Source organism: Nyctereutes procyonoides, unplaced genomic scaffold (assembly GCF_905146905.1).
Source record: "Nyctereutes procyonoides isolate TBG_1078 unplaced genomic scaffold, NYPRO_anot_genome, whole genome shotgun sequence".
Classification (NCBI taxonomy): Eukaryota; Metazoa; Chordata; class Mammalia; order Carnivora; family Canidae; genus Nyctereutes; species Nyctereutes procyonoides.
This window is the reverse complement of record NW_026575117.1, coordinates 2,110,430-2,251,561: the sequence shown is the minus strand read 5'-3', so window position 1 is coordinate 2,251,561 and position 141,132 is coordinate 2,110,430. Positions and strand designations below refer to the sequence as shown.

Genomic DNA, 141,132 nt, shown 5'->3' with positions numbered 1-141,132 from the left:
GTTCCATCTGGGCTGAGGAGTCCTCAAGCCAAAGTCACCCATCAGAGGAATCTGTACTTTGCAGAAAAGACCTACATTTGTATTCATATCACATTCAATCAATGACTAGGGGCAACTCATGAAAAGGGGAGCTTTCATGGAGATACAATGGTGGATTCAGAGCGTGATGCCAGACTCATCAATCAATTAGGCTTCCTGCAACAAAAGATGTGAGTGGTGTACTTCCATGGCTACTCAATAAGTTAAAAAAAAATTTACAGAAATTGTATTTGGGTTCTTTTCTATATCTTCCACTTTTCTCCTTATTGTGTTTGTGAGGAAATAAATGCAATATACAGAAAAGAACCAGATGGAAGCTATAGCGTTGAAAAATATACCTGATATAACAATTCACTAGTTGGGATTAACAGATGCAAAGAAATGATCACAAGCTTGATGGCATAATAATGGAAACCATCCCAATAGTAGTAGAGGGAGAAAAAAACTCTTAAAAAAAAGAAAGAGAGAGGGGTGCTTGGGTGGCTCAGTGGTTGAGCATCTGCCTTCAGCCCAGGGTGTGATCCTGGAGTTCCACATCAGGCTCCCTGCATGGAGCCTGCTTCTCCCTCTGCCTGTGTCTCTGCTTCTCTCTCTTTGTGTGTCTCTCATGAATAAATAACATCTTTTAAAAAGAGAGAGAGAGAGAGAGAGAGAGAAGGAAGGAAGAAGTGCCTCAGTGAAGTGTGACTCTGTTAGGCAGTATAACACAAATGTAACCAGAGATCAGAGAAGGGGACAGCTGAGAAATATTTCTCAGGAAAATGACCAAAAATATTCCAGATTTGATAATACAATCATAAACTCACAGATCCAAGAATCTCAATGAAACACAAGTAAGATAAACATAAAAACTACACAAGTAATACCATAACCAAATTGTTGGAAACCAGTGATGAAAAGAAAATACTAAAAGTAGGCCGAGGAAAAAAAATTACATACATGAAAAGAAAGATAAGAATTATAGCAGTATTCCAATAAAAATAAAAAGTGCAAGCCAGCAGACAACACCTTTAAAGTGTTTAAAGAAAAAAAAAACACAAAATCTAGACTTCTATAATACAATGTCTGGTATCAAAATCTAGAGAAAATATCTTTCAGAAAGGAAGGCAAAATAAAAGACTTCTTAAGAAGAATAAAAGGTTAGAAGAACTCATGGCCAGAAGAACTAAACAACAGGATATATTAAAAGAAGTTCTTAAGGTTAAATACAAAGGTTCCAAATGGAAAACTGGATACATACAAAGGAATAAAGAGAAATGACTCTAATCTCATTCAATAAAACTTGAAAGCATGCCTCAAAATATCAAGCAGTTCCCAAGTAAATTAACTGCACAGACAACTCAAAATTATTTAAAAGAATTAGAGGGGATCCCTGGGTGACTCAGCAGTTTAGCGTCTGCCATTGGCTCAGGGTGTGATCCTGGAGTCCAGGGATCGAGCCCCACGTCAGGCTCCCTGCATGCTTCTCCCTCTGCCTGTGTCTCTGCCTCTCCCTCTGTGTCTCTCATGAATGAATAAATAAATAAAATCTTTAGAAAAAAAAGAATTAGAAGAATCCCAATAACCTAAAATTCACAATAACTGGAATCCAAGAAAAAAAAAAAACTACCAAGCAATGCAAAAAAAAGGAAGGAAAATATGACCTATAATGAGGAAAAAAGGAAATTAAATAAACAGAAACGAAACAGAAAGTTATACAAATGGCAGAAGTCCTAGAAAAAGACATTTAAACCCTGATTATACACATTCTATATGTCCAAGAAGCTAGAAGAAAACATCAGTTTATTAAGGAGAAGCATAGAAGATATAAGCCAACCCAAACTGAACTTCTAGAGATAAAAAAAATACAATGTCTGGTATCAAAAAAATAAATTAGGTTGAATTAAGAACTGATTAAATACTGCATAAAACAATATGTGAACTAGAAGACACAGCAATAGAAACTATTCAAAATGACACATAAAGAAAAACGGAAGGGGCCCCTGGGTGGCTCAGTGGTTGAGCATCTGCCTGCAGCTCAGGTCGTGATCCCGGAGGTCCGAGATCGAGTCCCACATCAGGATCCCCATGGGGAGCCTGTTTCTCCCTCTGCCTGTGTCTCTGCCTCTCTGTCTCTCATGAATAAATAATTAAAATCTTTTTTAAAAAACTGAAAATAAAAAAACCTGGAAGCACTGACTTTGAGGTCTACTTTACATGGACCAATCAATGTGCATGGAACTGGAGTCCAGGAAAAGGTGGGGGAGAGGCAAAAAGTTTCCCAAGTTTGATGAAGTTATTGAGGCTAGATCCAAGAAGCTCAAAAACTCCCAGCCACAAGTAACTTAAGAAAACTATGCCAAGGTCCACCATAATCAAGTTGCTTCAAACCAGTGATAAAGAGGAGAGCTTAAAAGCAGCCAGAGATAAAAGGTACATTCAATACAAAGAAATAAAGATAAAGTGACCGCAGGCTTCTCAGGGGAAACAGTGCTAGCCAGAAGGCAGGGCAGCAACATCTTGAGAGTAAAGGACAAAACTGTCAGCCGAGAATTCTATACCTAGTGAGAATAGCTTTCGAACACAAAGCTGAAGTACTTTTTCAGAAATACAAAAGCTGAAAGATATCATTACTAGCTAGCAGATGGGTGCTATAAGGAAGGTTTAATGGGTGCCTGGGTGGCTCCATTGGTTGAGCGTCTGCCTTTGGCTGAGGTCATGATCCTGGGGGCCTGGGATTGAGCCCCACATCAGGCTCCCTGCACAGCAGGAAGCCTGCTTCTCCCTCTCCCTCAACCCTTGTTCATGTGCACTCTCTCTTGCTCACTGTCTCTCAAATAAATAAATAAAATCTTTTTTTTTTTTTAAGGAGTGTTTACAAAGCCCTCTGAGAAGAATGGTAATGATAGCAGGTTGTTTAATAGAGGATGTAGCACAGCTACCACTGAGCTCCCCACTTCACCCCTCCCTTGAGAGGCTCCAGAGATGCCTAAGGATGCTCAGAACGACCTCAGATGACTTCTAAGTGCCCTTCCAGTTCTCACCCTTTAAAAAAGCCTGATTCCAGATGATATGTTTCTCTTGGGCCCTTTGCCTAACAGCAGAATGAATAGTCGTCAAATAAATATTAGTGAGCATGTTACAGTTTCATGATGCAGAGCCAGGAATTAATGAAATAGTTATCCAAAACCATCTTCTCTTCTGCTATTAGTGATCTATTATACTACTACTATTTTGATCACCAGCAATCAGGGATGTGGCAAAGAGGCAGAATTTGTACTGGAGGGGGCACATGGGTGACTCAGTGGTTGAGCATCTGCCTTTGGCTCAGGTCATGACCTCAGGATGCTGAGATCGAGTCCCACATCAGGCTCCTCACGGGGAGCTTTCTTCTCCCTCTGCCTGTGTATCTGCCTCTCTCTCTCTGTGTGTGTCTCTCATGAATAAATAAAATATTTGAAAAAAATAGAATTTGCACTGGAACTGACCATCAGACAAAGCCAACAGTAGCAAACTTGGAAATCTAGTAGCTGGAAGCATACTGAAGCTGACTCCTAATACACTGAGTGCTAGGCCAATTGTGCAAGTAGTGACACAAGCTTGAGACTAAGTTTCTTCATATTTATAATAAATATTTTGTTTAAATGACCCTGAGGTCCCTTCTGGTTCTAACAGCCTGTGAGCCTATGAGTGTGACTGAACTCAGATTAGTCTCATCCTGTCTATATTCTCAGTCTGACTGGGTATCAGCAGGGAAATTCCTACCACCTTAAAATAACCATTATTTTTATCATCCAAAAACTAAAATCCCACAACATGAATGGACCTCGAGCTTAATTATGCTAAGCAAAATAAGTCAGTCAGAGAGAGAAAAATATTGCCCAATTTCACTTATATATGAAATCTAAACAACCCCCTCCAAAACAAAACAAAACAAACAAGTTTATGGATACAGAGAGCAGATTGGTGGTAGCCAGAGACAAGGGTGGGCAAAATGGGTGAAGGGGGTCCAAGGGTACAAACTCTGTCACAAATAAATAAATCATTGGGATGTAATGTTCAGCATGGTGTCAATTGTTAATTGCATATTTGAAAGTTGCTGAGAGAATAGATCTTAAAATTTCTCATTACAAGAAAAACATTTACAACTGTGTGTGGTGACAGATGTCAACTAGACTTCTTGCGATGATCATTTCACAGTATGTACAAATATTGAATCATGTTGTACGCCTCAAAGGAATGTAAAGTTATCAATTATATCTCAATTATAAAAAGTAAAATGGACAATGGTTAAGTCTGAATTTGTATGTCATATAAATGTATATATCTATATATAACATAAAATCCTTGCAGAGGCAATTCTGGACAGAGGACAAATCAGTGGTGGCCAGGTTTCTAGGTGAGGAGAAGGGTTGACTGTAATTGGGTAGCACAGGGGAAATTTGGGAGTGATAGAACTGTTTCATATCTTTATTGCGGTGGTGCTTATATGACTACTCATTTGTGAGAACCCATAGAATGGTACACTCCAAAATGAATTTTACTGTATGTAAATTTAAAACTAAGTAATTTCTAAATGAATAAGCTAATAACTTGAGGGTTGACTCATGGTGTTTAAAGTTTATGTCATTTTTATATATCCTAGATATATTTTAATATATCCTAGATAATTTTCCAGGCACTGATTTAGTTTCTTATTTGAATCCTAAAATCTCTTTAATCTCTTAAAAATATCCCAAATCTTAGCATATACTTTAAGTCATGTAATGTATACTGTCAAATAAATCCGTTGTCCTAAAAATGTGACGGTGTAAAAAAAATGTGACAGTGTATGGTCTTATGAGACTTACGAAACAGATTTTTTTGAGCTGTAACACACATACCATAAATTCATCTGCTTTAAGTGTACAGTTCAATGATTTTCAGTAAATTAACACAGTTGTGGGGCAGCTGGGTGGCCCCGTTAGTTAAGACACTGACTCATGATTTCGGCTCAGGTCACGATCTCAGGGTGGCGAGATGGAGCCTGGAGTGGGGCTCTGTGCTCACCACAGAGTCTGCTGGAGATTCTCTCTTTCTCTCCCTCCACCCCCCCCATTTGTGCTCACTCTCATGCTCTCTCACTCTCTCCCCCTCTAAAATAAATGAACAAAAATTTAAAAATACTTTGTTACTTGTAAAAAATACTTTATTATTTGTATTTGTGATATTTCATTTGATCTTCCCAACATGTTTATAAAGTAAATGAGGGGATCCCTGGGTGGCACAGCGGTTTAGCGCCTGCCTTTGGCCCAGGGCATGATCCTGGAGACCCGGGATCGAATCTTACGTCGGGCTCCCAGTGCATGGAGCCTGCTTCTCCCTCTGCCTATGTCTCTGCCTCTCTCTCTCTGTGTGTGTGACTATCAAAAATAAATTTTAAAAAATTAAAAAAAAATAAAGTAAATGAGGTAGGTATTGGCATCCTCGCTTGCAAGTGAAGGAAACTGTTTTGAAGGGGCACAGGTATTTTTTTTGAAGATTTTATTTATTCATGAAACACACACACAGAGAAGCAGAGACACGGGCAGAGGGAGAAGCAGGCTCCCAGCAGGCAGGGAGCCCAATGTGGGACTCGATCCCAGGACCCCAGGGTCACGCCTTGAGCCGAAGGCAGACGCTCCACCAGTCCCAGGGAACTTACAAGTCTGCCTGGAAGTGACCCAAGGAATACTCAATACTGATGATACTTTAGTATTTTCATAGTACCACACCTGTAAAATAACCACTTGTAAACAATCAACGGGAAGAGGAAAGAACAGGTATACAAAGTTGTTAGTTCCAGTCTTCTCAAATCTGAACAGGGAACACTGATTACCATTAGGAGGAACAGCAATGGACAACAGATATATAAAAGAAGTGGTGGGGGACGCCTGGGTGGTTCAGTCGGTTAAGCGTCTGCCCTCGGTTCAGGTCATGATCTCTGTGTGCTGGGATCTAGCATGCTCAGTGGGGAGTCTGCTTCTCTCTCTCCCTCTGCCCCTTTCCACTGATCATTCTCTCTCTCAAATAAATAAATAAAACCTTTTAAAAGGCGGGGGGGATCTCTGGGTGTCTCAGAGGTCGAGCCCCTGCCTTTGGCCCAGGGCGTGATCCTGGAGACCTGGGATCGGGTCCAACATCAGGGTCCCTGCATGGAGCCTGCTTCTCCCTCTGCCTGTGTCTCTGTTTCTCTCTCTCTCTCTCATAAATAAATCTTTTTAAAAATTTTTACCAAAAAAAAATTAATTTAATTTAATTTAATTTAAAAGGGGGGAGAAGAAGTGGTGGTGTGCATCAGCAGGAAAAGGATGGGTTTTTATATTATTTATTTTTTTAAGATGGGTTTTTAAATCGAATCACACTGGACCCTGCACCCTGCTAGCTGAGCTACAAAACTCAATTCCAGGATTATTAAAAATTTGGACACGAGAGGCAAAAATATAAAGATCTTAAAGGAGATAGTAGAATATCTTCATGATCTTGGTGTAGGAAAGCATTTCTTTTTTCTTTAAGATTTTATTTATTTATTCATGAGAGACACAGAGAGGCAGAGACACAGGCACAGGGAGAAGCAGGCTCTCTGCAGGGAGCCCGACATGGGACTCAATCCCAGGACCCTGGGGTCACGCCCTGGGCCGAAGGCAGATGCTCAGCCACTGAGCTACCCAGGCGTCCCTAGGAAAGGATTTCTTATACCAGATACAAAAAGCATTAGCAATAGTCACATGTTAAAATGTTTTAAATCTGTTCACCTAAAAGACATTATAAAGAAAGTAAAAACCCAAGGAACAAACTGGGAGAAGATATTTGTAACAGGTGTAACTGACAAAAAATTGATATCCAGGTACATTTAATGAATTCCTGTAAACACATATGCACATAAAGAGAGAGAAAATTAAAATAAAATAAAATAAAATAAAATAAAATAAAATAAAATAAAATAAAATAAAACAATGGCAAAGACATGAATAGGTATTTCCCAAAGGGCAAAGGGGAAATCCAAATTGCTCGGCCTCTTTAATTACCAGAAAAATGCAAATTAAAACCACCAGAAAGTACCATTACACACCCTCTGATAATAAAACTTAAATATTAAAGTCTGATAATACTACATGTAAGAGAGAACCCAGAGCAGTGGAAACTCAGTATAAGTTATACCTGCTGAGTGGAAATGATTTGGTATAAATCATTTAGTCTCTTCTTGCACTTGGTAATTCCACCCATCAGTGTACATCCTACACTTGAGCCGATCCCTGCAAAGTGCACCATATGCAAGAATGTTCACAGAAACTCTGTGCTTATGAGCTCAAACCCAGGACAGCCCAAGTGCTCTTCAACAGCAACAGCAGGACAGATAAATAGTGATTTATTCATATAATGTAATATTATACAATGACCCCAAAAAACTATAATTGCATGAGCAATTCAGCTCAATTGCACCAACAGAGTAATGAATGAGAAAAGCAAGTCTCAAAAGAACACGTGGGGTACGATCCATTTATATCAAGACATAGCAAGCAAAAATAAGCTACATTCTTTAGGGACGCCAACATGAGGAAAATGAAGATTACCACAGAAACTCAGAGTGGTGTGACCCAGAGACACGGGGGGGCGTCTCAGGGGGAGACGCATGTGCAGGCAACGCTCTTTCTTTCAACTGGGTGGTGTTTATATTAGCATTTGCCTTAACTTTACCAGTTCAGTAAATAGCAGATAGCACATTAAGTCGTGAGATTGTCATTTCTACATGTCAAATCTGAGCAAATATTGATAACTTCAAATGGTTCAGTATGAAATATATATGTGTTTATACATTAGGATCTGTGTATGTTTCACCATAAAAAATGAAAAGAAGGGGGGGCGCCTGGGTGGCTCAGCCGGTTGAGCGTCCGATTCTTGATTTCAGCTCTGGTCGTGATCTCAGGGTCGTGAGATCGAGCCCCACGTTAGCTCCATGCTCGGCGGGGAGTCAGCTAGAGATCTGCTCCCTCTCCCCCTCTGGCTGTCTGTGCTCTCTCTCTCTCTCTCTCTCTCGAATAAATCTTTAAAAAATGCAAAGAATAAAGGTGTGTTGGACAGGAGTGAGGAAACCTAGATTCTAAGATGACTAATTAGGTTCCAAACTGTGTTCTGGGACCACACAGAGCTCTTTACCCCTGATCCTCTTGAGCAGCAGTGTGGGCTGGTTGTTAGGTGCCAGGGTCTGAAGAGAGGCGGGCTGCGGGTTTAAATCCCGGCCTGGCCCGGGCCCTGCACCGCAGTGACCTGATTGCGTAATCTGTGATTGACACACCTGTCTCCTCATCTGTAGGCAGCTGCGGTAGTAGCACCTGCATCAGAGTCGCTGTAAGGTGCAGATGTAAATCCAGGGGAAGCACTCCTAACTATAGAAGTAGCTTGGAACGATGCCCGGCACCTTGCAAATAAGTGATGCGTGTTAGTCACGTTATCTGGTCTCATTCTCTTCGCTCGCATTTCTTCATGGAGTTTCAGAAAGGTGCAAAAGAAAGGTGATCTGAGTGTGTTCTGAAGGTGCACACGATCCTATGCGGAGCCCTAGGGCTGTCTTTATCCTCTTCCATGTCCACGTTAGTGTGTCATCATTCATCACAAAGGCAGTGCCATTGCCACGACAACACGGGAGGCGACGCAGCCACCAGGAATCAGGAGAGAATCAGCACCGCCTTGCACACATGTCAGACGTGAGCGGAACACCTGAGTTCCTCCACAAAGAATTTAAGCCATGCTCTTCCTGGCCCCAGGCTCCTGGTGCAAAACTGAGATTCTTGAACTCCAATGATGACTTAGGAACACAAAAATGAAGTCAGAAGCGAGACTTTCTTCCAACAAACGGGTAGGCCGAGTGCTGTCCTGCTGGAGATTTCTTACGCCAGCCGTTGCGGCCTGGTACTTAGTTGGAGGGAGTCTGGAAAAGCATTTGGGTTTTAGAGCTGAGATTAGAGCAGGTCTCCCAGCTTCGTTGGGTCTCAGGAGACCATCCAGCTTCCTGCAAGGCTCCCACAGGTCTGAACCTCAGGGAAAAGGTGGGTTGGTTGTTAGCCTCGGCCTTTAAGGAAAAATAGAAATTAGTAACAAGCAGTTGCTTAGATGGGTAGGGACGATGTTGCCTCATGATGACAGGCATGGACCTAAAACAGAGGCCTTCGTAACCTTGGACTTGATTAGACCCCCTCCCTCTCGGCAAAGCTCAAGGGACTCTTCTGGAATGCAGCTTCATTTGAATGCACTGAATAAGGGCTTCCTGAACCTGAATGAATTGCCCTTAAGGGTTTATAATAAATTCCCACATTATCCAGCCATGGATATTTCACAGTGTCTGGCCATTGGTGACCGGACGGGTCATGGGCCTACCCGATCCTATTTCATGTGGAAAGAGTCTGAGCCTTCTATTTGCTATAACACTCAAGTTCATTAAAATGGTGGCCGGAACATGTGGCCTCTGTAGTTTGGATAAACAAACTGGCACAATCCTTGGCCAGTTCGGCTTTTTCAAATTCTGCGTTGATGTTTTATTGCCTTCCTTTAAGAAATGGACAGGGAGGGGGGCGCCTGAGTGGCTCAGTCGGTTAAGCATCTGCCTTGGGTTCAGGTCATGATCCCAGGGTCCTGGGATCGAGCCCCAAGTCAGGTTCCTTGCTCAGTGGGGAGTCAGCTTCTCCCTCTGCCCCCCTCCTCCTGCTCATGCTCTCGCTCTTGCATTCTCTCTCTCAAATAAATAAAATCTTAAAAAAAAAAAAAAGCTTTCCTTTAAAAAAAAGAAAAAGGAAATGGGCAGGGACAGCATTGAATCTCAGGGCAGTGAATACATAGTGAGGTTTCCAATTTTATAATCTCTCCCATAAAATATGTGCCCTAATAACTATGAGTGGAGAAAGATATTACAAACTAAGAGATAACGTCTTTTAGAAATCATCTGCTGACCATCATTGGTCACAAGCACTTATTTATGAACCTACTCTAAAGATGTAAAGGTATACACAATCACTAAAGCATAAGCAGGTGAATCAACCCAAGTATTTAGCAAAGGCCCCATGAGGGAAGATGGGCCTTCTTACCCTCTCCTTTTTTTTTTCTTATCCTCTCCTGATGGCAGAATAATGTGTACATTGTCATTGAACAACTCTGGACACACAGAGCAAACCAGCCATTCCTAATAACTCACGGAACCCCTTCTTCGTTCATGTGTCCCATGCGATAAGCCCCACAAGCTTGGTGTCAGCCAGCAGCCACCAGAGGTGCCCCAAACGCTGCCTCCAAAGATGATCTAGGTGGAAAATAAACAAAACAAAGCACCATAGTAACCTCCAGGAATTCTGAATGCGGGACCTGATTTTTGGAGAAGAGCAATAGTTGATAGAATTGCTGGGGGAACAGAGTGAGCTCTTAAGTATGAAAATAGCTGTGCAGAGAAATGGCCACAGCCCCAGAGGTGTGATTAACCAAACTAACCATTTTATAGCAAGCAAAACAGAAAGTCAGAAAGAAGCCTGAGAAATGTTCATTTGTCCAGAAGTGAGAAACTCCCGTTCTTACGATTCATGAGGTAGCCAAAACCATAGTCTATTTTAAGAAAGCCGGCTCTGGGGAGGCAGTGTGTTACCACCAGGGACACAGACAAACAGAAAGACCCTTCTCGACTACCTCCCAGGGAGCACAGACCACACAGCAGAGGCGAATTTTCATTTCTTGAGCTGCAAGTCCTCCTATCTCAAGTTTACACATTAAAAAAAAAATTTCAATGTACTTTATAAAGGAAAAACCCCTCCTCCGGCTACTCCCATGATCATCACATTCACAATCCTTCACTTCTGACACCAGTCGTGTGGGTTTTCCACCCATGGAGCAATCCTCCCAGGCATCAGCTACTCAAACTAACCCACCAGTTGAGTCTGACGCTCTCTCCCTATGCGCAGCATCGATCCCACAAGTTGGGGGCTGAATTCACAGGACTGCCCACACTTCAGGTGCTAACCAGGTCCCAGGATTTCACCTCTGCTTCTGCACAATCAACCATAGGTCAGGGTTCCCATGACTCCTTCTTTGGATTCAATAACTTCCTAGAATGACACACAGGACTCAGGGAAAGACTTATTTACATTTACCAGTTTATTAGAGCCTACAGATGATCATACAGGACACAGATGAGCAGCCAGATGAGGGATACATGGGTGTGAGGTGTGGGAGGGTTGCTGTGTGTGTGGAGCTCGGGTGCACCATCCTCCTGACCTATGAATGTGTTCACCAACCCAGAAGCTCTGTGAACCCCGTCCCTTTGGGATATTTATTTATTTATTTATTTATTTATTTATTTTTAAGGATTTTATTTCACTTATTCATGACAGACACAGAGAGAGGCAGAGACACAGGCAGAGGGAGAAGCAGACTCCGTGCGGGGAGCCCGATGCGGGACTCGATCCCAGGACACGAGGATCACACCCTGAGCTGAAGGCAGACGCTCAACCACTGAACCACCCAGGTGCCCCCTTTGGGATTTTTACAGAAGCTTCACCACGTAGTCGTGAGGGACCTTTAACTCCATATCCAGCTCCTCACCCCTCTCCAGAGAATGGGGGTGGGGCTGAAAATTCCTAGTATCTAATCAGGGCTCTGTCTTTCTGGTGACCAGCACCCATCCAGGGGCACCTGGAAATGAGTCACCTCATTAGAACAAAAGACACTCGTGTCACCCAGGAAATTCCAAGGGATTTAGGAACTCTGGGTCAGGAACCAGGGGCAGAGACCCGTGTAAATATACACATTTTTCTCTGTTATTTTACACCCTTAGTATGACATTCACCTTACTTAGTACTCAAAACAATATATTTTTAAAAGATTTTATTTATTAAAAAAATAAAAATAAAAAAATAAAAAATAAATAAAAAAATAAAGATTTTATTTATTTATTTCAGAGCAAGAGAGAGAGTGAGACACAGAGCTTGAGGGTTGCGGGGGCAGAAGGAGAAGCAGGCTCCCCCATTGAGCAAAGAGCCCCGACGTGGGGCTCAGTCCCAAGACCCTGAGATCATGACTTGAGCCAAAGGCAGATGCTTAATTGACTGAGCCACCCAGACGCCCCCAAAACAATATTTTTAATGACTATTTATGTAAACCTTTCAAACTCTCACTTATAAACCATAATCTTATCAAGTATTTTATAAGAAAATACATTGACTGATGTCATCATCTTGATGTGAATGTTTTGCAGAAGAAAACGCTTCCAGTAGATAAGAACGTAGAGATTAAAAACACACATGAGCCCTGGGTGGTGGGTAGGCACTATTTTGTTACCTCTTTCAATTTTAATTTATTTAAAAGTTGCCAAAGGAAAAAATAATAATAATAATAAATAAAAGTTGCCAAAGATTTATTTAACTAATAAGTTCAATATTACAGCACAAAGTCAACTAAGAATCTTAGAAAATATAATTAACATATTCAGAGGCAATACTATAACAATATTAAGAAATTGTCAGAAATACAATAACTTCTCAAAACTTTACATAGATCATAAAATTGCATTAACTCTGTAGGTCCACATAATGTGCAACATGGCCTAAGGTTGATATAAAAGAACCAATACATATAGATACCACTTATTTAGGGGCACTTGGGTGGCACAGTCAGTTGAGCATCTGACTCTTGGTTTCAGCTTGGGTCATGGTCTCAGGGTCCTGGGATCGAGCCCTGCATCAGGCTCCACACTCAGCAGGAAGTCTGCTTGGGATTCTCTCCCCCTCTTCCTCTGCTCCTCCCACTCATGCTCTTTCTCAAATAATTAAATAAGTCTTAAAAAAAAGACATCACTTATTTAAATTATAACTATGTTTACACTTACATAGCTTTAAAGAATAGAACAGGTACTTAACCTCATAGGACAAGTATTAGATTCTTCTACACAATTCAGTTTTCTGTTAAGATAGAAATAAAAGTTTTGAATTAATTAACATGCCATGTTTGTATTTTTGTTTCATGCTGTGGCAAACACAAGAAAAAGAGCGAGCCATAATTTAACCCCAAATTCACAAAATAATTTTATTTATACAATGTCCATGCTAATTAGAAGTACAGGTAAAATTGAATTTATATTTAGCTCTCTTGTTTTTATTTTACCAAGTCATGTTAAAACTTTGAGTTTGGGGCACCTGGGTGGCTCAGTGGTTGAATCTCTGCCTTTGGCTCAGGTTCTGATCCTGGGATCCTGGGATCGAGTCCCATATCGGGCTTCTCGCAGGAAGCCTGCTTCTCCCTCTATGTCTCTGTCTCTCTGTGTCTCTCATGAATGAATAATGAAATATTAAAAAAAAACTTTGTAGAGTTTCAGGTGCTTGGGTGGCTCAGTTGGTTAAGCATTTGCCTTCAGCTCAGGTGGGGACCCTGGGGTTCTGGGATGGAGCCCCGAGTCGAGCTGCCTTCTCCCTGGGGAGCCTGCTTCTCCCTCTGCCTCTGCCCCTCCCCCTTGCTCATTCTCTCTCTCTCTCTCTCTCTCTCTCTCTCTCTCTCTCTCTTTCTCTCTCAAATAAGTAAATAAAATCTTTTTTAAAAAATAGCTTTATAGAGTTTGGGACAAAAGGATTTCTTCCAACCTTTTAAACGACAAATCCTTTTGTCATTTTTACCTTTTTTACAAAATAAAAAGTTGGGCCTGAAGTCTCTTTATTTATTTGTAATCAAATTTAGATCAATTTTTTCCCCCTTAGCAGTCTGAATTCCCTAGAGACTTACTGTACGCTAGTGGCCGCTTGTGTTGACATCCTTTCTTCTTTTGAAAAGCAGTTCCAGGCTAGCTTCTGGGGGCTGGTGGGGACTGAAAGTCTGCCTTGGGACACCAAAGTGTCACACAACACAAACTGCCCATCATGAACACGGTGTTATCTGAACCACCAAGTATACACCTGAGCATGCCTCACATCAATCCATTAGGAAACAGAAGTGGAGGATGCCAGACTGGGCCTGAGCAGGTGCAGAGGATCAAGCAAGCTGCATAAGCAAGTGGCTTAGTAACTGCTCCACATGCTTCTCCATCTCTTCCCTTCACCCCACACCTACGGGCTCCTGGTGAGCTCCCTCTGAGCCATTCATGGAGGAGGAAAATATATGGGATTGGATCTATACTTGAGGCCAGCTCTAACAGGAAGAGAATGGCCTCTCTGCTACAACCCACTCAGTGGCAGCTTTGTAGTCCGGATGACAGAAAATCTCTCTGCTGGGAAGCACCCCAAGCAGCGCACCAAGTCGTCCACTTTGGAAGATGGCCTGAGGAACACATCTGCACTACTTAGGAGTGACATCTAACATGTTGGCTGCCTGGTTGAAGCCTTAAAAACAAAATTTGAAGATTGGTAAAAGAAAGTCTAGGAAACTAAATGAAATGGTCAGAGTATGAAGACATTTGTGCTTCGTGTAAATGTATTTTAAAACCCTGGGGTCCCTCAGCTGTGACACGCACCTACTACATGCGGAGCATTCACGGGGCTCAGCACCACCCGGTGGGACCTGGAGGCAAGGGGCCAACGCGAACATGAATTCTTGCCACCTGCTGGCCCATGAGAGATGAAGTCCTTCGTCTCTGACCCAGGGCTCTTGTGTCTTCTGTCCGCATCCATGAAACATGGCAGACAGAGCTGTTAGCTTGCAAATGGGGAAAAAAATCTCAGATCCTTGACAGTTGTTAACAGTTTTGACCATGAAGATGAGATGCTGCCAGAAACACGGCTTTCCAGAAGAGAAAGCACAAGAGGCCATTGTGGGCTGCGTTAGGACGTAGGAGAGGCTCCCCGGGATCTGAGAGCTACTGCTCTCATCCAAGCGATGGGCAAAAGGAGGGGAGGATGGGTCCCCGCTCTTCCTTCTGTCAGTGGGGCTAAGATTGAAGCAAGCTGCCCAGGGGTGTTTGGCTGCTGTTCGTCTTCCTTTGAGTGGGAGGCGGAAGGGCTGTGACGGTGCCAGTGCTCCCGCCAGCCCCCACAGCAGCAGCCACTTAGTCAAGACACCGCAGAGCTGAAAGTCATGTTAGCAGGAGGAGAGAAATAGAGCTTTGGGCAGACAAACCAGGAGTCTGTCTGCTTGGTCTTGGGCCACCAGCAGTCATTTAAAACTAAAAATAAGTGCAAAGCTTTGCTTCCTGACACACAAGCCTGGTTGACTCATTGCCTTCTACCCCAGAGAGAAACACTATCTTTATCTTTTTTGGCTATGACAGTTGTTTATAGGAAGCCTCTCTATGAGGTGACATTAAGCTGACATCTGAATGACGAGAGTCTGTAAGTGATGATCAAGCGGTAAGCATTCCAGGCAGAGAATGCCGAATGCAAAGGGCCTTCACTGAAAACGAGCATGGCGTGTTCTGGGAACAGGGAGGACTGGACGTGGGGAAGGAAGACAGGACAGGAATCGAGGATAATTCCTCTGGTTTTAGTCTGAGCTAGGAAGTGGACAGAGATGTTCTTAACACAACATGATCACCAGCGAAGAAGCAGATGTAAGTAAGCAAGGAACCAGTTCTCTTTGGCCCTATTGAGTTTGACATGGCTCTTAGATGTCTTCGTGAAGAAGTCATATCGGTACTTAGATTTATGGATCCAGGTTCTGAGAAGAAATCAGGACAAGAAATAGAGATTTGGGAGGACTTGGCATCCAATTAACATTTATCGGGTGTTCACAATGTGCCAGACACTATCTAAGCAATTTATGAATATTTCCTTAGTTATACTCTCAAAATCCCTATGAAGTTGGTGCTGCACGATTATCTTCATTTTAATGATGAGGAAACAGAAAATTTCCCCATAGTTTTCAACCAGTGGCAGTAAAACCAGAAGAAAACCCCAGGCAGCCTGACCCCAGAGCCCAAGCTCATTACCACCTGGCTACACTACCTGGTATAGGATGGCATTTAAAGTCACGGGATCAGATGAGGTTCCCCAGGGACAGTATGTAGATAAGGGGAAAAGTACATGAAGTAGAGCAGCATCCGGTTATGTCTCTTCAGAACGCCCAGTTCCCTCAGTTTGCTTCTGTACTTAACAGACAAGGTGCTAATTTATTTGTTTGATCTGTCTCATCAAGAATGTGCCTGTCAACAAGACTAAAAGGCAACCTACAGGATGGGAGAAGATCTTTGCAAATGTCTTATCAAATAAGGAGCTAGTATCCAAAAATCTATAAAGAACTTATGACACTCAACACCCAAAAACCCCTAAATAATCCAATCAAGAAATGGGGAGAAGACATGAACAGACATTTCTCCGAAGAAGACATACAAATGGCCAACAGACACATGAAAAATGCTCAACATCACTCAGCATCAGGGAAATACAGATCAAAACCACAATGAGCTATCACCTCACACCAGTCAGAATGGTTAAAAATAACAAGTGAGGAAATGACAGATGTTTCAAGGATGTGGAGAAAGGGGAGCCCTCTTACACTGTTGGTAGGGATGCAAGCTGGTGCAGCCACTCTGGAAAACAGTGTGGAGGTTCCTCAAAAAGTTAAAAATAGAGCTTCCCTATGGCCCAGGAATTACACTCCTGGGTATTTTATCCAAAGATTCAAACGGACACCTGCACCCCCAATGTTTATAGCAGCAAACTATGGAAAGAGCCCAGATGTCCATCAATAGATGAATGGATAAAAAATATGTGAGATATATATATATATATATATATATATATATATATATATTACTCAGCCATCCAAAAGAATGTAATCTTGGGGCAACTGGGTGGCTCAGTAGTTAAGTGACCAACTCATGATTTTGGCTGAGGTCATGATCTCAAGGTCAGGGGATTGAGGCCTGCATTGGGCTCTGAGCTGAGTGCGGAGTCTGCTTGGGATTCTCTCTCTCCTCCTCCCTCTGCCCCTCCCCCTGCTTGCACTCTCTCTCAAGAAATAAATAAAATCTTTTAAAACATGAAATCTTGCCATTTACAACAATGTGGATGAAACTAGAGGGTATTATGCTAAGCGAACTCAGCCAAAGAAAGACAAAAACCATATGATTTCACTCATACATGGAATTTAAGAAACAGACAACATAGGAAAAGGGAAGGAAAAATAAAAAAAGATGAAAATTGAGAGGGAGGAAAATCATTAGAGACACTGAACTCCAAGAAACAAACTAAGGGTTGTTGGAGGGGAGGTGGGTAGCTGGAAAGAGGTAATTGTGTGTTAGGCATTAAGGAGGGCACTTGATGTAATGAGCACTAGATGTTATATGCAACTGATGAATCACTAAATTCTACCCCTAATAACTAAGAATACAATATATGTTAAGTATATGTTAACTAAATTGAATTTCTTTTTTTAAGATTTTATTTATTTATTCATAGAGATACACAGAGAGAGAGAGAGAGAGAGAGAGAGAGAGACTCAGGCAGAGGGAGAAGCAGGCTCCATGCAGGGAGCCCGACGTAGGACTCGATCCTGGGCACTAAACCACTGAGCCACCCGGGCTGCCCACTAAATTGAATTTAAATAAAGAATTAAAAAAAAAAAAAGGATGTGCCTGTACAGGTGACCAACCCCAGTTCTCAATGCGGGTCTACCGGCTGTTGTAAATGAATGGAATACCATTCTCATCTGTAATTGCTCTCTTGTGGCTGGTTCGATTCTATCCCCAAAATATTGCTTCCCTTTGATTAATAAATGTATAATGGATGGACCAGCAGTGACCTTCCAAGATGCTAATACTCTGTGGGGGTCCGACCAGAAGCAGCCAGCAGGCTTTCCTGGGCATCTCCTTAGCCATGATATGTGCCGTGCCAGGAATTCTGGAAAGTGTGGTTTCCATGTGGTTTGCTTAAAAAAAAAAAAAAATTCAAGGGGAAATAAAATTCTGTGAACTGAAAATGTGTAACTCAGAATTTTCCTCAAATGACTCATACTGTTTCAGCAACTATGCATAAGCTTTGGCAAGGCCAAGACTGTGTCCTTGGGAAGAACCAGAGCCACTGAGCAATGGCAAGTCCAGGGATGGACTCCATGATCCACAAAGTGGCTTCTTTCTTTACTATCGAATAGTTGGTACATCAACAGGGCACATTACATGCTCCAAGTCTTCCTCTCTCTCCTTTTTTAGTTTTAGTCTTAGAAAAAAGGATTCAATTATAACTTTTGTTTCAGTTATCCTATATGTTTGTGAACAGAGACCACATCTGCACTTTTCATTGCCATGCCACTAATACCTAGCACAGTTCCGAGCACACAGAAGCCCTCAACAAGTATTTGCCAAAGGAAAGTGAGTGGAAAACACTGGACGCAGATGAAGCCACTTCCAGCAACTCCAACTATATGATCATTATGATCTTGACGTTTGCATAGCAATCACAACGACTTTGACAGAGAAACTTGAAAAGATATTTCAAAATTATTGATCTGTGATGATAGTTTACTTTCATCCCATGCCCAACGCAATTAATATAAATACTGAAGCACATTAAAGCATCTTATCTGAAACTCTCCACACTTGGTAAAACTGAATTGCCTCTATTCTATTGATCATGTTGGCAAGAAATTTGTGATCAAAGATAAGTTATATTGGAAGCTGCTCCTTTAATATCTATGGCGTTTAATGATAAAATCTCATTGGAAAGGCCCTTTATTATGTCATTATGAACATCTCATCGAATCAGTAGGAGGCCATGTAACTGCGTTTGCATAAATCCTATACGTAAGGCCATCTCACAACATCTAAGAATCTCACAAATGACAATTTGAGACAGGTGGTGCAACCCTACTACAAGAGCAACAATGACTTTACCAAACTACTTATTATATTCATGAAATTTAGATCGCTTAACAATTTCGATTTCTTGGATGGAGTATCTTAGTGTTAAGTTTGGGCCCTTCAAAATGTCACAAGAATACAAAGTTTCTTTTAGGACCTTGCCACTCAGAGTAGTTCTGCAGAATGGTGGCAGCAGCATCTGGCACTATGGACTGAATTTTGTCCCCCCCACCCCAAGTCCTATGTTGAAGCATCTGTGATGGTTTGGGAGTTGGGACTTTTGGGAGGTAATCAGGTTGAGGTGAGGTCATGAGGGTAGAGTCCGCATGAGATTAGTGTCCTTCTAAGAAGAGGAGGAGACCAGAGCTTTCTGTCACTGCCAAGTGAGAACATAGTGAGAGGGTAACCATCTACAAGCCAGGAAGAGAGTCCTCACCAGCTCGTGACTGTGCTGGCACCCTCATCTCATCTTAAGAACTCTGAGAAAATATATCTCTGTTAAAATAAACCAGAAATATATTTCCAGTCTATGGTCTTTTTTTGTTTTGTTTTGTTTTGTTTTTTATGGTAACCTGAGTGTCTAAGACACCAGGGAGCTTGTTAGAAATGTTGAATCTCAGGCCTTATCCCAAACCTGTTGAATCAGAATCTGCATCAAAACCTACTTCAAAAAAAAAAAAAAAAAACCTATTTCCAGACAGAATAAAAATCACCTGAACATTTCAATCCCAGCAAACAGGTTCACTGGTGTCAAACACTTCAAGATGCTCCCAACCAGAAATGCCAAACTCTGACCAGTCCTTGAAAAGGAGATCTTCAGGGACAGCTTCCTTTTTAACTGGGTCTCATCTTTGAGGTCTGAGGTTCCATGTTAAGATGCAAGTCAATAGTCCTTTGATCTTAACTCTAGGGAACAAACTGAGGGTCGCTGGAGAGGAGGTGGGTGGAGGGAAGGGGTAATTGGGTGATGAGCACTAAGGAGGGCACTTGATGGAATGAGCAGTGGGTGTTATATGCAACTGATGAATCGCTAAATTCTACTTCTGAAAATAACAATACACTATAGTTAATTAAATTGATTTTAAATTTAAGAAAAAGAATAAGAAAAGATTATAGAAAATAGTCCTTTGACAGCAGGTTTGTTTTCCACTTTATCAAAGTATAATCGACAAACGAAATGTATGTGTTTTAGCGTACAACGTGATCTGACACATGTATAGTTTGTGAAACGATTGCCACAGTCAGGTTAATACATCCATCCCCACAGTTACCTCGTGTGTGCGCGCGTGCGTGTGTGTGTGTGTGTGTGCGATGAGAATGTGAGGTCTGCTCTCTTAGCAAAGTTCAGGTAGGCCACACAGTGTCATTAACTGTAGTCCCCACGCTGTACGGCTGACCCCCAGGGTTTATTCATCTCATAACAGAAAGCGTGTACCTTTAGCAGCGGCTCCTTATTGCAGTAACAACTTTCCCCATCAACGTCACCCTAAAATCACACATTCTATGTCAAATAGAAGCAACACTAACAGGACCTTAAAAGGAGTGAAAAATGCCACTAAGTGAAACCATCTGTCTCTTGACACATTCAGGCCCATTCATGCAAATTTCCAGCTGTCAAGGCGTGGACGCACCACCAGACCCCCCTTTTCCCTGGCTTTCTCCGAGTTTCCAGCTCCACGGCACTCTTTAAGGGATCCAGGGGGATCAGCAGGGACTCACCTTTTTTTTTTTTTCCTGAATCACAAATGCCGATACTATTATTTTTATTTCTAGATCTGTACCTAGAACTAAGTAAGCTTATGCATGTTTCAGGTTTGTTTTTTAATAGATTTTATTTCTTTTTCTTTCAGTTTTACTGAGATACAACTGACATACGATACTGTAAGTTTGACCCGTACAGCATAACTGCTTGACCTACGATACGTTGTGAAATAATGATCACAGTGAGTTTAGTCAACATCCATCATCATCTTGTATAGATACAAGAAGAAAAAGGGAAACAGGAAAAATGTTTTTTTCCTTATGATGGAAACTTTTAGGATCTACTTCCAAATATATCCTACAGCAGCGTTAACTGTAGTCATCACGCTATGGTTACAGCCCAAGTACTTATTCATCTTACCACGGGACGTTTTACCTTTTGACCAGACTTTATCTTTTAGAGCAGTTTAAGGTTCACAGTGTGAAAATTAATGAAGAGAAACCTCAGTGAAGGGGACTCTGGGTGCTAGAAGGAGGGTGTGGGAGGGAGAGCCCGCCGCTCAATGCAGATTCCAGGAAGAACCGTCAATCACAGATCCTAATGGAAGAACCTCACTGGAGGGGCACTTGGGTGGCTCAGTCAGTTAAGTGTCTGACTCTTGATTTCCGCTCAGGTCACGATCTCAGGGTCCTGGGATCAAGCCCCACGTTGGGCTCTTCACTCAGAGGGGAGTCTACTGGAGATTCTCTCCCTCTCCCTCTGCCCCTTCACCCTCTCCAAAATAAATAAATAAAATAAATATTAAAAAATAAAAAAAAAGAATCTCACTGCAAAGAATCATTGGTTACAGGCCTTGATAAAAAAAAAATGCCTTGTATCTTCTACAAGAAATCAACCAACCCCTTCAACTCAGCCACTGAGAAGCTGTCATTATCCTAAACTCTTGCTTCCCTCTGATGGACATTTGTTCAAAACAAACCCTCCCTAGGGGCACCTGGTGGGGCTCAGTGGTTGAGCACCTGCCTTCTGTTCAGGTCATGATCCCAAGATCCCAGGATCGAGTCCCACATCGGGCCCCCTGCAAAAAGCCTGCTTCTCCCTCTGTCTCTGCCTCTCTGTGTCTCTCATGAATAAATAAATAAAATCTTTTTTTTTAATTAAAAATATAAATAAACTGATCCAAACAGGGGCACCTGAATGGCTTAGTTGGTTAAGCATCTGCCTTCCTCGGGTCGTGATTTCAGGGTCCTGGTGATGGGCTCCCTGCTCAGTGGGGAGCCTCCTTCTCTCTCTCCCTGCACCTGCTCATGCTCTCTTGCTATTTCTCCCTCAAATAAATAAATAAAATCTTTTTAAAAATTTTTTAAAGATTTATTTATTTATTATAGACATAGAGAGATAAAAAAAATTTTAAATAAAAAAATAAACTGACCCAAACAAACAAAAAAAAATGTATAAGGATTTGCTAACAACTGAGTTTATGTCTCCCTTCCCAGAGCCCCAGCCCTGGCTTTTCCCTTTGGCCTCATTTCAGAGGCAAAGGCTGGAAAATCACATGTGGGCAGGAATGTTTAGGAGAAGTCCGGCATTATCCGGACAGAGCAGGAGCTGAGTCCCTGTCTTCCGTAATTCGGGCAGGACTTCCACGGAAAAAGTGCGTCCTCCAGTTACAAACGCCCTCGTGCCATGAGAAATGGTCAGGCTATCACTTCTGCTTTCAGCAAACCCCAAGAGAAAATATGATCCCACAGATCAAGTTATGGAGACCTGACCTTAAATCTTTGAATTCCTGGAGCTGGAGTTAGTAGAGGAGGAGATCTAGGAGGTTAAAACCGGGTCCTCAAAGGCCCACAGAGCTTGGGTCAGTGGAGGCAGGAACACCTCCACGAACTTTGCCAACCAACGCGCTTTAGCCCCAGGCTGGGGGCCTCGCAGGCCCTGAATAAAGATTCACTAGACCAAGAGGTATTTGTTAGGTTTGACCGCTGAGAGCAAGAATAATCTTAGAAGCCTGCTAGGGTAGAAATTTGGTCACCGTAAGTCCAAAGTTGTCTTCGAGGTGAACTGGAAACAGTAAGTGAAACTGTAAGTCTAGTTACCAGAAGGACAGTCACAAGGACAGGGAATGACACTTCAAGGCATGTGTGTTTATTCATTTTCACAAGAAACACTAGAACGCAATATTGAAGGGAGAAGGATATGTCCCCTTGTACGCGTCCTCATCGGATTGCTAGCTTTGTCAATTCCTTACTCATTCAATCATTATTGTTACCGAGCATCAACTGTACGTGAGGAACAGTACAGATGCCAAAAATACTTGAACAAAACTGATGAAGCCTTTCCGCTCAAGGGGACTGCATTACCTGCTCGATTTTTTTTAAAAGATGTTATTCATGTAGTCATGAGAGACACAAAGAGGGAGGCAGAGACACAGGCAGAGGGAGAAGCAGGCTCCATGTAGGACTCGATCCCGGGTCCCCAGGATTACACCCTGGGCTGAAGGCGGCACTAAACCACTGAACCCCCCCAGGCTGCCCTCAACGTCTTCATTTTAAAAAAAGGACTGTTGCCAGGTTCTTTCTGTGCCGCGTCTGAAAGACTGGCTAATGGCAGGAATAAGAAGATACTTAGAGATATTTCAGGAATTTTTTTCAATGAGATATGATGAGCGATCAACCTGAAAATCCTACGGGCCCACCCGGAAAGCAATTTTTCCTCCCTCCTTACCCTGACAACCACCCCAGGGAAGAGCCAGGTCTTCCCTTCTTGGATTCTGGGTTCAGCATCTTGGAATCTGGGCTCAGCAGTGGTGGTTTGAGCCCGAGGGCGCGCGGAGCCACGACGGGTTCACATTGCCCCCTGCTGGCCGCTCTCCCCCAAACAAGGAGCAAATACTTCCCTTCTTTTGCTCCCACTCCAGAAAAAAAAAAAAAGAAAGAAAAACACAGAATGCCCCCACAAAAGTCAAATGTCTTTATTTTATATAAAAAAAATTTGTACAGTTTTAGTTCCTATGTTTAAGAAAAAAAATCCCTAAAATTGCCATAATGTTTAGATCCACTGCAAACTGTAAAAACAAGCTTTTTATATATTAAAAAAAATTTACATTTTACAATTTTCTACATGCATGCACAAGGTCTCTGAACCAAAAAAAAAAAAAACAGAAAAAAGAAAAAGAAAAGAGAGAAAAGAAAAAAACAAATGAAAAAGAAAGGAAAGAAAAGAAAAGGGGAAAAAAATAAATCTAGATTCAACAGTGGTAAATTCTACATTTACAATCTCACTTGGAAGGGACCCAAAACTAGCCGCCTTCCTTTCGCGCACAGGAGAACAAATCACAACAATCACACACCAGGACCGAATCCATCAGCAGATGCTGCCCTGGGGGAAGGGCAGGGGAAGGGCAGGGGAGGGACAGGGGAAGGACAGACAGAGGACGGACAGCGGACAGACAGCACGGAGGGGCGAGGGCGCTCCTCGGGCCCCGCGGAGGAGAGAAGCACGGACTCTGGGAAGGGGTGCTGCTGAGGAGAAGGTTCCGGGGGTCCCAATGCCTCTTCACAGGTACCGCAGGTGGGGGGCTTGCAACAGGGATGCGGGCCGAGAACTGAAAAAGCTCAGGTGGGATAGGATGGGAAGGAACAACGAAGGATCAAAGAAACCGAGCACGAAGGGGGGGGGGGGGTCGGGGTCCTTTAAGAGAAAGGGGACGCGGCAGTGTGGCGAGGTAGGTGAGGCCTGAGGCCTGCGGCACCCCAAGGTGATGACAAGGCAGGCCCGGTGGGGACGGAGCGGCAGCGCTGGGGTGCCGGGGTGTAGGGGAGGCCCAGCCACAGATCCGGAGTCCCGGGGGGGGGGAGCACAGGCAGGCACCCCGCCCAGGAGAGCAGTAACAAACCCAGCAGGTGGTGGGACCCGCCAAGTGGGGGGCCAGCGCCCGCAGGGATGGGTCCCCGCAGCGCCCCCAGCAGCTCACAGCACCAACTTGACTCCCCGAGCAGCAAAAGACGCACGCAGCCCAACACGTGACAACTCATCCTGACGTCTTAAAAAACACAAATTATAATAATCGTCAAAGAAGACAAAGATACCACAGTTCTGACGCAAAGGACCCAAACACTACCGTTCTCAGTCACAGCCCTTAGTGCTTAGAGTCACGGGGAAAGGTTTTTGTTGTTGTTGTTGTTGTTTTAGGAAAAAAGGAATGAAAAAATCACAGTGATTAAAAACGTGGCAGGTGCTGAAAATAAACACCCCCCTGCCCCCAACGAGGGCAGCTCGGAAGCTCCCCAATGCTCACCCCTGCCCCCCCCCGCCCCTCCCTCGCGCACCGCACCCCGCTGCTGCCCCCCAGCTGCTGCCCCCCATCCGGGCCTTTTGCAGGACAGTGAGGTATTTAGGAACGTGCCCCAGGAGGGACTCCTCTGAAGCCAGGCCCTCGAAGGGCAGAGGGATACCTCCCACCCCCGAGCCGGGACAAGCCCCACACCCCGAGCCCTTCTCCAGCCAAGCGGCGGGGGCATCGGAGGTGGCTTGGGGACGGGGACCCTCCACGCAGGTGGGGGCGGGGGGGGGGACCTCGTCCCAGGGGCCAAGCAGCCTGAGCGCCCGAGGAGGGGTCTGGCCGCCACCCTGCAGCCCGGGGGGTCCCGCACCCTCGGCTAAAACCCGGACCCACGGGCGTCCAAGGCAGAGGCTCAAATTCTGAGAAGGCGGGGGAAGTGTGCTCAGACCGAGACCCAAACTCTCGGGAACCGGGACTGGGTGTAGACGACAGGAGCTCCATGGGATGGACGGAGAGCCCGGGGGCCCCTCACCCCGACACCGAAGGACACAAGCGCCCAGGGGACCAGGCGGGGAGACAGGAGGGGACCCTGGCCAGCCAAGGAGAGGAGACCCCTGAGGCAAAGTGGGCTTAAGGCAGGGGTGAGGAGGAGCAGGTGGCTTCCCCCACAAATTAGATGAGGCAACAGGGCCCTGGCGCTGAGAAAAGACACACGGGGGTCGGGGCGCATGGTGGGGGGGCGTCGGGGCGCGTGGTGGGGGGGGTCGGGGGACGGAGAGGAGGAAAGAAGTTGGTCGGTGTGGTCCCAAGCCGCTCGATCTGCGGGAGTCGCCCTGCCATCCATCCTTCCCCAAGGGCAGGCTGCCCCAGGGAGGGCACGAAGGTTCGGGAAGGTCATGGGCAGGGGTTGGGCAGGGGTGGGCGCTGCTCCCCCAGACCTCCCAGGCTGCCTGGGTGGGACCCAGGGAGGGAAGGAACCCCCCACAGCCCAGGAGGGGCGCTCAGAGGGTCTCTGGTCACCAGAGACCCCACGACTCAGAAACAAGCTGGAGGCTCAGGAACACAGGCCAGATCGCCCCTCGCTCTGCAGTGTGAATGCGCGGGGCAGGCTCTGACGGCCACAGGGACCACCTGGCCCACAGGGACCACCTGGCGGGGCCCCCGACACGGACCCTGCAGTGGGGGACGCGGGGCACCCTGCGGGTTAGCGGGCAGAAGGGGCCGGGACCCGCCATCTGGAGGAGTCTGGCACCGAGGCTCTCTGCGGTCCCATCTGTGCCCCAAGACACTGTCTGGGCCACAGAAGGAAGCTGCGACAAGAACCTGCCTGGTTAGGAAGTGGGGGCTTGGAAAGGACTGCCATCCCGGAGGGAGGGGGAGAGGCACAGGCTTCCTGCACGATGTCACCAAGTGAGGGCTTGGGCGGGGGGGCGCTTCCCAGGCTCTGCTGGCACAGTGGCCTGTTCAGGCTCACGCGGGGCAGTTAGGAGGAGGGGAGCACACGGGTGAGGGAGTCAATTCAAGTAAAAGTAAATGGGGGCAGGACAGAGGCGGCAGGAGACGAGAGCCGAGCCCTCCCCCACCCGCAGGACCCCGTGTCCCCCGCCGCTGCTGCTCAGTCACACCGAGGTCTCAGACTGCAGCCTCATGACAAACTTGTGTGACTTGGGATCCACAAACTCCTCCGAGAGTTTGAAGAACGGGACCTTCTTGGTGCTCACCACCAGGCTGAAGTCCTGGCGTTTTAAGAGGAAGACGATGCCGTCCTTGAGCCCGTTGGTCACGGGCTCCTCGCTCACCAGTGTCCACTGCTTGGCCAGCCAGCGTTCCTTGTGGTACTGGATGGTGGGTCCGGCTGCCAGGTACCGCTCCAGGAAGGCCTGAGGACGGGTCAGGGGCTGCGTGGGCATCTCTCCCGGCCACCCGCCACCCTCGGCCCCCCGGAGGCACAGCTTCCACACCATCTAGAACATCAGAGCAGGAAGGGGCTGAGCTCATCTGCTTCAGACCCTTGTTTTGAAGAGCCCATGGAGAATGGGGGTGCCACGGGGTCAGGACACGCATGTCGGCACGTGCCCTGAACCAGGCCAGGACCCCAGGCCCCCCGCCGATTCCATTCTGCTCTCATGGAGGCCATCACTCCGCTCACCAAGCGGTTGGGGATGCAGTTCTGGGAGGCTGACAATCAAGAGCAGGTGAAGGGGCAGAGGGGGAATTTTGGGGGGGGCAACCACAGGCCCTTGCAGAGATGGGGACCACGTCTCAGCCATTCCCAGGAGAACCTGGAAGCTGCCCCTGCTCACCACCCGGGAACCTGACTCAGAGCAGAGATCGGGGGGGCAGGGATGAGGAAGAGACCACAGGGGGAAGGGAGAGAGAGGGGTGGGGGGGAGAAGGCAGGGCCGCAGGGCGGGGGCAGTGAGACCACGGAGTGGGGAGGGCGAGGCAGGATGCTGGCAGCACAGCAGGCCTACCTTGGGCGTCATGTCATGAGTGATGCAGAACTCGAGATGCTGCAGGATGCTCTCCATGGTGTGGTAAGGCTGCTGCTTGGTGGTGCGAAGGTACTTCTGCATGGCGCGGGCCATGGAGGCAAAGATGGCCTGGGCTGCCTCCCGGGGGTCCATCACCTCCCTGGGGTTCTTCTGCTCCTCTTCCTGCAGCCGCTTGATGTGAGTGAAGGCCTCCTCCACCGCCACCACAAGCCTGGGGGACAGAAGGGGCCTGGACCAGATGCCCACCCCCATCGTTCCCTCGGCTCCCACCCCCCAGCAGCCCCCCTACTCCCGAAAAAAACACAAACCCACCTGGAGCCAAGGGCTAGGCTATGGGGGCTGGTGCGGGGGCGCAGGTGCATGTGCATGGGGGAGGGGCAGTAAACAGCTGTAGACTCGGGGAGCCCGGGCGCAGGGGCCCAGCATCATACCAAGGCGGCAGGGACCGTGCTCTGCGACAGAGCAGCACAGCCTCACCTGCAGACCCCTTCCCACAGGAGACCCCAAACCGCGCAGACCCCGGCAGCGGAGGCAACGTTAACATCCGGCGGGGGGAGGTGATTATGCAACGAACTGACGACACACCGGGAAGCAGAGGCGAGAACACTGCAGCAGGGCGGCCAGGCCGGGCCACCGGTCGTCGAGGCCTGGGAGGGACGCTGCGGCGCACAAGGCCGGCGCGGCGGCCGGTCAACAGCCGGAGAAGACAAGCATCCCGCGGCCACCGAGACACGAGGGCAGGGAGTGGCCCTGGAATCCAAGCCCCGCGTGGGGCGCCGAGTGGTCATCGGGAACACCAGGCAGCGACAAGACGCGACCGGCCGCATCCCAGGCAATGGCGCAAGCTCACCAATGGCGTTCAGGGAGCAGGGAAAAGCAGCCAGTTCACGTAGAAAGCAGACGGACACACGGCCGCGTCGGGAACCCCAGGAACCGGGGGACTTCGGGCAGCTGAGGGCGGGGTTCTGGGCGCAGGGAAAGGGGGCCGGGGTGCGGCCAGTGTCTGTTATCCTTGAGCTTCCCCAGAGCGTCTCCGTCAATGTCCTTTGGAAAAAACCCTTTCGTCTCAGGTGACACACGGGACAAGTTCTCTCCGGGTTACAACCGGGGTAAGAGTGGAAGGAAACAGACCCCAGAGAGCACTGGCAACGCAGGCGACCCAAAACCCCCGCCTGGGGTCAGGGTGAGCGGGGGGCGTGTGCATCTCTGGGCTCCTTCCCACCAGGCCCCCTTCTGAGGCAACCAGAGGCAGAGAAGTGACAGCTCCTCACGTGGGGACAGGAACAGGATACCGTCCTCCCTTGCAGCCTGGAGGCGTGGGCAGAGGGGCAGCGGTGGCGACGGTCAAGGCCTGGGGCCCTCTCCTACCGAGGCCCCATGGAAATCGCCACAGGCCACAAGGGACTGGGCAGCAGCATCACCAGGAGACTCTTCAGGCGACTGACGTGCGCAGGATAACGTGAACAGGAGGCAACGTGACGGTGTTTAAGAGGCATCAGGACGGAGCGCCGCACCCTCATTTTCCGCAGGCCGGGAGCAGCGTCCCGGGGGGCATCCGGCCGCAGCCCCTGCGCTGCAGGCGAGGCTCCCGCAGTTCTTCAGCTCCCGGCAGCACACAGAATTCTAGAACGTTCCCCTGGTTCTGCGCCAGCACATTCCCAGCACCCGGCTACTCCACTAACTCAGTACGTTTTGCAGATACAACTCAAGCACCCAACCAGCGGACTCGGACCTTGTCGCCGGGGAGATGACCGTGGCCTGCATGGCCTTCTCACAGGAGACCTTGAAACGCAGTTTTCTCCAGGTGCTACGCAGCCAGACAGTCCTGCTCTGGCTGGGAAAAGCGAACTGCCCATGGGGCCAGCGACCCAGAATGACGGCGCCAACAGCCCGGGAGCTTGGGAGGGCACCCGGCTCCGGGAGTCATCTGCATTTCAGCCTGCGACGCTGAGCGGAGGGCCCAGCTGAGCCAGGCCTGCCCCGTGGGACCTGAGCTGAAGAGCCTGCTGTGCAAGAGCGCCCAGCTCCTGGGACTTAGGGCGGCCACAGGACGCGGATGCACGCACTGCACCCCATCATGCTTGCTCACCTGCCCCCCGCAGTCACGGGGACCCGCAGCAGTGCCCCCGCCCCCGCCTGGCCCAGGGACCCACCTGGCCCTCCGCTTGCGCACCCTCCGCTCGTGCTCGGCCTCCTCGTAGTAGTATTCGTTATGGCTGTTGTCCCGCCTCCGAGCCGCGGCCGCAATCACAGCCCGGGACTGGCCCGTGGAGTTGTTGGTGCTGTTCTCTGCGCGGGAGCAGGAGGAGACACGGGCAGGGTCACTGCACCGCAGGCTCACTTCCCATCCCGGGGAGTCCGGGGACAGCAAGCTGACACACCCAGAGGACGCTGTGCCCGCCTCCTGCCATACGTCCCGTTCCCAGCCCTCCTGGTCAGCACAGGCCTGCAGGCCAGCAACAGGGAAGGCGAGAGGGCGGGAGGCCCTGGAGCTCAGAGAGCTGAGGGCTTAGGACGGGGGCTGGCGAGCGGACGCAGAGAAGCCAGATTGGGGGGGGTGGGGGCAGGTGGCACAGCATCAAGGGACAGGGAGCAGAACCAGCAGCTGACCTCAGTCACCTGGAGTCAAGGGGAAGGACAGAACAAAAGGAGGGGGGGAAGGTCAGAGGCGGCGGAGAGAACAGGGAGCAGGGACAGAGCCCAGCTCACAGGGATGGACGGATGGATGGACAGATGGACAGCCGGAGAGCCGGGCAGGGCAGGGGAGCCGGGCCGCTCACCCTCTCCGAGGGAATACACCTTGAAGCCAGACACTTTCTTGGCCAGTACGGACTTGGGCAGGTTGAGGAGGGCGGGGTTGTAGACAGGGAAGTCATGGTAATACTTCTCCAGGATCCACACGGCCACGCGCTGGATGCTGTGGGGGAGACGGCGGGGGGTGGGGGACAGACAAGGGGGGGCCAGGGGAGGGAGACATCAGGACAGGTTGGCGGGGCAGGAAAGGACACGGGGACGGGGACAAGCCGCTCCCGAGACGCCTGGCTCAGGGCCCGAGGTCTACTCACCGGGCTCCCAAGCCTTCCCCAGGGCTGGGCCTGCTAGTCCTTCCCTGCCGTGCTGAAGCCCAGGGGAGAAAGGCCATTGGGCCTGGGTCCCCACAAAGGGTCGCTTCCTCCCCTGCAAGAGTCCCTCACCATTCCCTATGGGGACCAGGAGGTGCTCCCGAGGCTGTGTGGCCTGGTGGGGGCAGCGGGACTCCCCTTATCTTGTCCCTCCTCTGGCCAGCTCATCTCGGTGACCCTGACTTGAGGGCTCCCAAAGGCTGTGCCTCCAGGAAGGCTAGGAAAGGGGTTCCCCAAACCCCCGTCCGCACCCCACACCGTCCTCCTCTGTGGGCCAGCCCTGTCTGAGGCCCCAGCGGGTCCCTGTTTGCCGCCCAACCTGCCCCAAGGCGCTGCACTGTTGGGGACCACCTAGGGTGTGCAGAGGACAGCGACGTGCCCCTCGGCCTCGGACTCCTCCCCACCAGCCCCTCCAGCGCTGCTCGCTCTCTCCCACTCTCTCCATCTCTGTCTCCCCCCACGCCCCAGGCCCCAGGCGGCCTCCCTGCCCCGCGCACCTGAGATGGCCCACGTTGTAGAAGCGGCTGGCGCCGTCGGTGGAGCGCACCACCTTGAGCGTGAACTGAGGCTGCAGCTGCCGCAGCTCCAGCAGCACGACCGCCAGGTAGTGCACGAAGAGCAGCGCGTCCACCAGCGACACAGCGAACTGCACGACGCCCTGGTAGCTGCGCTCGCGGGCGTCCAGGATGCGCACCCCGTAGAAGAGCCAGTAGGAGACGACGAGCAGGAAGACGAGCACCATGAGCAGGGCGCGCAGCACGAACACGCGGGGCAGCGAGGCCTTGGGCCGCCGGAAGAACAGCGCCCAGCTGCCCAGCAGCAGGATGAGCAGCTTGAAGGCCACGGAGATGAAGAGGCCCTCGCAGGCCGTGCCGCACGGCTCCAGCTCGTCCCGCCACAGCAGCGGGGGCAGCAGCAGGAAGGCCAGCGGCGTCAGGAACGACAGCAGCGCCAGCGTGGCCCCCGCCGCCACCCCCAGGTGCCGGGAGCAGTCCAGGGGGACGCTGTCCTCCATGTCCTTGGCGATGCGCGTGAGGTCATCGTGGGAGATGCTGTGCTCTGAGGTGCCCGTGACGACTGTGGTGGTCTCCCCCCAGTTGTCATCCTACAGCAGGGGCGGGGTGGGCCGAAGCAGCGAGGAGGGGGAGGAGAGGGAAGAGGGAGGGAGGAGGAAGGAGAGGGAGGGGGGAGGAGAGGGAGGAGGGAGGAGGGGGAGGGGGGAGGAGGGGGAGGAGAGGGAGCAGGGAGGAGAGAGAGGGAGGAGGGAGGAGAGGAGGGGGAGGGGAAGAGGAGAGGGAGGGGAAGGGGAGGGGGGAGGGGAAGGGGAGGAGCAGAAGGGGAGGGACAGAAGGGAGTGGGGAGGGGCAGGGGCGAGGGGGGAAGGGCAGGACAAGAGAGAGGGGGCGGGGCGTGGAGGGCGGGGCAAGGTGGAGGGCGGGCGTGAGGGCGGGGCAAGGTGGAGGGGCGGGGCCGGGGCGGGGCAGGGCGGGCGGGCCACAGGGGGCGTGGCCACGGAGGGCGGTGCCGGGGAGGGCGGGGGGGGGGGGCACGGGGGCGGGGCAGACAGCAGAGCAGGGGAGAGGAGAGAGGGCCATCAGCCAATACGCAACCACCAAAGTATTTGCAACCACCAAAATATTTGCGGAGCTCCACCGGGTGCCCAGGCTTGGCCCCTGCAGGGCTGGAGCACCTGAGACCTGGACCCTCACCACGCACATGAGCAAGCTCAGGAAAGAGCACCAATGCCCAGATCTCACCCAAGAGGACAACAACCTTTTTTAAAAAAAAAAAAACAAACATGATTTGGGGGCGCCTGAGTGGCTCAATCAGTTAAGCCTCTGACTTCAGCTCAGGTCATGATCCCAGGGTCCTGGCATCGGGCAGGGTCCCCTGCTCAGGGAGAGTCGCCTTCCCCCTCTCCCTCTGCTACTCCCCTGGCTCATGCGTGCGCGCTCGCTCTCTTTCTGTCTCTCAAATAAAGAATCTTTAAAAATAAATAAATAATAAAAACCAGAAGATTTTAATGCTCATCCAAAATTGAGAATCACTGAACTCACTTAACAATCCCTAAGGCCTGTTTATTCACAATGGGATCCGCGGACCAGCAGTGTGGACAACTCCTGGGAGCTCGTTAGAAACGCAGCGTCTCAGGCCCCACCCCACGCGGACTGAACCAGATTCTGCACTTTGCCAAGACCCCCACGCATCACTCAAACATGAAGACGCCAGCCACAGGAGCGGAGGCACCAGGGGCAGAGCCAGGCACAGGCAGGCACAGTCCCGGCAGGCCACCTGCAAACCAGACTAGGCCAGAAGCACCTACTCTCCAGAAGTCCAGAGCCACTCACGGTGTCTGATTAAGGGAGTGACCTGACAAAAAGCAGCGTGGCAGAGGGAAGAGAACCCCAGCCAGGAGGGGGAAGGCAACAGTCAGTGTAGGGCCCGGGAGATGGACACACTGAGCATCACTCTGGGTCTCGGTGCCTCCCTGCCAGCTCTGTGGGGCTGCCTGTTCCTGGCAGTGAGGGTGTAGACAGGCTGAGGTCCCCGGGTGTCCTCCTGCGTCTGCTCCACTCCAGCAATCTCTGCAGGAGCCAGATGCCATCCCACAGAGGAGGCCCACGACCACCAGCGGCCATCAGTGCCCATGCCCTCCGCTCCCAGACAGCCCGGAGACACAGAGCCACGGGACTAAGACCAGAATGGGGAGTGCCGGCAGGGTCAGTGATGAGGGCCCTGAGGAATCTCCTTCCCGAGGACAGGAGAAGAGTCTGATGTGATGATAGGAAGAGGGTGCGCTGACCACTTTCAGCTCCAGGACCTGGGTCCACTCGTCACCCTGGGCTGACCCCCAGACACGCTGCCCACCCTCTCCAAGGATCAAGGTTTGTGGCCTCCTCTGCCACAGCTGGGGAGCTGACCGGTCCCAGGGGCCCTTGAAGAACCCAGGAGGCCCGGTCTCAGGGAGAAGACAGGACTGGGAGAGAGGGAGGAGTATACCCCCGAGGTACCCATCTACTCCCAACACCCAGGGAGTCCCAACATCAGTGACAGATTTCCTGGGAGGGAAGAGGAGCTGGGAGTCTCCAGCCCACGATGCTCCCAAGACCGGAAGGAGAGGCCCGAGTCACCTCCAATCCTGCCTCTGCCCTAGTCTGTGTTCGGCCTACGGGCCTCCCTCCCAGGTGAGCACTGGGGCCACAGCGATGGGCCACAGGGGTTAGGGCCGGGGCAGCCGGCTGGGGCGCCCCTCCGCGCTCCCCCTTCCTCTCCCCTCCCCCTCTTCCACTGACTCCGCCCATACCTGCTTCCCTCCAGACCCAGGCGATGTGACACCAGAGGCAGCGGCAGCGCCCATGCCTCAGGGTTTGGGGCTCAAGGGAAACCCTGGGCTGCCCCCACCCCCAGACCCCCCCCAATGCACCCTCCTGCTCCTGGTTCCAGCCCACCTGACCCGCTGGCCTCAGCCCAGCTCACCTTACCTCTCTGAGAAAGGGATCTCTACCTGAACTCTCTGAAGTCTACCCAAAGAGCTCCTACCTTGGGACACCACGCAGGAGGAAGTGTGACACGGGATGCCCTCCCTGGTAGGGCCTCTATCCAAAGAGACCAGGGTTCCAGGCCCTCCCCCACCTGGTGGGCCTGGATCCAGCCTCATGGAGCAGCCCGAGAACACCTGGCCTGGACCCCAGCCCCCTGATGCTCACCCGCTCATCCCCCCGCGTGGACTCGTTGTCCAGCAGGGGCTCCCCTGGAGCCTGGATTGTCACTGACTTGTCGCCGCGGCTCCCGTCTCGGCTCTTGGAGCGGTGCCGGTCGCGGCGGTCCCTGCAGCAGGCGGCCGGGGGGAAAAAGCACGGACGGTCAGAGGGGGACCCGGGTCTTCACAGCAGCCCATGCGCGTGCCCACCCATCCAGCACCCAGCACCCCCTCCAGCACCCAGCTCAGCCCCACGCCTGCCCACCTGTGCTTGCGGGAGCTGCGGGAGTGGCCCGACTTGTAGGAGTAGCCCGAGTACTGGGACTCGGTGTCCATGGCGTCCGAACGCCGCGCCTTGTAGCGCTCCAGGGCCACGGGCTGGGGCCTTCTGGGGGGCCCCACAGCCACCTCCTTCAGCACCGGCTTCTTCAGGCCAAGGGGCACCTTCAGGAAATCAACCGTCACCCTGAGGGACTCTATCTTGCTGGACGGGTGGGCTCGTCTCAGAGAAAATCAAGCGGCACTCCTGAGAAGAGGACGCAGCTGGTTAGGAGGGGCTGGCGCCCCTGCGGGGTCAGGGCAGAGGCCAGGGCCGCCCGGGCTGGGCCAGGGGGTGCGGGGAGGGCAGCCAGGCCGGGCTGGCGATGGCCACGAGGGGTGACCCAGCCCTGGGCCCCTAGGGTGGAGAACCTGGCTGCTTCCTTTATTCTCAGCCGGGGGGACTGTGGCTCACGGATGGCGGGCTCCGGCCGGGCTGATGGGCCAGGGCTACCGGGACCCCGCGGGACAGAGCACGGTGGCCTCCGGGCCACCTCTCCTTCCCCTGGACCCCATCCGCGCTCCCAGCTCGGAAAAAGCCCACTGGAGGCGGGCTCCTACATCAGCGACAAGCCAGGTCAGGCGGGCTGCTCGCCTTGAGGCCCAGAGGAGTGCGTGTGCGTGCGTGTGCATATCCGTATGCATGCATGTGTGTGCGTGTGTGCATGTGTGCACGTGTGCGTGTGCACAGGCAGACAAGGGGACAGGGTGAGGGATGGAAGCGGTGGCTGGGGGGGTGGTGAGAAGGACAAGGCAGGAGAAGCCACCCTCCCCAAGCCTGAAGCCCCGGAATGGCGAGGCCGGGAGTCTTCCTGGCTAGAGCTGTGCTCAGGGGCAGCGTCTTTATCCTCTGTAGATACAAATGGGCCCGCGGTACCCGCCTGCCTGGCCCTCACCCCTCGGCACCCCTGGGTGCCCCCAGCCCCTACCGCTGCGGCACCGTCCCCTCGCCCCACCTCGCCCTGCACACCTTGGCCACGCACGCGCCCATTTCCCAGCCTCACCCGCCGGCCGTGGGCTCGCCGTCAGGGGAGGCTGCTGGGGAGCCCGGCCCTGCATTGCCAGGCTGGTGGGGTGGATGCGTACCCCACCCAAACCGGGGTATGAATAACTCAGGGCAGGGGGGGTGGCAGGCCTAGGGCGGGGGCGGGAGAGGCCGCTCTGGGGGTTCTGCAAAGTCCCTCCAAGAAATGATGCCTGGACCTCCAGAGGGAGCAGCAAGGAGCCAGGCAGGCTGGAGGGGGGCCCCAGGAAGCCCAAGGGCAGCAGGGCTCCGTGGACGTGGACAAGGCAGGAAAGACCAGTGGGGCTGGAGCGGAGGAGCAGGACGGGGAGAGGGAGCCGGGATGGGGCGCCATGAGGGATCCAGCTGCGCGGGCAGGGGCTGGGGCAGGGGCTGGGGCAGGGGCTGGGGCAGACGTGGGGGGGCGAGCCGGCCCGGCGGACAGACCAACAGCCCAGTGCGGGATGCGGCACTAGGATGGATGGGGCCCCCGAGGCCGGGCTGATGGGAGGGCGGCGGTCCCAGCATGAGAGGAGTGGCAGTGCCACCACCAGGGCAGGGGGAGCGGGGAGGGGGCACAGGTGGGAGGAAGGCAGTGGGCTCCATGTCCAGCGGGCCAAGGCCACGGCCGTGGACAGGCAGTCGGGGAGGCCGCGGGGGTTCAGGGGATCCACACTTGGAGCAGTGGGAGCTGGAAGCGCTGGGTCACGGGAAAGGGTGCGATCGCCCAGCAAGAGGGACAGGTACGGGGTTCCGGGGCATCCCAGCCTGTCAGAGCAGGCAAAGGGCCGGCAGGGTGAGACCAGAGCAGGAGGAAGGCCCCGAGGGGGGCTCGGTGGCGGCAGCAGCCCACCACAGCACGACTCGAACACAAGAGCGTTTGAGGCCCGAACAAAACCGGCCGGTCACATGCTGCCAAAATGTCAATCAGGTTAAGAACTGAAATGGGTTTGCTTCCGCGTGGTTGTTAGCTGTTCCCCAACTAAAGCAAGTCCTCAGCAAGTGGAGGGCAGGAAGCGTGAGGGTGTTTGTGTCCCCACCGCCCTCCCAGGGGCGAGGACCCCATGACCGACTGGCGACCTGGCGACTGCACTCGCCCCTCTGACTCTCGGGGAAGCTGCCCCCACTGCAGGGGGACGAGATCCGTCTCCTCGTGCTCGCAGCAGCCACCCGGAGGCCCCCCCCCCCCGGGGCTGGGCCAGGTCTCTCAACAGCCCCACATCCCGTCGAGGCACATGTGTGACACACGCACACTTATGGACACACACCTGAAACCTCAAGCCACCCCAACCCTAAGAACCGTTGCCACGCACAGGGCCTTACTCAGCACCTCGTCCACAGAGACACGCGGGCTCCTCCGCCCTGGCTCCTGAGAACCCTTCCCACTGGCCTAGACGTCAGTATGGTTCCCGTGCCTCGTGGGCACCACCTCGTGGGCACCGCCTCGTGGGCACCAGCCTGGCCTTGCCGCAGCCTATTCTCATCCCCAAACCTGAATCCCACTGGGAGGGGTCAAGAGAGTAAGTGGGTTATTCTCACAGAGGGAGGGGCAAGTAGAGGGGAACGGACCTTCCCTCGCCCTTGTCTGGACAGCTCCCCATCCCCTCAGCCTCACCCCTTCTCACTCCTGCCTCCCTGAGCCAACAGCCCAAGGGGCCCGGGCCCTGTATTCGAGACCTGACTCTCCCCCCATCCAGCTAGGTGACCACAGGCAAGTTACTTGACTTCTCTGTGCTTTGTAGCCTGGTAGGCTCGTCGGTACAACAGGAAAATAATGACACGCACTTGGCGGGGGTGACGTGGGGGTCCTGGAGGTGAAAGAAGTGCTTTTATAAACTGCTCAGCTAGTAATCAGTTAAGGAATTAATATGCTCTGGCTGCAGGGTCGCCCACACTCCGATCCCCAGACACTTCCTCTGAGACTTAGGAAAGAGGTGGGGTGAATAAATGCTGCTGTTTGTACTACTAAATACAGAAGTCACACGCACACCCACGTGCTCGCACACATGCGGCCCGACCAGACCCACTGCAGATGCGCCCAGGAGGGAAGCCGGTGCCACTGCGTCTCCCCTACGGATAAATGTCAAACCAGACCCGGGTGCCAGCCCTCCTAACCCTTTGTTCCGAGCTGCTCAGCCTTGAGCCCCTGCCTTCCTCCCGGCCGCGTACGAAGACCCAGCACCCACCCTGCTCCCCTGCCTCGCCTGCCCCTCCACCCGCCTCAGGGAGCCCAGAAGCACCAGGGCCTCCTTCCCCGACCAGAGGGGCCCAGACAAAGCCAATTCCTGAGCCCCTTGCCCACGGTCCCCTCAAGCACCCAGGGAACTGACCCGAGTCTGGAGGGGCGGAGGGGGCAGGGGTGAGTGAGGAGGGGGCAGGAGCTCCCCTCGTTCCATCCATGGGCTCGGGAATCAGGGGTCTGGAGGGTCTCCCCAGTGGGCAGGTTCCCAGGGAAGAGGCTGGGGGCGGGGAGAGGAGACCAACAAGTGGAAATGTCGGAGGTGGACCTCGAGGGCAGCACGACCGGGGTGGACCGCGGGGGGGGCGGCTGGGGAAGGGACCACGCCTCGCAGCGTTCACCTTGCCCCCACCCCCAAGACACACAGACACACTCGCTCGGGGCCCTGCTCAAACCAACCATGGATTATCTGGGGTTAAAAGGAGGCCATAGAGGAGAGACGGAGCCAAGAGAGCCTGTCACAAAAACAAGACCCTTCTCCCCCCAAAGACCTTTCAGAAATAAAATTAATGGAATGTGTCTCAGTACCATCCCAAGGGGGCTGGGGGAGGGGTGGGGGACGTGGGGGCTTTTGTCCCGGCTGCCCAGCTTCTCCCACATTGATCGCCATGGCAACCAAAGCCCCCTGTTGCCTAGGTGATGGCAGCCGGGTCCTGGAACCCATACCCAGCATCCAAAGCGAGGGAGGTTGTGAAGGTGGGGGGGTTAGGGACAGAGGGGGAGAGAATGGGGTTTCTCCTCCGGCAGCCCCAGCTTTTGTCTGAGCCCTGGGATCAGGTTTCTTCAGGAAACAATCGGAGGCCTCTGGAAAAAATACACTCAGAACCTGGCAACAGGCAGAGGGAACAAGGCCTTGGGGGTGGGGGGTTACAGAGGGGGAGGCTGGCGTTGGCCAAAGTGCCGGCTGAGGCCAGGCCTTCCACTCCACCCCACCCGGAGGAGCAGCTCAGGGGGATCGACGCGGGGACCCCGAGGGGCAGGTGCTGAGAACTGGCAGCCAGGCGGCAGGTGCCTCTGATCACCACCTCCTTCCCGCTCCCTGGACCGGGGCCACCCCGCCACCCAGGCCCAGCGCCCGAGCCTGGCGTGGGGAACGGAGGCGGGGCTGCGGGGAGGCGCCCCGGGAGCTGAGGGCCTCAGCCAGGAAAGCAAAGGAGCGGAGGGCACAGGGCACAAACATGCACCTAGAAGGGGCACCTGTCATGCCCGCGCTGGCCAAGGCACCGGGGTGGGATCCTCCGCGCGGGAGAAGAGGCTGGGACGGGACAAGGGGCCGTCTGGCCTGCCAGGGCTCCCGAGCCGCCCACTCCTTAAACGATTGGCCCTTCCTCTTCTCGGCCGCGGACGGCCGGGGAAGGCCAGTCCCGCCTGGACACAGGAAGGGCACAGTCTCCTCTTTGGGCCCCTCCTGCGGACAATGCGGGACACGGGCCCCACAGGCCTGTGGTTCCTTCACAAGGGCCTGGGTCAGACCGAGCCTGCCTTCCCCTTCCCCGCTTCCACCCACAGGCAAGCAAGCGCCCCCCGCCTCGCGGTCCCCAAGGGTCACCCAGCACCCTCACAGGTGCACGACTCCCACCTCCCGGCCCAGATCCAAAGAACCACAGGTCCATCCAGAAAGGCAGAGCCCAGGCAGACGTCGGGCAGATGCCAAGTCACAACCATCCTGCAGGCCGCCGGTTCTCCCCCACCTGCTGGCTCCACCTGGGTGCTCAGCCCGGGCCCCGACAGCCGCGGGTGGCGGCCAGAGGTGCCCAGGGTGGGAGCAGAGGCAGACATGGGGACGGGGCGGCGCCCACGGGTGCCCCGAGCTGCCCCTTCTCTCCGGCACCCCAGGGAGACGGCGCGCTCACCCACCCAGTGCTCGGCAGGTCCCAGCACTAAAGCTGGACACGCGGCCCAGCGGAGGACGCGCGGCCCCAGGTGAGGCCCCCCAGTAGGCCGCCACTGCGAGACTCGCTGACACTTCGGCCGTGAGGTGTGCCCTCTCAAAAGCGAAATTGGGTGCCTCGAGGACACACCAAGGCCGGGTCAGGGAGACCACGGGGACCCCCCTCTTCTCAGCAGCGGTGGGGCGACGGGGGTTTCAACCCCACTCCTCCCGAGCACTGCGCTCCCTCACCCCTCTCTCATCCCTCACCCCTCTCTCATCCCTCCCCCCCGTGGCCCCACCCAGCCTCAGGCCATGGACCAGCCACAGTTCCCTCATCACAAGAGGAGGACAGCACAGGGTAGGCCGGACCCTAGACCAATGATACCACGGACACTGGCTCCCCACCCTCATTCCCATCCCCTGCCCAAGGTCCCAGTGCCCCTGGGGGAGACCAGAGCTAGCAGCTGGATTACTGGGGGCCCGATGGGGAGCCCAGGAGCCCCCACCCCGCTGCCCAGGCACTCTCCCAGGACCGCCCAGACATGAGCTCACCATCCTTCGAGCCCCAGGGCAGGGCCAGGCTCCTTGTCCTCGCTGGGCTGGGAAGCAGGGGACGGCTGTGCTGGGTCACCCCGGGGACCACACTTCCAAAGCAGCTGCTCCCTGCCAGACCCCAGTACAAGGAGCGGCCTAGGGAGAGCGAGCCCGCACTCCGGGCTCCCTGCCAGGATACCTGAGCTCGCGCTGGCCCTGGGGAGGGGCTGGGGGAGCCAGAGCCAAGCCCTCCTCCTCCTCTGCTTCCTCACCTCTCATCCGTCTAAAGCAGGGGTGATGTGGGTGCCCCCCGATGCCCAGACACAAGTACACCCACACTCCTACCCCCCTGAAATCTGGAATGGCTCCCGCCTGCCCCACCCAGCTCCACCCGCCCTGGCCAGGCAGGTTCTGTGGAGACCTGCTCTGTTTCTCCCTCGCACCCCCGCCCCCACGCCAGCTCCCAGGAGGTCTCCGTCCTCCGACACCCCCCCAGCAGCGCGCACAGGTGCCCGAACCACAGGCCTCGTGCCCTCGCCTCCCCCAGACCCGTCGCAGCCAGTCCAGAAGGGAGCACTGGGCAGGGGGAGGGGATAGAGCAGCGGGGCTGAGTAATCTCTCTGGCATGTGTCCCAGGTGGGGGCCCGAGGGGAGACCCAACTAGGCCGCTGAGAAGGTAACAGGGAGGCCTCGATGCCCCACAGTCCCACCCACCAGGCTGGGAACTTCTTCCTCCTTCGGCTGGGGCGAAGGGCTGGCCCCTACCTGCCCACCAGGTGAGCCGTGGAGGAGCCAAGAGGAAAGCAGGCACTGGAGTTGTCCTCAGGGACACAAGGTGGACAACGGGAGGGGAGCAGGCTGCGTCCGCCCCCAGGTCAATCCTGTGCGCCACGTTCCCACCCTCGAGGAACATGAGCGCCTCTCCGTGTGCACCCACCGTCCCCAGTCGGGCCCCTGACCCCGGGTGACCCACCCAGCCTGCTCACCCGGCCTGGGCCTCGGCGCAGGAGCCCTGGGCACCCACGCGGGGAAGGGACTCGACCAACCTTGGGCTCACACGTGTCGAGGGAGCGGGCGGGTGGGCTGCTGGCTGGGAAGACTGGCTCCTGGGGGAAAGGTGGTCGGGAGGTGCAGGGTGGGGGGCCCCAGGTGTGACACGTGGGTGACCGTGGGTGCAGGCGGCAGGTCGTGGTCTCCCCACGCTGAAAACCTCCCCCTCACGTGTCAGCCCAGGGCCCCCCCCATCAGGCAAGTGACTCTGGTACAGGAAAACCAGGCCACCCAAAAGGCCCACATATGATCGGCCTCCAGCGTCCTGCGTCCCCACCCGAGGCATCCCCCACGCCCCCCAGCCCTTCTACCTGCCACCCCCACTCCTGCAGTAAAGCGGGTGACAAAACAAGTGTCTCTGTTCACACTTGGTTGTTTTTTTTAAGTTACTGCGTTCACACCTTGGACTCAGCACCTGTTCCCGTCCAACCCCCACGTACCCTAAAAAGCCAGGGGCCCCTCCCCACTCACACACAGATGCCCACTCTCTCCTCTGGTGGGGTCAGGGGAGCGGGAGCTCTCTGGTGAAAGTGGGGGTCCCAGGGATGTTTTGGGGGTTGCCCGGAAACAGTCCAGACCATGAGGGCCAGGCCCCTTGGCATCGCAAACAAGACCCCATGGGCTGGAGTGACCAGAGCCCTCCCACCCCGTGTGAAGTGGCCCACAGACAGGAGGGGGGCCCCTGGAGAGGCTCCTGCCCCAGGCTCCAGATCGGCTCCTCTCGGGGGACCCCATCCGTCTGGGAGCCCCCACCCGGCCGCGCCCTCACAGGCGGACGTGAAGCCCGGGCCCGCCTTCAGGAGACAGGCCGAATGGTTCAGGTCCAAGAGTGGAGGCAAAAACGAGCAGTCAGATCCCGCGGAAGGAGGAGCATCACGATGGAAGCGTGGTGCCGTGGGGGGGGGGGGGGGCGGGAGGGGCCCCCGGCACAGCCTCCCGGGAGCTGTGCCATCTCAGGGGAGCTGCTTACCACCTATGACCTCAGTTTCCCTGCCTGGACAGTGGGGGTGACAGTGCCAACTCCAGGAGGTCAGGCATTGTCGGCAAAATAGCGTATACAGAGCATCACGGAATCGTCACAGACGGCCACAAAGCGTTGGTTCCCACCCGTCTGTCCTTTGGATGGCCCGCTCCGAGCCTCCCGCCTCCATCCCATCACCTCAGGTGAGAAGACGCACCCAGACTAGGACGGAATCCCTGGCCGCAGGCCCCCAGAGGACGAACCCCCCCTGACTTCCACCCCCAGAACCCCCTTCCCATCCTCTGCCTCCTTGGGGGGCTGCGGGTGGAGGCCGGCCCCAGATCCCATCCCCCCTCGTTCCACGCTGAAGGAGGCAGGGCCTGGAGCCCCCCCCTCCCCCGCTCTCCCGCAGGTGCTAAGCCCAGCCGCGCGCGCAGTGGCAGGGAGAGGGGACCCCAAGTGCGCCGTCCAGCCCAGCCCCCCGCTCTCCCCCGCTTGCCCCTCACTGCCCCACCCCGATCACCAGGCCGATTCCGAGGCTGCTCTCCCAAACCTGTTCTCAGCTGTCATGTCTGTAATTACCAGCCTCGCCAGGGGCATCAGACAAGCACAGCAACACCTCATTTCCGAAGGGCCCCACCAGGCAAGGCCTCAGCCTCCTGCTCTGCGCGGAGGGAGGGACCGGAAGAGCCTCGCTGACCCACCTCATTTCCCCCGGGGTCCCAGGAGGGCTGCCTTGGTCCCATCACCAGGAGAGAGATACAGCAGGGAAGGCTGCCGGGGTGGGGCTGGAGGAGGCCTCGCGCCCAGGCTCTTCCCTCGCCTCTGCTGAACAAGGTTACCCACCCGCAGAGGGCGAGCGAAGAAATTTCCGACAAGGGGGAACCCGATGCCCTGTAAAACCTTAAGACCGGTACCCAGAGGGTAGATGCAGCCGGGAGGGCCCCACCCAGGAAAGACACAGAAGGAGCAAGTCCAATAAGGCCCCATCCTCCCCCCAGACCCCGAGAAGAGGCAATAGTGTCACAGCCCCTCCTTCCCTTTTACCTCCATCCCCACCAACCCCACGATGGGACTTCCTTTCACACGTAGGGAAACTGAGGCCAAATGCCCCCCCCACGCGCCGATCCTGCAAGACCTTACAGTACCGCGCTGCATGCAGCCCGCCAACACCCCCGATGCTCCCGGTGCGCTCAGCCTGTACCCGCAGGGCCCTCCTCAGCACCCCACCCCACTGCGCCCCGTCTGCCTAGCTCCTCCTTCAGATCCCACTAGGGGCCATGCACACGTGGAATACGATGCAGCCAGGAAAACGAGGGAGGCTGTGACACCAGCTCTGGCGTGGGGAGCCTTGCCGGGGTGGCGCCTGCTCAGTGAAGGCAGGACACACGGCAAAGACCACGTGTCACCGGTCCGTTTACATGAAACGTCCACAACAGGTAAATCCACGGCGGCGGAATGAAGACGGGTGCCGGCCAGGTGCAGGGGGCGCTTGGGGACAAGAGCTCCTAGGCTGGGCTCTGCTCTGGTGGGTGGGGGGGGACATCAGACAGGGGCCCTGGCGGCACAGCACAACCGCTGGAAGCGCCAGCACTCACTTTCCAGTGGTTCCTTCTACCTTCTGGGGCTTTCACGTCCGTCCATTCGCACACACAGCCGGCTAGGGACCGTCCGCCCCCCGCCCCCCACCTCGCCCCGTCCGCCCCGTCCTGGCCTCCTGCACACACCTCCGGACGGCACTCACGGGCTCCAAGGGCGTGTTGGCACACGTCGCGCCTGGGATGGCCCGGCCCTCCTGCCCCCGCGCCAGGCAGGGTCCCCCGGAGGAGCACAAGAGCACCGGGCCGTCCCCCACCCCCCCCAACCAGGAAGGCCTCCCAGCTGGGGAGCACCCCCACCCCCTGGGGCTCGTTCTCTCAGCCGGGGAGCACCCACCCCCGGGGCTCACGGCTCCCAGGCTCCGGGGCGCCAGCTCCCCACGCCCCCACTCAGCCCGTAAACGAGCGACGAGCGACGTGGGCCGCGTTATTAGCTCCACTTCACAGGTCAGGCTTCAAAAAGTCCCCTCTCCCGGCCCAGGTCTCAGGAGCAGGAAGTGGCGAAACGAGAGGCAGGAGCAGAGGCAGGAGCGAGCCGAAACCGAGGTGGCGGCCACGGGCCCGGGGTTCCTCGAGGATCACCCCACCTGCGGCGGGGGAACCTCCAGACACCGACGGGCCAGAGCCTGGGGCGGAAGAACCTGCCCCGGGTCACGGCCACCACGAAGCACTAGTTCCAAGCAGTGCGGTCAGGAGCAGCCTGGGGTCCCTAAGACTCAGAGGGGACGAGGAGCAGCCCGAGCTCTCGGCCCTCGTCCCCCCCAAAGCTTCTGTTAGCCAAGTACACGCCCCCCTGGAACCGGAAGCGCCTCTTGGAAGGCCGATGAAGAGATAAAAGTCTGTCCTGCTCTAGGGCCAGGAAAGGGGGGCCCTTCGTCAGACTCGGAAGGAGCAGAAGGCGCAGAGGGGGCACAGCGGAGAGGCCTGCCTTGGGAGGATCACAGGGATGACCAGGCCGAAGCAAGACAATGGGGCGGGGGGGGGGGGGCCTGATGTGGTCCCCGGCTCCAGACCAGAACTCCTTCCAGAGACGGCACCTCCCACCTCCGACCACGACGGCTCCTCCCTGGATAACGCCCCGCCAGACAGTAGAGCAGCATACCCGGGAGCCAGAGCCCCCCACCCTACACTCAGGTGCCTCGCTCACCCTAGGGGCCCTACCCATCAGACAGGTGTCCAGCTTGGGGGATCCTCCATCTGGTCCTTCCTGCTCGGCCCCCGGCCCTGGTCCCAACAGGTTCTAACGCCCACTACCCTTACCCCCCCACCCCGAGTCTTAGGAAAGCGAGGGAGCCCTTGGGACTAAAGAGGAAGCATTCCAATTACACGTGCCCTTTAGGGACTCAGACATTCCAATTCCAAGTACTCAGAGACCCTGAAAAACTGGTCACCACCTCAGCCCCTAAAACTAGGCGGCTCGCGCCCACTCCTGGCGGCAACAGCCAAGTGTCTGGGAGGGAGACAGGAGAACAAAGCGTGCGTCCTAAACAAGAGGGTCAGCCCCTTCCCTTCACCCCAAAAGAGAAAGGACAAGAGAGAGGAGAGGCAAAGGGGCCAGGGACACATCCACCTCCCTCCAAGCTCTCAGGACGGTGAGGATGGCCCACGAGGGGTGCCCACCCTGTCCCCAACGCACGGACGTTCACTTGCCCCCTCACTGGCTCAGCTCCTGTGCCTCACCCTCAGACCTGGCCCCAGACCTGGCCCCACCCCAGCCACGCTGTTCACCAGGGAAAAGGGGAACTACGGGGTCCGCCCGTCGCACACACACACCTGCAGACGCTCCTGGCCCCCCACCTCCCCAGGCGCCCCCCCCCTCCTTCTCAACCCTTGGACACACCTCCACACTCAGTCTCATCCCCCCAGCCAGCTGCCTCCCCTTGCCTCCACCCTGTCCCCAAACTCCTGACGTCAGGAACTGTAGAGACCTGGAGGCAGGGCAGTTAGCGGGCTCCGAAGTCCAAGACTCCAAGGCGCTTTCCAAGAGAACCGGGGCCTGGGCCTGGGCCGCCAAGCCTAGGATGCGGCCTCTCCACGGACTGGAACCCAATCTCTGATGGTGCGGGAGGACCGTCTCCTTTCTCTCCCTGACTCTTCTAGTGGCCCGATTCCTCTAGGACTACAGCCAGAACCCCCGTTCCCCACAACACCCATCCTTTTCTAGAAAAACCCACCCCATGCACCCAAACAGGCACCTCTTGAGATGACCCACTCCCTCCCCCTGGTCGTCTCAGATACCTAAAGCACTACCCTTGAGCCCAGACAGAGCCACCCAAGAAGCTTCGGAATCACCCAGACGGCTGTCCCTTTGGGCTTTCTACCAGGAAAATCTGTCTGCAGAGGCAAGAGGTAACACCCCCAGCACACAGGCGGAGATGCACACGCCACCTAAAGGAAGGTACACACGCTGTACTTCGTCACCAACACAGATCACACACAAGAGAACAGATTCGCTCTCCCCCTTTCCACACAGGTGCACACACACCTATCCAGGTATGCCCTGTTCTGTCCTATACACCCACCTTCCTGCTACCTACACCTTTCTTTCCCAGAAACCCCTCTGCAGTGCACACACACACACACACACACACACACACACGCACACACCCCTTCCCCTGAGTACACACATAAATGCACATCCAAACACACGGGAGATACACGGCCAGCTCCCTGGGTGCACACACAGCCACAGAAAAGCCCCTACACCTCCGAAGCCAGGGGCCCACCTGCAGGAACACGGAGCACATCACGGAACCTGCACACACACACACACAAACAAAAGAATCACGCACACTGATCCTCCACCAGTGCTTTAAAGCTCCCTAATGCAGCCCCCCAGCCCCCCCACAATGGGCAAGCGTGAGTGGGGAGCGGGTGCGGCGCCTGTCCCCGGGGCCCATGCACCCGGCCCGCCTGCCCGGCCCGGCCGCACACACACCCCCTGGGCCGGTCCCCAGCGCCACCCTGCACCTGGGATGCTCACCTGCCCCGTCCCCACACCCCCGAAGGTGTGTCCGCGCCGGGCCCCCAGGCCAGTACCTGCAGCCTCCCATCCTCGCACCGCCTCTCCCCCGCCTCCGCCGCACTCCCGGTCTCCGGCTTCCACCGGCTCCCCCGGGATCACCAGGCCCCCGCCGGGGCCCCGGGCCCAGGAAAGTCCCCGGCTCTCCAGGCCCCGGCTCCGCCCCCCGCCTCGAGCCCCCGGCCCTCCGCCAAGCTGGGGGGCTCGGCCGGCCGGAAGGGGGTGGGGGTGGGGGTGCCCCGCCCGCGCCCCCGCCCCCGCCCCCCCGGCCGCCCTCCTTTCCCGTTTCCCGTCCTCCTTTCTTTCTCCGGCAAACTTTGCCGGCGCCCCGCGGCCCGCCACTCACCGCGGCCGCCCAGTGCGGGGCTCGGCCGGCGCCTTTGTATGGGCAGCGCCCGGGGCGCGGCGGGCAGCGCGGGCGGGGGCTCGGGGCTCGCGGCTCGCGGCTCGCGGCTCCGGGCTCGCGGCTCCGGCCGGCGCCCCCTCCGCGTCCCACGCCGCTGCCTGTCCCCGCGGGGCCCCGGGGGCAGGGGCCGGGGTCGGCGCTCAGGCTCCCATGGCGGGGCCCAGCAGCTCGGACGCGGGGGCCGGGAGCGCACCGGAGCCGGCGGCCGGCGGGGAGGGCGGGCGCGGGGGCGGGCGGCGCGGGGGCGGGGGCGGGGGGCGCGCGCTCCCGGGCGCCGCCTCCCGGCTGTTCCCGCCGCCGCGCCCCTCCCGCCGCCGCGCCCATTGTCTGCGGCCCGGCTCTTCCCGGAGCCGCCGCTCCCCGGCCGCCGGCCGCCCCGCGCGCCCCTCTGGCCCCGCGCACCCCAACATCGCCGGCCCCGGGCACCCCTCCCTCCCCGGCCCCGCGCACCCCTCTATCCCCTGCCAGGGCCTGGCCCCGCGCACCCCAACATCGCCGGCCCCGGGCACCCCTCCCTCCCCGGCCCCGCGCACCCCAACGTCCCCGGCCCCGGGCACCCCTCCCTCCCCGGCCCCGCGCACCCCTCCATCCCGGGGCGCCTTTCCCCGACCCGCCGACGACTCTCAGGCCCCCCGGGCCCCCGGGGATGGAGGGGAGCGTTCGCGCGGGCCGCAGCCCCTGCCGCCCAGAGTGCGGTCCGGGCCGTGGGAAGATCGGCCCCCACCCCCCGCCCCAGGGCTGCGAGAAGGGAGAGTCGTCTCTGATTTTAATTAGCGGCGGGGACGCTCCCCGCGGCCGAGCATCCGGGGATTGCCCGGACACCCGCACCGCCGCGGCCCCCCACCCCCGCTTCCAAAAATAATTTAATTACTCGGCGCTCCGGCTGCGAGCGGCGGCCCGGGACGCTGCTCATTAACACTTCGGGCCGCCCCTCGGGTTTGCGCGCTGCGATTAATTACAGAGGGATCCCGGCCCGGGGGGCGAGGGCTGCGGAGGGGAGCGGGAGGGGAGCCGGAGGGGAGCCGGAGGGGAGCGGGAGGGGAGCCGGAGGGGAGCCGGAGGGGAGCCGGAGGGGAGCGGGAGGGGAGCGGGCCCCGCTCCAGGAAACCTCCGAAGGCCCTGGCGGCCCTGACCCCAGTGGCACAGTCTCAGGGCCCAGGGGCCTCAGACGGCCTGCAGTGGGGGCGCGACACAGGGGCTGCGGGGGTCACGGGGTGTCCCACATAACCGGCTGCTCTGCCTTGGAGCAATCCAGGGAGCCTGGTGGGCCTCCTGGAGCGGGGCAATAGCCCTGAACCCACCAAGTCTCCCCCGTCACAAAAGCCTGGGTTGTGGGAAGTCCCCGTTCCCCTTGGAGTGAGCGGAAGCTTCCAGTGTGATTATATTATCATGTTATTGCGCTGCAACCCTGCACTTACCTGGAACAGTAATACTTCAAAAGCACCTTTGCATACCTGTCCCAGGCAGGTGCTCTCACCATCTCCCCATCTTCCAGCTTTTGAGTCCCGGTACCTTCTCACCCAACCCTGTGATTAAGAAGTCCCAAGGGAAGGAGATTCCCAGCCTCGGTTCCTCACTTGTTTGGGATTTTTGCTCCTCCCTGGCGAAATGTTTTTCACTGAGACTGAAGCTTAGGCTGCACAGCGGCCCATTCTCACCTACCTGACCGCGAGGACAGGGCCATCTTCATCTGCGTTGTTACCCTTCAAAGATGGAAAACGTTTAGAAACGCTTCCCTTCTCCTTGGCCCAAATCCTGGCCTCTCGTCACCCCACCCCCCATCCCACACCAGGCGTGAGCAAGTGACTCAGCCCCAAGACTGCCTGCAATATGCAGAATCATTATTTCTGGTACCCGAGTCCCGCCTGAGTCTAGGTGCTTGCTCAATTGGCCCCGGGCTACCCCCCAGGACCTGCCCCCCAGGTCCGGGCAGTCTGTGAGGGACGGGGGGGGGGGGGGGGGGGGGGGGGGGGGCAAGGAGGTGGGGGGCAGTGGGCATAGAGCGGGCTCAGGCCTTTCCAGTGCTGCCCAGAGTGCGCTGCCCTGCGAGGCAGCGAGGGTATAACTGACACGGTGTTGGGGCCTCACTAGCTGCCGCGCCCCCCAGAACATCCAGCAGGCCTAGTGGGAGATACGGTGTCACGGTGCTAGCCTGCTTCACAAACCTCCAAAAGGCCCAAAGAACCAGAAACAGGGCTTCTGGGGCTCCTGGGCAGCTCAGCGGTAGAGCGCCTGCCCTTGGCCCAGGGCGTGACCCAGGGGCCCGGGGATCAAGTCCCGCATCGGGGTCCCTGCAGGAAGCCTGCTTCTCCCTCTGCCTGGGTCTCTGCCTGTCACCCTGTGTCTCTCCTGAATAAATAAATAAAATATTAAAAGAAAAAAAGAAACAGGGCTTCTCACACAGGAATTACAGATAATTCTGTACACTGGCCCCACCTAAAGCCAAAGCCTAAATCAGGACGTCAACACGTAAGTCTTCAGGATTAGCAAATCTCAGGGATGGAGCTGAAATGAACTGCAGGTCTCCTTCCTCCTCTCCACGGGGAGGCTTTCAGCGCCACCCCAGCAACAGCAGCCCTGGATCACAGAGGAGAGGGCCACCGCTAAGTATAACGCTAAGTATAACCGGGACGGTGCGTCCCACGCAGCAGTTCTCTGGGCGCCTGCCACGCTCACCCCTAGAGTGGAAACCCACGTGGATCTCACACATCCTTCATTCACAGAGGGAAGGAATAGCGATCCAAAGAGGAGGGCCGGGATCCCTGGGTGGCGCAGCGGTTTGGCGCCTGCCTTTGGCCCAGGGCGCGATCCTGGAGACCTGGGATCGAATCCCACGTCAGGCTCCCGGTGCATGGAGCCTGCTTCTCCCTCTGCCTATGTCTCTGCTTCTCTCTCTCTCTCTCTCTCTGTGTGTGACTATCATAAATAAATAAATAAAAACAAAGAGGAGGGCCATGTATCCTAGGGCCCAAGGGACCCAGCCTAATTCTTTAGGAGGGAAGAGGACACTGAGGTGACATCCAACTGGGATTTTCCCAAGGGGCCCCGCCCTCAGCGACAGAGGGGGGTCAGGAGCCTGAAGGACAGCCGAGTGGAACAGATTGAACTTTGGAAGCACAGCTCTTAGCTTTGAGGACATGGGCAGGTTTCTTCATTTCTTCTGGCTCAATTCCTGTTTATGTAAAATGGGACTAATAAGGTAACAGAAGGCACCCCCTCCCCATACCCATCATGCCCCAGTCAATTCCCAAACTTCCCCTCTCTGTTGTGTACCTCAGAAGATTCCTAGTGTTTTCTAGAATCTTGCTCAAGGAAGGGGATCCTAGCCAAAAGCCAGAGCCCTCAGTAAAAGATCTTTCAGCTCCTCTCACCTCATGGGCCCGAGGCATAGGAATGAAACAGGCTGACCAGAGGCCTCTCCGGGGCCCTGAAGGTTATGTCTCCAGAGAGGGTGCAAAAGGTTCACAAAGTGGAGATGGACATTCACTAAAGAAAATCCCAGCCAGGGGGATCCCTGGGTGGGCTCAGCGGTTAAGGGCCTGCCTTTGGCCCAGGGCGTGATCCTGGGGTCCCGGGATCGAGTCCCACATCGGGCTCCCTGCATGGAGCCTGCTTCTCTCTATGTGTGTCTCTCATGAATAAATAAAATCTTAAAAAAAAAAAAAAGAAAAGAGGGATCCCTGGGTGGCGCAGCGGTTTGGCGCCTGCCTTTGGCCCAGGGCGTGATCCTGGAGACCCGGGATCGAGTCCCACATCGGGCTCCCGGTGCATGGAGCCTGCTTCTCACTCTGCCTGTGTCTCTGCCTCTCTCTCTCTCTCTCTCTCTCTCTGTCTATCATAAATAAATAAAAATTTAAATAAAATCCCAGCCAGGAGAAAGGCCTGCTTCAGGTGCAGATGACACCATTTCTGAAGTCAGGCCTAGACCACACCGGCAAACGTTCGGTCTTCCACTCTGGTGAAAAGTAGGGCCCTTTCCCAGCCCCGCTGTTGAGGAAGGGGTAGCCTTTGTGCCTTGCTTACACACAGAGGCTCCACAGCCTGGCAGGATGGCCATGACAGTCTTTCAATGTGAGTGATGCGCCATTTCAGCCAACTCCCAGGTCCGGGTGACCGCAGTCATGCCCACATCCGGCCAGAACCACCATCTTCTTATAGCCCTGCTGATAAAACTGGTCTCATGGGGATCCCTGGGTGGCTCAGTGGTTTAGCGCCTGTCTTCGGCCCAAGGAGTGATCCTGGAGTCCCAGGATCGAGTCCCGCGTCAGGCTCCCTGCATGGAGCCTGCTTCTTCCTCTGCCTGTATCTCTGCTTCTCTCCCTCTCTCTCCATGTCTCTCATGAATAAATAAAATCTTTAAAAAAAAAACTGGGCTCAGTTCTATCTCCCAGGATAATGAGAGCTCTTTCACCAGCACCCGCTTTCCTAGAAAGGCAACTCCCAATGCTTACAAAAGTATTTCCGGTTCCAGTCCAAACTGTGAAACAGCTGGATTTTTTTTTTTCACTTTTAGTGAGAAAGAGAACAAAATAGCAAAACCTCTTAACTGGTTAAGAGCTCTGTGATACTGTAGGGTTGTTGGGAGTGTCTCCCTCTTCACTACGCTCCTGGCCTCTTTGAGAACAAGGACTGAGTCTCATTCATTTCTACATGGACGACACATAACCCACTAAGTTGGCTTTAGTTTCTCTAGTTCTCACCTGTCCCGAATCTTTACCATCCCTATCATCCGACCTTTATCAAGTGCGAGCTTCCTCAAATCCCATCCTATTATCACCAATCTAAAAAGTTACCTACAATTAAACTGGTGGTTCTCAACCTTAACTGCAGATTTTAATCACCTGGGAAGCTCTGGAAACATACCAATGCCCATGACCCACCCCAGAGTAATTAAACCAGAAATTTCTGAGGTGCACCCAACTATCGACATTTTTTTTTAAGTTACCCCCGTGATTCTAACATGAGAACCATGAAATCAAACTCTTCCTGATTCCCTTCCTTCTTCCTCGGCAGAATAAATGCCCCACGTCGCTTGCCAAGGACCACTTCCTGCAGGTATGCCTTGGGTGCCGTCCTCTCCTGCGTCCATCTGTTTTCCCCAGTCTCTCCTGTGTCTGACTTGGGCCTCCTGGCTCATCCCTGCCTCGCTGGCAGAACAACGTAAAATAGGTCCCTCCACTCTGCAGACTCTCTTTGCTGCAGCCCTGCTCTCCCCTCCTTCTCGAACCCTCTTAAAAGAACAGTTTCCTCATCCCCATCATTCCTCCTCCCTTCACTTCTTGGCGTCCTGCATCTCACCCATCCTCTCCGTCTCTCCTCCTGACTTCAAACACTGATATTTCCCCGGACCCAGCCTTTGGCCCCTTGACTCCTCTCCCTCCAGGCTCTCCCAAGGTACTGTCATCCTCTCTCGTGGCTTCCATCAGTGCTTGCTTATTAATGCTCCTAAATCCAGATCTCTCCTCGAGCACCAGGCTTGTATTTCCAGCACCCTGCTGGACATTTTAACTAGGCTCTTCTTTGGGTGTAACAGGTTTAAAGGGAACAGATTATCTTCCCTCTACCCTCCACCCCCTTGGCTTATTCAGGCCTTTCTCACTTCCAAACTTGTATCGTGGCCTTCGAATCCACCTTCCCTTCCACCGCCAACGTGGGTTTTCCAAAAGAGAAATCAGACAGTCACTTCCCTACCGAAACCAATCCAAGGGTCCCCCACTGTCTACAGGATGAGGTCAAAACTCCTTGGCGCTCCGTGTGAGGGCCCTGAGCACCTGATCACGATCCTCCAGCCTTCTCTCCTGTTACTTCCTGTGCATCCAGAACCCAAGCATTCAACCGACACATATTCAAACGATCCTTGTTCTGCCACTTGAGACTCTATTACTGCCTCCCTCTACCTTCAGATGGTGTTTCCTTTGCCTAAAATGTCATCTCCCCTCCTTTTCTGCTTAGAAAGTTCTGTTCATCCCTCAACACTCAGCAGGGGTCTCCTCTTTGAGGCCTCCCCTACTTTCCCAAGCAAACTTAGATGCCCCTCCCCCGGAGGGCCTCCTTTGAGCTCCCCAGCTCTGCATTTTATGACATTGTATGGTAATTTCTCATTTACATAGCTGTCCGCCCAGCTGGCCTGTGAGTCTCTGAAGTGGAAGAAACAGGGCTTTATTTATTCTTTAAAGCAGAACTTAGCTCAGTGAGGCACAGGACAGTAAATGTTTGTCTGGTGGAATCAGAATAGAGAAGAGCCCAAGAGGAAATAAACCATGGAATATTTGATGTTAAAGGAACCACTTGTAAGTAATAAAATAATCTTATTTTGAGACTGGAAGAGATTGCTCTGTTCTCTATCTTACAGATGAGGAAAAGGTGCAGAGCAGGTAACACTTTGCCCCAAAATCATATAGCGGGCTCGTGGCAGCACCAGAGTTAGAACCTAGGTCTCTTGCCTTTTTCTTTCTTTTTTTTAAGAGAGGAAGAGAGCGGCATGGGCAGGGGCAGAGGGAGAGGGAGAGGGAGAATCCTAAGCAGGCTCTACACCCAGTGTGGAGCCCGATGCAGGGCTTGAGCTCATGACCCCAAGATCCTGAACTTGTAACCTGAGTCAGAATCGAGAGTCGGACACTTAACTGACTAAGCCACCCAGGCGCCCTAGGGCTCCTGACTTCTTGTTCAGTAGTCTGTCAACTGCACTATATGAACTGAGCATTAATTGTTTCATTTGAAATAAAGATATGGGCAGTCACACTTAGCTTTCTGTGGACAGCGCTGTCTTTGAGGCTTTAAGGAAAGCTACAAGTGTCCCCCAGAAAAAAACACATGTAGAATTTCACATCCATTTTCAGGGGGACGGGGAGTTAGTGGTTGTGTGAAAGATGGTGTGAAGGAAGAAGCATCTGGAAATGGAGAGACCAGTGAGAAGGCTAACGCAGTAATTGAGGGGAGAGAGAGAAAGAGAGAGCACAAGAATGAGAGCAAGGAAGTGCTGTCTCCAAGACCAGGGGGAGAGAAAGGAAAATTCAAATTTGAGAGGTGACCTGCAGGTGGGATGGACAGAGTTGAGGAACAACGAGGCATTTAGGATGACTCAGAGGCTTCTGGTATAGATGTAAAGGAAAATGGTGATGCCACACATCAAATTATGGGCTACTGACAGAGAGCAGGTTTGAAGGCAGATAATATGTTAGATTTGATGGCAGTCTTAGATATCTGCAGGCCATCAGGGTGGGGATGTCCATAGGAAGCTGGCAACAGCACAAGCACCTTCCACATCTTCTCCTGCCATCTTCCTCTGACCATCTGGATAATCTATTTTTTTCCTGAACCAAGCACATACTCTCCTGCCTCCATCCCCTTTGCTTGTCCTATTGCCTCAACATGGTATGCCTTCCATCCACCAACACCCTTATCCAAAATATTTCAAGGTCCAGTTCAAATGATATTTTCTCTCTTAAGCCATTCCTGACACCATCAATTCCATCTGTAAAATCCCAAACCTTTTTCTGAACCTCTCTTACCATATATTATATTTTGAATTTCACTGATTTACATTATTGAGAAAAAGGCAGAAAAGCAAAAAAAAAAAAAAAGAATGCAAATAGATAACAAGTGGCAAGATGGAAAATTAAACTCAACTGTCAATAATCATATTAAATGTAAATGATCTAAACACACCAAGTAAAAGACAGAGTTTGGGGATCCCTGGGTGGCTCAGTGGTTTAGTGCCTGCCTTCAGCCCAGGGTGTGATCCTGGGGACCCAGGATTGAGTTCCACGTCGGGCTCCCTGCATGGAGCCTGCTTCTCCCTCTGCCTGTGTCTCTGCCTCTCTCTCTGTGTCTCCATGAATAAATAAATAAAATCTTAAAAAAAAAAAAGTTTATCAGGTTGAACCGTAAAAGCAATATCTAACTATATACTGCCTACAAGAAACCCCTTTCACTATATAAGGACATGAATAAGTTAGAGGTAAAAGGATGGAAAAATTTTTACCATGCTAACACTAATCAAAGTAAAGTTGGAATGGCTATATTAAAACTAGATAGAGTAGATTTCAGAGCAAAGTGTATTACCGGGAATAAAGAGGGTCATTTCAAAATGATAAACAGGTCAATTCATCAGAAGACATAACATTTGAGGGGCACCAGCCTGGCTGAGTTGGTAGAGCATTGGACTCTTGATCTTGGGATTGTGAGTTCAAGGATGTAGAGATGGCTTTAAAATAAAATCTTTAGGGCAGCCCAGGTGGCTCAGCGGTTTAGCGCCACCTTCAGCCCAGGGCCTGATCCTGGGGACCAGGGATCAAGTCCCACACTGGGCTCCCTGAGTAGAGCCTGCTTCTCCCTCTGCCTGTGTCTCTGCCTCTCTCTGGGTCTCTCATGAATAAATAAATAAAATCTTAAAAAAAATAAATAAAATAAAATAAAATCTTTAGGGCAACCTGGGTAGCACAGCGGTTTAGCACCGCCTTCCATCCAACAGTGTGATCCTGGAGACCTGGGATTGAGTCCCTCATCAGGCTCCCTGTGTGGGGCCTGCTTCTCCCTCTGCCTGTGTCTCTGCCTCTCTCTCTCTCTCTGTGTCTCTCATGAATAAATAAATAAAAACTTAAAAATAAATAAAAAATAAAATAAAATCTTTAAAAATAAATAGATAGGGGATCCCTGGGTGGCTCAGCAGTTTAGCGCCTGCCTTTGGCCCAGGGTGTGATCCTGGAGTCCCGGGATCGAGTCCCGCGTTGGGCTCCCCGCAAGGAGCCTGCTTCTCCCTCTGCCTGTGTCTCTGCCTCTCTCTGTATCTCTCATGAATAAATAAATAAAATCTTAAAAAAAAGAAAATAATAAAATATCAAATTCATTCAAGAAAAATAGATCACCTGAATTACCTTATAGCTATTAAGCAGATTAAATTGTAGTTAAAGCCTTTCCACAAAAGGGCACCTGGGTGGCTCAGTTGGTCAAGCATCTGCCATCTGCTCAGGTCATGATCCCAGGACCTTGGGATCAAGGTCCATGTCATTGGGCTCCCTGCTCAATGAGTCCCTGCTCAATGGGGAGTCTGCTTCTGCCTCTGCCTATGTCCTTGCCTCTCTCTCTGTGTCTCATGAATAAATAAAAAAAACCTTAAAAAAAACATTTGATGAAAATCCAATACAAATTTCTGATTAAAGAAAAAACCTCTCAACAAATGTGGAATATAAGAAAACTTCTCTAACCAGAGAGAGGCATCTATAAACACACACACACACACACACAAATATGGATAACATCATATAAAAACATCATAGTAGGGCAGCCCTGGTGGCGCGGCGGTTTAGCGCCACCTGCAGCCCACAGCATGATCCTGGAGACCCGGAATCCAGTCCCAGGAGTCCCACGTCGGGCTCCCTGCGTGGAGCCTACTTCTCCCTCTGCCTGCGTCTCTGCCTCTCTCTCTCTCTCTCTCTCTCTCTCTCGCTCTGTATCTCTCATGAGTAAATAAAATTTTAAAAAATAAAAATAAAAACATCATAGTAAAAGATTGGATACCTTCCTCCTAAGATGAGGAACAGGCAAGGATATCTGCTCTCACCACTTCAGCATTATACTGGAGGTTTTAGCCAGTGTGATAAGGCAAGAAAGATAAATAATGGCATCCAGATTGGAAAGGGAGAATAAAATTGTTTTTATTCAGAGATGACATAATCATCTATACAGAAAAATCAATGGAATCTACAAAAAAAGTTATTGGATCTAACAGCCAAGTTTAGCAAGTTTTCAAGATATAAGATCAATATGCAGAAATCAATTGTGTTCCTACCTACTAGTGGCATTAGTTTCCCTTAGCTGCCATAATAAAATCTCACAAACTGGAATGGCTTAAAACAGCAGAAATGGATTCTCTCACAGTTCTAGATGCTAGAAGTCTGGTATCAAGGTATTGGTAGGGCCGTACTCTCACTAAAGGATCGAGGGAAGAATCCCACCTTGCCTCTTATAGCTTCTAGTGTCTTTTCCATTTTTAAAAAAGATTTTATTTGTTCTTGAGAGAGAGAGAGAGAGAGAGAGAGAAGAGAGAATGGGTGGGGGAGGAGCAGAGGGCTAAGCAGACTGCAGACTCCTGTGGGGCAGAGAGGCCAACATCGGGCTCAATCCCAGGGCCCCGGTATCATGACCTGAACCTATTGAGCCACCCAGGTGCCCTAGCTTCTAGTATCTTCCAGTAATCCATGTGTTCCTTGGCTTCTAAATGCATCACTCCAATTTCTACCTCCATTGTCACATGACTGTCTTTTCCCAGTGGGCTTTTTTTTTTTTTTTTATGATAGTCACACAGAGAGAGAGAGAGAGAGGCAGAGACACAGGCAGAGGGAGAAGCAGGCTCCATGCACTGGGAGCCTGACGTGGGATTCGATCCCGGGTCTCCAGGATCGCGCCCTGGGCCAAAGGCAGGCGCTAAACCGCTGCGCCACCCAGGGATCCCCTGGGCTTTTTTTTTTTAAGATTTTATTTATTCATGAGATACACAGAGAGAGTGAGAGAGCCGGACGTGGGACTCGATCCTGGGACTCCAGGACCCCACCCTGGCCCGAAGGCAGGCGCTCAACTGCTGAGCCACTCAGGGATCCCCTACCAGTGGGTTTTTATATCATTTTCCCCTCTCTTCATGTCTGTGTCCAAGTTTCATTTTTTTTAACATTTTAATCATTTATTCATGAGAGACACAGAGAGAGAGAGAGAGACAGAGGCGGAGACACAGGCAGAGGGAGAAGCAGCCTCCATGCAGGGAGGCCGACGTGGGTCTCGATCCCGGGTCTCCAGGATCACGCCCTGGGCTGAAGGCGGCACTAAACCGCTGGGCCACCCGGGCTGCCCCTCTAGTTTCAGACTTATAAGGACACCAATCATAATGGATTGAGGGCCCACCCTACCTAGTATGACCTCATCTTAACTCTGTATCTGCAAAGACCCTACTTACAAATAAGATTACACTCACAGGGCAGCCCGGGTGGCCCAGTGGTTTAGCGCCTGCCTTAAGCCCAGGGCCTGATCCTGGAGACCCGGGATCAAGTCCCACGTCTGGCTCCCTGCATGGAGCCTGCTTCTCCCTCTGCCTGTGTCTCTGCTTCTCTCTCTCTCTCTCTCTCTCTCTCTCTCTCTGTGTGTGTGTCTTTCATGAATAAATTAATAAAATCTTTAAAAAAACAAATGAAAGACTTGTATAAGTCCAAGATTTATTATAAAGCTACAGTAATTAAGATAGTATAATATAGGCATAAAAAAGACAGATCAATGGAACAGAAGAGAGAGTTCATATACATCCATATACATATGGTCAATTGATTCTTGACAAATGTGCAAGGCTAAGCAGTAGAGAAGGGATAGCCTTTTCAATATAGATTAGTTGGATAACTACATGTCAATAAAATAAAATAAAATAAAGGAAAAGAATAAGAGGAAGAAGGAAAATAAGAACATCAATCCATACCTGGCATTATACACAAAAAGTAACTCAAAATTGATCATAAAATTAAATGTAAAACATAAAACTTCCAGAAGTGGCTGGGTGGCTTGGTAGTTGATCATCTGCTTTTGGCTCAGGTTGTGACCCCGGGGTCCTGGGATTGAGTCCTGCGTTGGGTTCCCCACAGGGAGCCTGCTTCTTCTTCTGTCTGGATCTCTGTTTCTCTCTCTGTGTCTCTCATGAATAAATAAATGAGATCTTTTTTAAAAAAAAAAAAAAACTTCCAGAAGAAAACATAGGAGAAAATATTTGCAACTTTCAGTTAGGCAAAGATTTCTTACATATGACACTAAAAGCATGATGCATAAAAGATAATCTTAAAAATAAAAGTCAGTTATATTACCAGAAAAAAATGGGCTTACTCAATAACAGGGAATTGAAATTGGGGATATTCAAGCTATTTCCAAATCATAGGTAAGCCCAACAAGGAAGAGGAATGTTATTTTATAGAGAAGGAAGTTGGCAGGTGTTGTTTTGATTCAAAGTCTATGAAAGGAAAGTAAGAGTTGTGGGCAATGAAGGTCACAGATTGGCTGAGTTGTAGTGGGTGATTTCTTGTAGAAGATTCGATGTACAACTTTTCCTGTTGGGACCTGCCATTGATCATTCTTTCCTATTGATGACCCTTTTGCTGGGATCTTTAATTGACAATTCTTCCTGTATTTGGCATTGAGTGGTATGGCTCCCCCTTCTAGGCTCTGGATTCCATGTTAATAAAGTTTCCCTTTATTAATTTTCACAAAATACAAAATGATAAATTTAACTTTACCAAAATTGAGGACTTCTGTTTTCAAAAGATACGTTTAAGAAGTGAAAAGATGAGTCACAAACTGGGAGAAAATATTTGCACATTGTATATTTGATAAAGAACTTGTGGGGCATCCGGGTGGCTCAGTGGTTGTCTGCTTTTGGATGAGGTTGTGACCCCGGGGTCCTGGGATGGAGCCGGGCATTGGGCTCCCTGCAGGGAGCCTGCTTCTCCCTCTGCCTGAGTCTTTGCCTCTCTCTCTGTGTCTCTTATGAAAAAATAAATAAAATCTTAAAAAAAATAACTTGTTTTAGATTATATAAATAACTCTCAGAACTAAAAAAAGGAAATAGGAAATAATATGTAGCTGTATTGCAAATGAAAGAAAATTGTTCTTTCAATAAAGAAAAGAGATTGTTCAACAAATGGTATTAGGATAACTGGGTAACTATTTGGAAAAAAGTAAACTTGGATTCCTACCTCATTTCTTATGTCTAATGAAATCCAGATAGAACAAAGGACCAAAGGTAAGCAACAACAACCCCAAAGCAATAATAATAGAAATATTAGAAGAGACTGTGAAAGAAAGTTCCTAAGTGAAGTAAAGCTTGCTAAGAGTCATTCAGAACAGGCTAAGGAAGATACTGGGGAAGCAGGGCCTGTGGCTTCTCCTGTTTCAATTCTTGGAACATCATGAACTCTTATTTTTTGTCCATTACAACTTGTCTTTTGCACCTGGGTCCTCCTGGAACACATCCTTCTACTTCAGACTGAAATAGAGAGAATGTAACACCTGTTAGTGGAACAGCCATGTATTCCTAAATTTACCTCTGCAGCACCAATTGTAACTCTTTAAAAACAAGTTTTGTGGCTTTTGTCTTTATAAGCCTGCAGACCCCTCTCAAAATTGGGAATACACAATTTCGATCAATTCCAAACCTTGTGCCTTGGGAATTACAATCCCTAAGACCCCAAATACATACTTTTGGTTGCTTTACAGCCTCTCCTCTTGGTTGACAAAAGCAATGGAATTTCTTCCTTTCTTTTTTTCTTTTTCTTTCCCTTTCTCTCTTTTCTTTTCCTTTCTTTTCCTTTCCTTTCCTTTCCTTTCCTTTCCTTTCTTTCTTTCCTTCCTTCCTTCCTTCCTTCCTTCCTTCCTTCCTTCCTTCCTTCCTTCCTTCCTTCCTCTTGAAGTAGGGAAGTCCAAGGCCTAAAATTCAGAAGCCATAGAAGAAAAGATGATAAATTTGATTAAAAATGTCTGCATGGGCAGCCCAGGTGGCTCAGCGGTTTAGCGCCTGCCTTCAGCCTAGGACGTGATCCTGGAGACCCTGGATCGAGTCCCATGTCGGGCTCCCTGCATGGAGTCTGCTTATCCCTCTGCCTGTGTCTCTGCATCTCTCTCTGTGTCTCTCATGAGTAAATAAATAAAATCTTTAAAAAAAAAAAAGTCTGCATGGCAAAAGACCTACATAATCCTACAGATCCTACCGTCCTATATTTCTAGAGATCATACAATCAATTAGAAAACTCGCCCCCCCAAAAAAAATAAAAAATAAAAAAAAATAATAATAATAAAGAAAATTCCCCAAAATCAAACCAAAGAGGAAAAAAAATGCCTATCACTACAACTACAGCAGTAGCAAAATTTAGAAGTTGGTAAGCATCACGTGCTCATGGGGAGGTGGGAAACAGGATAATCCTGAGTTGCTGGTGTGAATCTAAACTGATAGGTCCCGTAGAGCAACTTAGAAGTGTCTATAAACTGGGGCGCCTGGGTGGCTCAGCGGTTTATCGCCGCCTTCAGCCCAGTGTGTGATCCTGGAGTTCCGGATCAAGTCCTGCATCAGGCTCCTCTTGGGGAGCCTGCTTCTCCCTCTGCCCTTGTCTCTCTGCCTCTCTCTCTGTGTTTCTCATGAATAAATTTTAAAAAATCTTTTAAAAAAAGTGTCTGTAATCTGGTTTTACTTCTAGGAATATGTCACAAAAATAACCCTACAAAGGATACATAAAATGATATATTCAAGGAAACTCATTGCTGCAAAAAACTGGGAAACAACCTTGGATGATACATACACGGTAGGTAGAACATGCACAAGGTATATGTAGATTAAGAAAAAGTACTCATTCACCATATATTGGTTTTTTAAAAAAATATTTTTTATTTATTTATTCATGAAAGAAACAGAGACAGAGGCAGAGACACAGGCAGAGGGAGAAGCAGGCTCCATTCCATGCAGGGAGCCTGATGACCATATGTTGTTTTTAAATTCCATCTCAAAAAAAATTAAAAAAAAATAAATTCCATCTCATACATAAAAGCGGAGTAGAAGTTTGTGTGTGTGTGTGTGTGTGTGTGTGTGTGTTTCAAAGAGTTTTTAAAATTTTAAGACAGTTCAAATTGAGGAAGGGACAGGTGAGGCTAAGTGGGGAGAGACAGGTAGGGGGCCACTGCCTAGGGTCACACAGGGGACTCTGTAACCAGGCTCAAGGAATCCCAGAGGTAGAGAAATAGACACGATATTTACAGGAACACCTGGTTTGTTCTCATGATAGTTACAAATCCACCTAAATATAGACATGATACTCACACACCCCCCCATGATAGCAACAAGAAATTTACCAAGTTCCCTGGTCAGTTTCTTATAAAAGCCAGAACATAAAAGCCCTCAGTGACAAACCCTCCTGCGCCCATCTGATTCTAGAGAGCTCTTTACTTTCCTTTCTATTCTCACCTTCATTTAATAAACTTTCACTTCGCTTCACCCTTTTAGCCCCAAGCTCATTCTTGAGCTCCCTGAGACCAGAACCCTGAAACCCTGCAGCAAGATCCGCTTGCCAGGTTCCTTTGAGTTCCTTCACTGCTGGAGCGGGGGCCCCAGGGACTGCTCTGGTTTCCCTGCCTTCTCTCTGTCCATGATGACCGAGGTATAAAGGTATCTGCTTCCCTGAACTTTAAGCTTCACATTATCCTGATTTTTCTTGATCTTGACAGATTTGGCATCCTAAGCCTGGCGCTGAGCAGAGAGTCCTTGATTTCTTCCAATTTTGCAAGGCATGGCTACGAGGGGCACAGGGGAGGGCACAGCAAGCGGCAAGAAATGAGGACAAAAAGCCTTAGTAGAGGTTTTTTCGATATTTCAGTCTTTTTATTGAAGTATGATTGCCGCATAATGTTACATTAGTTTCAGGCATGCAATATAGTGATCCAAGTCTGGACCTACTGTGCGCACTGCAAGTATAGCCACCCTGTCCCCTTACAGCCCTGTAACAATACCAGTGACTATGATCCCTATGCTGTGCCTTTCATCCCATGACTTAGTCATACCATAGCGATAGCAGAATAGTGTTTTATTTCTCAAATATTTTTATTTATTTAACAGAGAGAACGCACGCACAAGCAGAGTGACCAGCAGGCAGAGGGAGAGGGAGAAGCAGGCTCCCCACAGAGCAGAGAGCCATAGGCAGGGCTCCATCCCAGGATCCCGGGATCATGACCTGAGCTAAAGGCAGACGCTTCACCGACTGAGCCACCCAGGCTTCCCCAGGATAGTATTTTAAAGCACAATATTTAGTCAGAAGAAAAAAGAAAAGTAAAAGGAACAGAATAAGATAGTATTCCACAGGATTGTCCTGAAGTCCAAAACACACAAAATAATATAACGTACTGATCAGAGATACACATATAGGGTGTATGTGGGTCGATATAGGGTGAAAAAAGATGACAATAAATGAGTATATGCCTATGGCAGGGGTGGCAAGGAACATGGGAACAGGGAGGGGAAAAGAGAAGATAGTAAAAAGGGAGGTGTGGATTGATTATTTAGTGTGCCTAAAGAACTGAGGGGTTTAATTTGTTATACCAGCTAAACAAAAGAACAAAAGCATTGTTTTACTTAAAACACATTGTATTTTTTAAAGAAAAAATGTAGGGGATCCCTGGGTGGCGCAGCGGTTTGGCGCCTGCCTTTGGCCCAGGGCGTGATCCTGGAGACCCGGGATCGAATCCCACGTCGGGCTCCCGGTGCATGGAGCCTGCTTCTCCCTCTGCCTGTGTCTCTGCCTCTCTCTCTCTGTGACTATCATAAATAAATTAAAAAAAAAGTTTAAAAAAAATAAAGAAAAAATGTAGAATAAAAGGAAGAAGATGGGATCCCTGGGTGGCACAGCGGTTTGGCGCCTGCCTTTGGCCCGGGGCGCGATCCTGGAGACCCGGGATCGAATCCCACGTCGGGCTCCCGGTGCATGGAGCCTGCTTCTCCCTCTGCCTGTGTCTCTGCCTCTCTCTCTCTCTGTGACTATCATAAATAAATAAATAAAAAAAAAAGGAAGAAGATGAATTAAACCTTTTTTTTCAAGAGACCAAGGATATGAACAGGTGATTCACAGAAGAAATACAAGCATCTTAGAAGCATTTAAAACTATTATCAATCTCAAAGAAAACCTTAATTAAATATTCAATATTCCCTTTTGCCCATCAAAATGTAACAAATTTAGGATATCTGGGTGGCTCAGTGGTTGAGCGTCTGCCTTAGGCTCAGGGCGTGATCCTGGGATCAAGTCCCACATCAGGCCCCCCTGCAGGGAGGCCTCAGTCATCCAACTCTTTTTTTTTTTAATTTATTCATGAGAGACACAGAGAGAGAGAGAGGCAGAGACACAGGCAGAGGGAGAAGCAGGCTCCACGCAGGGAGCCCGATGTGGGACTCGATCCCGGGGTATCCAGGATCACACCCTGGGCTGCAGGTGGCGCCAAACCGCTGCGCCACTCGGGCTGCCCTAGGTAACACCTTCCAAGTGCTGGGCAAATATTTTTTTTAAAAGATTTATTTATTTATTCATGATAGACACAGAGAGAGAGGCAGAGACACAGGAGGAGGGAGAAGCAGGCTCCATGCTGGGAGCCCGACGCAGGACTCGATCCCGGGTCTCCAGGATCGCGCCCTGGGCCAAAGGCAGGCGCCAAACCGCTGCGCCACCCAGGGATCCCCAGAACAAAAATTTAAAAGAATGATAATATTCATTGCTATGAAGGATGTGAAAAAATGTAGATTCTCATGTGTGGTTGGAAGTACTGTACTTTTTGGAGGGAAGTTTGGAAGTATCTACCAAAATTTTAAAGGTATATTCTCAAAAATAAAATAAAATAAAATAAAATAAAATAAAATAAAGGTATATTCTCTTTAATCCAGCAGTTCCGCTTCTAAGAATCTACCTTCCTAAAATGCTCCCATAAGTACACAACTATATATGCATAGAACAGTGTGGTACACTGCAGCATTATTTAGAACAAAAGACTGGAATTAACCTAAATGTCCAGCAGCAGGAGGATGGTTATATGAATTATAATACATATGTCCTATGGAGAAGTTTAAAAAGTGAAGTTAGCCTATATGTACAGATACAAAAAAGATGTTTATAATGTATTGTTTTAAAAAAGTAAGTTAGCAGTACATATTAAGTTTAATTCTAATGGTAGGGCAGCCCCGGTGGCGCAGCGGTTTAGCACCGCCTGCAGCCTAGGGCATAATCCTGGGGACCCTGGATCGAGTCTCACATCAGGCTTCTGCATGGAGTCTGCTTCTCTCTCTGCCTCTCTCTCTCTCTCTCTTTCTCTCTCTGTCTCTATGAATAAATAATCTTAAAAAATTCTAATGGTAAATGTACAATGTAATTTTCAATGCATGCATCTGTACATTTATATATATCTGCAAAATGTAAAGTCTTAAAGGATACAGACCAAACGGTTAATAACGAATTTACTTTTGCAGAGGGATGTGCAATTCATACGTACACAATTGGTATGTAGGGGTCAAATATATATATAGACCAAATACATTGGTAAAAATATTTAAAAAAATATATATATATATATCTAAGTAAGCTCCATGCCCAGCATGAAGCCCAAAGCAGGGCTTGAACTCCTGACACTGAGATTAAGACCTGAGCTGAGATCAACAGTTGGATGACTGGGGTTCCCTGGGTGGCTCAGTGGTTTAGCATCTGTCTTCGGCCCAGAGGGTGATCCTGGAGTCCCGGGATCTAGTCCCGTGTTGGGCTCCCTGCGTGGAGCCTGCTTCTCCCTCTGCCTGTGTCTCTGCCTCTCTCTCTCTCTGTGTCTCTCATGAATAAATTAAAAAAAAAAAAAGAGTTGGATGACTGAGCCACCCAGGCACCCTTTAACTCTACATAATTTAGTATTATTTGAAATTGTTAGGATAGGCCATATCTTACTTTGGTACTTTTTGAAACCCTTTTTTAGAAAGAGAAATCCAGATCACACTGTCTCTGTCCCTTTCAAAATAAATAAATAACAAATAAATAAAATAAGAAATTCTTTGGTTTCTAGTGAAGTTGAAAAGATAAGGCAAAAGGATGCCTGGGTGGCTCAGCAGTTTAACACCTGCCTTTGGCCCAGGGTGTGATCCTGGAGTCCTGGGATCAAGTCCCACATTGGGCTCCCTGCAGGGAGCCTGCTTCTCCCTTTGCCTGTGTCTCTGCCTCTTTCTCTGTCTCTCATGAATAAATAAATGAAGTCTTTAAAAAAAAAAAAGATAAGGCAAAGCTTCTGGAGAAATAGCTTATAAGAACCCCATCTGAAATGTCAAAAGGACTGGAATATATGAACAAATACATATTCTCAAGGTAAAATGGTAACAGGTGGTGGCTCAGCTGGTAGCCTGTGTGACTCTTGATCTTAGGGTTGTGAGTTCCAGCCCCATGTCAGATGAAGATTACTGAAAAATAAAATCTTTTCTAAAAATTAAAAAAAAAAAAACTAAAAATGGCAACAGGTGGACATTGGGACAACTCAGCAAATTGAGGAGGAAAGTAATAAAAGTGATGATTATCCCAATATAACTACCATTTATTGAACATTGTTATGCAGTGGCATTGGGGTAAGGGCTCTACATGCTATGTCTGATGAGGAAACCGTTGCAAAGAGATCTCAAGGAATTCAACCCCAGGTCACACTAAAACCCACATGGGAGTTGATAGATGATTTCAGTGCAATTCAAGGTGGGGAGGGCAGTCGTAGAGATGCTTAGAGGCTCAGGAGGTGCTGAGCGTGGGCCAGTTGGAAGGCACACCAAGTCAGGGTGTCCCTCTGCATCGCCGTGGAGGATGATTAGTACTTCAGCAGGTGAGGTAGGAGGAGGAGCCACGTGAGCAGAGGCTGGGAAGTGGGGAACAATTCGGAGTGTGCCAGAGAGGGGATCCCTGGGTGGCGCAGCGGTTTAGCGCCTGCCTTTGGCCCAGGGCGCGATCCTGGAGACCCGGGATCGAATCCCACGTCGGGCTCCCGGTGCATGGAGCCTGCTTCTCCCTCTGCCTGTGTCTCTGCCTCTCTCTCTCTATGTGTGACTATCATAAATAAATAAAAAAATTTAAAAAAAAACAAAACGGAGTGTGCCAGAGAGCTTCGGACTCCTAGAGCCCTAGAGCACAAAGTGGGAAGCTGGATGGTGGTGTTGGGGGGGGGGGCAGACAGACCAGCAGGAGGCGCTCCCCAAAGGGACTCCATGCCATGTTGAAGAATTTGGATTTTATTTGAGAAATAATGGGGAGCCATTAAAAGAATACGGGTATAGAACCGTTGTGATGAGATTTGCAGTTTGGGCGGGTCACTGCAATGGAGGGTCTGGAGGGCAGATGTCAGGGAGGAAGCCAAGGGGCGAGGAGACCAGCGCAGGAGAAGAAGGGTAGACGGGTGGACACAGAGAAAGAGCTGGGAGTCGGGTTTAGAAGACGGGTCGATGTTGGTGATGGGTCGGCGATGGCAGTAGAGGGACACAAGTGTGGCAAGCCAGGGTGCCTGAATGCAGAGGGTGCCACTGATCCGTGTGAGGAACACCCCGGGAGAAGTGGGGTTGAGGGATGAGAGGAGAGGGAGGCCCCTTTGGGGTATAGGCATCCTAGGAAACAGGTCCAGCTGTTTGGCAAAAACCCAGAGAGCCAGCATACTCCCATACCCGCCCCAGGAAGGCGTCCCAGGCCTTTGTCCCGCGCGCCTTGGACCGTCCCCCGCCACAGCCACCGCAGCCCCACAATTCCCCGCCAGCCTCTCCTCCTCTGTGGTCCATTTTGGAGGGGAGCACTCGGTCCACGGACACGCGGGGGTCCCTCTACCCCACTCTGCTCAATGTGCCCCCCACTCTGCGCCACGAGCCTCGTCCGCTGCCTCGGTCCTCCCTTCTCTACTCCCTCTGCCACAACTTCAGTCCACGCTCCCGTGCTTGCCCACTGACCTTGCCGTGACCTTGCCATGACCTTGCCGTGACCTCCTAACACTGCTCCCGCGGGGCTCGGCTCAGCCCATCCCTCTGGGCAGCTACTCTCACGGTGATGGTGGTGACCGTGACGCGGGGTAGCTTCGCTGGGCAACAGTCTCAGGCTGGGGCAGGTGTGCAGGAGAGGCCTGTCAGGTGCGCTTTAGGGAACACCTGGAGCACCTGTCCGCTGTAAGAGAGGCTGCAGCAAGCAGAGGGGGAGGCTGCGATGCGATGCTATGCCCTGGCCGGCACGCGGGGGCCTGTAGCCGAGCCAGCCCTTGGCCGTCCAGGGACTCTGACCGCTGCCCCCCACAACAGTCCTTGCACTCGACTGCTCCAGGGAGGGAGCACGGCCTCACACGGCAGCTGCCTTCCTCCCAGCCTCTCCTGAGGAGGCACAAGCAGGGAGTCGCGCTCCTGCAGCTGGGGAAGCTGGTGCCCCTGTCCAGAGAAGAAGGAGACTGGGGGGGGGGGGGGGACTCGGCAGCACAGCCCCAGGGCACAGAATCTCTGCAAACACCTGCGGGACCGCCAAACCCCCCCCCCCACCGTCTCCAGAGCCCAACCCAGATGGGACCTGCCCCCTCCCTCACCAGCACCGCCTCCGGTGCCTCCTTCCCCTCCGTGGGATGGTGGCGCAGGATGATGGCAGGTGTCCCTGTGCGCCCCCCACGGCACTGCCTGGTGGTTCAGAACCTAGAGCAGGTCGCGCTGGCTGGTCATTAAGCGGATGGTGCACTGAATGACATGGGACTGGCTGACGGAGGAGACAGCCATGGGTCACAAGAGGCAAAGGCAGGCGTGCCATGTGGGTAGGGATGGAGGGGAGGGAGGTGGCTCTGGGTTCAGGGCCCTCCCGGCCGCCCCCTGCACTTGGGCATGAAGCCGAGGCCCCGCTTAGGGGGCCCCGAGAACCCCACGGAGAACCAGAGCAAGGCTCCGAGCTGCGGGCAGGTGGGCAGGTGCCGGCCAATCACTGTCACCCGTGGAGAGCCGCGTGGGGCGAGAGGAGGAAAGGAAAGCGCGGCCAGTTCATCCGGCACCTGGAAGGCACCCTCACTCCTCCGTGCCTGTGCCCCAGGGCAGTGCGCAGAAGCAGGGAGCGCCCCACAGCCAGGACATGCACACGGACACGCACAGGGACATGCACCAAGTGACACGGACACAGCCAGGAAAAAATCCCCCGGGGAACCGGTACAGCATTAACACGTGTAAACGAGACCCCCATGACCCCCAGGCCCTCTCCTCCCTCCAGCCCCCATGCACCTTCCAGAAACTCTTGACAAGAACATCCCTCCAACTGCGGCTCCCGCCACAGCCCCCCCACCGCTCCACCCCCCTACCCCTCCTAGCCCCTCCACCCTTTGTCCTCACCTGGGGGGCCGCGGGTTGGGGCGCTGGGCCCACTGGCAGGCGGGACGGCTCTGCTGGCCTCCAGCAGGGGGCGGTGTCCAACAGGCGATCGTCAGAGAGCCAGGAACCGGGCTGGGCTTCGGGCTGGCGACAGGGAGGACAAGCCGGGTCCCTACCCCGAGAACGGTGACCCCATCCCCCTCCCCGCCCCCCCCCCCCCGCGGGCACCTAGCCCACTTCCTGGCTCAGCTCTCCAGGCTCAGCTCTCCAGGAGACCCAGCTTCGGGAGCCCCTCCGCCCCGCCCAGCCTCTTGTCCCCTCCCGCTCTGTCTTGGTGTCCAAGGTTGTCTGGACTCTGAGCTTTCGGTTGGACTCCTGAACGTGGGGAACCCACACTCGGGCTTGATTCCAGGGCGCCCCCTCTTGGGGGGGATGCTGTACCCTCACGGGCGCCAGGGCGGACCCGTGGCTCTGGCTGGATGTCAGGCCCCTTCACCGCCTTGGCCTGGCACCCTGTGCCGTGCACAACTGTCCAACAGTACAGGTCGCCCATGCTACTTGCTGCCCCCTGCTGTGCCACTTAGAGGATCTCATTTCATCCTCTAACACCCCTGGGAGGCAGGGCTTTATATGCCCCCCACTTTACAGGTGAGGAACCTGGACCCGGGGAGGGCGTGCGGTTGGCCTGTTACGGCACAGAGTGAAGTGAACCTGGAGTCTGGATACAGGTCCCGTGGTGCGGGCTGTGGCCTTGCTGTCCCCTCCATCACCACGCGGCTGTTGCTGCCTCCGCGCAGCCTCCCTCCTCCCCGCTCCCTCCTGGACCAACCTCCGACGTGGCCGCCCGTTACCTGTTACCTCCCTCCTCCGGGCACAGGCTGCGCCCAGACCCAGGAGCTCTGGAAAGGACACGAGGAGGAAGCGAGAGGCAGAAAGAGGAAGGGGGGAGGCCCAGTCAGGACGACAGGGGACCTGGCAGGCCCGACCGGGGACACAGGAGGGAGGGAGGTGGGCTAGAGGGAGGAGCCCCCCGTGCCCAGCCTGGGAAGGGGCACAGGCAGGGCGTCCATTGTGTGGCACAAAGGGCCCATATGCCCGGTAGCCTACGCAGCGTGCAGGGGAGGGGGGTGTGCGCACGAGTGTGAGTGCGTGTGCACAGGGAGGGGTGGCCGAGAGCCCCCCCACGCTCAGGCCCCTGGGCCTGCTGGGGGCTCCGCCACTGGGGGGGCTTGCTGAGCGAGGGGGGTCCGTGGCTAGGAGGCGGCCCAACGGCTGGCAGGGGCTGGCAGGGCCCGACGAAGGCAGCCTGGGGGGACGGTCCGGGTCCCCCCTCCATCGGCCCACCTGCTGGGACGCCTGGCCCTCCCACAGTCCCTCCTCCCTCCTCCCGCCCTGTGTGGTAGCCCCGGGCTCCCCTGTCGGTCGGTCCTTCCGTCTCCCAGGCAGCCCCCACCCCCGCCAGCTTCTCGGTCGGTCCTGCCGAGCAGAGCGCAGCCGAGGCCAATTGATTATCTGAAGAAATTTGGAGCTGCCGGAACAGCTGCAGCTGCCCCTCCCCGCCCCAGGCCCCGAGGGAGCCCCCAGCACAGGGCCGGTAGCCTTCCAGCGGGCCGAGCCACAAGGGGGGCAGGGGGCCCCGGGCCAGGAGGGGAGGCCCCGGCCGCCCGCAGGGGGGGTCCGCTTACCTGCCTCCACAACAAAGGGTCAGGATTCAGTGAACCCCCAGGGCCCTCGTGCCCTGCCACCCGCCACCCTGTGTCCTCATCCCCGGGCTCAGCACCTCCTCCAGCCCAACGGGCAAGGGCAGGGGTGCGCGGGGTGGTCCTGCCCCCCTGCTCCCGTCACACCCCCACCGCCCGCGAGCCCCACCACCAGGCCACCAGGAACGTCTGCCTGCCTCGTCCGTCGCTGCTCCAGCCGGTCCTGGTTCCTGGCCCCATGGCACTTCCGCCGCCCAACAGCCACACGGGTTGAGAGGTTGTTCCTAGAGTTAAAATCCACTTCCCACAACAACCTCCCGCCGGTGTGGTTGGCTCTGCAGGGAGCAGGGGCAGGCCTCCTGCCCCTACCGGGAGGACGCTGAATCCTCCGGGGAGCTGTTCCTCCTGCACGGTTGTCTCCAGACCTTTTGCCATCTTGGCCACCAAACGGAATACTCGCTGGTTTATCCACGTTAGACTGTGAGGCCCACAGACTCTCACCCGGCGGCCTGGGTCACTCCAGGGAAGCAGGGCGTTGCAGGGCCAGACAGGAGGAACCAAGGTTTGTACTTGACCACTGTTCCTGCCCGGCTGTGTGACCTTGGATGAGGCCCACCTCCTCTCTGGGCTCTGAGTTGACTGTAGAGTCTCTTCCAGGATTCCTTTGATACTCACTCAGAGCTCCTCCTCCTCCCTTTCCCCAGCGCTCCCTGAGTCCCAGGTCCTCCATTCTGTTCTCCCCCATATCTTAAGGTTGGGGAGCACAGCGTGGGCCAGGAACGAATTGCCACGAACACCCACCCAGCTCACAGACAACGTGGAGGAGAGGCTTCATGTCATGGCTTTTCCCAGCAGCATGGACTTACAGACACATGTTTTACTTGGGTTCCACTGGGAACTCGAGCTCTTTCTCAGGCCCATAGAGAGCAGAGCAGAAACACAATATCAGAGGGGCCAGAAAGTGGCACCCCTGTGCATACCAAGATGGAGGGACGTGGGCCTGGGGTGGGGGGGACTGGGGTCTGTGTGTTACACCCTTCCCTGCAACCTCTTTACTCTGTGGCCCCTCCTACTCCCTCCCCGTTTACCCACCACGCTGAGCTCTCAGGGCCCCAATCAAACAGCCTTGAAAGCCCAGGGTCCTCCATGCCTAGGCTAGCTTCCCAACCCAATTGAATGATCCACAGCCATACCTGGGGCTAGAACGAGGTCACTTTAATTTTTTTTTTGTATGAAATTGGAAATGCAATGGGAGGGGGTCACACACAGGACACAGGACACAGAGCCTGGAGGCCCACTGTTGGGGGTATGAGGAAGAAGTGAGAGGTCATGGGAGAGGGCCAGAGAGAGAAAAAGGCAGGCAGGATGGGGTGGGACTGTGGAGGGGGGGAGGGAGCTACGGAAGGGCTCAGGAGCTGGGGCGGGGGCACCAACCCAGAGGACTGGGTGTCCCGACAGGTGGATCTGAGGAAGAGATGTGGGTGTGGTGAGCAGAGAGGATCTCCCCACACACACTCCTGGAGTTGCAGAAGGAGTAAGAAAGGGGAAGGAGAACCAGGGAGGAAGCAAGAGAGGCCCAGCTAGGGCTGCCAGGAGCTCCCTCACTCTACCTCAAAGTGCACAACTCGGCAATAAATAGTAACATTTATAAATAAATAAGTAAATAAATAGACAAATAAATAAATAAATAAATACGTAAATAAATATCCTTGTAGAGCACAGAGTCTGGTGTGAGGGAGGAGGGAGCGTGGGAAGGGCGGTGGGCTCACTTCTTCTATGCTGGGCCTCCGGCCCTTCATTCCACTGCTGACCCTGGGCTGCTGTGAGCAGAGGGGCAAAGCCACACTGGGGGGGTACAGAGAGCCTGGGGGTGGGGAGCGGGATAGGGGGTGTCTTCCTTTGCTGAAGGCGAGCTTAAGTAAGGAGAAAAAGTATATATCTAATGAACTGGCCCTAGGTCCCAGGGAGCTGAGCATCCCCCTGCAGCTGAGGGAGGAAGCCCCGTGGGTTTTGCACTTGTTCCCAGGGTGCTGGGAGGAGGAAGCAGCTGTGAGGTCTGGCTGCCCCACTGCCCTGGCCCTCTGCTGAGCTCGGGGCCAGCATCCGTCCTCCAGGACCTAGGGTTTCCTTTCTGCGGCTGCACACAGGGAGGGAGAAAATTGGGAGGCTGGGCAGGAGGGGGCAGGGAGCTCAGAGAGGACAAGGCACTCAGTACCAAGTAAGATCCGAGGTCTGCGTGTGCTGAGCCTCTGGGAGAGAAAACTCCCCGTCACTCGCGGGCACTAAGCCTCCCCTGGCAGTTGTCGCTCCGGAGAGCCCTGCGTGGCCTTGCCTGTCCCCCTGGCAAGCAGCCCCCTTCCTGGGCCCGGGCCCCCTCCCTCCCTCCCAGGAGAGGCTGGGAAGGGGATGGGACACAGAGACAGGGTCCTGGGTGGGGGAGGCGGCAGCCCTGGAGAGAGCCGGGGAGGGGGGGCGCTTAGGAGGCCCTGCAAGGACTGGACCCCGGTAAACACCTGTGACCAGCAGGGGGGCCCCCACTGCAGACGTGGGAGGTACCGAGCATCGCCTTGGGGGTGGGGACGGGACCGAGGTGATCCCAGGTCGTGCTCCGCCAGCCCCAGCCCCAGCCCAGGGCGCCCTGCCTGCACCCTGGGAGCCTGGGGGACCGGGTGCGCGTGCCGGGTGCAGGGGCCCGTGGAGGCGGGAGGCAGGCCCGGTCAGACGTCCAGCACATGGTTCAGGTAGGAGATGTAGCAGATGGCCAGGCGCAGGATCTCGATCTTGGACAGCTTCTTGTCGGGGGGCAGCGTGGGCAGCAGCTTGCGCAGCTCGGCGAAGGCCAGGTTGAAGGCTTCCACACGGATGCGCTCCCGCGTGGCGTGTGCCGTGCGGTACTTGGCGGTGGCCCGGCGCCGGCGCCGCCGCTCCTCGCGGCTCAGGTGCTGCAGGTCTTTGCGGGCCGCCTCCCCCGGCTCCAGCCCCCGGGCCTGGCCGCCCGGACCCCCAGGCCCAGCCCCGTCGTGGCCCGCCCCGCCCCCGCAGTCGCTGAAGCCCGACTCGGTCTCGGAGTGGGTGGGAGGCAGGTCCAGCTCCACCACGTCGGAGTTGAGCATCATGATGGAAGGCCCCTGCCCGGGGAGATCGGGGTCCCCTCCCCACCCCTCCCGCTGGGAGCCTGCGAGCCGCTTGTGGGAGGGGCAGGAAGGGCCTGCGGGACTGGGGTCGGCCACTGAGCTGAGGAGGTCAGAGCCACTTCAAGGTCCCATGGTCAGGGGTCCAGTCCGGAGCCTGGAGGAGAGAAGGGGGGATTGACTGGGTCGGAGGGAGGAAGAAGGGGCAGCTCGGCGGATGGGGGAGCAGAGGAGGGTGCTGTAAGAGTGGGGGAACAGCAGAAAGGCGCCGAGGGGACACGCCGGTGGACAGGCACAAAGGGGCCGGAAGGAGGAAAGATGGTAAGAAGGGGAGAGAATCCTGGAAGGGAGCAACAGGAAAGGAGGAGGGGTGAGGCAGGGCGGGGCAGGGTAAAACCCAGCCAGAGGATTAAAGACCCCAGGCTGGGCAGCTCCTAGAAGGAAACACCGGGAAGTGTCCTGACATCGGACTTGGCAGTCAGTGATTTCTTGGCTAGGACGCCCAAAGGAAGGCAACAAAGCAAAAGTGGACAAATGGGATTCCGTCGAACTTGAAAAGTTTTCTAAGTCAAGGGACACAAGCAGGGGAGTGAAAAGGCAAGAGCTGCGGGAGAAAACATGTGCAAATCATGCATCTGATAAGGGGTGAGTATCTGGAATATTATAAAGAACTCTGGGGCAGCCCGGGTGGCTCAGTGGTTTAGCGCTGACTTTGGCCCAGGGCGCGATTCTGGAGACGCAGGATCGAGTCCCATGTCCGGCTCCCTGCATGGAGCCTGCTTCTCCCTCTGCCTGTGTCTCTGCCTCTCTCTCTGTCTCTCATGAATAAATAAATAAAATCTTAAAAAAAAAAGAACTCCGACAGCAACAAAACATCAGACCACTCGATTAAAAAATGGGCAGAGGACTTGAATGGACATTTCTCCAAAGATGATACACAGATGGCCAGCAGGCATGAGAAGATGCCCAACATCACTCATCACCAGAGAAAAGCAAATCAAAACCACAAAGAGGGGCTCCTGGGTGGCTCAGTCGATGAAGCCTCTGCCTTTGGCTCAGGTCATGATCCTGGGGTCCTGGGATCAAGCCCCGCATCAGGCTCCCCGCTCCAGGCTGCTGGGCTCTGTGGGGAGCCTGCTTGTCCCTCTCCCTCTGCTGCTCCCCCTGCTTATTCTCTCTCTCTCTCTCTCTCTCTCTCTCTCTGTCCAATAAATAAATCTTTTTAAAACAAAACAAACAAAAACCCACCATGAGCTAAAACCTCACCCCCATGAGGACAGCTGCCATCAAAACAAAAACAAGACAAGATAATAGGTGTTGGTGAGGACGTGGAGAAACCGAGTCCCTCGTGCTGTGTTGGTGGGACTGTGAAATGGTGCAGCCACTATGGAAAATCTAATGGACGCTTCCCCCAAAAGTTAAAAATAGAACTACCAGATGATCTAGCAATCCCACTTCTGGATAGTAGCCAAAAAAAAAAAAAAAAGGAAATCTGCACTTCCATGTCACTGTAGTGCTAGTCAGAATAACGAAGATACGGAAACAACCCAGACGTCGTCCATCCACAGCTGGCCACATAAAGATGTGGAGACATTCAGTGGAATATTATTCAGCCTTAAAAAGGAAGGAGATCTGATCACATGCTGCAGCATAGACGCAACTTTAGGACATTGTACTAAAAGAGAGGAGCCTGTCACGAAGAGACCAACACCGTATGATCCACGGATCTGAGGTGTCTAAGCAGTCAGCCTTACAGAGACAGAAAGCAGAATGGTGGTTCCCAGGGCCTGAGGGGAGTGGGGGGAAAGGGGAAGTGTTCACAGGGTGTAGAGTTTCAGATTTGGAAAATGAAAAAGTTCTGGGGAATCTCTTTCACCACTGTGCAAGCATACTTAACACTACTGAACTCTGCACTTCAAATGGTGCATTTTGTGTTCCATGTTTTTTTTTTTGCTTTTTTAACCATCTTACAAATATTTTACGATAAAAAGAAAGAAAAAAAACTGAGCAAAACTGGGGTCACAGCTCAGGAGAGGTTGGCCGCGCCCCTACACCTGCCCCAGTTGTGATGGGAGAGCTGCGGCCTTGCCTCCGCTCCCTCCCAGGGCCCCTCTCCAGCCTCGCTGCCTCTTGGGGGGGAGGGGATACGCACGCAGATTGCCCATTGTAGGGTGGACTGGGACATATGGAGCTCGGCACAGCTGCCCCGGCGCCGTCCCTGCCCGGGCCCCCACCCCCAGCATGACTGCTACGACACCTGATCCGACCGCCCTGTCCACTAGAGTCAAGGGATGGTATCTCTTCTGACCACGACGCCCTGCTCGACTGGCCTCTCCCTCTGTCCTCAACACCCTCAGCCCTGGGCTGCCACTCCCTGGTGCTCTTGAGGACTCCACAAAGGCGATGAGGGGAAGGAATCCTGGAGTCCTCCCACAGACCAGCATCAGTTCAGATGTGGCCTGCAGCGGGGGGTGGGGACGTGCCAGCTTCTAGGAGACTTGGCTAAGGTCTGCTTGTCCTGGGGCCAGCGGAGGTCAGGGTGAGGCAGCAGGCAAGGGGCTGGGAAAGGCTTTGCTTGGGAGAAGTGTTGAGGGGGGAGAGTGGGCCACTCGCGTGAGCCCAGGAAGCAGGAGCGCTGAGCCGCTGTCCCTTCCCCTGCAGCCTGGTTCTCCTGCCTGCTGGACCTCCTCCCCGGGTTCCCCACCCCCGCAGGGGAGACAGGCTCAGTTGTAGTTGACAGGTTACTAAGTGCGGGAGGGTGGTGGGTGCGAGGGCATCCTCGTCTGACACGAACACGCATACCCATCACACAAAACAGAACATGGTCAGTGCTGAAATTCAGGACACGCTGCGCATTCCCGGCTCCAAGGGAACAAGAGGGATGACAGCAGTGTGACAAGCCCCGGGGCAGCACCTTCCAGTATGTGGTCACTGCCCCGACTGCCCATCCTGCGGGCCTCAAGCGCGGCTATCACAGTGCGGTCCTGCCCCTGCCCTGGGCCGGTGGTCCTTCCCCCCTGATGGCCCTGCCCTGCCCTCCCTGCCGCACCCCAGTGTGACCCCCGTCCCACCTCCACCTGGCCCCGCTGTCCCCCCCAGCTCCAGTCCCGGCAGCAGCTTCTGTTTACCCGCGCAGTCCTCACCCCACAGCCACTTCTGGTCCCAAAGTTCCAGGCTCCAAGGATGGGGAAAGCGGCAATCCCAAGCAGCCGGGGAGGACCTCCAGCCCCACGTCTGCCGTGCTCCCCCGACTGGGGACAGACGCAGAGAGTCCAAGGGGAGGAATGGGGAAGAGGGCGTGCAGGGACACAGGGGCGAGGCACTGGGGAGGGCTGGGAGGGGGCTCACCCACCCCTCCCCAGCCCACAGTTCTCCCTTTACCTAGGAAGACCCTGGGAGGGGATCCACGCTGGCAGGACAGGGGGCAGTGCTGACGGCCCCAGGCTCCTCTGGCTGCTCAGAGCTCATCCGTCTGCAAAGTTAGTGACCAGCTTTCTAGAGCTCTCGGGGGCGGCCTCGCGGCGCGGCTGTACAGGCTCCAGGGCAGATGAGAGGGGTACACATGGTGGGGACTGAGGGCCCAGGGGGAGGGGGAGGGCTTGGCCAGGTACGGGGCCAGCGCACTCGCACACACGCACATACACAGGCACTCACAGACACGCATACACACCTGAGCTGGCCCAACCCTATGTATATATATGGAGATACACACACACACACCCCCGGCTCTCCATTGGCTGGCCCGCCCCCCCCCCCATCAATATTAAACAGCCAGGCCGGGCAGCCATTGGCAGGGGGAACTGGGAACACCCCCCACCGCACCTCCGGGGAGCTGGGGGTGGGGGCTGGCCCTGGGGGGGGCAGGGAGTAGGGGAGCGGGGACATCTGTTCTCCATGCATATTTCATAAGCAAGAAATGGAGAGCCGGGGGAAGGGGTGGGGCTGGGGCGAGAGCCAGGGCAGGATCACAGATGAACCCCGTCCTCCCACCCGAGGCGGCAGGGACACAGCCCCCAGCAGGCCAGGGCTAAGAGCCCAGGGCCCATTCTGAGGCCCAGCGTGACTTTGGCGGCCCCTTCCCCCGCGTCCTTTCCCCGGGGCAGGAAGCCTCCCCCAGCCCGGCACAGGGAAAGCTAGAAAAGTACGCGCGGGCAGTGCCCAAACACCGGAGGGGACCCGAGGGGCCTCGCCGTCGCCCAGCTCTCCGCCTTCGCTGAGCCAGTGCCCGCGGACCCGTGGGCAGGCTGCCCTGGCTCCTGCTGGGGCCCTGCCCCCGTGCCCGTCCCCCAGGGACTCGGTCCCCCACGCCCTCCATCCCAGCCCCGGTCTCCCTCCCACCCCGGTGCCCAGAGGAGCGGGGTTGGCTTCCTGACACAGCCCACCAGGAGTTTCTCTGAGCCGCACCCCCCCCCACCCCGGGGACGAGGGGCTCCTGGGAGGAAAGCAAGGGCCCAGGGAAGAGGAAGGACGGGGACAAGGCACAGCGGGCGGCAGCGGGGAGGTGCCGGGGCAGCAGACAGCGGCAGGAAAAGCAGCGACAGAACTGTCTGCAAACAGGCATCCTTGACGTCCATGCGGGCAGCCCGGCTGCCTGCAGCCCGTGTGTGTGTGTGTGTGTGTGTGTGTGTGTGTGTGTGTGTGCACGCGCGTGGGAGTGCAAGGGTGCGTGTGTGCTGCAGGGCGGCAGGAGCTGGGAGTGAGGGAAGTGCAGGGCGGTGCCCGCGGGCTCCGGTGTCTAGCTCTGTCCCCCACACCCCCACCAGGCCAGGGGGTGTCTTTCCCGGGCGCCAGTGAGTTTCCTGGGTGGAGGGGCTGGGAGCACTCCCGGGGCGGCGGGCTGCTGCTGGGGAGAGGGCCCCTTGAGCCTCAGCCGTCCTTGTCTGTAAAATGGGGTCAACTGTAGCTGCTTCTTAGGTTGCCATGGAGATTGAGTCACCGCCTAAAGAGTGCCCCCCCCCTTAGGAGGGGCACAGCCCACCTGCAGGTTGTTGGCGGCATCGGTCTCCCTGTTGCTGATCCACCCCCTCTGGGCATTCTGCAGGCGAGGCTTCCCCCAGGGGAGTCCTGTGAGTCCTCCCCGGGCTCCCCACCCTCCTCAGCCCAGGTCTGGGAGGAGCCAGCTCCCACCTGGGCAGGCCCAGACAGGTGCCCAGGCGCCAGCAGATGGGCCAAGCCGGAGGGGAGAGGAGCTTGCTGAGGGGGCCAGGGGCAGGGGATCAGGTGGCGGCTCAGATCTTGCATCATCATTGCCATGGTGCTGATTAAAAACCAATCTCCACCTAATGAGCCCCCAGCAACAGCGACTCTACCTCCCCCGCCCCCTGCCCTCAGCCCCGTCCAAGAAACTGGGAGACGGAGAGACCCAGGAGAGAGGGAGAGACCGCGGGGTGGGGGGGAGAGGAGGGGAGCGGGCAGGGGTGGAGTGGTGCGAGCACTGTCGGTGGGTGACACGCACGAGAGGCGGGTGTGCAGGGGGACATGAGAGACACCGGGGAACCGCCGGGGTGGGGGAGGAGACCCGGGGAGTCAGGGATGACCCTGCAGGGTGCTGGGGAGACGCAGACGGGTGGAGGCAGCCGCGAGGTGGTGAGGGAACAAAAAATGCCGAGGGGAGACAAGGCCCGGAGACCCGACAAACGGAGCCGAGGGGTGGGGGAAGGGAAGCAGGGGGGCTGCTGGGGTGGGGGGGCGGAAGGCAGGGAGGACCGGCCAGCCGCTTCCCTCCTCGTGGCTGCTTGGCTCTGATGAGTGAGGCCCGAGTGCCATCACCCCAGCCAGCCCCCAACTGTCCCCTCTCCAGGGCCGCTGCTGGTGAGGGGCTGGGGCCTGCCCTGGGGCCGGGCGCCTCTGTGCCCGTCACCCAGACCCTGGGCTCCCCCAGCCCCTGTCTTCTCTCAGGGATTCAACTTCTGTTCCTTCCGGGGAGTCGCCAAGGGGGAGGCAGGCCCGAGGTCAACGGGAGCCACGAGCGTGGAGCCCTTGCTGCAAAGAATAATTCTAGGCAACTGGGAGCCGGTGGACCTGGGTCCCCGTCCTGGTGACTTTGGCCAGCTCGTTGATCTTGACTGAGGCCATCTAGTCCCGGCGACACGAGGACGCGCTGCCGCCCTCACAGGGGACGTGCCAGGCAGCATGCTCACCCCGGCCCCCGACACCCGGGCGCGACTTGAGGGTGGCCAGACCTGGAGCGGGGGCCTGGGCGGGGGTGCGCTGCCGCCCTGCGTGTGCGGGCCCTGAGGGTCGCTTCCTCGGGTGGCCCCGCCTCGCCCGGGGCACAGCCTTGGAGGCGCGGCTGGCTGGAGGCTGGAGGGCGGGGAGGGTGCGGGGGGGGTGCGGGGGGAGGGCCTGGAGGAGCTGGGAGGCTGTGGCGTTGGCAGGAGAGGGGGTGACATATGTGGGGAACCCTGGGGACCCGCCCAGGCAGCGGCTGGCGGGGCGAGCAGACGGCGTTAACCCTCGCCGTGCCGCGCCGCCTGACCTGCCCCGGCGGTGGCCCCGCTGCGCTGCGACGCGAGAGCCGGTTCGCGTCCGGATGGGTCCGGAGCGGCGGGGCCGAGGCTCACGGCGGGACTCCCCGGGGCACCCGGCCCTTCTCACCTCCCCGGGCCCCCACCCGGCCCGGCCCGCCGGCCTCCCCCGGCTCCCCTCTCTGTGCCTCGGGAAGGTGACAGCGGGTCTCCACTCGGGTGCACTGCGCAATCTGTCACTCTCTCAGCGGCCAGCCCGGCTGGAGGCCCCCCTCTCCCGCGGCCGCCGGCCCGCTCTGCCCGCCGCCGGCCCCCGGCCTGGCTGCCTTTGTCTCCCGAGGCGGCCCCGTCTTTCTTCTCGCCTCCGGGCTCACCTCTCCTCAGCCCCAGCCCAGCTCCAATCTCATTAGGGCCTCCAACCACTGCCCCTCCAGCCTCCCCTCCCCCTCCCCCTCCATCTGTCTTCCCCGCAGCTCTGCTCTTTGTGTCCACCCATCTGTCACCAGCAGCCCCGGGCCCAGTCCCCTCGCAGCCACGCCCGCTGGCCGTCCCCCCCTCGGCTCCTGTCCCCGTCCCTGTGCCGGCTCGCTCGGCCGCCCCACTTCCTGTTTCCCTGCACACTTTATTCTTCGCAGGTGGCCCTGCAGCCCCATTTCTCCTTCCCTCCCGCCGGCTCTCTAGGTCCCCTCTGGAGGGGTGGGCAGGAGGGGACCCCAGGGTCCCCTCGGCCCGCCCTGCGCGGCCTGCCCTGCCCGCAGGAGCCCGAGACTTACTCGCCGTTGCATCATCTCTGGGCCTCCTGAGTGGCCCCTGGGCTCCTGCCCACGCGGGGGCCGGGGCTCCTGGCTGCCTGTCTCCACCCGTCTGAACGCGGGACTTCGGGCCCCTGCCCCTTCTGCGTGTGCCTTCAGGCGGGGAGAGCGGTCAGACCCGAGGTGCCTCTGAACCGCAGCCTGCACGGGGCTCGGTCCCAGGACGGGTTGCCCAGTCTCAGAGTCACTTTATGCTTCAATCCCACCCCGCCCCCAGACTCCTCTCTGGGTCCTGGGGTTCCAGGACAATAGGTGCCCCCCAGGCCTCCCTCTCCTACAGAAGGAAAACTTCCTAACTACCTTAGAAAGTTCAAGAATTGATCAACCCCCTTTTTTCTTTTTTAAGAGTTTCTTTATTTGAGAGAAAGAGCTTGAGGAGGCAGAGGGAGAAGCAGATTCATGCATGGAGCATGAGCATGGAGCCAACCGACCAACCCACCTACAGACCAGGGGCTCCATCTCACCAGCCTGAGATCATGACCCTAGATGGTGACCTGAGCTGCAACCCAGCGTCTGCCTCTTAGCCGGCTGAGCCACCACCACCCTGGTGCCCCAACAATTGATCAGCCTTTTAATCCCGCTGCCCTGCGGAGTTTAATATGAAGGGGAGCCACATGGGGGGCCATCCACAAGCGGCAGGGCCCAGGACAGCAGCCGCGCCATCTGCGCCGTCCGCCTCCCCATAGCGCAGGCGGCAGGGAGGGGACGGAAGGCCCAGAGCCAGGATGCCCTGTCTGCAGCCCCACAGAGTGGCCCTGAGCTCCCCGGTGACAGCGGGCCCCGCCCAAGCCGACTTTCTGCACCGAGCTCACCTAGAACCTGGTCCTAGCGCGCGGGGTGTGCGTGGAGCACGTGCTGCCCTGATGTTTGTCTGGTGTGGCCTCCCACCTGCCGTCTAGGCCCTGCATCCCAGGTCTCTAAGGGAAGGCACTGGATCTAGTCTCGGCTCAGCTCTAATTTGCTGTGACCTTGGGCGAGCCACTCAGTCCTCTGGCGAACGGTTCCCCCCGTTTATTAAATGCGTTAGACGGTGCATTTTCAATTTCTGTGGTTCTGTGAAGAAACAGAGTCCTGCTGAATACGGTGGGATGTCGGGCCGAGCAGCAGACTCTGGATGAAACGCCTCCTCACGGGCTGTGCCTTCGGGAGCGGTGACCCAGATGTGGGGACCGCGGGAGTAGGCCCTTTGCTCAGAGAAGCCGGGGGAGAAACAGCAGCTGTCAGGGCAGCCTTGGGCGCAGAAGGCAGTGGCGGCAGCCCTGGGGCAGCGGTCAGCAAGTCAGCAAGGTGGGCGGTGGGCGTAGGGAGGGGACACGTCGGCCTGGGTTGTGCCAGGCCCCAAGCGAGGCGGGGCAGCCAGCTGAGGACTCAGCCTGTGGCCCTGACCTGTTGCCAGACAGTCCCATGGGGTCTCGCCCTGGGCAGGAGCCGGACCCAAGTCTCAGAGAAGGGGCCCTCAGGGGGTCAGCCCGGGCTCTGTGCCCCTCTGCAGAGCTCGCCTCCCCGGAAGCCACGGGAAGAGCTCGGCGTATTGCTGGTATCTGGGGGGGCTGTGGGGGGGTGGCAGGGAAGGCAGCAAGGAGCTGGTGGGCACAGGGCCCACCCCGCTCAGCCCCCACGCTGGGACCCCGCCCGTGCTTCCCGAGCTGCCAGCAGGACCGGGACGCGGTGCTCAGTGCCCGGCCCGCCAGGACGCCCGTTGGCCGCGGGAGGCGCAGAGGCGGCCGGCACCCGTGGCAGCTGCGCCCTGCCTGCCGCCAGCACGCGCCCGGGCCTGGGGGGAGGGGCAGGCTTCGTGGCCACATCCCGGAGCCCAGACCTGCTCCCCGCCCCGGGAGCTGGGGGGCCGGAGGGGCCGGAGGGAAAATCCGCCGCTCAGCCCGGGTCAGGAGCAGGCCTCCCGGTAGTGGAGCGGTGGCGCGCCCACCCTAGCCATGCTCCCAGGAGGACCCAGAACAGGCGCCAGGGTCTCTGTCGAGGGGAGTCGCAGCCTCACTGGCTTGGGCCTCAGGACGCCCGCCCGCAGCAGGCCCAATGCCTCCACTCGCCCCTGGCCCCCCTGGCCCGGCCTCACTCCTGCCGCACCCCGAAAAGCTTGTCCTTCCCACCAAATGTGGCCGCGCCCTCAAGGCTTTGTGCTTCCACGGCTGAACTCCAAGCCGCCACTCGAATGCCCCCCGCCATGTGCCCCGAATCCTTCTGCGCTCGGGTAAATCGCACGCCATCACACGGGATCGCACCTGTTTTCCCCCCCCTCACCCCAACCACGAGCCACTCAGGGTCGGGCTGGTTCCCTCCATTTCCGTCCCCCAGCCCCGCGTCTCACACTGAACAGGGGCGCCTGTCAAACACCTGGTGGCTCTCACAGGAGGGACACCAGGGGCTCCGAGGCTCCCCAGGAGCCCTGCTTCCAGGACGTGCACCGCTCCTGACAGAGCCTCACCCCCTGGGCCCCTGGGGACCCAAAGAGGGCCTGCAGTCCGGGGCACCCAGCAGCCCACGGAACAGTAATGTGTCCAGGTTACGTGGGACAGTCTGTTTTAATGAAACTTGCTATTTATATATTTACACACATACACACGCGCGCGCACACACACAAAACAAAAATAGATATTACAGCTTAATAAAATTACAACTGAGCACTGTGGGCCGGCGGTGGGACACCCACCCAGCAGCGCCCCCCCGGCTGTGCCATCTAGGGGTCGGCCGACAGGACAGCAGGAGGGAGGCAGCAGGCGTGGCCCAGATGGCTGGGCCTGCTCCTCAGGGCTTCTTTGGAGTCTGTTCCAGGCATTCGGCCTTCCTGTCCTTCCCGGTCAGGAAACAGGAAATGCTTGGGCACAGGGTAGGGTGGGGAGCAGGGGGCAGTCCTGGGCAGGATGGAAAGGGCAGAGGAGGGGCCGTAAGAGGTCGTCAGGGTATGCAGCTAGCAGTCCAACAGGAGCAGGAAGCTTCTCTCTGCCATCCCAGATCCTGGTGGGGGTGGGACCCAGGGGAACCGGGAAGGGGGAGCCAGAGAGGACAGGTGACTTATTTCTCCCTCCCCATCTCTTTCGGGCAATTCCTCTTCTTTACATTGACTGCAGGCTGAGCAGGCCCACGGAGGCTCTGGTGACAAACTAGTGGCTATGTCCCCATGGGACAAGTGATCCAGGACCTCAATGGGGGAGCTGGCAGGAAAAGCTGGGTTCCTCTTCAGTAAGACACAGCTCCTGGCTCCCGGGGGGCAATGAAAAGGACGTCAGCCTTGGCGTTGATGCAGTAGGTGATGACGAGAGAGAAGACGAGGATGCCGAAGCCCACCATCAGGGTGATGAACTGTGGGGGGCAGGGAAGGACAAAGGTGCTCTCAGAACTCAACCCACTTTCATCAAATTCTGGAGCTGGCTCCAAGCGCCGAGTCCTGAGTAATCATAAGTAACATCTTCCCAACGGGGAGCCTGAGTCTCTCCATTTGGAGAGAGAAGGGATCCCTGTTCTTCCTTCCACCTTGTCTTAGATTTTAAGCATCTGGAAGTCAGGACCCACGGCTTTGACTCTCTGGAGGCTGTTACATCACTGACTTCCCCTGACACGGACTCTGTAGCTGTGGGATCCCACATATCCCAGCACCGGCAGGTGGGAATGCTGGCTGGGAGTGGAGCCATGGGGTGAGGCGCACCTCCTGGGGTCTCCGGGGAGCCTGTCTCCGGCAATGCATGCACACCCGAACTCTGTGAAACGGGCTTCCTAACGGGACATGCGGGCTGACGGGGGACAGAGCTGCGGGAGGTTTCTGTGGCAATGTGGGGCAGATGGGACGAGGGAGGGGGTGTGAGGCAAGAGGCAGCAGAGGACAGGGTAAGGCGACCTCCGATCTCCAGGGCCCTTGCGGCTCACCTCCAGCTCTCTGCTGGCGATCAGAAATATGCGGGCCCGGATGTCTTTCCAGCGGCTCTCGGTCCACGTGGAGTACTCGGTGGAGCCCCACTGCCTCAGTTCAAAGGCAGGGGACAGGGCCCTGGCCAAGCGCGCCGTGGAACGCACGCAGTGGGGCAGCCGGTCCGTCTCGTTGGAATTCAGGGGCCCTGGACCCACGCGTACTCATACAGCTGCACGGAAATGCGGGCCATGGTGGGGGCCGAGGCGATCCTCCCTCACCCCAGGCACGGGGGGGCCTCCACCCAGGCTGCAGCCTTCCCAGCATGCCAGTCCAAGGGGCTGCATCCTTTCACCTCTCCATCCCAACTCCCTGGGGCCCTCTGGGCCTAGGATGTTCTCGGACCTCCCTGGGGGAAAGGGGCCCTGGGGAGACCTCCCACACCCACTACCACTCACGTCCTTGTTTTCATTGGGGACTTTACTTGGATCCTGGCACTGCTCTCGGGTGAGGTCGACCACCTGGCCAGTCAGATTTGCCAAGGCGTACTGGACCACGTAAGTGGTGTTGGTGGGGCTGGAGACGGCGATGTAGTGCTGCAGAGGCCCATCCCCTGAGCGGAGACCACAGGGAAGGGAGGGTTGGGGGGTGGAAGGTGGATGCGGGCGGGAGACAGAAGAAGAGCCCACGGTGGGCAGGAGCCACAGAGAAGATCGGGAAAACGGATCCCGCACGGATCAGGAGAAAGAAAAGAAAACAGGGGAGAAGAAAAGGAGACAAGGGAAAACAAAATCCCTTTCTTGGCTGAGGGGTCATTCCTGCAGCAGGTGCTTACCCAAGTAGGACCGCAGGTCCTGCCTGAGGATGGACTGGAACCAGGAGTTGTTGGCTCTGACCAGGAAGCCGTAGAGCAGGCGGGTGACCTAGGATCGGGAGTGAGAAGAGACAGCCTTGTGCCCCAGGGCCCAGGAAGAGTTCTCCATGGAGACCCTGCTGGGGGCTGGGAGCTGGGGAAGCAGGGGAAGCAAGGCCGGCTCACCAGGGCGCAGATGAGGCTCAGCCAGGGGCCCTAGGGCATTGGGGATCTGCACTGGGCTCTCAGGTTTGGGAGAAGAGGCAAGTGACAGAAAGGATGGGGCAGCGGACGAGGGAGGAGCCGGAGGGGAGGCAGGGTCCACGCTCTTACCGTGCGGGAGTCGGCCTGAATGGTGTCGCTGAAGTTGGTTCCTCCCGCAAGCTGGTACAGGGCACGTCCCACCACTGTGGCCACATCTGCCAGGGCCTGCGGCGGGTGAGCGGGCGCTGAATGGCCACCTCTTCTCACCTCGGTGCGGCCCTGCTCTCCGCGCCCCCCCCCCCAGCCCAGGGGCTACCTTGGCAGTGTCCGTCACAAAGTTCAGGTCCTCCTCAGGGCTCTGCGACTCCGGGTAGCTCACGTTAATGCTCTCCGCAGTGTCGTAAATGCTCTGGTAATAGCTGCCGGGAGAGCCACCGTGAATGTCGGCGTGAGCGTCGGCCACACTCGGGTGGTCCGCCCGGCCTCCCCCACAGGCCCTTCCTGCCAGAGCCTGCTTGTCTCTTCAACCGCCAGGGGGAAGGAAGAGACAATGAGGCTCCCGTACTAAAGACGGCTTGGGGACCGGAGATAGGAGGAGAGGGGGAAACACAAGGACCTTCCTGACAGACAAGGTGGGAAGGCGCATAGATCCCTGCGGGCGTCTCCCTGCCTGGGAGATTTCCAACCAGAAGACACGCTTCCGCACTGTTTGGGCTGGAGACCGCAGGATGGCGGAGAGGGCTTTCGGGGGCACGCCCCCATCACCTGAGCTCCTGATGGTTTCAATGAACATTAATGCTGAGGGGGGCGCAGAGGGAGATGAGGGGTCTGCTCCCAGACGCACAACATCGCGCTGGGTCAGCCACACTATGCTCCTCGGGGAGCCCTGCGGAGGCGGGTCTCAGAAAGGAAGCCAGGAGGAGCGCTCCCAGCCTTCAGCACCAGTCCTTGCCGGCCTGCACAGAACCAGGCTTGATGTCTGCAAATGAGGACTATCCCACCCCCCAAAGTGCTGCAGAGGTCAGGCAGGGAGGAGAGGGCTGGCCTCAGGTACCGCAGCGTCCCTGCCCTAAGCGGAAGGGAAGGTGCTGCTAGGCTGGGGTCAGTGGACCAGAGCTTTCGCATTTTTACTCAGAAACCCATCTGACTCCTGGCAGAAGGAAGGGAAGCTGGGGGCCTAGCAGTCTAGCCCTAGTGAGAAGAAGTCCCCTGTTAGCCCCAGGCTTAGGTTAGCAGCAGTTTGGGGCACCCAAAACCAGGAGAGGGACCCACAGGGCCTCCCCCCTTATCTCTGGAGTGCCTTCATCTGTAGGGGACACTTGTACCCCAACAACAAGAACATGCTATGGAGCAGAGTACGAAAACTGTCTGCCGGCAGCGCAGCGCTCCAGGCGGTCCCAGACCAGCGGCAGCCCATCCTCCAGCCACGGCGCTCCTGTTGGGGATGCTGCCCTCTGCTGGCGGCCCCGGGGACCCAGGCCTCGGGAGAGCTGGGGAGGCCGGCCAAGCAAGGATGCTCTGTGCCAGGGAAGGCTGGGCGGGGAGCCTGTTCTCTCAGATGACAGCGACCTGCCTGCATGTGAGCGGGCCACTGACCAAGAACACAACTGACCGGGCATCTGGAGAGGGGAGCGCGGTGATCTTTCTCGACACAGAACTCTTCCCCTCTCCGGACCCCAGACCTCAGAATAGAGTCTATTCTCTCCCAGAACGACAAGAATGCAGCCTGGGTGACTTACCGGTTATGGAAGACCGTGGAGTGGTCCGCAAGAACGACGCCGGAGATGTTCCGGGCCCGAAGGAAGCGCTGCAGGGAGGACGGTGGGAGGGGCTGGGACTGGTCCAGCCTCCGGAGCTCCACGGCAGGGACGCCAGCACCACTTCTCTCCAGGGTACTCAGGAGGGCCTCCACCTGGTGGGGGGGGATTAGCACAGGGAGGCTGGAGGGGGTCTCTTCGAGGCCCACCCTGCCCCCTACCTCAAGCCCCAGCTTGGGGAGCTGCCCACAGCCCTCTTGCACCCCCATTCCTCAAGCCTTTGGGGTCGAGGCTAAGTGTCCTGCAGCTCACAGTCTCATCCTCACAGATGCTCAACTTCCTACTTGTGCAGGATTGGAGGAGCACGTTGATACCACAAAACTACACTGAATGCCACAGGGGAGCCCAGAGCAGAGTGGATGTGGACATTGGAATGGCAGGAAGACCACTTTGGGAGAAAAACAGGCCTAAAGCAAGACCCTGAGAGGAACGTAGTGAGGATGTGGAGGACAATCCGGGTGCAGAGTCTAACACAGCCAGGACACGGGCTAGGCAGCCTGGACAACTGGACCCGTGGGGCCTCAGGGAGAAAGGAGCTAGTCACCCCCCATCCTCTGCTAGGGTACCGAGGCAGAACTGCCTGTCTCAGGGATGCAGACACGCGGGCTGAGCTCCAGTTCCTCCCCAGGAGCTGTGACAGCCACGCTGTTCATCCTTCAGTGGCTGCCTAACCTGAGGTCCTGCCTCACAGGCCCTGGGGACTGAGGGGTGTGGGGGGACAGGGCCTGGGCAAGGGGTGCCCATATTCTGAGTTGTTGAAACAGGAAGTGAGGAAGCATGCTCAGATTACCTGATTCTGTACAGACTCGTTTTTCTGAGACATGGGGTCTGTGTGCATCCAAAGCTCTAGTGAATTTCTCAAAGCCACCTGGGGAAGATGAGGAAGCAAGAGTCATCACCTGCGTCCACCGTGGCCCACAACCGGAAGAGAGGAGTGAGGGCAGAGAAAGGTCAAGCAGAGAGGTGTAGCCCCAGCAGCGGGGACGTGGAGGAGGAGGGAAGGGGGAGATGGACACATGCTGCACACCTGTCCCAGCTCCACGAATGAGTCAATGTTCTCTAATTGCACAGGGAACTTGCCCTTCTCCATGTCGTAGACCATTCTTGAGCTGCCAATGTAGTCAAACGTTTCCTGAGAGTAAAGATGGGTGGGAAAGGGAGCAGAGATGCCCAAGGGTCAGGGCAGGCTCCGTCCCGGAGGCCAGATCACCCAGGCTCCAGGCGCAAAGGCGACAGCCTCATGTCGGCTCAGGCAGTCACATGACTTCACCCTCCTCCCTACCCTGCCTCCCAGCTGTGACTCTCCCTCACACGTGTGTATCACAGGACTTCTTGAGCCCAGAAAGGAGGAGGGCAGCCTTGTCACAGGCCCGAGGCGAACATCAGCTGTCATGTGTCTGCTCCTAGCCTCACCCTCCCCTCCGCCGACTCAGCCACGGCTGCTGTTTCCTGATTCCAGGGCCAGGCTGTGGTGGCAGTGGGGAGAGGCAGGAGCCTCAGGGCCCTTGGGTGGGAACAGCAGTAAAAAGGGCCAGAGAATAAAAGTAAATGGCTGCCTCCAAAAGATCACCAGGAGGGGAGTGAGGGGACTGTTGCGGCACGATTGCAGGTCAGGGTGCAAAGGCTTCCTAAAATATGGACTCGGCTTGGGTAACAGATGGAGACACACCCAGGAGCTCTCTGCCAAGGTCAAATGCCCAGATCTTCCTCAAACAATAGCTACGCCTACAATGACCCTGCCCGCAGTCCCCCCTTCCCCCACCCCCCAGCCAAAGAGCCCATACCCCTTGGAAGAAGACGAACATGACGTTGCGGGGAAGGGTGGCCACGTCAGGGGCCTTCTGCAAAGCTTCAGCGGCAGCCAGCTGGGTGACGAAGGAGGCAACAGCGCTCTCTGCCCCTGGGGCCACATTCCAGAAAAAGGAACGGCTGTCCAGCTGGGCACAGCAGAAAAGGCAGGGGAGAAAGGCTGTGATAATGGCAATTAGGACAAGGCCCTCTAGGCCCCCAGCCCCGTCCAGCCAGAAGAACGAGCGTACCCTGGGATGAGCCCAGGCCCCTCTCCACGGGAGGTCCCCTGGCTCCTCTCCATAGGAGCCCCCCCACTGCGGAACTCTGGGAGCTGGCGTGCCTACAAGAGGCCTGCCGCCCGCTATCCGCCAGCTCTGTCCTGTCCACCCTGACCTGCAGCCAATGCTCACCCGGGTGGCAGCAACCACAACCCTGTCGTCAGGCTCCAATGCCCCAGATATATTTATAGGCTTAAGCAGGCTCCATACGTTGTAGTCGGACAGGGGGTCACAGACGATTTCTGAGCAGGACACAGGGAGACAACAGAAGTAAGGGAGACCGCAGCACACACGGGGCCTGGAAGACACTGCTGCCCGAGGCCCCGTGGACCATCTCCCCTACTGTTTAGACTCGTCTCTGCTTCTCCCACCGCACGCTCACTGCCCATGCTCTCTCCTTCCCTGAGGTTGTCCCTCTGACATTCCCTGCTCCCCCAGGACACCTGCCCTGCCTCGGATCCGTCCCACCTGGGTTGATGCTGAAGGTGCTCTGGATAGAGCTGCGCCGCATGCAGGTGACAGTGCTGATGACGGCGTGCATGTGGGAGAAGAGCTGCATGGCGCACAGCGGGAAGGTGGGCACGGAGCCATTTGGACTCAGGTTGTGATCGTGGTAGCACTAGAAGGGAGATGGAGCCCACTGAGGCAGCTTGAGTGGAATCCCGCCCACACTTCCCAGAAGGAGGTCCTGGCTCCATCTTCCCGATGCCACCCTCACATTTGTCCCTGAGTTTCCATCGTCTTGGGACAAAACCAGGGTATATGAGGCCCCAGAACAAACCTCACCAAGAGGCATGAAGGGGCCCAGAGTCCGTGACTTCGTTGGGGACAGATGACACAACCCTATCCCGAACGGCCCAGCCCACGTTCCTACTGTGATCTGATGTAAAGAGCAGTGTAACTTTGGAACAAACCTCTTAACAGATATGCATGTAAATACCAAGAAGCTAAACCAGGATCAGAGATTACTGCAACTAAAAAGCATGTCAGAAGTGTCTGAACTGAATCTCTCAATTCCTAGTCTTTTTATCATGTTCACATCGCCTAACTAGGGCTCTACACCTATTTCACATCAAACACCGTTTACATTTTCTTCCAGCCTGAGAGTCGTCAACACCATAAGAGCAGGCAGGACAGAAATGGGAAAGAAAACGTGAGAAAAATAAATGTGGTGGCTCTTCTTGCAGCAGCTTCCAGAGGGCATGCTGGTAGATGCGGTCCCTCCCAACAAGCGAAGAGCCTACAAAACTTCTCTGTGCAACTGGAATTGCTACGAGCTGGCAGTCATTACCTGCTTGATGACCTTGGTTTCATTCTCATCTTCAAGAAGGAAAATGGGGAAACTGAAGTCTTCATAAGCCAAGCCATCGCCCAAGGGGTTCCACTGGATTTCTCTGCAGTGAGCAAATTCTGGTCCGTAGGAGTTGGAGTAAACACCTGAAGGGGTGGACGGGGGACAGGCTGTTGGGACACTAAGCACTTAGGGACTGAGTGAGGGAGAAAGGCTAGGTAGGATACCAGGGTTGACCAAGAGTTTCGGAGGAAAAGGTGACTCATAGAAGCATCAACCTGTCACCACCTACAGTAAATCAGACAAAGCTATCAGGGAGCCCGAGGCTGGGTGATTAGGGATCTGGGTATGTGACAGAAAAGGAGGATAGAAGGGAAGTGAAAGAAGGGGAAGTGCCAGAGTGAGGGGATGAATGGCACAGAGAAACACTATCTTCTATATGGGAATCAGTGGCCCCCACCGCACACGGACAGACGCACGCCCTCAACTCCTCCAAAGACATGAGGCCGAAGCAACAGCGAGCTCTTGGGTGACAGGAGGTCCCCTGATCCTTTGGGGCTCTTACCAAACCCATCATTAGGACACTGCACACTGGGAGAGAAGCCTGCTGTGGGACTGGGCTTGGCCACGGACACTGCCAGGCCGGCAATTCGGCTGGTTCTCCCCTTCAGCTTCTCCATCAGATTCCTGGAATAGGGAGTCAACACCATGAAGAAAGATGGACAGGTTATCAGGGGCCCAATATCTTGCCCCCAAGGATGGAAACAAATGGGGAACTAATGGAATCCAACCTGTTGACTCCTTGTCTGCCTAAAACTAACGTAACACTGTGTGTCAACTATACACATAAAAAAAAAAGAAAACCAAACTAAACCCCCCACAACCTTTGACTCATTTCTTGCGTTCTCCGCCTCTAACTCCTAAGTGAGGACTATGATGCAACCTGAGCTCAGGGTTTAATCTCTGAGGGACCCTATGGACCCCTCCTTCCTCCCTGGAGCTCTATTTATAAGGTCACCAAGATGATTCCTTTGCAAGTGCATATTTTCTTCTGCGACTCACTCCCACCCCTGCCCCGACCAGAGCTGGGCAGCCAAAGGATGTTTCCATTCACAGGGGTGAGGACAATCCCTCTTTGGCCATGGTTTCCCAGCAGGCACACACAGCCCCTACCTGGTGAAGAGCGCGCCCTCCAGCAGAACCACGTACGGAGGGTTGGGGCCATCGGTCAGCACCCACTGCAGGTCCTCTTCCTTCTCCACGACGTGGATGACCCCCGTGTCCCCGCTGACGGAAGCTGCCAGGATGGAACGGGTCACATTAAAGGTCTCACAGCTGACGATTTTGACTTTGCTTCACTGATTCTGCAGATTGTTTATCCCCCAAACGTGGCACAGGACGTTGGGTGAATGCCGCCATCACCAGCCTTAGACTTGAACTGAAGGCTGAGTCACCCAGCTCTGTCTGAGGGCCACCAGAGAGCCCAAGAAGTCTACACATTAGAGGTTTCATTCACTAAATCTCAGAAAGGTTGTACAATCATTTTCTTGCCCTCTTCCTTCAACCTCATTTGGCCATACATAGAAATTTCTAGAAAGCAGACACCAAAGTTTTCAAACCTGTATTTTCTCTAGAAAATGGCAGGTTCTAGATTCCTAAATCTAATTCAAAGTTCTAGCACGAATCTTCTTTGTGAGATCACATGTGTAGACTCCTTTGGCTTCTTCATTTTTTTTTCCAAAGATTTAATTTATTTATTTGACAGAGACAGAGAGTGAACACAAGCAGGGGAGGGGCAGAGGGAGAAGCAGGCTCCCCACTGAGCAGGGAGCATGACGTGGGGCTCAATTCCAGGCCTCTGGCATTATGACCTGAACTGAAGGTAGATGCTGAACCGACTGAGCCATCCAGATGCCCCCTGGGTCTCCATTCCTTTGCCCTATTTGGGAATGACTTTACTTGCTTTTAGTCAGTTTTAGGTAAGGTTAATGAAGAACTATGAGGTCTCTAGAAGACGGCTTCCCAACTGATGGGCTTTGCTAGATTAGCAATGAGATGATACTGACCTCCCCCTCATTTCTGGGGACCTAGGTTTTCCAAAGGCCCTAGACTGGTCACCCCCAGCAGACTCATCCATTACCCCAGGATGCCCTACAAACATCATCCATTTCCATATATGCCAGGATGCCACACAAATAACATTTTCCGGGATCCCTGGGTGGCGCAGCGGTTTAGCGCCTGCCTTTGGCCTAGGGCGCGATCCTGGAGACCCGGGATCGAATCCCACTTCAGGCTCCCGGTGCATGGAGCCTGCTTCTCCCTCTGCCTATGTCTCTGCCTCTCTCTCTCTCTCTCTCTGTGACTATCATAAAAAAAAAAAATAACATTTTCTATGTGTCTCAAGAATGACAAAGATTGGGAAGCACTGCAGTAGAGGATGGGCGGTTCACAGTCCTGAATGCCTGTCAAGTCCCTAGTGATTCACGTAGAGACATTCTACGGTCTCCCCATGAGCCTTAAACCCAGGGAAAATTGGATGTGTTATGTGCATATTGTCTTAGAGCAGTAATTCTTGACTCTGGTTGTGGAACACTTTGGAGTTTTAAAAAAACAGGTACTTGGGCTTCATCTCATATCTACTCAATTAAAGTCTCTAAAGCTGAAGCCAAGGTATGTGCACTTTCCAAAGTTGCTACATATAGTGTTTTTTTTTTCTCTTTTTAAAGATTTATTTTAGAGAGACAGAGAGCCAGCAAGCACACGAGTGGGAGGGGCAGAGAGAGAATCTCCAACAAATTCCACGCTGGGCGTGGAGCCTGACACAGGACTCAATCTCACAGCCCTGAGATCACAATGTGAGCCCAAACCAAGAGTCTGACACTTAACCAACTACACCAGTCAGGCGCCCCCGTATGGTTATTATACGAAGCCAGTCATGAGAATTATGGTTCTAGGTCAAGGCCGTGAAATATTTCTAACTGGCACGACACAAAAACTTTACCCACATTCTGACCTCCAGCCAAGTAGGTTTCTTTATGGAAATTGGTAAAATCTAGACATGGAAGCAAGTCCCCAACCTTCAACTATGTCTTACACAGAATAAGTACCTAATAAGTTCATGAGAGATAATAATAATAAACTTAAGAGGAATATCAGAATGCGGATTGGCTACAATAAAGATCTAGCTATGAAATGGCAGTTCTCAGTTCAATAAAAGGCAACAGTCCTTGCCACATGAATCACCGAAAAAGGAAAAGCTGTTCAGGCAAAACAATGTGTATCACTGCAGGCCCAAGGAGCACACAGAGATGAGCCAGGACGCTGGAATGTAACACCCGGATTCTAATCTGGATTGCAGTTGGTGACTGTGTAGTCTGGAGTAGCTTGCTCACTTTCTCTGGGCCTTTGATGAGGAGAAATGTTCTCAAGCCTTATTCATCTTATATAGTGGAGGCAGATTAAAAAAGGAAAGGAAGGAAGGAAAGAAACCTACATAAAGCCTCCTCTGAGCACTTTAAAAGGGGCCAAAAGGGGCACCTGACTGGCTCAGCCGGTGGAGCATGTGACTCTTGATCTCTGGGTTGGAGGCTGGAGCCCCATATTGGGTGTAAAGATTACTTAAAAATAAAATCTTTAAAATAAATAAAAGGAGCCAAGAGAAGCAGAGCATTATAATTAGAAAATCAGACCTACATCTTTTTTCCTTAAGTTTATTGTGCTAGCAATCCTAATTAAAGAGGGTGTGGCTTGCTTGGGATGGACCAATGTGAAGTAAGACTTAGAAAGAAGTTGAAAAGGAGACAAGCTCCCCATGAGGAAGTGGCCAGAGTCCAACCCCACCCCTCTCGTTTCTCGTACTGGCACTTGGCTTACTTCTACAGGCTACTGCTTTGCTTCCTACAGAGCTGCTCTAAGAACATGAAGCAAAATGACTCATTCCAAATAGGTTATCTTAGCACACACCTCTGGGAGGATGGGGGCCCTAGCCTTTTGGCAGGAGAGTGGAGCTCCAGCAAGCCCAGCAGTCTGATCTCAGCCCACACTGGACCTGGCTCTCCTCCACCCACAAATCCAGTTTAAGAATGATGTCCGGATATTTTATTTGGAACTGTCTGGAGCCAGTTAATCTACCTCCAGAGCGTTCTGTGACAAGGACACGGCACAATTAACACAGAGTACAGCTCTGGGAAGGATGGGTCCTGAAACCAATCATAGTACTCCTGGGACCACGCTGCTTATGCAGCAGCATCAATTAGAGTCTATACAAGGTAGTTTGACTTTCAGCTTTGTGCATGTATATTTTAGGTTTTTTTCAGGTATAAACTGAAATTCACACATAACCAATTTAAGGATGAAGCAGCCAAGATCTGGGGTGCCTGGGTAACTCTGTTAAGGGTCTTCCTTTGGCTCAGGTCATGATCTTAAGGCCCTGGGATTGAACCCCATGTTGGGCTCCCTGCTCAGTTGGGAGTCGGCTTCTCCTTCTCCCTCAGCTGCTCCCCACCCCACTTATGGACTCTCTCTCTCTCTCTCAAAAAAAAAAAAAAAAAAGGCAGCCAAGACCTGACTCAAGTTTCCTGCTTACTGCTCAATTACACTCTGACAGAGCAACTATTCACAGAAGAACAATATCTGAAAACAGCAGGTGAAGCAGCAGAGGAATCAGGCTTTCTCCCCTTGCATAGTTTTATGACCATATTGTCATGGTACCGTTTTGGGCATAAAGGCATAAAGACAAATCTAAATGCTTTACTAATTCCTCTTGCAACTGTTTGGCTTTCTCAATGCCTTCTCTTCAAAGAGTCCACTGCCTTAACAAAGCCCATTTTGGTTCCAAAAAGATTATTCAGAGTGCTGGTGACAGTGGGCTCCATAATATACGAGGCTTCCTTTTCCTTAGAAGACAGTAGTTTTCTACCTTAATTAGTGGATGGTTAAGAGTCCCGGCTTAGAACTTGGACCATGAAGCTCAATTCCAAGTTTCATCACTTAATAGCATGATGATCTTGGAAAAGTTACTCAACTTCTCTCAGTTTCAGTTTTGTGACTTGTAAAACAGGGCTAATAAGAGAATCTACTCCACGGGGCTGAGGTGGTTAAATGAGATGCTCTAGAAGAAGCTTAAGTATGCAGCATCTACTCATTATCTTGCCTGACTTGACAAACAGTTCTCTATCACCTCCTACACACATGGACTAATTTGTGCACTGAGACTCTGAAGCAATAACGCCGATCTTGGGCAGCCCACGGCACCCAGCAGTTTAGCACCACCTTCAGCTCAGGGTGTGATCCTGGAGTCCTGGGATTGAGTCCCACGTCGGGCTCCCTGCATGGAGCCTGCTTCTCCCTCTGCCTGTGTCTCTGCCTCTCTCTCTGTCTCTCATGAATGAATGAATGAATGAATGAATGAATGAATAAATAAATAAATAAAATATTAAAAAAAAAAACAACCTAGATCTTTATACCGAGGGCACAGAAATACCAACGGCCACAAACACAAATCCAACCTCAACTCACACTGGCAGCCAATCTGGTGAGTGGCATTGAGCAGACGGACACAAGGAGCTGTTTTATTTAAGGAGATGTAGATCTTCCTCTCCACTGAATTGCCCCTGCAGAAACCTGATAGGAAGATAAAAAGAGAGTTAGGAAAAACCGAGAGATATTGCCGTTATCAAGTCATTTGCTCACTGTACGGCTTGGGTATATCACACTTTCTGAAATGGGGCTAACTAATGTCCACTCTTCTCATGTCCTGGACGCGGTTTGGGGGGACGGATGAATGCACCCAGCTTGGTGCCAGAGAGTCATTACAAATTTCACTTAGGGCAACTGATATCAAAGCTAAAAGCAAGCAAGCTTCACTTCCAAAAAGAGAAGCACAAAACCTCAGGATGTACCGGCTTCTGGTCCCGGACGGGCCAGCACGCTTCTGCTTCCTATCCTGTATGTCTGTATCTACCTACTTAACAAAAGGGTGCCAGGGCCAAGAATGGAGATTACAATAAAAAGCTTTTTGAGGGCGGCTCAGTCGCCTTCAGCCCAGGGCTAGATCCTGGAGTTCCGGGATCGAGTCCCAGGTTGGGCTCCCAGCATGGGGCCTGCTTCTCTGCCTCTCTCTCTCTCTCTCTCTGTGTCTCTGATGAATAAATAAAATCGTAAAAAAAAATAAGCTTTTTGAGGCATGTTTGCAGGAATCTGGACAAAATTGGGAGCAACCTCCTGCCACAGATCCACCAGTCGGTGTGCCAGCCCCCGGTCGCTGGTGTGTGGCTGCGGGGTGGGGCGACCGACTATCCTTTCTCCTCCGGGAATCTTCAGAGACAGCGCGAGCTTGGGGGCAGGTAGTGACGGTCGGTCGCATCCAGGTGTGTTTGCATCTTAGGGCTTGGCCTACCCACCCAGCAAGGCCTACACCGCGGCATCCGGGCGCCTAAGCCCAGCCTCCTGCGCCTCCAGCTCCTTGAGTCGTTCGTTATTCCGCGGTCTCAGCGCTTAGGAGCAGCCACGGCCACCTTTGTCCCACTTTACTGATGAGACAAACGGAGGCAAAACGCAGGGACGCGGGTTTCGGCGGCATCGGCACGCAGAGAGCCAGGCCGCGTCCACCTTGAGCGGCCCCCGAGCTCTGGCGGCAGCTGGAGCGACACCTGTCCTGGCTGACAGGTGGGTGCGGAGGACGGAGGAGGAGGGAGGTGCAGGGAGGTGGAGGGAGCGCTCAGGTGAGACGCTCCCAGGACGTCCAGGGAGAGGCCCGGGGAGGACCTGGGGAGACACGGCGCGCCGCGGGGGGCGGGGGGGAGGCAAATCGGGGGGAACTTCTGTCGCGGGAACGAAAGAGAAAGAGGATTCACAGGGCGCGGGGACCAGAGCGGGGCCCGGCCGGCGGCGCTCGCGGCCTGGCCCAACCCGGCGCTTCTGCGCACGCACCGCAGCTCGCGCGCGGAGGACTCACCCGCCAGCAGGACGCAGAAGGACACCAGGCGGAGAGGACTCCAACTGCCCGGGCCGGCAGCGGAGCCGCCCCCAGCCGCGGCCATCTTGCCTCTGGGCCGAGCGGAAGCCGCCCCGCCACGCCCCGCCCCTTCCGGGCGGCCGGCTTCTCTAGGCCGCCGGCGTCTCTGTGGTCCGGAGGTGGGGTGGGTGGGGGCGCCTGGGACCGGAAGTTCGTGTCGGCGGAGCTTCCGGGAGCCGCGGCGGAGCGGCGCTGACGTGGAGGGAGCCGGGGGCGGCCGGCCGCGGCGGGCCTGAAGGATGCTAACCAAATTCGAGACCAAGAGCGCGCGGGTCAAAGGTAGGGGCGCGGGCGCGGACCCGGGGGCGCTGCGGGCGGGGGGGGGTGGGCCGCGGCGCTGTGGCGGGGGGCGAGAGAGGCCGAGCGGGCCCCGGGGCCCCGGGGGCGGGCCGGCCTGGCGGGGCTTCTGCTGCCGCTTTCCCCGGAGCGGCCCGGGGGTGCGCGCGGCTGACCTCCGAGGCAGCGTCGGCCTGCCCCCGGTGACCCCGGTGCTCCCCCGGACCCCCCCCTCCTGGGCCGCCGCTCGCGGCTTTGCTCCCGCCGCCCGGGCCGGCGATGACCCTGCGGGGACTCGGCGGTGACCCGGCGGTGACCCGGCGAAGTAGGGAGCGGGCCTGGGGACCTGGGGACCGGGCCTGCAGGCGTCCCGCTCGCATCCAGGTTCAGCGTTTGCTTGAGCTCGGCGGCGCCACGTCCACGTCCACGTCCACGCCCGGTGCCTCCCACGGACCGTGGTTTCCTGCGAGGCCCGTGACCCCGGTGAAGTCGTGCGGTTGCCGCGTGGACACCTGCAGTTAGAACTTCAGATGAACCGCCAAGGGATCCCCGAGCACTGTCCGCTGTTTATGCGACCTTCAAGTTTAACGCGGCGTCTTCATTCTTGTTCCCTAAATAATGGCAACGCCCAGGCTTTGAGTTATCAGCAGAGGGAGGCGGCGTGCAAAGTAGCCGAAGTCGCAGTAGTCGGTCCCTCAGGATGTCACAGGGGGAAGGACACAGAAGTAAGGTCTTGAGATGTTGAAACGTATGTGTACGTACGTCTGGAATATTTAGTAAGATGCAGTAGAACAAGGTGTTTGGGAGCTTGGGTGTTCGGAGTCCCACCGGCTTGCTTGCTCCGGAATCCTGAACATCCCGCAGCAAGAAGTATGATCTTGGGGGACCTACCTAAGGTTCCCGAGCCTCTACTTTCTCATCCCTAAAAGGCAAATAGTTTTCTCTTACAGAGAGAATTAGAATAAGATATCAGGGGATCCCTGGGGGGGCTCAGCGGTTCAGCACCTGCCTTCGGCCCAGGATGTGACCCCGGGGTCCTGGGATCGAGTTCCGCGCCGGGCTCCCTGCATGGAGCCTGCTTCTCCCTCTGCCTGTGTCTCTGCCTCTCTCTCTGTGTCTCTCGTGAATAAATAAATAAAATATTTTTTAAGATTTTAGGTTAATAAAACAAAACAACAAATAACCAATTAACATCTGGGTTCAGTGACGTATGCAGATTCGTATCTTTGAAAACTTGGTGAGACTTTAAACCCCTAGTCTTTTAGCAATCAGATAGTATCTACAAAAATGTTAAATGCACGTACTTTCAATCCTACTTTAGGGATCCATTGTCACTAGAATAATCTTAAAATGTGCTACAAAAAAAAAAAAAGAATAATAAAAATAAAACGTGCTACACATTTGTGTTTTGCTGTTAGAAAGAATGATGTTATGTTTATACGTACTTAATGAGATCCAGAGTATATAGCTAAGCGAGAAAAGACATTTTCATAACATATTTCCATTTTCACAAAATGATAAGGTTTGCATTAGAAATCTGAAAGGAGGGGATCCTGGGTGGCTCAGTGGTTTAGCCCCTACCTTCAGCCCAGGGTGTGATCCTGGAGACCCAGGATCAAGTCCCACATCGGGCTCCCCGCACGGAGTCTGCTTCTCCCTCTGCCTGTGTCTCTGCCTCTCTCCCTCTCTCTGTCTCTCATGAATAAATTAAAAAGAAAAAGAAAGAAATCTGAAAGGATACACTCCAGACTCTTAGCAGTTGTTACTTCTGTGGACTTCCATTGCCAGTTGTGATGGAGTAAGAGACCAGAGTTACCTTTTCACCTTTAAACAGATGCACAACTAAACAAAATGTGTGAAACAAAGGTTTTCAGGTATGACAGGCAGTGTAGGAGAGTGATTCTTGAGAGAAGAGAAATTAATAAGGTGACTCCTATGATTGTTTCTACCTGGAGAGTTTCCAGGCTGTGACATATGGGAGGGGGAAGAGCGCTGTGACCTCATGGAGGAGACAGTTTAGAGTTCAGGGAGGTCAGGACGGCTAGAATTTGTTGGACAGAATATCAAATACCACGTGGAACCCTGGAGTTCTGCAGGCCTTTGAGTCCTAATCTGCATATGCATGTGAGGAAATGACCCAAAGCCTGGGAAGGAACCTCTGGAGAGAAGGCAGAGTAATCCCCTGAAATCTCTTAGAGCTGGGAATAGTTTTGTGTTCCTGCTAGCCAGAATGGAAAGGCCTCCTGATACTGCAAGGCGTCATCTTGAGACCTCGGGTGCTATCACCTTAATAGTGGTTCCAAATTAGACCTAGACTAAAGGCTCTTATGGACCGACGCTAACAAAACTAAAAGCACACTTTAAAACAAGTAACCTCACAACATCCTAAAACAAAGTTTTATCTGTCTTTAAGGGAATGTAACAAAATCCAGTGCCTAACAGCATAAAATTCATAACGTCTGACATCCAGTGAATTCCTAGGATTAACCGAGCTCTTTGTTTTCTTCTCTAGATTGTGGCCCATACTTAGCTAATTGGATCATTCCCTGTTTGTTTGTTTTTTCCTCCCTAGGGCTCAGTTTTCACCCCAAAAGACCCTGGATCCTGACCAGTTTACACAATGGGGTCATCCAGTTATGGGACTACCGGATGTGTACCCTTATTGACAAGTTTGATGAACATGATGGTAAGATAACAGTTTCTTGGAGGAAATTAAAGAACTATAAGTATTTATTGTCTTCTGGAGTGGTTTAAGCTTTGTGTAAGATTAAAGAATATGGAAGGGCTGGATCTGAAAACTCCTGAATAAGAATTACCTTAGAGATTATACAGCTCTCTTAAACATATATTGCCTGCTTTCTTCCCCAGGTCCAGTACGAGGGATTGACTTCCATAAGCAGCAGCCACTGTTTGTCTCTGGAGGAGATGACTATAAGATTAAGGTACAGGGACACCTGGGTGGCTCAGGGGTTGAGCGTCTGCCTGTGGCTCAGGGGGTGATCCTGGGGTTCCGGGATTGAGTCCCACATCAGGTTCCCCACAGGGAGCCTGTTTGTCCCTCTGCCTATGTCTTGGTCTCTCTGTGTGTCTCTCATGAGTAAATAAATAAAATATTAAAATAAAAAAGATTAAGTTACAAGGGATCTATTATGATTGGGAGTAAGGATAGGATTTGGGATTTTGCAATTATGGAAGGGACTAAAATCAGGATGTCATTCATACAGAGCTCAGGCTTCTGATGTTATCAGAGACCCTTACCCAGCAAACATTTACTGAATACTTACTGTGTACCAGACACTGTATTAAATAAATGATATCTGTTCTCAAGAACTTTTATCCTAATGGAGGAGATACACATGTACCCAAAATAATAGACATATAGTTTGGTGGGTGATAAACGATAGATAATGAAAGTGAAATTGGGAAAGACAATCCACATCCAAAGACAAAAAGGCATAGGTGACATACATAGGTGAATACATCTGAGAAACAATAACTAATTTTGTGTGAATAAACTCTGAAGAAAAGGTGAGATAAGGGCCAGAAGATGAGAGGGGCTGGATCATGGGTACATATTTGCAGTGCTCAGAAGTTTGGGTGTCATCATATAGATAACAAAGAGCCATTATAGGGGTTTAAATAGAGAAGTGACATCAGATTCGTTTTTTTTAAAAGATTGCTTGAGTGGTAGTATAGAGAAAGGATTGGATGAAGTGGACAAGCCTCAAGGCAAAGATGCCAATTAGGAGACCATTGTATAACCCAATTGGTAGTTGGGCAGGACCTGACCTCAGGAGGTAGCGTTGCAGAATGTAGAGGTGGAGATGAGAGCGTAGGGAACGGCATCAGTGAGTCTGCTGGAGGGATGGTGGGGGAAACAAATGAGATGACATTTATTGCAGATGTCTAGCCTAGGTCACTGGGTGCCATTCATCAGGAAAGGAAAAACAAGGAGATATAGTTTCTGGAGTGTTGGGAGAGAGGATGGTGTCTTGGTCTGTTGGGGCTACTGTAACAAAATACCACAATGTGGGCGCCTTATAAACAACAGAAACGTCTCACGATTTTGGAGGCTGCAAGTCCAAGATTAGGGTGCTAGCATAGTCAGCTTCTGGTAAGGTCCCTCTTCTAGGTTGCAGATGGCTGACTTCTCTCTGTGTCTTCACATGGAGGAAGAGTCTCTCTGATAAGGACACTAACCCCCTTTAGGAGGGCTCCATCCTCAGGACCTAAGCACCCCTTAAAGGCCCCACCTCCTCATTCCTAAACGTTGGGTGGTAGGATTTTAACGTAAGAATTCTGGGCAGGACATAGACATTCAGTCCATAGCAGATGGGTAATGAATACTGTCTTGAAACATGAGTTTGAGGTATGTAAGGGGAAAAATGCGCCTGTGCTGGAGTCCTCTCTGGGACCTGGCATCGTGAAGGAGGGAGCCAAAGCAGAGGTGGTATAAGGTATCCCTCTGGGATCATGTTGAATGGGAAGATAAGCTGTCATTTAAGAGCTAGAGGAAGTAGAGTTGTATAGGAAAGAATGATTTTAGAAGTTGGAGATGGAATAGGCAGAAGCCTGTGAGATGCCAAGGAAGGAGAGGATTTTGGGAAGGAGAAAGTGGTCGGAATAAGATACGGACCCAGTAACCTTTGGATTGCGTAATTAGGAAGATCTTAGTGATCCAGCACCTTAACATAAAGTGAGGGAACAGAATATAGGGGATTCTTTGAAGAAGCTTGACTGATAAAGGCAAAACTAGAGCCAGAGGCTTGGAATATGTAAAAAAAAAAAAAAATCAAAAATTTCTTTTTACTTTGCAGGTGTTTTCATTAAAGCATGTGTATCCAATCAAATAGTGAAATTTACTTCACGAAAAAAGTTGACAGTTTTTTCAGAAGCCAGTTCAGAAGGTTATGTTTTAGATTACACAGCAGAACCGAGGTGACAGGCATGACAAGTGAGGGCTGCCCACAGAGAAAAGAGGTGTTAGGATTATAGGAAGGACAGTCCTGTTTCTTAGATTTTGGCCCTGCGTCCTGGGGACAGCTAGTGGAGGCTCAAACCACCTGATAGAGACCTCAAAAACTCTTAGGGATATCACTTTATTGTAATATTTTTAATAAAGTATTTGTTATTTATATTGATGACCATTGACTATCCAGAATGGTTAACTTGGGTTCCTTATAATCTGTTTAAGAAAGGAAAGACAGGGTGACTTTTAAGGAAAAAGATTTCCCCAAAAATCATTCATATTTTAAAAAAAGGATTATTTTTCTTTTATATGAAATGTCCACGTAGGCAAGTCAGTAGAGACGGAGGTAGATTAGTGGTTGAGGTTGGAGGGGTTGGAAGGAAATGGGGAGTCACAGCTATAGGTATTGTTTTGAAGGGGAGGATGATACTGTGTTCTAAAATTGGTGGGGATGATGGTGGCACAGCTCTGAGTGTACTAGAAACATTGAATTTTATATTTTAAATGGGTAAATTTGGGGGGATTTGAATTATTTCAGTAAAGCCATTAAATAAAGAAATTAGCTAGCTGGCAGGTGTGCGGTGTTACTACAGGAAGCCACAGATAGCCAGAGTTTAAAAACCCTTTAGGTCTTTGTAAGAATTCACGTTCTGGAGTTTGGTAGAGGACTATAAAGGAGTTGAGATAGTTTGAAGCTGGAAATGTGGAAGTTTAGAACACTGAACTCTGTAAGGAGGAAAAAAGTTAAGAGAATGGTATTTATGGTATGATCTAATTTCTGTGTGGCACTTAAACTCCATTGGGTACATGTATTTTATTTATACATAATTCAGCAGATGACAGTGAAAGTATTGGGATACTTTCATGTTTCGTGTTCTCTTTTCTCATTTCTACACATACCTGTTGAGCACCTCCTAAGTGTTAGCTGCTGTATTAGGTACTAGGGATATAGTGTTGAGCATGGTGGACAAGGACTCTGCCTTTAGGGATTTCACATTCTCGTTTGGACAATCATACTTTCAGGATGTTTAAATTAGTTACAGGAAATGGTATTACCTTTTGTAATTTGCCCAAAAAAATTGAAAAAAATATTTTTTTAAAAGATTTTACGTATTTATTCATGAGAGACAGAGACACAGAGAGAGAGAGAGGGGGGGGGGGCACAGACACAGGCAGAGGGAGAAGCACGCTCCATGCAGGGAGCCTGACGCGGGGCTTGATCCTGGGTCTTCAGGATCAAGCCCTGGGCTGAAGGCGGCGCTAAACCGCTGGGCCACCAGGGCTGCCCTGAAAGTTTAAGTAAAAAATAGTAACTAGTTAGTTTAGGGGTGGTAGATTATAAGAACATTTTAAATGTTAAAAATATAAAAAGACAAAAAGCCAACTGAACCTATAGAGATGGGAGGGAGGTTTTCTGGATGGGAGTGCATACTTAGGTTTCTGGTCCTGGTTCAGCATCTTCCTCAGTTATGTGCATTGATATCTGCTACTTTGGTAGTTGGCTCAACTTTATATCTGAATATGATGTCTTTCTGATTAGCTCATCCTAGCTGAGCAACGTAGTATTTTCCATAGTGACGAATTAAAGTCTGTCTGCCAAGTACAGACCGTGAATATATGGTCATCATTTGCCACCAAGTTAGCAGTCTAAGTGAAGATGATGCCATATGTTATATTATTGTTTCCTTTAGAGTCATGGTATTTGTCCTACTTTTTTCATCCTGAGCTAAGGTAGTAGGTAATGTACTAGGGGGTCAGTGTTCAAGCTAAGAACACAATTATGCAGTAGAAAGAAAAGTTAAGCCCTGGATAAACCTCTTGTTTCATGTTATTAAATAGAGATGGCTTCTCCCCAAGCAATATACTATTGCTTACTTGGATTTCTCTTTGCAGGTGTGGAATTACAAGCTGCGGCGCTGTCTCTTCACATTGCTTGGGCATTTAGACTACATTCGCACCACATTTTTTCATCATGTAAGTAGCCATGGTGGCTCTAGTTGTAGAGCATTCTTCAGTTTCGTTGTGGGAATTTTCTACTTGCTTCTCAAGAAGCCATGCTTTGATAACAGAATTACTGGAGTTCTTTAAGTGGCTCTTCTAGACTCTGTGTGGTGTTGACCTTTCTGCTTTGTTTTCTTTCTGCAAAAGGAGGTACTCAGGGTTATATTGAATTTAACTTAATTGGATTCATTAGACTGTATAAGAAAGGCATTGGTTCTCTATAGGGAAAAGTAGAAATTTGATTTCAGGTTTGCTGAGCTAGTGAACAAAAGTTTACAGACTAATCCCGTGTGGAGTGTTATTAAGTTGGTGGATGTGGAGGGATGTAGAGGTTAGATGCCATTGTGATGAGCTAATGTTTTGAGGCACTAACAATCAATTGTATCCTAGGATTTTAGGCTATAGTAGAGGCTGTTCCTCTAGCCAGGCTTTCTACCCTCCTTGATCTGTCAGATATTCTAGAAGACAGATACTGATTTATATGTAGATTAGAGATTCCAGCCTCTTAATCCAGTCTATAATTCTATGCTATTAGATTTAATTTATACTGTTGTTTTTACTCTCAGTAAACTAAGTCTCTTGACTTAAGTTAGAATGTAATGAAATAAGAGTTTCTAAGTATACTTTATTTTTTTGTAATATTAAAAAGAAATTAGGGTAGAATGATTGTAAAATTATAGCTAAAGCATTTGAGAATGATTAACCAAAGAGGCAAAATGATTATATTCTGAAAACTATAAAGCACTGATGAAAGAAATTGGAAATGACACAAAGAAATGGAAAGACATTCCATGCACATAGTTTGGAAGAACAAACAAATACTGTTAAAATATCTATATTCAAAAAAAATAAGATATCTATATTCCCCAAAGTAATCTAAAGATTTAATGCAATCCCTATCAAAATACCAGCATCATTTTTCACAGTACAAGAACAAACAATCTTAAAATTTGTATGGAACTACATAAGACCCCTGAGTAGCCAAAGTAATTTTGAAAAAGAAAACTAGAGGTAAAAGAAAGAAAAAAGAAAGAAAACTAGAGGTATCACAATTTCAGACTTCAAATTATATTACAAAGTAGTAGTAATTAAAACAGTATGGTGCTGGCATAAAAATAGACACATTGATCATTGAAATAGAATAGAGAGCCCAGAAGTAAACACACAATTATAAGGTCAATTAATCTTGGATAAAATAAGAATGAATATACAATGGGACAGTCTCTTCAACAAATGGTGTTGGGAAAACTAGACAGCTACATGCAAAAGAATGAAACATGACCATTTCCTTTCACCATAGACAAAAGTAAACTCAAAATGGATTAGAGACCTAAATATGAGACCTGAAACCATAAAAATCCTTGAAGATGGTGCCTGGGTGGCTCAGTCGGTTAAGTGGCTGACTCTTGATTTTAGCTCAGGTCTTGACCTCAGGATTGTGAGTTTAAGCCCCACATTGGGCTCCACACTGGTGTGGCACCTACTTCAAAACCAAACCAAACCAGTTGTTTTTACATGTTATTTTCTGCTTCGGTTCCTGAGATGGGAATATTTTGAGACTGGATGGTCTGACAAGAAATCTGACCATAAAAGTTTCTTATAGAGGATCATATGGGAAGGGAGGGAAAAATAAAACAAGATGAAATTAGAGAGGGAGACAAACCATAAGAGACTCTTAATCATAGGAAACAAATGAGGGTTGTTGGGGGCGGGTATGCGGTAATTGGGTGATACATTATATGTTAGTTAATTGAATTTAAATAAAGCAATAAAAATAACAGTGTTCTAATCCTAGAGTTAAAGAGAGAAGATCCTTTCAAAGGATCTTAATTTACAGGACTAGTAGTGTATAAATAGAAATACATTTATGCACACACATATAAATAAAAGTAGGTATGGTATGTATTATTTGCCTCTCCGAATCCTTTATGCTTTTGCCTGACTTCTCTTCTGAAATCTCTAGGTGAATGTGCCAGTGTGGGAGAAGCTGGTAGAATGGTGGGGAGGAGACAGCGAGGCTGTGAATCTGAAGATGGGATCCCTTTGCTGGTTCAGCTGAGACACCCAGTAGTGGAGTGTTTCAGAGCCTGAAAGTACATGTTTGTTTAGTGTTAAAACCCTTTGTCTGAAAACAAAGCAAAACAACCCTTTGTCTGGATTATCTTTCAGGAATATCCCTGGATTCTGAGCGCCTCCGATGATCAGACCATCAGGGTGTGGAACTGGCAGTCTAGAACCTGTGTCTGGTAAAGCAGGAGATGCAGCTGAGAGAGAGGCTTCATTCTGCCTCCTATATTCATAATGAGCTTTTCTCTTCAGAGCAATCATTTCCCTTTCCCAGTAGGCCCTGCCTGCCGATTAATTCCTGATTGTCCCTGTAGGATGCTTTTACGTACAAAATGATAAATACAGAGGCAATCTTGTTAATAATGTATGAATCTGGATTTTCTGATCGTTTCTTGCCAAAGAAGGGAGGTCATAGCACTAGGTTTTTGCTGGTTTTCAGTTCTGTTCCTATGAAATCTGAGTTAAGGTCTAGACCTCTATTCTGCTTTGTGTTCAGGTCTTGAGCTTTCCATGAAGATATAAGGACCATTGAAAATGATGCCGTTTAAGAGGGATATCCTACCAAAATGTAACTGGTAGTTTTTTGTGTAAATTACTAGATTCCATTTATTTTGATCTTTGAATGTCTTTAACATGAGAGGAGAGTTGTGCAATTTCACTTCTCTTGAAATTGGTAATATTTAAATACTGAAGCATCAGGGATAAAAGAGGACTATTGGTAAAACAGCTGACCTTGTTTATTGTTACTGATTCAGAATTGTTAGGATGACTTGCCTTTGCCTCCAGGAATACTTGGGTATGTTATCTGTGTGTGTAGGCGTCTGTTGAGTCCTGCCTCTAATGTGGTATTGTCTTTTTTCTTCTTGCAGTGTGCTAACGGGACACAACCATTATGTAATGTGTGCTCAGTTTCACCCCTCGGAAGACCTGGTTGTGTCAGCCAGCCTGGACCAGACTGTGCGCGTTTGGGATATTTCTGGTGAGCTGCCCAAGTTCAGGGGACAGTCTCATCACATCTGACGCAAAACTGCAATTGCTGAAAATAGTGAGGGTAGTTGGCTTAGAACAGGAAAAGTTAGACTATTCTGTTCTTGTATAATAGTATCTCTGCTTATGAGGATATTAAATCTGCTTTTGGTGGTTCTTTATGTTAGCAGTATTCTGGAGAAAAGTAGCTGCTCTAGAAAGTGCGTTTAACTTGAAGAAAATTTCACTTTGTAGTTTGTTTCAGTTTGTAGTTTAAGTTTGTGGATACCATATCTAGTATAGTATATAGAATCTGTATAGTTGGGGGTATTTTTTTTTTTTTTAAGATTTTATTTATTCATGAGAGACACACACAGAGAGACAGGCAGAGACACAGGCAGAGTGAGAATCAGGATCCATGCAGGGAGCCTGATGAGGGACTCAATCCTGGGACTCCAGGATCACGCCCTAGGCCGAAGGCAGGCACCAAACTGCTGAGCCACCCAGGGATCCCCAAGTTGAGGGTATTTGATTAAGATTCATGCTTTCCAGTAAAATAAAGCAAGAAATGCATCTTCCACAAAAATGAATTTTAGGAATAGCTCAGTGCTGGAAACAGGACTCTGGGGTCATGTGGGCTCATTTAGAAATAGGAAAACCCCTCTCTTTCTTCTAATATAGAGAGTACAGGGGAGGGTGGGATTTTTATGTCCAGAACACCTTTCAGTGGGCAGACTTCTATAGAAATTAAAATAGATTTGTACATTTTTTAATAAAATTTATTCATGAGAGATGCAGAGAGAGGGGCAGAGACATAGGTAGAGGGAGAAGTAGGACTTGATGTGGGACTTGATCCTGGGACTGTGGGATCACGCCCTAAACCAAAGGCAGATGCTCAGCCACTGAGCCCCCCAGGCATCCAGATTTGTACATTTTGGATAGTAGGGATAATCCCTTTTTTCACAGTTTATGTATCTTGATTTTGAGATAAGGATTTGTATGTTTAGTGCTATGGAGAGGAAATGTGAGAAGTTGCTAAGTTGAGATTGTAAATTTGAGGGAAGGATGGCCCTCGTGAGGCTGTCAGGTCGGCTGGCTCCCTGGAAGTGCTTTGTGGACGGTTGGAATATGGAAAAGGAACTCCTAAGTGCTGTGGTTTCCTGCCCAGTCAAATCTGCCTTATCACTTGCTGAATTGTCTCCTTTATTTATTGCCTTTGGAATTTTCAGAGTTTGGGGTTCTGGGGAAGGTCAGTTGCTACACTGCAAAACACTTGCTTCGTTCTATAAAAGGAAGGCCCTTCAGAGGCCCTTGCCTGGTTCCTTATGGTGGTAAAGGTATCACACATCTGAATTGTGTGGCCAAGGTGACAGGGTGGGCTAGAGCAGTATGGTACTTGCTGTCCTTACAAGCCACAAATGAATAGCAAGTCAGAAATCTGGATTTCTGGGTGCAGCACTTGGAATGTTGTAATAGTAGTTGGTTAAGATTCATGCAGCAAGAGAGCAACCAGGGGAAGAGGACAGTGGGAGAGCAGAACCTTTGGGTTCTTTCTTTTTTCACTTTTTGATTTTCTGATGGTTATGTATTTTGGTGCAGCAGAGATCTGAAGAGCTGAAAACTAATTTAGGTGGCCCAAGTGCTCTTACATATCTATCTCTCCAGCCCCCTTCCCTTCTCAACCATGAGAAGAGTTTTTGACAAAAATTCAGTGTATGTTAGGTATGGTCTTGAATTCAGAGATGACAGTCTTGAGTCCTGTGTCCCCATGAACCATTGTGATGACTCTCATCTTAGGATTTCTAGAATCTCGTGCAGTTTTCGGAGGGTCAGAATTAGAAGGGAATGGTATCAACAAGACTGTGTTGGAGATAGGGAAGTTGAACTCTTTCCACTAGAGTTTTTGCCATTGCAGTTTTTCGTCAGACTGATGAGGTTTTTTGAAGTACACCCAGATGTGACCAGCCTTACCGACAGGAGTTAAGCACAGGCCCTACGAGCCTGTGCTCTCTCCTCACCGCTAGTGCCAGGGATCTCCTTGTTTACTCTCTCAGTAACCTAGCTGTGGCTTTCCATGGTTTTTTGCTGTGCACACATTCAAAGCCCCCTCTCTGTCTCAGGATATAGGAGCCTGGTGGGGTTGGATCTGGCTCATGCTATACTTGCTGATTAGCAGCCAGTTTTTGGAATAGCATTTCCCAGCCAGAGCTCCGTGACAGAAGAAAGCACCACTCAAATACTTTGAGTGGCTGTTTTCTCAGTTCTTATGAGAACAGTGTATAGCTAATGCCATTGCAGATCATAAAGAAGTTTACTCATCACACACATAAAAGGGATGGTTTGGCCGTTAGGGCTTAATTCTTTCCTCAGAGCACTGGGCTGAGAAGGGCCTCTTACTGCCCTCCTCTGAGAGTACTGTTCATGCTACCTGATGCTAGCACGGCAGGTACCTGTGGCCCACGCTACAGCGATTGGGGTAGTTGGGTGGATGGATTCTCACAAATAACCTGAAATGCCCAAGGCAAGAAATCCTTTCTTTGCTTTTGTAGGTTGAAGATCATTTTTACATCAGAATTAAGGACCTTAGAGAAGAGAGGGAGTGTGGTGCCAGTTGCTTGTGGGTCACACTTGCTCTTGAATGTGTGCAGTGCCTGGGTCACTATATAATAATATTGCAGTAGCTGTACTTGTTTGGCATGTGTGATGCTGAGAATTTTGCACTAACTTGCTATACTAATGTTAATGTTCTCTTTACCATTTCTATGTGTTTTTCTCTACTCACAACTCTTGACTTCCAGTAACGCCTTAATCAGAAGAAAAGGAGATGTTTTAGTCTTTAGCCAAATGGAGCTTTAAGTTAGACTTTTGCATTTATTCTTTCCTTTTCTGGAAATCAGCATACTCTTTTTAGCAGAGTTATGTTTGCCTGGGTTCAAATAAGTCTGAACACAGGAAGAGGAATTAGCTTTTAAGTCTGTTAGGGACCAGAGTAGTAATTCTGAGAGAGGAAAAGTTAGTTCTGAGTCAGAGAATGAATACCCACATTTAAAGGACTGCTGGAAATCCTAATTGTTTGGAATGTCTAGCTGTTGGAGCTCAGTATACAATGAGAAAACGGATCTTTAAAAGAAAACCTGTCTTGTTATCTGTCCCATGAGAATTGAGCCCTGTAGGGCTTACTTAACCTGAATCTTTTCTGTTAGCCTGGCAAAAACATGTATTTAAAAGAGAATATATTTATAATCTAGTTCTAGAAGATAGATTATTTTTTTTAGCTTGCTTTTCCAAGTAAACTGACAGTAAAATGATCTTAATGTGCTTACACCTTTGCATGTCAAGCCCATGTAATTTAGGCTTAATCTTTGAAATGACAACTAAAAAAGTATTAATTTGCTGCCAATTCCTATCCTTATTCCTCTCTTTTTACTCCTGCCCCTGGCCCCTGTTGGGAAGCGTGCATCAAACTGGTCCAGTCTGAGAGTGAACTACCTTCCCTCTGGATTTGAGTAGCTGCTGTAGAAATTTTCCATCTGTCGTTCAGTCATAGCGAGAGGCTTGTCACAGGCTCAAATACTTCTCTAAGTATCTTTTCACTGCCTGTCACTATTCATCTGTCTGTTTTTGCTCTCCCTCCCCCTCCATCGTGACAGCGAGTGCAGCAGAGGCTTGCATTCTGTCATACGGCTTTCCTTTTAATGTGTGTGTGTTGAAGGTTATTAGAGGTGAAGTTCCTCACAGGTGTCTGTCTTTGCACCTTCCTCTGAATCTGTTTCATATTCCAGACTCATTAGAAGAAGTTGACAGATCCTATTAAAGAGACAAGCAAAGTAAGTGAGAAGAGACATCCCTGTGATAACGTATTTATGAAGGAGGGTGCATTTTTGTTCAAGTGTGGCTTTATTCCTCTTACCTGTTAACTGCTCACCTTGGACAGGGGACGAGATGATCAGCATTGTCAGGCCATTGTGAAGGCCTCCCTCTCCGATGCTGACTGATGTCTGCATGCCCTTGGAAGAGAGATTACTTGAATATTGTAATTTTAAAACAACACAGATAAATATAATCATTACTCTTAAATGTTCATATTTCCCTAGAGATTCCAAAATTTAGGCTTAAAGTGACTTAGGTTTTATTTTCAGTGATGGCTTTTATTTTCCCCTCAATTATGATGAATGCTTGCTTTTTATTTTACAAGTGCCAGTTGCTTGAATTTCTTCTTTTCCCCACAAATACTTCAAAAGATAGAATTTTAGTCCTAATTCTATTTTCCTATTTATATATAATCATACCTGCTAGTCTGTTTCAAGGGTTGTTATCAGGATCAAATTACAGAACATATATTAGCACTTTGAAAATCACGGAATGCTTTTCCAGTGTAAAGCAGTTGTATTGTTTGCATAGCTTTGCTTGTGACTGTACCACAGATAATTTTAAAAGATGTGGATGAGTTGTAAGTTTGGGTCCTATACATATACGATTCTTCTTACCTTGGTGTCATTTTTCTATTTTTAAATTAAGGGCAGTTCCTCCCAGTGACACTAGCCTCCAAAAGTTTTACTGGCAAAATACACGTATTCAGATCTGTAACTAGCCTTTTTAAGAGCTTAAAAGGACACGATGGTTATTTATACATACATACATACATATGTACCTGAACTAGATTTTATTAGTCATGATCTAAAAGAAAGAAGTTACGTTCATCTGGCAATCTTTTTGTTGAATACATTTATAAAGTACTGTTGTGCATAAGGACGTGATAGTTTAAATCATTTTGTTCTGTGCCCAAGAGTCACATAGAAGAGTACACTTGCTGCGATAGTTGTAGTTTTATACTCTCTTCCACCAGGTAGCTGTTTGGTTTCCTCTCCTGCTCTGGAACTTCCCCATGAGTTGTCGAACAGCTTCTGGTTTGAGAAACAAAGAGCCATGGCTTCCCCAAATGGCTTTTCTTTTAAAAGTTTTTGAGGTGATGGAAGAGAAGTTGCTGTAGTTGTCATAAAGTTGAGAGTGGAAATGGGACGCTTGCCATTTGAGGCTGCATTTCCAGAACAGTAAAGACTAGAAATTTTCTCAAGTAGGCTGCTCCTGAGGCGAGGCTTGCCGAGGAAGTTAGCTGTGTTAGAAGTTTAGATTGTCGTCCTCTGGGAGGAAACACAGTAGCGGGTCTGTTAAGTGTCAAGGGAAGAAAAGAGAGGATAGTGAAAGTGCTTCAACAGTGCATTTGTTGAAGTGCTTCAACATCTCTTTAGAAAGAGAGAGATAGGAGCCCTTGACTTCTTTCTTGAGTCTCTCTAGATTTCTTTTCCCCTCCTTTTTCATTTTCGTTAGTCTATCCCTGTCCCTTCCTCTGCCTCTCTTATTGTGTTCTTTTTGGTAACACTATTTTGTGTCTTCCATCCCACTCCTTATCCCTTCAAAGGTCTAAGGAAAAAAAACTTGTCCCCTGGTGCAGTGGAGTCCGACGTGAGAGGAATAACTGGGGTTGATCTATTTGGAACAACAGATGCGGTGGTGAAGCACGTGCTGGAGGTACTTGTCTTCACAGCCTGCAACTCACATGGGCTCTTCTCCGGGAAATGGTGACAGCATGCCACTCGTTTGTTCATTCCTGCAACAGAGTTGTGTGGTGCTTATGAAATGGCACTGTTTTGAGGCGCTGGAAGCAGAATATCCCGTGAGCCGGGAGAAAGGAGGCTCCTGTGCCACCTAAGGGAGAGTCACATTACCTCCTAAACCCAGTGGGGAGAGCGGGAGAACGCTGGTGTAGGCTCCATCACCATTCCAAAGCAGAGTCCGTTCACACGCCTCTTGTGAGAGTTGGGGTGGGGGGTGGGAGGATTTAATCGGAGTTATTGAGGACCAGCCATGTGTAAGTAATTTGTGTGCGAGGTGAGAAAATAGAAAAGCGCTAGAGAAAGAAACTAGATTTTAAAAAAACATCTAATTTAATCCTCACAGCTATCCTCTGAAGTAGATATTAGTAACCTCATTTTACAGATGAAAAAAAATTGAGTGGAGAAATTGAGCAGTATACCAAAATCCACCTGTATCTAGTAAATGGAAGAACTAGGATTTGAACTTGGATTGGATTCCGAACCCAGGGGACTTTGCCCACAGCATGAAGTCTCTCAGAAACACTGGTGATTTGAAACTACCTTATCTATGATTCTGCTGTAGTGCGGAGTACAACTAGATAAATGAAGTATAAGATATATTAAAATTAGCAGTTCTTTTTTTTTTTTTTTTTTTAAGATTTTATTTATCCATGAGAGACACACAGAGTCAGAGACATAGGCAGAGGGAGAAGCAGGCTCTATGCAGGGGACCTCATGTGGGACTTAATCCTGGGACCCCAGGATCAGGCCCTGGGCCGAAGGCAGGCACTAAACCACTGAATCAGGAATCCCCTAAAATAAGCAGTTCTTAAACTTTGTGGTCTGAGAACCTCCTTATCCTCTTAAGACTTACTGAGGACCTCAAAGAGTTCTTGTTTATGTGGTTTATATCTTTCAGTTTTTACCATATCTGAAATTAAAGCTAAGAACACTTAAAAACACAAAATATGTAAGAACATATTCTGTTAACCATCAAAGCAATGACATCATGTCATGTAGCCTCTGGAAAACTTTATCCTTGGGAGAAAATAAGAGTGAAAAAGGCAAATAACATCTTCATGTTACTATGAAAATAGTTTTGACCTTGCATATTTCCTCACTCATCTGAGAGTTTCCCAACCATATTTCCTTGTTATGTTATGAAATTGGTTTTTATTCTTGAACTAATCATTAATAATTAGTTGAGGAAATAACATATAAGTAGACAACAAAGCAAGGCAAGTATATCCCAAATGCAGATGACACTAAATTTGGGAGAAGAAAGATTTGGGAATTGGCATGAGAATTTGGGTGTAATACTGAATGGGTTGACGTACCTGTCATGTTTATATCTTAGAATAGCATAATCCCTTGAGTCTTTTCACAGGAAGAATAAAAATCAGACATTTTTTATAATCATCCGCATGGCCCATAAATTTTCTTTCAGTAATAGTACAAAGCTATTTCAGAAGAACCACTTCTTTTTTGCCACAGGGTCATGATCGTGGAGTAAACTGGGCTGCCTTCCACCCGACTATGCCCCTTATTGTCTCTGGGGCAGATGACCGTCAGGTGAAGATCTGGCGCATGAATGGTGAGTAGACCAGTGACCAAATCACCGTGTCTAAAAAATTGACTGCTGGCCAGCAAGGTGAAGTAGCTGGGTCTTCTGCACTTAGTGACCTATTTTCCTACCTTAGGTTTTTTTTTCCTGTTTTTGAGGCTTCCTGGTTTTTGAGTCTAAGCATAGTTAAGAGTAACCATTCATTCATTCAAAAAATATTTATTGGGTATCTGCTTTGGAGTTAAAATGGTGACTAAAACACATGGAGCTTATATTCTATCATGACAGCTGGTGACAAATAAGACAGGGTAAGCAAGAGGATAAAGGATGATGGAGAAGAGGTGCTGTCACTGGTAGGAAGGTCCAAATAAAAGAACAAAGAAACATGTATAGATTCTGAGGCTTAAATGAAGAAAATCACTCTGAGAGAAGTTGCCGATGCAGCTTTTGGAGTAGCACCTAGCATTTGATGACAGATGCTGTGATTATAAGTCCTGGATTTGTAATAGTAGAGAGTTGTGGTAATCTAATTCTTCTCCATCCTTCAGAGTCAAAGGCGTGGGAGGTTGACACCTGCCGTGGTCATTACAACAATGTATCTTGTGCTGTCTTCCACCCTCGCCAAGAGCTGATCCTCAGCAATTCTGAGGACAAGAGTATCCGAGTCTGGGATATGTCCAAGCGGTAAGGGGGTTTTGATGGGTGTGTGACCAAAGCCAGGGGAAGGCCCCTTCTTTCTCTCATTCTGTCCTAAAGGTTAGATTAGATGGCTTCTGTGCATCTCTTCATCTTCAGCATATAGAGACACCAGGTCCGATGTAATGGAAGCTTCAAGGAGCCTAGCAACAGCCAGCATTTACAGATCTCCCCTCAAGTACAGTCTCCACGTGCATTCTTTTTCTCCAAATTTAACGGTGTTCTTCTGTAGTTAGGGAAATAAGAAATATGGAATGAAGGTAGTATTACAAGAAATCATGATGAATAAGGGGAAATTGAAATCCCAAAATAGTAGGGTCTTTGTCTTCTTGGTAGAATTTATCAAGACTCCCTTTTACTTCGTATATGCGATTTGCTGTCCCTGATTTAATCTTTAATCAGCGTGCTGGCTTACAGTCAGTGCTCTCGTATATGATGGGCTGAAGATTTCTCAGAAATGAACTCTTTCATTTGTGTACCTTTTGCTTTCCTAGGACTGGGGTTCAGACCTTCCGCAGGGACCACGATCGTTTCTGGGTCCTGGCTGCCCACCCTAATCTGAACCTTTTTGCGGCAGGTAAGGGCCATTTCTTCTCCTTTTTCCTTGAGTTCAAAGTTTGTAAGATGTGAGAGTGATTCTGCATTAGCTTTCTCTGATTGATGCATAGCAGGATGGCGGGGAGGAGAAGGAGGGTTCTCAGAGCTGTGCAGTTGAAGCTTTTCTCCTTTGCTCTCCTTTACCTTCCTGGAGAACCATTTTTTCAGTGTTCATTGTCCACCTGGATCAATTTGCCAATAAAGCCCATTACCTTTGATCATTTAGGAGGCCAGTGGTGGACACTCAGGATTCTCTGACAGAGGAAGTGAGAAGCTAGAGGCAGAGCTTCTGTCATTCGTTTAGCTGATACAAACGGAGCCTCAGGCCCTAGTCTGGGTGTTGGTGTGAGAGCAGCCTCAAGCAGTATCCCTGACATTATGGAACTTTGATTTGTAGTGAAGGGAGAGAGACCATAAACCGTAAATATATAAAACAAATGTGGAAAATACTTTGAGAAAAGTAAGGCAAAAGGAAGGGGCATGGAGAGGGATGCATGTGGGGCACTGCTGCTTCCTACTGGGTGTTGAAGGAAGTGAGGGGTGACCCACTCACTGACGGTGCTGTGAGCAGTGCTGGACCCGTGTGAGTGGCATCGGAGGCCAGGAGGGTACAGCCAGTGGAGGCTGAGTCATGGGACGGAAGAGCAAGCTCGGTTGTGGCTCTGCCTTAACGGGCCAGGCTCAGATTCAAGATTTTATTAATGGGTGGAGAGCCATTGGAAGGTGCTGAATAGGGAAGTGAATGATCTGGTTTGTGTGTGGAGAGCTGACTAGGATGACAAAGGTCAGAGGTTGATGATGCTAGTAGGGAAAAAGCAAAATATTTTTAAAAAACAACTTGACAGGCTTTTTTTTTTTTTAATATTTATTCATGAGAGACAGAGAGAGAGAGGCAGAGACATAGGCAGAGGGAGAAGCAGGCCCAATGCAGGGAGCCCGATGCAAGACTCAATTCCAGACCCCAGGATCACACCCTGAGCCGAAGGCAGATGCCCAACCGGCAAGCCACCCAGGCGTCCCTGGACAGGCTTTTTATTTTTATTTATTTATTTATTTATTTTAATTTTAATTTTTTTATTTTTTTATTTATTTACGATAGTCATACAGAGAGAGAGAGAGGCAGAGACACAGGCGGAGGGAGAAGCAGGCTCCATGCACCGGGAGCCTGACATGGGATTCGATCCCGGGTCTCCAGGATCGCGCCCTGGGCCAAAGGCAGGCGCCAAACCGCTGCGCCACCCAGGGATCCCTGGACAGGCTTTTTAAACTAGCATCCCTGTTCAGCAAAAACTTTTATGTTCTTGCTATATGCTAGGGACGGGGGAAGGATGGAACTTACCATAATTTGTCTTCAGGGAGCTCGTGGTATAGTAGAGCTGGTGGACTTAAACAATCACAGTGCAGGGTGTTCAGTGCTATACTAGAGAGTTTTTTTTTTGTTTTTTGTATTTTTAATTGAAGCATGGTGGACAAGTATACTCTATCCTATTAGTTTTAGGTGAACATCATAGTGATTTGATATAGTCGACAAATTGATATATGGAATAGGGAACAAAATAGTCTCCTTGATTAAGTCTAGTTACCATCGGTCACTGCACAGTTCTTAGAGTATCATTGACTGTATTCTTTATGCTATTCATTACATCCCCATGACTAACTTATTTTGTAACTGAATATTTATACCTCATAATCTCCTTTATCTATTTGGATCACTCTCCACCTCCTCTAGCCTCTGGTAGCTTGTTTGTTCTCTATATCTGTGCTCTGTTTCTGTTTTGGGTTTTTTTGTTTTTGTTTATTTGGGTTTTTTTTAGATTCTATATATTAGTGATCTTTTACAGTATCTGTCATTCTGTGTCTGAGTATTTCATTTAGCGTAATTCCTCTAAGTCCATATGCAAGATCTCGTTCTTTTTTATGGCTAAGTAATGTGCCATTTTGTGTGTGTGTGTGTGTGTGTGTGTGTAAAACACATTTCCTTTATCCATTTATCAGTGGAAACCTAACATTGCTTCTATATCTCTTGGTTACTATAAATAATGTTGCGGTGAATGTGGGAGTACATATATCTCTTCAAACTGGCGTTTCATTTTCTTCAGATGGATACCCACTAGTGGAATTGCTGGATCATATGGTGGTTCTATTTTTAATTTTTTGAGGAATCTCCATACTGTTTTCCTTGGGGGCTGCAAACAATTTACATCCCCACCAGCCGGGCACAAGGAGAGTTTCCTTTTCTCTACATCCTCACCAATACTTGTTATTTCTTGTCATTTTGTTAACTAGCCGTTCTTAACTGGTGTGAGCTGATACTCATTGTGGTTTTTGATTTGCATTTCCTTGATGATGAATGATGTGGAGCATCTCTTCATGTCTCTGTTGCCTGTTCCTGTGTGTCTTTGGAGAAATGTCTGTTCGAGTCCTCTGTCTGGTTTTTAATTGGTTGGTTGTGTATGGTTTTCTTTTTTTATATTGAGTTGCGTTCTTTATGTATTTTGGATATTAACCTCTTATCAGATACGTGATTTGCAGATATTTTCTCCCATTCAGCAGGTTGCCCTTTCATCTTGATGATTTGCTTCAGTGTGCTGAAGCCTTTTAGTTTGATGCAACTCCATGTGTTTATCTTAGGTACAATGGAACTTTGTACAGTGTTAGGAGAACACAGAGGAGGGTGTGTCTAACTGTGACAGTATGATAAGAATGCATTAGGAAAGGATTCACAGATTTTTTGAATAAGAAATCTAATAACTGTGAGAATTTAGGCAAAAATGCATTTAGGTGTCTTTGTTTTTAGTACACGTACAGCCCTCGTCCTTGTGTATCTCCTGTTTCCAGCTTTCTTGCCTACAGCTAATTCTTTCCTCTTCTCGCTGTGCTCCAGGCCATGATGGTGGCATGATCGTGTTTAAACTAGAACGGGAACGGCCAGCCTATGCTGTTCATGGCAATATGCTACATTATGTCAAAGACCGATTCTTACGTCAGTTGGATTTCAACAGCTCCAAAGATGTAGCTGTGATGCAGTTGCGGAGGTAAATCAGACCTGTTCCCTCCCTCCACACCCTCATCTGTCACCACAATGTGATACCTACAAACTGGACTCTGTCTTTCAACAACATTTTGCATTTTGGATCTCCTCTCCTCTCACAGATTGAATCCCTACTGGGAAGACTGTTCAGTTTAAACCCCAAGAGCACGGTGGGCACAGAGGAAGCCATGAGGAGAATGAGAGTTTCCCTAATGAGAATGCTAGTGACCCTGTGCAGAGGAGATCATACTTCCACTGTCTGCCAGGTCTCTTGCAAACCAGAGAAAGTTTCCTGGTAGAGAGCAGCCAAACTTGGTGACAGGCATTTTTGCCTCTATTTGGCATTTCTGTAACTCTTCTTTGCTTTCCAGCAAAACGCACACATCTCTAAACTAGAATATATGTCTCTGGAAGCTCTTAACTCTGAAGATACGATAACCTCTGGGATGTCTGGCAAAAAGAGCTGTCCTCTTGGAAAGCCAGCTGCATCAGCATGCTGAAACATTCATGGTGGCAAACTCTGGCATGAGGGTTTGATAACCAGCCTCCAGCATTACTACAATAAAAAGATGGGTTTATGTGAACACTCCAAGGGACAGGAGAAATTAGCCAGAGACAGAGCACATCATGTTACTCTGTGGTGTCCCCTGCAATTATGTGTAGGAATTTGTACCCAAGAGGAACCAGTCCCACTCAGTACAATGAGTGCTAACCCTACCTTCTGTTGAATAATTGGGCTTGTAGTAGGGTTTGCCTTTTTTAAACTGTTTGTCAAAGCTGAGTTAGGGATGTCCTCAAGCGTTAAAGGAAGGAAGAGAGTAGATGCAATATTTATTTTTATTCCTGATTATAAAAGTGATGAGTATATGTATAAAGACTGGATAAGTAGGAGGTTTGGGAGTAATTCCATTCTTTCTTCCATCCTTATTCCTCTTCCTTATTTTCTCTTTTTTTCCATGTATAACTCCAGTGGTTCCAAGTTTCCAGTGTTCAATATGTCATACAATCCAGCAGAAAATGCAGTCCTATTGTGTACGGTATGTAACCCATGGTGTCCTATGATTGTCCTATTTCCCGTTTCTTTCTCACGCCCTTAGGGAACCTCTAGTGGCTGTTTAGAAACTATATAGTGGTCATTTTAAAAGAGCTAACATAGTGAACAGGCTCAAACCAGGTCCACTCCAGTGATACCAGCATGTTAGGGTTTGTGAACTTTCATAAGTCTGACAATTTCTAAACTTAACAGAGTATCAAGATGAGTGACCCAAATCACTACAAGTATATATATTCTACGCAAAGAGGATGCTTATCTTGATTCCTCCATGTGGGTAAAAATTGTAGGGCTGACTTGGAAGAGGGTTCCTTTCCTTGGAGTTGCCTTTAGGGCCAGCAGGTAGCCCCCACATTTCTTCATATAATTTGGGAGAAAAAGGAAATGACATTTTACTTTTAGTGCCCCTGTTTGCCAAGTTAAAAAGAATGAAAACCTGTCTTTCCCCATATGACTTCTAGTCTAACCCTGTCCTTGTTCAGTATCTAAGAACATTTTTTTTCCTCACAGTTGTCTTTATTATCTTTTCTTTGATTTTTTTTTCCTTTGAACAGATTTTTAAGTTAATGATTATACACAGGTAGAGCAACCAGAATATTGGGGATTTGGTTCATTAAGTTTTGGAGGCAAGAGCAATCCTTGCTTCCTTTCAAATAATATCTGCGTTTTTGGAGGATACAAAAAATAAGGTGCTGTGATTCTGAGCCTGAGAATTTTTAGCAGTAGAAACATTTGCTTGCCCTCTGGGTGAAGGAAAAGGAAGGGATAGCTTCAGACTGTTGTATGATGGTACAGTTTTCTCTGTCGGAATAAACTGCCATCTTGGTTCCCCTCGCTAATGATTTGACTTCTTTCTCCTTTACAGAGAGCCAGCAATTTAGAGAACAGTACCTATGACCTGTACACCATCCCCAAGGATGCAGACTCACAGAATCCTGATGGTAGGTGCTTCCTGTGTCTGCAGGCTTCGCGCACAGCTCCCGTCTCCCGCGCCATCACGCCTCTTCAGGTTTTTCACTTTCCATCCCCAGCCTGCGGCCACATCACTCATGTCTGTTGGCAGGTGCCGCTGACAGTTGCATCAGAGGCGACCATGGTGTGAAATATTCATGTTCCTCCTCCATTTTATTACTCCAGCTAGATATATATTTTTTATAATTTGGTTATTAGAAACTCTCCATTTTCTCTTTCAGCACAGCATGTTATCTTGGTTTATTGTCAGCTGATATGACTTTCACCCTGGTAGTTTCATTTATTTAAGAATGTGGTTCCAATCTTGCAGTGTCTCATCCTGGGACTAGGGATTTATGCTCTCCCATCCACATCCAGATCCGATTGGCTTCCTTTTGCATGTCAGAGAGATGAGGCTATTCGCAGCCCCATGCCTCACCAGGGATCCCAGGATCCAGCTGAGACCCCTGTCTACCTCTTCCATCACCACCACTCCTGGTTGAGTCCTTCCTGTTAGAATTCGCTGACAAGAATTCGCTGACAGCCTTCTCAGAATGGACATGTCTCGCTTAAGCTCCTTTCAGTCCACTTCCTCCCGTTGCTTTACAGAGGGTTTGTTCCTTGGGTCCCCACCTTACTAGCACACTTCCATGATATTTTTAGACTCCTGTCAGCAGAACGTGAGAAATCATTGTGCTAGTTCTGTCCCTGTTGTTAGTTAGTGCTACTGCGTCCTTAGTGTTGCTAATATGATGTACTCTTTAAAAAAAAAAAAAAAAGTGTGGTTCTGGTGAGAAGAGGGGAAATCTGTAAGTCTTTGGTATCCATAAATCAGTTTCCCTATAAATTAAACAATTAAGTCATTTCTGACCAAATTTTATGATTAAGTCCCTCCCTATCCACCCCCTTGCTCTTTTTCCCCATCTGTTACAATTAATAGAGTTTAAAATATCTTAGTTCTGTTTTCCTACCACTTCTGTTTTCTTGTCTTTCAAGGGAGAGAATAGTAAAGGAGTAAAGGTGCAGCCTGGTGACAGGGAGCAGAGAGGAAGAGAAAGAGCAAAAGGTTGACTCAGCATGGGTCCCTAGCCCCTGCAGAATGGGGGTGTTGGTTGTGATAAGAATTGCCTGTCACCCACAGGTGCTAGAAAGGTGTACAGAGCAAGGCTGGCCAGCATGTTTTGTTTACTTTTCTGCTGATGCTATAGATGAAAGAGTATTTCGTGCAGCCTTCTGTGTGTGACTGTTGAAGTTTCCCCAAGAGTAGAGAGCCCATTCAGAATTCTCATCAGCCAGTGAAATGTTGGGGAACTGAGGAGCATTTTATAACTTTCTTCAGGGTAATAAGAGTGATTGACATTTATAGAGCAACAGCTTGGTGCTTAATACTGCCCACACAGAGCTCATCTGCCTTGTCAAGTTTTAGTTGGGAGCGCTGTGCCCCACCCTGCTCTACCCGGAGGTCTGCATTTGCATGTTAAAAGCAGTAGAGCAGCTGCGTCCTGGGGAGGGGGCTCTGTCTCTACTCCAGCTTGTTGAGATAGGAGGTCCTAGACACTGACAGGCAGCTTGCAGCGCTCCGCTGCTTGGCCAGCAAGGCCCTGCTCGTTAGCTTGATGGAGTGTGCTGTCTCCCAAGATGGGCGGTCCTTCTGCCAGTACATGATGTTGGCTGAAATGCAGCCACTTGGCCTAGAGAAAAGAGGCTTGGCAGGGGTGGAGGTTGGAGTTTGGAGGGGACTGGTGGGGAAAGTCACTGACAATAGCCTCAGGTTACAGCTGAATTAGTTAGGAAGCAGCTGAACTGGCGAAGCCAACATGGCAGCCAGCAAGACTGGCAGCTCCGTGGCACCTGACTCTGTCACCTGCCAGTTGTTCACCACATGCTCCCACCCTTTGGTTTTGTTCTCAGCTCCTGAAGGGAAACGATCTTCAGGCCTGACAGCCGTTTGGGTTGCTAGAAATCGGTTTGCTGTCCTAGATCGGATGCATTCGGTGAGTTAAGCCTAAAAGGGGAAACTGATACAGGCAGTGTGGTAGCAGTGGTCTACATATTGCATGAAGAAAGAGCATGTTTTTTCTCTGCTCACCACCTGGGGAGCTGTGATCATCGTGCAGATACCCTAGTCCCCTTAGGAAATAAACCTTAAAATTGATTTGACTGGGTTGATGATCACTGTGGGTCTGAGCTTGAGAACCAAGCTAATATCACTCTTGATAACACAGAAGCCAAAAACCATCAAATGTGAAATAGGTGGATTGGACAAGGAGTAAATCCTCTTCCTTATCCTAGTTATTCCCACTGGTATTAAAATGTAAGCCATCCTCAACAAGACAGCCAAAGCTCTTTCAAGAAAATATGTAACAAAAATTTAAGCCCCAGAAGTGCTGTTCTCTGTTTGAAGGAGGAATTCAGACTTTAGTTGGTTTTCTCAGGATGTTTCAGTTGGGGGAAGAAACAGAAGCTCTCAAGGCCCCTGAAGAGGGTCTTGGTTGGGGTGGTCTGCCCGGCGTGGTGACTCACCTGGATAGGAAATGACCCAGACTTGGTTTCTTGAAGCTAAGGAACAGTTGCTGAGGCACATCGTCAACTGCAGCTTACGAATGTGCATTTCTGATAACCCCACCTGTGATCATTGTTTCAGCTTCTGATCAAGAATCTGAAGAATGAGATCACCAAAAAGGTACAGGTGCCCAACTGTGATGAGATCTTTTATGCTGGCACAGGCAACCTCCTACTTCGAGATGCAGAATCCATCACGCTGTTTGATGTACAGCAGAAGCGGTAACGTGTTAGGTGCCCCTAAAGCAGATAGGCATATGGGGTGAGAGTGGACATCTGTAGTGGGAGGTTTTTCTCCCAGTGACTCTACCTTACTTACGCTTGGCCACTTGTGTGCTCTAACTCCAAGACTCTTTCTCACCACTTTCTCCTCTGGGTCACTTTCCATCCTGTCTGTACACACTAGCATTACAATGAGGGGCTTATTTATCTGTTTTTTGAGCACTGACCTGAACAAAGAATGTTTTGGAGACATAGAACTATAGGCATATAGGGATGAATAGCACAATTCTTATCCTTAAAGGAGCTTACAGTCCACTGGTGAGACCAGACATACACAAATCCCTAGTAGTATGTGGGAATGAGGGGCAGGGAGTTGAGGGAGGGCAAAGTGTACAGTGTGAGCCAAAATGTTTCAGCCACTCAGCTACAATACAGAGAGCGTTCATTTGGCATTATTTTAAGAAACTGGGGCTTACGTTAATTTGGAGATAAAAGGATGTAGGTCTCAACCTGGGACGAGAGAGTTGAGTCCACTCACATTCGTTCACCTTTCTCTCTCTGCCCCAGAACTTTGGCCTCTGTGAAGATTTCCAAGGTGAAATATGTCATCTGGTCTGCAGACATGTCCCATGTAGCACTACTGGCCAAACATGGTAAGTCTTCATTGTATCCACCCTCATTTAGAGATCAGCCCTTCCTTCCCCATCCCTGCCAGTCTGCTTCACTCATCCTGTCCAGCAGAGCACTCATGCCCTTTGCCTCTTACAGCCATTGTGATCTGTAACCGCAAACTGGAGGCTCTGTGTAACATTCATGAGAACATTCGCGTCAAGAGTGGGGCCTGGGATGAGAGTGGGGTATTTATCTATACCACAAGCAACCACATCAAATATGCCGTCACCACCGGGTAAGTGAATTATCTGATACACAGAGAGGGAGAAGGTAGCTCTTGAAATCACTGTCCTTACTCGAGGGATGTAACTGATTCCTCCTTGAACTTGCTTCGTGGGAAATCGTTCTCGGGCACATATGTACTGGGCACAGCTGACCAGTCTTTTTCAACTCTTAAAAAAATTGTGACATATGAAAAGAGAAATGCATGGAGTACATATGTAGAAAATAGCAGATTGTCAGAGGGGCTATAGCTCACAATATAGTCCACAATAGCAGATTGTGGACTTGCCACTCAAGTCAGGAGCTAGGGCAGTGCCAGCGGCCAGAAGCTCTTGGCCATGTGGTTGTTACTGATCACAACCATGTCCACTTCCCACCCAAAGATCACATTATTCTGATTTTTAAGGAAATTTTGACCTAGCTATTCTTTGTAATTTTACCACCCAGTATGTGTCTTAAAATAGTATCTTGATTTTGCCTTGTTTTGAATGTCATGTAAATCATACTGAATGTATCGTTCCATATTTTGCTTATTTTGTTTACTATTTTGTTTGTAAGATGCATCCATGTTATAGCTCTAATTTATTTATTTTCATTGTTGTGTCATATTCTCTTATATGAACATACCACAGTTTATCAGTTCTACTTTACAGGGATATTTGAGTGATTTCTAGAATTTGGCTGCTATGATGAACAGTGTTCTTTTAAGCATTTCTTTATATGTTCTGGTGCGTATGCACATAACGTTTCTCTAGAGTGTCCACCCAGAGTTGAATTACCGGATCATAGAGTATGTGTATCTTTATGTTTACTAGGTAACGTGAAACTGCACTCCAAAGTGGCTATACCGGTTTGCATGTCTACTAGCATACTATAAAAAGGTCCTTGCTTGTCTTCCTGGCCAACTTATTTGTGTCTTTGCCACCTACTTGTGTCTGTCTGATGGGCGTGTAATGGCATCTCATTGTCATTTTACTTTGCTATTCTCTGATTCCTGAGATTGAGCAACTTTTCAGTTGACCATCCATCAGGATTTTCTCTTTGTGAATTCTGTTCAGGCCTTTTATCCTTTTTTATTTTTTAAATGAATTATCCTGGGCAGCCCCGGTGGCTCAGTGGTTTAGCGCCGCCTATGGCCGGGGACATGATCCTGGAGACCCAGGATCAAGTCCCATCCCGGGCTCCTTGCATGGAGCCTGCTTCTCCCTCTGCCTGTGTCTCTGCCTCTCTCTCTGTGTCTCTGTGAATAAATAAATAAAATCTTAAAAAAAAAAAAAAGAAATGGGTGATCAAGCAATATCAGAAACATCATGACCAAGTTAGATCTGTATCAGGAGGGGCAGCCCCAGTGGCGCAGCAATTTAATGCCGCCTGAAGCCCGGGGTGTAATCCTGGAGATCCGGGATCAAGTCCCATGTCAGGCTTCCTGCATGGAGCCTGCTTCTCCCTCTGCCTCTCTCTCGCTCTCTCTGAATAAATAAATAAATAAATCTTAAAAAAAAAAAAGATCTGTATCAGGAATACAATGTTGGTCTAACATTTTTTAAAAAATCAATTTAATTCACTAATCAATAAAAGGAGAAAAATCCTATGATTACCTCAGCATATGCAGAAAAAGTATCTAATAAAACTCAATATTCACCTGAAATATAGCAAGAAAATTCCTTAATAAATAAAAGCTATCTCTAAAGATATCTACAACAAGCTTACATAATGCCAATACAATCAAAGCTTGCTCTTTTTCTTTTCTTAAAGATTTTGTTTATGGGCAGGGGGTGGGGTGGGCACACAAGCAGGAGGAGTAGATTGAGGAATCTCAAGCAGATTCCAAGCCAAGTACAGCGCCCAACGTTGCGCTCAATCTCACAACCCAAGCTAAAATCATAAGTCAGACACTTAACGAATTGAACCACCCAGGCACCTCAAAGCTTACTCTTTAAAATTGGGAACAAGAAAAGAAAATTTGCCATCACCACATTTATTCAAAACTATGCTGGAGATTCTGGTCAGTACAAGAAAAACACATGAAAGTATAAGTGCTAGAAAAGAAGAAACAAATTGTTATCACCCACAGATGCTATGATTATCTGTGAAAAAAAGGCAAAAGTCTAGCAAGGTCTCTGAAATAAAATCAACCTAAAAACTTACTTGTGTTTCTAAATGTCATAAAAAATTAGAAAATTAAATTCTTAAATGGATACTATCCACTTACAAATCTCATTGAAAACTACCAAGGGCCTAAGAATAATCTAAAGAAATGCAAGATCTCTATGGAGAAAATTGTAAAAACTTTATTGAAAAAGCTTTTGGAAAACCTAAATAAATGAAGAGTTACTACACCACATTCACAGATCAGGAAATTTAATACTGCAAAGATTCAACTAGGCCCAAAATGACAAACAGATCCAATACAATCCCAACTGAAATCACAATAGTGTGTTTTGTTTGTTTTATTCTGCATGGAATTTCACAGGCTGATTCTAACATACTTTTTTTTTTTTTTTAAGATTTTGTTTATTTATTCTAGAGAGAGAAAGAGACAGAGACACAGGCAGAGGGAGAAGCAGGCTCCATGCAGGGAGCCCGATGGTGGGACTCGATCCCGGGTCTCCAGGATCACGTCCTGGGCTGAAGGTGGCGCTAAACCGCTGAGCCACCCGGGCTGCCTCTAACATACTTTTTTAAGGAAAAAAAAATGTGACGATTTGCCTTTTCAAGGCAAAATTAGAAAATAGCCTAATAACTTCAAACACTGAAAGTGGGAAAGATGTGAAGAGTTGCTTTAGCAGATGCGAAGACTCCTCATGGTTTAAATACTTAAGACAGAAGACACACACCACAAGAAACAGGTCCTTGCATTTTTGTAAAGATGATTCATATGTGACAAAGACGGCATTGCAGGGCTAGAGAATAAAGGCTAGTCTTTTCAGTAAATGACATTGGACAGCTGAATGTCCATAAGTAAAATGTGAAACTGAGCTCCCTGTACCTCACATGCCACACAAAAATCAACTTCAAGCAGATCACAGTTCTAGATATAAAAACAGAACTATAAAGTTTCTACAAGAGAACATAAAATAATGCCTTTATAACCTTGGAGTCAATAATGATTTCTTACATGAAATACAAAACCTAATATCCATAAAAAATAGGATTCATAAATTCAACAATATTAAAATAAGAACACCTGTTCATTAAAGGGTATCATAAACAGAATCAAGAGACAAGCTACAGAATGGAAAGAGACATTAAGATTTGCAATGTGTGGCCCTAACAGAGGACACATACTCAAATATATGAAAAGCTCCTAAAATTACCAAGGATAATTCACTTATTTTTTTTAAAGATTTTTATTTATTTATTCATGAGAATACACAGAGAGTATAACTCTCAGTGAGTTTGTAATAAAATTCAATTTAATTCTTCCTGAGATGGGGCGGCCCGGGTGGCTCAGCAGTTTAGTGCTGCCTTCGGCCCAGGGTGTGATCCTGGGGACCTGGGATCGAGTCCCACGTCAGGGCCCCTGCATGGAGCCTGCTTCTCCCTCAGCCTGTGTCTCTGCCTCCCTCTCTCTCTCTCTCTCTCTCACCCTCTCTCTCTCTCTCTCTCTCATGAATAAATTAAATCTTTAAAAAAAATTTTTCTTCCTGAAATGTTAGGTAGAATTTGCCTGTGAAGTCATCCAGGCCTGGGGCTTTCTTTTATAGGAAGATTTTTTTATGATTCCGTTTATCTTGTGTAATAGTTACAGGACTGTATGGGGTTTTCTAATTCTTTTTAGTCAATTTTGGTAAATTTTACTTTTCTTGGAATTTGATCATTTAAAAAAGTTTATGCCTATCCTCATCCTACAAGAGCCAGAGGAATACCCCATTTTCCATTCCTATTTTTGCTGTTCTTTTTTTCTTAATTAGCCTAATGAGAGGTTTATCAATTTTATTTAGCTTTTGCCTTTATTGAACTTCTGTGTTGTATTTTTGTTTTCCATTTCTTAAATTTATGATTGGCTTCATTTTTTTCTAAGTATATTCTTTGATTTAACTTTTAAAAGAACAAAGTTTTTGAGCCAAGTGCTTATTAATTTTTATTACGTTTTAATTTTTTGTCTTATATTGATTTTCTAATGTATGTACGTAGAGCTCATTAGTCTTCAGTGTGTTTTTTTTTTGTCTTCAGTGTTTCTTTTAGTACAGTGTGTGCACTTAGCATCCTAGATTATCAGTCATGTATTGTGTTAGCTGTGCCCATAAGTTTGATAAACTTTTTTTTTTAAAGATTTTATTTATTTATTCATGAGAGACAGAGAGGCAGAGACACAAGGCAGAGGGAGAAGCAGGGTCCCTGCAGGGAGCCTGATGTGGGACTCAATCCCGGACCCCCTGGGACCATGCCCCAAGCCGAAGGCAGATGCTCTATCACTGAGCCACCCAGGCGTCCCAGTTTGATAAACTCTTAATTTTTGTTCAATTTAAAATATTTTTGCTTTTTGTTATTTCTTCATGTGTCATAAGTTTGCGTCTCCTGCTCTTCTACTTTCACTTGTAGCTGCAAGGAAGGATTTAACTGGCCTGGTGACTATATATCAGAACTTAAGATTTAACTTTAGGGGGGAAAAAAAAAAGATTTAACTTTAGGCCTGATTCCTGTAGCCGTGTCTCTTGGCTCCCAGAATAATAGCTTATGAAGGGAGATCATATCATATCATGTGCCCCATCTTTTCCTGCTTCATACAAAAGAATAAGTAAATGTGGCATTTAGTTCTGTTCTTTTTTGACTTGCTTCCCATCTATACCATTGTGCAAATAGCACTTGGCAAAAGAGCAGTGACAAGCTAAAAAGTTGTGTCCTTGGCTTGTTCCAGGTCCTTACAGGTTGTGTTTTCCCCATCACTTGCTGAAACTTGTGCCCTCTAATTCCTGTTTGCAGGGACTATGGAATCATCCGAACCCTGGATTTACCAATCTATGTTACGCGGGTGAAGGGCAACAATGTGTATTGCCTGGACAGGGAGTGTCGTCCTCGAGTGCTCACCATTGATCCCACTGAGTTCAAGTTCAAGCTGGCCCTGATCAACAGAAAATATGATGAGGTATAAAACGAGAGTGCACACTGGGGGTGTGAGAGAGGGCTGGCACTCCTTTTTTCCTCTGCGTGATCTCTTTTTCTGCCCGACCCCACCCCAAATGTCTAGGTACTGCACATGGTGAGGAATGCCAAACTAGTAGGCCAGTCTATCATTGCTTACCTGCAGAAGAAGGGCTACCCTGAAGTGGCACTGCATTTCGTCAAGGATGAGAAAACTCGCTTTAGTCTGGCACTCGAATGTGGAAACATTGAGGTGAGGGAGACGTGGTCATGAGTCCCATGTCATTGCAGAGAAGGTTGAGAGGGTTATGATCACATTGTGAGGACATTATTCTAGGCCGCTTCTTCAGCAAGTATGATGCAATTTGAGATTTTTCTAGTTGTTAGGTAGAGCTGTCTTCCTGTTGCTGTTTGCCCATCTCTGCTACTTCCTGTCTCTGCTTCTGCCATAGCATTGCTACTGTCATCATTATCAGTCATTCTGAATTCATTAACTTCTAGAATTGGAGCAACAGAGCATGGAATCTGAAAAATCTCATTATTTCCTTCACCTTTTACTTCCTGATTGGCTGCTTAGATGTAGTAGTACTTATGATATATTGGGACCTGGAGGGGTACTTGGGTGGCTCAGTCAGCATCTGACTCGATCTCAGCTTAGTGAGTTCAAGTCCTGTGTTGAGCTCCACGCTGGATGTAGAGCCTACCTAACGATAAAATAAAATCTAAAAAAATTGTTGAGGGACGCCTAGGTGGCTCAGTTGGTTAGGTGTCTGCCTTCAGCTCAGGTCATAAGTTCCAAGGTCCTGGATCAAGCCCCACCTTGAGTTCTTTGCTCTGTGGGGAGCCTGCTTCTCCCTCACCCTCTGCCTGTTGCTCCACACAGCTTGCACTCTCTTTCTGTCAAAGAAATAAATAAAATCTTTTTTTAAAAAAATGTGGGGACCTAGAGTGTACAGGCATTATTTTTAAATGGGGGGAGGGCTTAGGTGAGTTAATCTTCTAGTTCTATTTTCTGTAAAAGTAAACATTTTTTTTTTTAAGATTTTATTTATTTATTCATGAGGGGAGGGGCAGAGACACAGGCAGAGGGAGAAGCAGGCTCCATGAAGGGAGCCTGATGCGGGACTCGATCCCAGGACTCCAGGATCACGGCCTGGGCCTAAGGCAGGCGCTAAACCACTGAGCCACCCAGGGATCCCCTAAAAGTAAATTGCTGAGGAGAAGGATAGTGTGATGGTGATTCTTTCCATGGAGCCAGAGGGACTCTGTGTGGTGATAGGAATTTTCAGTAGAATTAAACTGAAAACTGGGAGTGATTACAGCTATAGAGAGCCTGTGGGAAATTTATGTAGAGGCAGATACTTTGTAGTCCCTGGTTTTGAGTCACAGTATCTGCCAACCTGTTAACTCTGACTCTCGGGATTCTTTAGATTGCTCTGGAAGCAGCCAAAGCACTGGATGACAAGAACTGCTGGGAAAAGCTAGGAGAAGTGGCCTTGCTACAGGGGAACCACCAGATTGTAGAAATGTGTTATCAGCGCACCAAGAACTTTGACAAACTTTCTTTCTTGTACCTCATCACTGGCAACCTAGAGAAACTTCGCAAGATGATGAAGATTGGTGAGTCCCCAGCAACTAAGGATGGGAAGAGTGGTCCTTGGGGAAGGGAGGAAGGCAAATAGAGGAACATGAGAACTTAAGAGAAAAGAGCTAACATGGTATCTCTTCCTGTCTTGATGCAGCTGAGATCCGAAAGGACATGAGTGGCCATTATCAGAACGCCCTCTACCTGGGGGACGTGTCTGAGCGGGTGCGGATCCTGAAGAATTGTGGGCAGAGTAAGTCAGCACGTGGGACTCACTCAACTCTTTTGGGGCTTAGTATTTTCTCTTCGTGGTGAGTTACCAGGTGTAGGGATGAGGTATTTCCCTTTGTTGTGCATTTTTCCAGGAGAGAAAGCATGCTCCCATCCTGCTCGGAGAACATTCTTCAGAGCCAGGTGGGGGTACAGCCAGAGTATTCAGTCTGACCAAGCACTCCTAGGAAAACAGTTAATAGTCACGTAGAGCTAGGAGGTTTTAAAAGGTCCTGAAGCAGAGACGTTAGTAAATAGTTGGATGCCATTAAAATTTTATTGTTTTGCTTCAGGTCTGGAGGTTTTACTCATTTACTTATTTATTTGTTTGTATATTGAAGGGATATTTTCAAAGAACCCAGAAGGTACCAAGCACAATACTAGCGTTTGAGATATGCTAGGAAACAAGAAAGGTGAAAGATGTGATTTGCACGAAGGTGCTAAGCTGTGAAGGGGTCAGACTTGGCGTATGTTGTAAACATGGAAACAACATGATTTATTGAAGGGTTAGGTGTGTGACGAGAGGAGTCAGGAATGATTCCAAGATTCTTGTCAGCGCTGATGAGTGAGCTTAAGGACAAGCGACTGTATTAGTTCCTTACTGCTGTGTAGCAAATTACCCCAAAGCTGAGTAGTTTAAAATAACAAGTGCTGATTATCTCTGTGGCATGGCTTAGCCGGTTGCCTCTGGCTCAGTGTTTCTCAGGAGTCTGTGGTCAGGGTGTTGGCCAGGCTGCAGATATCTCAAGGCTGGAGTGGGGGAGGATCCCTCTCCCACACTCTCCACATGGCTGCAGGCTGGCCTCAGGTCCTTGTGGGCTCTTGGCTGGAAAGTGTCAATTCTCTGCCACGTAGGCGTCTCCTTAGGGCAGTTTACAGCATGGCAGTTGGTTTCTCTCCGAGCCGGCGACGGCATCCGGGTGGAGGCCACGGGCTTTGTATCCTAGCCTTGGAAGTGACAGCCCATCACTTCTGCTGTGTCTTGTTCAGTAGAAGTGCATCACCAAGTCTGTTCCACCCTTAAGGTGTGTGTATGGTGGGGGGGTGGATGGATTTTGCACAGGCTTAAATACCGGGAGGCAGGGATTGCTGGGGGACATCTTGGAGGCTGTCTGCCACAAGTCTCTCTTCTCTGCAGAGTCACTGGCCTATCTCACAGCTGCCACTCACGGCTTAGATGAAGAAGCTGAGAGCCTGAAGGAGACATTTGACCCAGAGAAAGAGACGGTGAGTCTTTATTTACATGAGTGTCTCGTTATAGGAGTAACTCTGAGATCTCAGGACAGTTTAAATCTAGAGACGTTAGTCTCCCACCTGGTTACCAGGAGAGGCAGAGAAATGAGATCAAGGGAGGCTCTGTAACCTTCCCTACATGATTCCTGAGAGCTGTTTGCTTTTAATCTTCTGCCTTTTAGATCCCAGACATCGATCCTAATGCCAAGCTGCTCCAGCCACCTGCACCTATCATGCCATTGGATACCAATTGGCCCTTACTGACTGTATCTAAAGGCTTCTTTGAAGGCTCCATTGCCAGCAAGGGTAAGTGCCCCCTTCCGTAGTGTTTTTGTAGTCATTTGTTTTGTGAAGAGCTGCCTACAGAGTGCCATCAGCTCTTCTGTCCTTTCTTCTGTGTGAGCATTGTGGAGCACTGAGCCTCCAATCTGAGCTGTGGTACCTGGTTTTAAAAATGAAGTAGGAGCATTATGAGATCATTAAAATTTGGAAAATAGAGAAAAGAACGTTGTGTCTTAGTCCAGGCCTCCAACAACCACTCTGAACATTTGGGTGCATCCTCAGGCTTTTCCATGTACATGTGGTCACTCAGTCCCAGTCAGTATTTCGTCATTCATGATGTGCAGTCTTAAGGCATCAGGGCAGTGACCTCAGGCTCTGGCATGTGGGTGTATGCAGACATGTGCTACCACCTGCCACCACTCCCATCCTTACCTGCTCCTGTTTTCTTGGATATGTCTACTGGCTTGTTTTTCTTGGTTGACAGCCTAGATAGACTCCTGGGCGTCTTGTGCCCAGCCCTGCTTGTTCCTCCATCTCTCGCCAACCCTGTGTCCCCATGCCCCGTATACACTTGTGGTGGTGGTAGCTTAGCAGAGATCTCAGCAGGAAACTTAGTCTAAGAGTTGCTAAGGAAAAAGTGGGTTAAGAGGGACGCCTGGGCGCCTCAGTTAAGCGCCTGCCTTTGGCTCAGGTCATGATCCTGGGGTCCTGGGATTGAGCCGTGCATTGGTCTCCCTGCTCAGTTGGGGAGCCTACTTCTCCCTCTCTCTCTGCCCCACCCCCTTGCTTGTTTACATGCTCACTCTCTCTTTCAAGTAGATAAATAAAATCTTAAAAAAAAAATGGTTTTAGAGGCAGGGTTTGGGAGCAGGAAGGCCAGTTGTTTCCATCTTCTATCTATTCCCTCTCACTTTGAAACCTACTGCAAGTTAGCATAGCATATATACTACAAAAATAAAAAATAAGAACGTTAAGTGGACAGAGCCTTGGCACCTGCGTTGGTAAGGATGCAGCTTGCCTGTAGAAGAAGCCAGATTTCAGACTTGCTTGGCTATAACCAGCTCCTTTTTGTTCCTTCCCTCCATAGGCAAGGGAGGAGCACTGGCTGCTGACATTGACATTGACACTGTTGGCACCGAGGGTTGGGGAGAGGATGCAGAGCTGCAGCTGGATGAAGGTAAGAATGTGCTTCTTGGACTCTCCTAGCAGAATGGTGGCCTGGACAGGGGCTGGGTCATGGGGTGAACCCTGGTCCCAGGGTTCCAGACCATGGGACCCACAAAGATCCCAGCATTGTGATTTCTTTGGGCTAAGATTGTATCATTTTGCAAATCCACTTTGAGCCTGGATTTTCTTACAGACGGGTTTGTGGAAGCTACAGAAGGTCTGGGGGACGATGCTCTTGGCAAGGGACAGGAAGAAGGAGGCGGCTGGGATGTCGAAGAGGACCTGGAGCTCCCTCCTGAGCTGGTGTGTGGGGTTCTCACCCTTAGAAGGGTCCCTCTGCCTCTCCCTGTGCAAGCTGGTATCCTTACTGCCCCTCTCCCCCTTCCTGAGGCTCCTGAAAGGGAGGGGGGTCTAGACCCTCCTGATCTGATGCTTATCTCTCATTTGAAAGAAAGCAGGAGGTAATTAGGTTGTGCCAACAGCAGCTAATGAAAAGGCAGCAGGCTTTGTTGTCTGAATTGGAATTTTTGGGGTATCATTTTGCTGGTGAAGCTGCTCCTATTTTGAGGGTCTTCTTCCACAACCACCCCCTTCCTCCGCAGTTGAGGCTGGGAACAAGGCAGAGGGCTATGTTTAGATTTATCAGGACAAAGTGCTTAAATGGCTTATAAGATGACCGACCTGTTTTTTGCCTAGGATATACCCCCTGGGGCAGCTGGGGGTGCTGAGGATGGGTTCTTTGTGCCCCCCACCAAGGGAACCAGCCCAGTTCAGGTAAGCAGGGAGGCACGGCCCCGTGGGCATGACTGTTTATGAGCTGGCCCTGCCGGGTTAGTGTGTCAAGAGCATCTGTACTCCTCTGCTCTAGAGACAGAGTTGGATAGTTTAGAAGGAGAAAGGGCAAAGTTTCACTTGGCTTGGGTTTTCCGTTTCTTGTTAGATCTGGTGCAATAACTCTCAGCTTCCAGTTGATCACATCCTGGCAGGCTCCTTTGAAACAGCCATGCGGGTAAGTCTTGCAATAACGTTGGCTTTTGTTGAGTGTTTCTCGTTCAGGGTCCCCAGGGAGACGGTTGACTCATCTTCACCAAGTGGAAATTAATATATCCACAAGGGCAGAGGTGTGTCTTTATCGTGGGAGCCCTGGTCTTGCCTAAGGAAACTTGCCTCATAAGGCCTTCCCCTTCCACGCTTTCCATTTGGCTTAGTAATCTCTTCAGGTGGGTCTTCGCAGCCACCTCCCCCTCATGTGTAGTCTGCTTTCTGGCTCACATCAGCGAAATCAGCACCCCTGAAGGAACAGGTGTGGGTTTTGAACACTAAGCTGTATGTTATGATGGCAGTAACAGTAGCTACAAATGCAGTAGCCTCGAACGCTTCCTCAGTGTTGGCTGTGTGTCAGGCACTACCCTAACTACTTTATAGGTATTATTAAATAAGGCAGGTCCTATAATTAAGGGTAATTTACTGGTGAGGAAACGAGTACGGAGAAGTTACGTACCTTGCCTAAAGTCAGCTAGTTTTTCAGTGGTGGGATTGCAATTTTTTTTGTTTCTTTCCTCTTGTATTCCAGCTCCTTCACGACCAGGTGGGGGTGACCCAGTTCGGCCCCTACAAGCAACTGTTCCTGCAGACATATGCCCGCGGCCGTACCACCTATCAGGCCCTGCCCTGCCTGCCCTCCATGTATGGCTATCCTCATCGCAATTGGTAAGGCCCTTGCTGCTAGCTGCTGTCTCCAGCTCAGGGAGGTATTTCAGACAGCAGCCTGGGGAACAGTTAAGCCCCAGAGCTGAGGTCCCCTAGTAGGAAGAGAGCTAGGGCTGGAGGCCCCGTGAGGTTTGGTTTACACATCTGCATCCTCTCCCCCTTTGAGCCGAGTGGGTTTCCCATTGTCCTTTCTTCTTCCTACTTCTCCAAACTCCCAGGAAGGATGCAGGCCTGAAGAATGGCGTGCCGGCTGTGGGCCTGAAGCTTAACGACCTCATTCAGCGGCTGCAGCTCTGCTACCAGCTCACCACGGTTGGCAAGTTTGAGGAGGCTGTGGAAAAGTTCCGTTCCATTCTTCTCAGCGTGCCTCTTCTTGTTGTGGACAACAAACAGGAAATTGCAGAGGTAGGAGGGGCACCGCTTGTCCCAGTTTGGGCACCCTCATATCCTGGCCTATGCACCATGACCTTGCTTTGCCCCTCTCTGTAGGCCCAGCAGCTCATCACCATCTGCCGTGAGTACATCGTGGGTTTGTGCATGGAGATAGAAAGGAAGAAGCTGCCCAAGGAGACTCTGGAACAGCAGAAGCGCATCTGTGAGGTACGATCTCTGGACCTCTGCACCGTACAGAGGCGTCTTCCCCTTCCCCTTCAGTAGATTTGAATTCTTGAATTCTAAACCCAGATTTCAGTGTGGGGAGAATGAGAGATTTGGGCTCACTTCTGGGAAGAGAGGATGTATCTTCTGCGCTTCTTCATTCCCTCAGTCCTTCATACCCAAGGGGCAGAAGCTCCTTTGCTGTATAGTCCTAGTCTTGTTTGCTGTGTATCCTGTTTAATGCACCGGCAGCAGCCTGTAAATGACCTACTTCTGCTGTAGCGTCAGCCTGGCATGTGTCCCTCCTTCTGTCCACCAGATGGCGGCCTATTTCACCCACTCAAACCTGCAGCCTGTGCACATGATCCTGGTGCTGCGTACGGCCCTCAACCTCTTCTTCAAGCTCAAGAACTTTAAGACAGCTGCCACCTTTGCTCGGCGCCTGTTGGAACTGGGGCCCAAGCCAGAAGTGGCTCAACAGGTATATGGGAAATCATTCCATAAGCATAAAGGAACCAGATTTGCTCTTATGTGAAGGGGCCAAGGCCATTGCCTCTGAAACAAAGCACTGAATAGCAACATTCCACAAAAGGAACCAACACAATGCCATCTTCTCTTTCCTTAGTGGCACGGGTGCCTCCTTCTGTTCCTGGAAAGTGAACTTCTAACTCATTCAGACACGGTGCAGGTGTAAGAGGGACCTACTACTTAGTAGAGTCCACTCTTCTGTCCCTAAGCTCTGCCACCCAGTACCACCACTGCTACCCACCCCCCAACACGTGCCAGCACTTGTGTTCACTAAAAGCATTCCTCTTGGGTAATGGAAGCCAATCTTAACCCTTGGTGTCCTGACCCTGATATTTCTCAGACTTGGGTGGAGGAATATGAGTCTAGATCTGTGGAACCGCTTTGTTATCGAGAAGGGGAAATCCTGACATGGCAGGAATGGTGATTGTGACCCCTCACATATGTCCTGTACGAAAGACATATTCTGTATTCACTTGGTGCAGTTGGATCTTGAATCAAAGAAACTACTAAAGCATGGTGCTGAGATCATTTGAGTTGCAGTGTGCAGCTTGCAGTCGTCTTAAAATCTTTTTTCCCTTCCTTCAGACCCGCAAAATTCTGTCTGCCTGTGAGAAGAACCCCACGGATGCCTACCAGCTCAATTACGACATGCACAACCCTTTTGACATCTGTGCTGCATCCTACCGGCCCATCTACCGTGGAAAGCCAGTAGAGAAATGTCCGCTCAGCGGGGCCTGCTATTCCCCTGAGTTCAAGGGTCAAATCTGCAAGGTCACTACAGTAAGTACCATCCTCCAAAAGTGCATCCGCGATATTGAGAGAAGAGGAAAGAGAAAGAGGCATGTTGGTCCTTTTTTTCTCCTGGATTTGCCTCGAGCTCCTTGGGGCAGCAGTATTGAAGAAAGCTTGAGCTACTCCCACTGCTGTTTACTGATGAGTCACAGACATTAACAGCGTACTTTCCTGTGCTCCCTGAGGACCGGAGGGAGTAAGCTTTCTGGGTTACTCGCCCTCACAGATCCCTAACTTTTCCCTCCATCTCCTTTTCCGCAGGTGACAGAGATTGGCAGAGACGTCATTGGTTTAAGGATCAGCCCTCTGCAGTTCCGTTGAGGCCCCTTTGGTGTGTGCAGGTCAATCACCATATTTTCCTCCGGAGAAGCAGCATCTCTGTCCTTCTAGCGCCTTCTTCCTCAACTACCCTTCAAATTATTGACATTTAGATCACCTGCTCTAAGACCTAGTATGCCTTTCTCGTCTTCTATGAGTAATCAAAATGTCTACACTATTTGTCAGTGTCTCAAGGTGACTACAGTTATGATCACAGTTGGTCTTGCCTTCCCGGCTGCTTAGATCTTTCAAGAAATAAATGAAGACTCAGTGATGCACATTTGCTTACTAAATTCCTTCAGCATTTATTCTTTCCCTCCCCATCACCTTTGTATCTTCTTTTGGAAAGAAGCAGGGTGTCTGTCATAAATAAATAAGATCCCATCTTTTGCTCAGCCACAGCAAACTCTTGCCATCCCCCGTTTATCTTGGACCTTCCAGGCAGGTACCCTCTGTGTGCCCAGAAACTTTAAAATGTGAGAAGAAACTTGTTTTCCAAAAATTCACGTCACCTTTTATTGAATTGTTCTCTATACCCATTGTTCTTGTGTTTTGTTTCTCACCCTTAATAAATTTCTTAAGAGAATTTTGTGACCCCATTTGTTTCTCAGACACCCTCATGTTCCTATTCCATGCAGCTGCCTCCCCAAAGCAGATAGCTTTTTTTAATTAAAAAAGAAATAAATGCCCATTTTTAAAGCATATATTATTCACATATTAAACTGAGAGTGTAGAAAACAAGTAGCTCCCCTGTTCCATTACTGAGGGAAGCCTTCCCCCTTTTGCTAGTTACAGCCAGTGCCTACTGAGCTGTTTTAGATGTTTTACAGGTTATTCACGTGTGTATATTAATTAGTAATACAATACGTTGTATTATCTTACAGTGGTTACATTGGCAATACAGTAGTTTGCTTGTGGCTTTAAGACTACAGTTGGGGGATCCCTGGGTGGCTCAGTGGTTTGGCGCCTGCCTTTGGCCTAGGGCGCGATCCTGGAGTCCTGGGATCGAGTCCCACGTCGGGCTCCCGGCATGGAGCCTGGTTCTCCCTCCTCCTGTGTCTCTGCCTCTTTCTCTCTCTCTCTATCATAAATATAAATAAATTAAAAAATAAATAAAATAAGACTACAGTTGAATAGAGTGATATATTGTGCTTGTGATTACAGTTTGTACCTTTTTTCATTTTAAACTCATGTTTTCAATAAAATACATTCATCTAATTCAAAACTCAGTAAAGGTAATAAGTATTGTGACATCCTTCTCCCACTCTTTTCCTCAGCTACCCAGTTCCTGTCGCCTTCCTCCAGGAGCTGCTCTTTGGGCGTCCTTTTACGTACCAGCAGTTTATCTGTGCACTAGCAGATAGAAATACGTTCTTCACTGCTCCCCTGCTCTACATAATGCAGCACGATACTAAATCATTTTGCACCTTGTTAGCTTTATCATGTACCATATTTAAGATATTTGTATCGTATATTAGCTTCCCTTGCTTTTCTTCTCTGCCTAGTGTACCTTTGTATGATTTACTATAGTTTATGTAAATTGTCTGCTTTGTTGATGGGTATTTGGATTGTTTTCCACCTTTGGCTATTATAAACAGTGCTGCAATGAGTAACTTTAACATACATTGTACAGTTTAGGGAAGTGTGTCTGTAGGACAATCTCCTCGAAATGGAATTCCTGTGTCAGAGAGCACAGGCCTTGGTGTTTTTTAGCTTTAAAAGTTGCTTGCTTAAACTTAGTATCCCCAAAGTTTGCCTCCTCAAGAACTTGCATACTGCTTTGATGACATTCTCAAGCTGTCAACATTCTTTCTGTAAACAGAGGCAAGTTGGTGATAAATTTTGGCAAAAAAAAAAAAAAAACCCACAAAATACTTTTTATAAGTTTAAAAGTTATATTACAAAACTTCATTTATTTAAAGATTTTATTTATTTATTCATGAGAG

General features: G+C 51.0%; 4 protein-coding genes across 8 annotated transcripts; 1 reads left to right on the top strand and 3 right to left on the bottom strand.

Annotated features, from left to right (window-relative positions):
• Positions 1–24,794: 24,794 nt before the first annotated feature.
• VANGL2 (VANGL planar cell polarity protein 2) lies at positions 24,795–48,833 on the bottom strand. 5 transcript variants are annotated; one of them, XM_055333981.1, is made up of 8 exons: positions 48,755–48,833; positions 34,354–34,614; positions 34,096–34,216; positions 30,886–31,493; positions 30,047–30,183; positions 29,420–29,555; positions 27,246–27,477; positions 24,795–26,651 (listed from the first exon to the last, which is right to left on the bottom strand). In XM_055333981.1, the coding sequence occupies exons 2-8, from the start codon at positions 34,422–34,424 to the stop codon at positions 26,391–26,393; spliced, it is 1,566 nt and encodes a 521-aa protein (XP_055189956.1). In that variant the 5' UTR covers positions 34,425–34,614; positions 48,755–48,833; the 3' UTR covers positions 24,795–26,390. The 5 variants fall into 5 exon arrangements, with proteins under 5 accessions (XP_055189956.1, XP_055189955.1, XP_055189959.1 ...); XM_055333980.1 differs by lacking the exon at positions 48,755–48,833 and adding an exon at positions 47,033–47,310; XM_055333984.1 differs by lacking the exon at positions 48,755–48,833 and adding an exon at positions 46,704–46,785.
• A 24,507-nt stretch (positions 48,834–73,340) lies between these two features.
• Positions 73,341–73,776, bottom strand: NHLH1 (nescient helix-loop-helix 1). Its single transcript, XM_055333811.1, has one exon. It carries the CDS (start codon positions 73,774–73,776, stop codon positions 73,378–73,380), a length of 399 nt encoding a protein of 132 aa, XP_055189786.1. The 3' UTR covers positions 73,341–73,377.
• Positions 73,777–83,591: 9,815 nt separating this feature from the next.
• On the bottom strand, positions 83,592–98,248 carry NCSTN (nicastrin). The gene is given in 18 exon segments (XM_055333830.1): positions 83,592–84,388; positions 84,950–85,131; positions 85,134–85,161; positions 85,388–85,542; positions 85,765–85,852; positions 86,116–86,211; positions 86,303–86,405; positions 87,726–87,898; positions 88,594–88,671; positions 88,831–88,935; positions 89,588–89,740; positions 90,005–90,114; positions 90,341–90,491; positions 91,164–91,309; positions 91,729–91,850; positions 92,337–92,460; positions 96,681–96,785; positions 98,119–98,248. Coding segments are annotated over 18 exon segments (2,127 nt in total). The 5' UTR covers positions 98,204–98,248; the 3' UTR covers positions 83,592–84,265.
• Positions 98,249–98,324: 76 nt separating this feature from the next.
• Positions 98,325–140,328, top strand: COPA (COPI coat complex subunit alpha). Its single transcript, XM_055333829.1, has 33 exons — positions 98,325–98,457; positions 101,027–101,140; positions 101,323–101,396; positions 105,317–105,397; positions 107,594–107,670; positions 108,361–108,470; positions 113,877–113,986; positions 115,546–115,645; positions 116,164–116,299; positions 116,806–116,888; positions 119,793–119,943; positions 120,910–120,976; positions 121,856–121,931; positions 123,853–123,935; positions 124,586–124,725; positions 125,293–125,378; positions 125,494–125,632; positions 130,546–130,708; positions 130,811–130,957; positions 132,135–132,324; positions 132,447–132,542; positions 133,698–133,786; positions 133,975–134,098; positions 135,162–135,251; positions 135,435–135,544; positions 135,938–136,015; positions 136,182–136,250; positions 136,815–136,951; positions 137,170–137,356; positions 137,441–137,551; positions 137,868–138,029; positions 138,662–138,856; positions 139,130–140,328. Exons 1-33 carry the CDS (start codon positions 98,418–98,420, stop codon positions 139,187–139,189), a joined length of 3,675 nt encoding a protein of 1,224 aa, XP_055189804.1. The 5' UTR covers positions 98,325–98,417; the 3' UTR covers positions 139,190–140,328.
• The last annotated feature ends 804 nt before the right edge of the window (positions 140,329–141,132 follow it).

Coding starts and splice junctions, on each gene's coding strand:
- VANGL2 (XM_055333981.1), bottom strand. CDS start 34,424: ATGGACACCGAGTCCCAGTACTCGGGCTACTCCTACAAGTCGGGCCAC. Junction 31,494..34,095: donor CCACGCGGGGGGATGAGCGG/GTGAGCATCAGG, acceptor CCCCTGCTGTAG/GATGACAACTGGGGGGAGAC. Junction 29,556..30,046: donor GGTGTATTCCCTCGGAGAGG/GTGAGCGGCCCG, acceptor GCTCCCGCGCAG/AGAACAGCACCAACAACTCC.
- NHLH1 (XM_055333811.1), bottom strand. CDS start 73,776: ATGATGCTCAACTCCGACGTGGTGGAGCTGGACCTGCCTCCCACCCAC.
- COPA (XM_055333829.1), top strand. CDS start 98,418: ATGCTAACCAAATTCGAGACCAAGAGCGCGCGGGTCAAAG. Junction 98,458..101,026: donor CAAGAGCGCGCGGGTCAAAG/GTAGGGGCGCGG, acceptor TTTCCTCCCTAG/GGCTCAGTTTTCACCCCAAA. Junction 135,545..135,937: donor TGGAGCTCCCTCCTGAGCTG/GTGTGTGGGGTT, acceptor TTTTTTGCCTAG/GATATACCCCCTGGGGCAGC.